Source organism: Melozone crissalis, unplaced genomic scaffold (assembly GCF_028551555.1).
Source record: "Melozone crissalis strain CALT ecotype California unplaced genomic scaffold, PUWL_Pcris_2 ptg000062l_1, whole genome shotgun sequence".
Taxonomy (NCBI): domain Eukaryota; kingdom Metazoa; phylum Chordata; class Aves; order Passeriformes; family Passerellidae; genus Melozone; species Melozone crissalis.
In genome coordinates this window covers 4,764,529-4,886,424 of record NW_026535840.1, presented here as the reverse complement: position 1 = coordinate 4,886,424, position 121,896 = coordinate 4,764,529, and the positions used below count along the sequence as shown (strand labels likewise).

Genomic DNA, 121,896 nt, shown 5'->3' with positions numbered 1-121,896 from the left:
CCAACACCCTGACCCACAGGGTGTCAGGTTGCGTTCTGACTCTGTCAGTGTTGTTCTAGTGTACTGCATTGTTTATTTTATCCTTTTATTTTTTCCCTATTAAAGAACTGTTATTTCCTGCTCCCATATTTTTGCCTGAGAGCCCCTTAATTTAAAATTTATAGCAGTTCAGAGGGGTGGGGAGGGTTTACATTCTCCATTTCAGGGGAGGCTCCTGCCTTCCCTAGCAGCCTCCTGTCTTTCCAAACCAATACATGGGGAAAACACAGAGGAAAATTTGGGATCCATCAGCACCATGCCCTGATCCCGAGGCACATCCCATCCCATCCCATCCCATCCCATCCCACCCAGCCAAGGCAGCACAGGCTCCACAGCCTGCAGTGAGCCAACGCCCAGCACCTGTGTCCCAAACCCAGCCCTGGTCCCTTCTCCAGAGGCAGCAGCTCCCATTGCCAGGCTCCCTGCCCTGCTGAGCACAGATGGGACCACGAGGAGCCAGAGCCATGCACAAAGTCACACACCACAAGGCAGGGTTGAGCAGATTCCATTTAATGTCATGTGCATATATATCCATACATTTATTTATGTCAATGGTTCGGGTGTGCGTGATGCCAGGTCTTGAAAAATCTACTCCTCGGGTTACGTCTGGGAGCACCAAATCTCTCAAAAATCACCTCAAAAATCAGCTGGGCTGTTGAAAAACCGACTTTTAGCCCCAAAAAGCAGAGAACTGAAGGCACAGCAGAGCCCTAAATTCCCACCCAGCTCTGCAAATGCTGTTGCAAAGGGCTTGGCCAAGGAACCCCTCCCTCCTTCCATCCCTCCATCCATCCTTCCCAGGGAGACAGAACTGATAAGGAACAGCAGCAGCACCAGCATCCCACCAGCTCTCCAGGGTTTTGGCCAAGGCTGAGGAACAGGGCAGAGAGGCAGAGATAAAATATCCCCGAAAAAAAAGAAAAGGGAAAGAGAAGGGAAGGGAAAGAGAAGGGAAGGGAAGGGAAGGGAAGGGAAGGGAAGAGAAGGGAAGGGAAGGGAAGGGAAGGGAAGGGAAGGAAAGGAAAGGAAAGGAAAGGAAAGGAAAGGAAAGGAAAGGAAAGGAAAGGAAAGGAAAGGAAAGGAAAGGAAAGGGGAAAAAGGAAAAAGGAAAAAGGAAAATAATTACAAAAAAAATGACACTTTCACTGCCACGGACGCACAGAAATTGGCTTCTCTTCTCTTTTTTTTTTTTTTGGTTTTTTTTTTTGGTTTTTTTTTTTTTTGTTGTTGTTGTTTCTGGCAGCTGCTGGGGGAAGGGATGCCCACCCTGCCCTGTGCTGCATCCCAGCAGTTGCAGGGTAGATTTTTCAAGGCCTGGAGATGGCTCCCAGGAAGGCTCCTCCCGATTGCATAGCATTTATTTCAGGTAATTAAGGCACTGTTTTGCCCAACAGCAATTCCACATCAATGCAGTTTCCATACAGTCCACATCGGATGGCCTACAGTGCAATAACATCAACTTAAAGGCAAGGTTTGGAAGAATAAACCCAGCTTTAAATTTCAACTGAATTATTAAGAAGATAAAAGGAAACTACATTTTTCAAAAGCCTTTTTTTATTTTCCTTCACCATTGTTGTTTTACAATACAAATATCACCTTGTGAATACACAAAAAACCTACAGAAGATAACTCTGCTTCACGTAAAATACAGAATGGATATATATATATATATATATTTATATATATATTTTTCTCTTCTTCATTCTTTTCTTTTTTTTGTTTTTTTTATAAAAACTATTTTTGTTCTGCACATTGGCAAGTTTTAGGATAGGAGACTTCCCCAAACATACAGTATGTATGGTAGGAGTGGAAACTTAAGAATTCCATGCAGTTTCTGCACAAATATTTTAAAGAAATAGATTATCTTTGTTGTTTTTCAACAACACTCCGATAAGGGGATGGAGAAACCATTCATAGTTCACTCAGTGATCATCTGTAAAATTCTTAAAAAACAGGAATTCATGGCTGTTTTGCTTTTTAAAACCCAGCTACCAAGTAGAACAATAAAGTGATTCTTTTTTAGCTTGACCTGCCCACAATGTGTGAGCAAGGTCGGACCCTTTTGTATTTGGTGGGGTGGGAGGCTTTTCCCTACACGTGGCAATTTCAATATTATAAGCAAATTTCCAGTTTAATTTAGCTATAAATGCAAAAATTAGTAATTATACAGTATATATAATTCTGCTTTCATGGAATACTTTATTTTAAATAAAAACATTTAAGACTGCCTACTGACCATACAATCAAGACAAGAAAGGCACTAGAAACATAGACAAATCTCTCTCTCTCCCAAGAAGCATTTTCTTTAAATTTTTTTTTAACTCTCTATTCTCTGACATGTAAAAATCTTTTTAAATTTAATTTTTTTTATTTTCATACACATTTTGAAAAATAAAGTTAGGAAATACTTAGAAAATCACTTTACATTTTTTCTCTCTTTTTTTTTTTGTTTTTTTTTCTTTTTTTTTTTTTTTGCACTTTTTTGACACAGTCAGTCACTGCAGAATCTACAAAATCAGGATTTACCAAACCTTTCTGTGTCTGTCATCTTATTCGTAGCGCAGGTGCAACAGGTAGAAAGATTTCTTGATTTCACCCAAGGCAGATATTTAGAAACCTTCATATAGTCATTTGCTAGAAAATGGCTTACAGCCCAATCTTTGGGGCAAGAGATATGAAAAGTATGTTTTCCCAAGAAAATAATATGCTTTGTTCCCAGACGTGACTGGAAAGACCAGAACTCATGATATAAAAGCTTTTTCATCTATGTTGTCGCATCATATACAAAGGAACAATGGTGATGGGCAAAATGCAAATCCCAACTCTACCAACAAGAAATGTATAACAGTGCATGATCAGTTAAATTCTCTTTTATTGTTGTCCAACGCAGATCCTTTGGAGAGAAAAAAAGATCACAGTGCTTACCAGGTAACTGAACAGGTCAGGTCCAGGGGGGAGCTGCTAAAGAAAGGGCTCGGGGAGCGGTGGGTGTTTGTTTATGGCATCTTCTCTGGGAGGTGTGAGCACTTGGGGCAGGTCCTGCGGGGTGACACTGCTGTTACCTGGTGTCACTCGCCAGGCGGCTGTACTTGACCTGCCGGCCCCGCGCCAGCGCCGGACACCGCAGGGGCCAGTGGTACGAGCGAGGTACAATGCCTTGCACATTCTTCTCAAAGTACTGGAAGGGCTTGTACCACCACACCCTTGCAAGGAGGTTCGTTTGGGAAGCTTCTTTTAGCACCTGCAGGGGGAGGAGGACAAAAAGAGGATTGCTGAAGGGCAGGTCCTTTATTCGCGCCACCGCTCGTCCGTGAGGAACTCAACCAATCTGTGGTTGTTGCTCGTCGGTGGTTGTTGTGCTGTGATTTCAGGGTTTACCCCAGAACCTCGGGTTGCTCCCCTGATAATTCCCTCCCAAATGTGTCAGCCACCTCTCCTTTCCCCTCCCAGCACTGTCAATCTTGGAATTCCAGAAGGGCACTGAGTGACTGCCAGATGTTGCAGACATTTTTCATGGAAAATCCTTTCCTTAGGATTTTTCCTCCTGAGAAGCTGAGAAGCCTCAGGAACAAAATGTAAACATTGATTATCTGCTGCTGTGGAATGCAACAGGTGGATCTGTGATTGGTCTCATGTGGTTGTTTCTAATTAATGGCCAATCACAGTCCAGCTGGCTGAGACTCTCTGTCCGAGACACAAGCCTTTGTTATCATTCCTTCCTTTCTATTCTTAGCCAGCCTTCTGATGAAATCCTTTCTTCTATTCTTTTAGTATAGTTATAATGTAATATATATCATAAAATAATAAATCAAGCCTTCTGAAACATGGAGTCAGATCCTCATCTCTTCCCTCATCCAAGAACCCCTGTGAACACTGTCACAGGCAGATTCAAAGGATGCCCTCCAAGTGTCCTTTGTCCCTTGAGACCTCCTCTCCTGGACCTGGTGGTGGCTCCCAACCCCTTCCCTGCTCCCTTGTAGGTCCTACTCATTATTCCACTGGTTTGGTGCTGCCTGAAGCAAAACACCACAGCCATGTTTGACTAATTGCCAATTAGGTGCCCTTTGATGTTCACTCAGCTTGGGAGGCACTGGGTTCTGTGCCCACACTCTGCAGCTCCTGTCTCGCAACAGCTGAGGGTTCCACACACAATCCAGAGCATTCCACACTTTCATCTGCTCCTGGGCTCTCAGAGCAGTGATGCTTCCAAGCTGGAAGTGCTGGAGTGCCCCCAGTCCTGCTGAGGAATTGCTTCAGCAGAGCTTTGGGGTGGAAATGTTCCTGTCCTGCTGCCTGAGGTGACTGAGGAGGTGGCTGGGGTAAAAGAACAGCAACCAAGTGGTTTGGAGAGTTCTGTTGGAGCTGTTGCTGGGTTCAGAGGCCTGTGGGCCAGGAATAAAGCTCTGGATTGAAACCCTCCATCAGAACTGACTCTTTAAAGCTTCTCCACAGAGGAAAACCTGAGGATTGGACCCTCTTAAGGGAGGAGGCTCCATCCCACCACCACCAGAGCTCCTGCACGCCTGGACTTGTCTCCACATGCCCAGCTGCATCATCCAGCTTAGCCAAAGGTGTCTCTGGGGTCAAACACCACAGTGTTGCTATTTGGTTCAGCACCAAGACCAGACAAGCTCAGGCACGTCCTGTCCATAATACTGGTAAATATTCCAATAGGTGCTGTCCTGCTTCCTGCTGCTCCCAAAATCTCACCTCCCAAACAGATCCCACACACCAAACCTGCTCACCCCTGCCTGCAGGACCTCAGTTGTTTGATGGGCCCACAGGAAAGAAGGAGTGGCCCAAAACAGGTGTCTGGCCTCCTTTGGGAATGAAAATGCCATCCCAAAGCAGGATGTTCTGTAAGTGCCTCTGAAATTCCATGGGGCTCAGGAATCTCTTTGGGGCTCGCTGTGTGCCTGTGCAGCTATGGGAATACATTACAAATTACTCCACTTTCTTCATGGAGGAAAAAGCCCCTTCTTTAGTCACATAACTCCTTTTTGTACAGTTTTACAGACCTCATGTGTGACTCCAATTGGTCAGGAGCTTTCTTGCCAATTATTTATTTGTTAGTAACAAGTTATATTCTGTATTGATTGGTCACTAAAACCCCCAGTGAATATGTGCAGGAAAAGTTGTTTGTGAGAGATAATTTTAATTTTTCTATCTAATGGTGTAAAAACAGTTTATACAGGTGCTGGTTGTTTTTTCACCCAGGAATAGATTGTTATGCTAACAAACTGCTCACACCAGGATTGCTTTCACATGGGAACTTGCACAGTGCTAGCTTCCCTTACAAGAAATGAGAGGCCAGCCAGAGCAGGCTTGATTTTATATGGCTTTTCTTTATCATTTTCCACCTTACTGCATCATGGAGCCATGAGCAGGGCACGTCCCAACCCACCTGGAGGAAGCCAGAACCCTGCCCTGCCCTCCACATGCTCCCAGACTGCTCCCACCTACCTTCTGCTTCTCTCAGCCATGAGCAAGCCCCAGCCCAACCACATCCAACCCTCTGCTGCCTATTATCCACACCAGAGCCAGGGGTCCCCGTATCCACCCCTCAAAGGGAACACATGAGCACACGTGTGCAAACGTGTGCACACAAGCACACACAGGGCTTGTATTCTCGAGTTTCATCTCCATGTCAAGCTCATGTGTCAAATAAATCCATTGTTGCTTTTAATTTTAAAGCCAGGCACAAGCCCCAGCAGGAGGAAGGAGAGAGCAGCAGGGAAGGAGCCAGGGACTGGCATTTCCCAACATGCTGGCAGCTCAGGCAGCAGGACAGGAACATTTCCACACCAAAGCTCTGCTGAAGCAATTCCTCAGCAGGACTGGGGGCACTCCAGCACTTCCAGCTTGGAAGCATCACTGCTCTGGGAGCTCAGGAGCAGAGTGAAAGTGTGGAAGGCTCCGGATTGTGCGTGGAACCCTCAGCTGTTGTGCGACAAGAGCTGCAGAGCATGGGCACAGTGCCTCCCAAGCTGAGTGAACATCAAAGGGCACCTAATTGGCAATTAGTCAAACATGGCTGTGGTGTTTTGCTTCAGGCAGCACCAAACCAGTGGAATAACAAGGTGGGACCTAGATGACCTTTAGGGCCCTTTCCAGCCCATGATGATTCTGTGATAGGATCTAAAATCTGCACTGTCATAATATAAATTCATCTTCTACCACTGTAGGATGTCTTTATTACACATAATTACCAGCATATGTCATAGATAAGCAAAAGATCTTTGACCATGAACACAAAGTATCTGGACACCAATGTGCTGCTAGGGAGCTAAAAATATCTGTTAACTCCCTTGTCTACCATCTGTGGCAAAGACTTGTGCATTTCCTCTCAGAGAACCATGGAACATGCACAGCTGGAAGGGACCCACAGAGATCATTGATCCAGCCTCTGTTCTTGCAAAGACACCCCAACAACCCCACCCTGGGCATCCCTGGAGCAGTGTCCAAGCTCTCCTGGAGCTCTGGCAGCCTCGGGGCTGTGCCCATTCCCTGGGGAGCCTGGGCAGTGCCAGCACCCTCTGGGGGAAGAACCTTGCCCTGATCTCCTGATCTCCTGACCCTGCCCTGCACAGCAGAGGAGGTCTCACCTTCCTCAGCACTGTCAGCTCCTCCCTGACTGTTCCAGTTCACCAGCCAGGAGAACTCTCCACCCCCTGGAAGCCCTTTCACAAACCAGTTCCCTTTTTAGTGAGGCCTCCTCCTGCACCTCAAGGGACCTGTGGCACAGAGCCACAGAGCACAGGAAAACCCCAGCTGGCCTCAACCACCAAACTAAACAAAACCAAGGCAAAAGAATCTAAGTGGTTTGTTGTTCTGTCACAAATGTGGCCACCTAGCCCAAATTCAGGAGAATTCAAAAAACTGAGGTTACCCAGGGGTGGGAGAGTCCTGCCTGCCTTTGGGAAGCCCTTTCCATATTTTTGTGGTCAAGAACCCAATGAATGATGCATGATGCCTCTTTCTCCCCTGCAAACCCAATAGCTGGGAGGAAGAGAGGGACTCTCCACAGGACATGGGTGAGCCTGGATATTCTCACCCCACCCCAGGCTACAAGCAGGAGCATCCAAGGAGTGGCAGGCACTCACTTGCTGGTTGGCCATTGTGTGGTACCACCAGAATAGCCTTGTAGTGATGTAGTAAGCCACCACCACGTCCACAGTGTAGTGGTCATGAGCAAGGAGGATGCAGAACATCCCCACCATGCTGAGAGCCCAGCAGAGCCAGTGGTACCACCAGAGTCGCCGTGGGGAATCTGCAAAGAAAGAAGCACAAGCAGGGGTTACTCATCAGTGGAAGCTTATCAGGACTGCTGCAGTGATTAGCTGAGGTCATGGACTGCAATCCTGCCTGCCACAGAGGTGCCTGGGCTCACATTGACAGCAGGAATGCTGAGATCACAAAATAAGGATCACTCTCTTAAAGGTGGAGCTTAAAATTGTACTCAGGGGTAATGACATCCTTGGAAATGAGAAAAGGTATGAAATCTTTTGAGAAAGATATAATATATCTTATATAAGATATAAAATAAGATATATATATATATATTAAGATATATAATACCCTGGCCAGTCAAATCAACCTGCTTGTGTTTAGATGGGATATTGGGAATTAGGAGTTGTTCCCTGGCAGAGTGGGGAGGTTCAGATTCCCAGAGCAGCTGGGGCTGCCCCTGGATCCCTGGAGGTGCTCCAGGCCAGGTTGGACAGGGCAAGGAGCAGCCTGGGACAGTGGAAAGTGTCCCTGCCATGACAGGGGGTGAGATGAGATGGCTTTTAGGTCCCTCCCAACCCAAACCCTTCCAATCCCCCTAGTGAAGAATTTTCCCCCAACACCCAGCGTGAGGCTGTTTCACCATGGAGCACGCAGATATTTTAACTGGAATTTGGCTCATGAACACAACAGGAACCCCTCAGAGAGGAAGGCAGCACAGCAGGGGAGGGCAGCAGGGCACTCACACTCTTTGATGAACAGGTAGGTGAGGGTGAGGATGACGGTGTGGCCGCTGTACAGGTAATCCCCACACATGTTGTGGGAGCCCGTGATGGACAAGCCTCCGCCAGCAATCAACTTCATTATCCTTCTCAGGTGAGATTCCCAGTCTCCAAAGAGCTGGTGGGACAGCAAAACACAAAAGCACAATAAAATATCACAGCTCAAAGCAATGGTTTTAAGCAGCAATTTGGCTTTTTAGTTCTTTATTGTATTTGCAGGGACCCCCGGGGCAGGAAGGAATGATGAATCTGACTCCATGTTCTCAGAAGGCTAATTTATTATTATATTATATTATATTATATTATATTATATTATATTATATTATATTATATTATATTATATTATATTATATTATACTATCTATACTAAAGAATACAAAAAGGATACCTACTAAATGCTCTAAAGCTAATAATGAAAACTTGTGACTCTCTCCAGAGTCCTGACACAGCCTGACTGTGATTGGCCAATGAGTGAAAACAACTCACAGCAGAATGCAACAAACAATCACCTGTGGCTGAACAATCTCCAAACACATTCCACATGTGAGCACAGCACAGGAGAAGCAAATGAGACAAGAATTGTTTTCCTTTTCTCTGAGGTTTCTCAGCTTCCCAGGAGAAAAATCCTGGGCAAAGGGATTTTATCAGAGAATGTGAGTGCCACAGTTCTCCTCCCCTTCTGCTTTGATCCACAAGATCAATCAGCGGATAAATAAATCCTCAGCCTTTCCTAAAAGCTGGCAGCACATTTCTAGCAGGAAAAAGACTGGCAATGAGACAGGAGTGTTTTGGTGCTTTGCACCTCTTGTAGCTGGTGCTCAGGTGAGATTTTCCTTCTGTTCAAGAGTCAGCACACTCTAAAATAAATGAGGTTTAATTTAGGTCATGTTGTTGGTAACAGCACAGGCCCTACTGGTGATCATCCAACAGAAACCAGGAGGAACTGCCCAGACTGAACAGCCAAAGCCAGGATCTGATGAACAGAGGAACATCTCACTCCAAACCCCAAAGCCTTGGAAAAACCTGCTACATTATTTCCTTCTGCTTCCCACTCCAACAGAAACATCTGTGCTGTCTGTCAGAGCACAGGGCCAGACTTGTGCTTTGAATCCACACAGGGATCTCCCTCCACACCCAGATTTGCTCTGACCCACCCCCAAATGCTCCTTTTCCAGGAGCATTCCTAGAAAAGCTTCAGTTTGCCCAAGGAAAGGCAAATCCAAGCAAACCAAGTCCTTCCCAGAGGACACTCTGCTCCCTCTCCTGAGTGTGACTGAGGGCAGCTGGCACTGCCCAACACTTTTGCTGCTCTTAACCAAGGCCAAATATTAAACAAATCCACAAAAAATGGGACAACCAGGATGTGTGGAGAAGCTCTGGGACCCATCAGGAAGCAGGGACTAATGGATCAATGCACACCTTGGTGCTGCATCCTCACCTCATTTTTTTTTTGGTGTTTGAAAATCCATTGACATCACTGAACTGTCAAAAGGAAACAGACTCCCCCCCACCCCAGACTGGCCATTATGTTTTTATTTTAAAGCTTGGCCTTGCTTTAAGAAGTGGAAATTAATAATTTCTGACAGACTGGAGCATGTTCTTTGCAGGAATTAAACATTTCCTGCTAACAGTTGCTCACAAACACCAAACTGCTCCCCAAAGCCCACTTTTCACAATCACACAGAACTCAATAAGGTGTTGAGAGGTTATTCTTTTCCCACCAGTACATTTAGTGCTTTCAAGAAAACTCCTTAATCTTATCAGGGCCCTCAGCTTGTCTCTACTTGAGTCATGAGAAGGATTTGCCAAGGCCATAAATTCCCCAAATTCCCCAAACAGGCAGATTTATTCACTCCAGCCCATAAATACCTGGTGTTCTCCCTTTTTTAATTTCCTAGCAGCAGGCTGTTCAAGCACAGTGCTGATCCTCTCCTACTCATTCCTCTTTCCAAAATCCTTCAAAAAGCCACAAAAGTTCTGGCTGGACTTCCCTGAGGAACCAAAGCTTTGTTTGGATGTGCCAATCATCACCAAAACAATTACAGCACATGGATCAAGTCCAATCAGGATTTTACAACTGTACCTCAGCACGTGGATCGAGTCCAATCAGGCTTTTATTACCTGTACCTCAGTGATTTTTACAGCTTCCAGCTGATTTATGGCTGTGCTTGTGCCCTTTCTCCTGCTTCAGCTCTGTCACAGCACAGCCAGCCCCAGGAATTGCAGCAAGGACCAGGATTCCAGCAATGCTGGATGACCAGGGGTGGATGCAACACCACCAGCTCTGTCCCATCTCCACCCTGAGCACTGAATTGCTCTCCCAGGCTGACCACAAGGCTCAGCACCTCTGTCCCAGTAGCCTTGTTTCAGCCATGGCTTTCACAATTTATCCCTGGGAGTCAGGGCTGGGCTGGGGAGGAGGTGAGAAGTCCTTGTGCTACCAGAATTGCAAAAATATGTGCAGGAGACAGGCTTAGGAAAGTCTCTCTGGGCCATTTTCAACCACAAATCCTATCTGGATTTGGCACACTGAGGTGTGTGTTCATTTAGAAATCAGTGACTCACACATGGCAAAGGTTGCACACCTTCAGCAGCTTCAGTGGGGACAGGAACATGCTGATCATGCAAATTAGCTGAAAATGCCACAAAATTTGGGTAGCTCAGTGCTTTGAGAAGGGTGGAAATCCCTGCACTGCACCTCCACTGAGAGGGCAGAAGGGTGTCCCTGTCACACCAAACCAGCACTCTCAAATTAAAATTATACAATGGTTTGGGCTGGTTTGGGCTTGAAGTTCACCCATCCCACCCCTGCCATGACAGGGACACCTTCCACTGTCCCAGGCTGCTCCAAGCCCCAAAGTCCAGCCAGGCCTTGGGCACTGCCAGGGATCCAGGGGCAGCCACAGCTGTGCCAGGGCCTGCCCACCCTGCCAGGGAACAATTCCTGATTCCCAATATCCCATCCAGCCCTGCCCTCTGTCAGTCTGAACCCATTCCCTGTGTCCTGTCCCTCCAGTTCCTGTTGCAGATTCCCTCTCCAGCTCCCCTGTGCCCCTTCAGGCTCTGGAAGGAGCTCTGAGGCCTCCACACACCCTTCCCTTCTCCAGGCTGAGCATTCCCAGCTCTCCCAGCCTGGCTCCAGACCCATCAGCAATTCCATAACCTCCTCTGGACCTGCTCCAACAATTCCATGCCCTCCTGATGCTGGAGACACCAGAACTGTGCACAGAATTCCAGGTGGGCTCTCGCCTGAGCAGGGCAGGGGGGCAGAATCCCCTCCCTTAGAAACACTTCTTGAGAAAGCAGCTTTGGGAAGAGCAGGGTGAGGGGGAAACAGGCAGATGAGGAATTTACCTTTGGAGAACACTTGAAATGCATTCCAGGTACTGGGAGTGTAGTCACATACATGGTAATGCACCGGTACAGGTATAGTGTGCCAACGATACAGAAAAACCTTCTGCTAATTATAGACCTGCCAGGGAGAAAAAACAGCCACAAATAAGGAGGGAAACAAAATCCACAAAGGTAAATAAAACAAAGCAGCAGCTGGTTTCTCCTGAGGCTTTGGAAACTCGTGACACTATCAGGGAATGCTGAACTACTCCACAAATATTCCAGGCCAGGAACACAGAGGCAACACGGCTCACACTGCCTTTGAAGATGAATACAGGCAATCTAAGGATTAGGATGCAGAACCCTGTGCAGATTGGGTGCTGAAGACATTAAAGGGGATTTCATGCCCCACACCCCTCTGTTAGCTGTGGCCAGTCACTGATTTCCTATCTGAGGCGGGGGATAAAGTTACAGGATTTTCATTGTGGGATGAAAAGAAGTAAGTTTATTCCAGCTGACACACAATTCAGTGATTACAAAGGATCTCCTGTGTAACCCAGAGGAGTGAGAGAACACATCTTTCCTGAGCAGCGTTATAAAGGAAGCAGTTCACATCAGCAAGGAAAGCCCCCAAATAAAAATGCAGAGCTGGGCTGGCTGCAGGACAGGGTGTTTGCAGGGAGCACAGCCACAGCCACATTTATTAGTGAGGGCTGATGCTCACAGAGAGGGCAGATGCACATCTGGGGTCCTGTGAGGTGCTTCTGCAAAACCAGCATGAGCACCTGGGGTAAAAGATGGGCTCAGGAGGGACAGCCAGCCCCATAACTGCCCCACTGGGGTAACACCTCCAAAAAAGACAATTAAACCTCTCCTGGCACATCCACCAGGACAGGAGCAGCCTCTGGAGAGATCCTAAGGAGAGATCACTGCCAGGGTTACAGAAATTGGGGTGAATCCAATTACAGCAATCACCCTTCGTGTGCCACTGGCTACAGACCCTGCGGGTTTGGTTCATTTTAAATCACTGCTCTTTGCACTCATGGCCATTTCAAGCTGCAGGTTCTGCCATTCACAGAATCCAAGAACAGTATGGAGTGGAAGAAACCTTCCAAGATCATCTCATTCCACCCCTGCTATGGCAGGGACACCTTTCACTATCCCAGGCTGCTCCAAACCTGGCCTTGGGCACTGCCAGGGATCCAGGGGCAGCTCTGGGCTGCTCTCTCCACCCTGCTAGGGAACAATTCCTTCCAATATCCCATCCATCCTTGCCCTCTGGCAGTCTGAAGCCATTCCCTGTGTCCTGTCCCTCTATCCCTTGTCCCCAGTCTCTCTCTTTCTTTCTTGGAGGCTCCCTTCAGGCACTGGAATTCAATTGTTGCTATTTTGCTCACTTTAAAAAATAAATATTCCTATCAAGCTGAGCTCTTTCAAAAGTCAAAATTGGCCACCTTTTAAATTTTTTAGTGCTTTTGGCATAGTTATTAAACTGGAGTGCTCCACTCTTGGAGGAGTATGAGTTTGCAGTGCCAAGGCAAACTTGCAAGGCACCTTCAGTGCCTTGATTTATCAGGAAAAATTCAACTCTTGCAGGCTAAACACATTTTGCACTGGAGCACTCCCTGCTGTAGCACACTATTCCAGGCTTTTTCTTCCCTCTCCTGGTGTAAACTTGGGCAAAGCTGTGAGTTAAGAATGATAATTATTCATCTTTTTCCACAAACTGAAATTTAAGTGTGGAGGGCACCACTCCAGTAGAGCAGGGGTTCTCCTCTGCACAAGTTTTCCTCTCATATCTCACCCTTGTGGCTTTTAGAACCAGAATTCCAGGAGTTCTCCTCTGCAGAATTTTTCCTCTCATATCTCACCCTTGTGGCTTTTAGAACCAGACATGAACCTGCCTTTTTCTTTTTAACATTAAGGCAAACAGGGGGTTGGGGATTAAAGGCTGAGCAACACCATATTCTGAGAGACCAAAGAAGCATTTCTCTGAGCACTGAATTTATTTTTTTAATTAAAACTACCACTTGACTTTGCTGGATTTGGCATATTTTAACTTGGGAAAATCTGAGAGAGCTCTTCACTTTAATATAAAGTAAAAATAAATGTTAAAAGCTTCATATTTCCCTTTCTCCCAGGAGGATTTGTGTGAGTGTGAGACTCAGAGCCAGCAAGTGCAACCTCCACACATGTTCCTGGCCCAGAGAGCTCCATCCCAGCTCTGCAGACCTCAGCAGGAGCAGGCTGCTCCTTCAGCCCCATGAGCCAAACACAATCCTGGCACTGTGCTTCTCCCACAGCATCTGGGAATGCTTCCCAGGGAAGTTCATCTGCCTCTGCAGCTTCCTTGAGCTCCAGAGTGCCCTGCCAGACCTGCTCCTGCCTTCTGGAGAGACACCAGCCCAACCCCGTGCCATGGACAGCATCAGAATCATTGAATCACAGAATATTTGCCTTGGAAAGGACCTTAAAGCCCATCCAGTGCCACTCCTGCCGCAGCAGGGACACCTTCCACTGTCCCAGGGTGCTCCAAGCCCCAAAGTCCAACCTGGCCCTGGGCACCTCCAGGGATGAGGAAGCAGAAGTGAGGAAGGCCCATCTGGCCCAATGCCCTCCCATTATTTCTGAATGAAGTTTCAAAGGGAGGGGATAACCCCAGCACAAAAGGGATTCAGCTTTTCTGCAGCACTGAGTCTGCACCCCTTTGGTGTGCCCCATCCAAAGCCACAAGAATCAGGTTCTCCAGATGAAGCCACCTCACTGGGCTCTTGTTCCTCTCCTGCTCTTCCCTTTCTCCTGCTCAGCCACAGCTTGGGCCTCTCAGACCTCTGCTCATGGATAGAAAAGAGGCATTTTGGTCCTTGAAACATTCCATGGTCAGTGCATAGACTGACCAAGCTCTGGCATCTTCCCCTAACACCAGAAGAGGCCCTTCCAAAGGGGACTTCCCATGGCAAGGGGTTGGAATGGGATGACTTTGAGGGTCCCTTCAGCCCCAAACATTCTGTGATTCTAGAACATAAATAAAAACAGACACCCCAAAGCAAATGGGGACATGGCAGGGGGGATCTTCACATCTGCCAGTGACACCAATATATGTATGCTACATCAACTCAACCCACATCTCACTGCTTCAAAACCTCCAAGGATTCTGCTGTTCCTCACCTACAGGCTCTGCTCAGCTCCACCACAGGGTGCTTGATCCCTGGGATGGCCATATGAACCCCACACCTCCTTTTTGAGAACAATCCCACACCACCCCCTCAAGCTGTTTCCCTTGGGTTTAAAATCATGGAATATCCTGAGCTGCAAGGGACCCACAAGGATCATTGGTCCAGATCCAGTCCCTGCACAGATACCCCAATAATCCCACTCCATACATCCTTGGGAGCATTGCACAAATCCTCCTGGAGCTCTGGCAGCTGTGCCCATTCCCTGGGGAGCCTGTTCAGTGCCCAGCACCCTCTGGGGAAAGAACCTTGCCCTGAAATCCAACCTAAATCTCCAGCCATTCCCTTGGATCCTGGTTCACAGCTGCCCTCACAAAAGCATGAGCTGTGTTCCCTCAGAACAAACAGTGAGTTCAGAACATCATTTCATCCAATCCAGGCTCTTCACCCATGGAGAAGGTTTGAGTTAAACACTCAGGGGTGTTGCTCAGCTTCTTAGGGAACATTTGGACCTCTGCCTTCTGCACAAGCACTTCACACTGCATGCTACCTCACCTTTGAAAACTGAGACAAGAAGATCACAAGAAGCTTCATTTTGTTTGGGTGCAAACCAGCATCTGCCCTCCAAAAGCTGCCAGAAGCACTCAAGTGTTGAAAAGGTTTTACTTACTTGTATTTTAAGAGCAGCCACTGAACAAACCACAGTCCTACAAGGATCATGCCGTTGATTTCACAAATAGAAAAAGCCCATTGCACCCGATCAAAGCGATCAAAAAATGCATCTGGGAGCGGAGGCTGCACCTCCTTGGGAGGCACTCGTTCATGAACCACCGAGATAGTCACCGTGGTGAAGACGAAACAAAAAAGTGCATAAATAAAAGCCAGGAAAGTCTTGCCCCACTCCATGGGATACTGCGAGCGCTCCGGCTCGGGCATGGGGATCTTGATCATCTCCTTCTTGAACCCGTTGGGGATGCCCCCATTGAGCTTGAGCGCGGCGCCGAAGCCGTTCTGGCGCGCGGCGTCGCCGGCGCGCACGTGCCCGTTGGCGTGGCCATTCTTGTGAGCCTCCATGTGGTGAGCCATCTTCAGCCCCTCGATCATGTTCAGCAGCCGCTGCCCGCTGTCGGAAGACACCCGGGACAGAGGGGATTTCTTGAAATCCTCCTCCGTCAGGTTGATGAGGTCCCGCCCGGTGAAGTTCTTCAGGGGCTCACAGTACTCCGGCACGGCATTGTCCGTCAGCCAGCCGGTCACCTCCTCGGGTGACCACAGCACCACTTCTTTCATCTCGCCGGGGACGGTGGCACATGGGCTTTTTAAAGTGGGCAGCACTCACTGCGGCTCCAGCGTGGTGGGAAGCTCCTCCTTGGCTTCATCTTGTTGTCCCTGCAATGGGTTTGGCCAGAGGCAGAGGCCGTCCCTACCCAGCCGACACCGGCGTGCGGCCAGCGTAGGAAACGCTCTACTTCATCTTCGTGTTGGCATTCTTCTTCCTGGGGAGGGAAACACAGAACCAGGCATTAGCATGGCATTCAGTGCCAAAATTCCTGCACAAAACCAGCTCTGCTTGGGTTGGGATGGACAACAGAATCTGGAGATTTGAGCTCCAGCTTGTACATGCAGCATCATCCTTCCTAAGCTCACCATTGATTTCCTAAAACAACATCACCTTGAACACCACTGTCCAGCTGTGGGAAGCTTCCCTCCTGCTCAGATTTTGTTACATTTTCCATTTCAATGCTCTAGTCCATGAGCAGCACCCAAACTCCTCTTACAATCATCATACTCATGGGTTTAAGGAGCTACAGAGCAAATGTTTGGTATTATTTGTGGTAGAAATCTCTTCTACCTCTTACAGACTGGTACCTTAATGGAATGTGTGGCACCAGTGACTGAATACAAAACCTGTTTTTCATTCTGCAAAGCAAAAATCATAAAATCACAGAATCCCAGACTGGTTTGGGTTGGAATGGACCTTAAAGCTCATCCCATTCCATGGGCAGGAACACCTTCCATTAGACCAGCTTGCTCCAAGCCCCATCCAACCTATCCCAGAACTCCACCAGGTGCTACATATAGTCATCAAAACTAAAAAATTTATGTAGATAAACAAGGGTCTGCTGTCTGGGCCAAAAGAGCAGCAGGAAAATCAATAATCAAGCAGATTAGCCTGAAAAGAAACTGAAGCATTTAGGTTTGCAAATATTTAGCAGCTCTGTGAGGTAAATTCAACTGTTACCAGGTTGTACTACTCCAATTCAAAGAAATGTTGACTACCAGATAAAAAAAAAAGGAACCAGGACAAATTTATTTTTTTTTAAAAAAAGAGGAACTAGGTAAGAAACTTCTATACTCAATGAATTGCAGAAATAGCTTAGAAAAGCTGATTGCTTCCAGTACAAAAGTTACAAGCACACACAAGTTACTTGCTTGGAATCTCCTCCTGAATTTTTGAGATACAAGCAGCAAACAAGTTAGTGATGGCAGGGCAGCAACCACCAGCAAATCCTCAGATCTGAGGTGTTTATTCAACCAAAAACCCAAACTGCTCCTCCCCAGAGCAAGGAGAGGAAAGCAGTGGAAGCCCCACCATCCCACAGACCACGTGCTCTGCTGCAGCTCATAAACATGAAGTGAGAAGGTAACAGCACAGGGAAAAAAACCACTTCATATTTTCAGAAGTCAAACCAAGCCTTTATCAGCTGAAAGAATATTTTTAGCCCTCTTACAGGCTCCCAAGTGTTTGTGTTTCATCAAAGGGAGCAAAGTTGTGACTGAGGAAAACCAAAATAATTTACCCTACTGGCATGATTTGAACTGAAGTGGCTCAGAACAGATACAGAGCTTTACTCCTATGCAAACATGACCACACTGCACACACAATTAATTTTCTGATCTGTTACCTCCAAGCTCAGCAAGAAACACAAGGCGCAGTTTTTAACTTGGTTTTCCATAGAAGGAACTGTGATGGTAGAGAAAAGAAAAAGCCTTGGATGGAAGGACTGGCAGTACTTTGGACAGGCCACCTCTCACTTCTGGACACCAGGAAAGTGCAGAGATTTAAATCCACAGAGCAAGGGATGAAGATGAATCTTCCACTTTGTGCAAATCTGTGTTGTTTTAGAGCAGAAGTGAGGACACAGCTCTGTTTGCTTCCTTTTCTCTCAATGCTGAGGAAGGCTTTCAAGCCACAGATTGCTTCATTATTCAAGTTGTGTTTAGCAAATCAGGATTTAGTTACAGAGCTCTGAACATGGCAAAAGGATGGCCTGAATTATGCATGGTAACCCACATTAGAAGCTCCTACAAGGCCAGGACTGAGCAGCAGCTCAGCTCCACCTGCCCATCTCCATGTGCTCATTTCAAATCCCAGCTCTGGCAGCACAAATTCCCAACAGACAATCCTAACAGACTTCTTGTTGCATCCCAGGATGGTGCCTCACAAGGATAAAGCCAAAGTTATTTATTTTTAATGCTGTTCCCCCACCCAAGCTCTGGGCCTGCAGCAGCCATTCAGCCCAGCTTTGGGGTTGTCTGAGCACTCTGTGGGCACACAAGTTAGGCCAGTATTAACTAAATCTTTTCAGTTTTCAACACTAGAGTGCCTAAATCCTCATTTCCCAAATCCCTGAACCTGACAGAGCAGATACCTGTCCACCCTGACAACATTTAAAGACACAGCTCAGGAGCCTGTAGCCAACCTCCAAACTACATCTCCACTGCCAGGGAAGGGCTGGATTGGGTAGTGGGAAAAGTTTCTCCATGGAAAAGGTTGTCTAGCTCTGAAATAGGTTGCCCAGGGCAGTGGCAGAGTCACCATTCCTGTCTGGAGGGATTTAAAACATTTGTAGATGTGGCACTTGGGGACAGGGGCTAGGCCTTGGGAGTGCTGGGGGAATGGTTGGACTTGATGAGCTTAGAGGGCTTTTCCAACCTAAACCATTCCATGAAAGCTTCCAGCAGGTGCTAAGATGAGTTCCAGATGGAAAAATCTGTTGCCAGCTACAAATAGCACTTGGATATTGGCAGGAGTGTCCCAAAATGCTGTGTGACCGCAGGACACCTGGCCTGGCAGCCTGACAAAAACCAACAAAAGTAAAACTGCAGGTTTGGGCAACATTGCTGGCATCTACCATCAGTTCCAAAATGTGCTCTTACACCACCAGTGGAAATCACTATCAAGCACCTTTTGTAAAAGCAGAGTAAAAGATACAGGAGGAAGGACAAGGACACAGGCCATGGAGATGAGTTGTTTTCACTGAGAGTTAAAATGAGGAAAACCAACTAAAATTTTTAACACCACTTCTTATTCAAGCCTGTTTTCACAGCCTGCCTAATGGGGGAGGGAAGGCAAAAAAGCTTCTTTACTCACACCTTCCAGCTTGCCACATTAAAAATTCCTCATTCCCTCTGGTGCATCCATGAAAGCTTGATGGGGTTTGGTGTGCAGAAACTGTGGGGGACTCACAGCTCTCCCTGAGCCCTTCCCTTCCACAAAAGGTCTTCTCCTCTCCTGAAGACAGAAGGTGGGGAGCAGTGTCAGCCCAGGATGAGGCACACACAAACCTCCCCAGCTCTGCCACAGGTTCTTTAGCCTGGCTGACTAAAAATTCCCTCCACCTGAAGCAGAGCTGCCTCATTAAGGAGCCTGAACCCGACAAGGAATTATAAATAACAATGTGATTACCATAACAATACCAACTGCACCGTGATAATGGTGCTGTGGAAAACCAGTACCTCAAAATGCCCACACAAGAGTGAGCAGGATGAAACAACCTCATCAAGGGCTCCAGGTGGCACCTCCTTGTGTTTACAGGACCTTTTTCCCCTGTTGCCAGTAAACACTGAAGTGCTAACTCAAAACGTGGGGTGTAATTCTCACCACCACTTCCACCTACACCTTGGCCAGAGGGTTAAACAAGGATTTGGGGTGCACTGCTACAACCCTGCCCATCAAGACCTGCTCTTCTCAGATCAGCTGGGCACAAGAGCAAAGGTGGGAGCATCAAACTTTTTGGTTGAAGAACAAGATAATCAGCCATGAATTCACCAGCTGATGAATTCTCTCCACATGAGAATCATGGAATGATCTGGCTTGGGAGGGACCTTAAAGCCCATCCAAGTGCCACCCCTGCCATGGCAGGGACACCTTCCACTGTCCCAGGCTGCTCCAGCCTGGCCTTGGGCACTGCCAGGGATCCAGGGGCAGCCACAGCTGCTCTGGGCACCCTGTGCCAGGGCCTGCCCACCCTGCCAGGGAACAATTCCTAATGCCCAATATCCCATCCAGCCCTGCCCTCTGGAACTGGAAGCCATTCCCTGTGTCCTGTCCCTCCATCCCTTGTCCCCAGTCCCTCTCCAGCTCTCCTGGAGCCCCTTTAGGCCCTGGAAGGGCTCTGAGCTCTCCCTGGAGCCTTCTCCTCTCCAGGTGAGCACCCTCAGCTCTCCCAGCCTGGCTCCAGCCCTGGAGCATCTCCAAGGCCTCCCCTGGACCAGCTCCACACTTTTCCCATGCTGAGGACAAGGCCCAGGTCTGGGGTCTCCTTGCAAGCAGAAATGGTTAATTCTCACAATTAACATTGATGAGACAAAACCACACCCACTCAAACCAGTAAAAAACCACCTCCCTTATCTGTTTGTTCATCTTGAAACTCCTCCTAAAGCACTTTGAAACCCAACCAAAGCAAAGAAAACCTAAGCCTACTAAAATCAAATTGTGCCCTGCTCGTGTTTGTGCTTCTACTCTCTAAGCTTTGCTGCCAGGGCAACAGTCACTATAGAAATCAGTCAAATAAAAAGCTATTTCAGCAACTCGTCACCAGGAGCCAGGAAATCCTTTCAGAGGTACTGCTGTGCTCCACTTGCAACCCTCAGCATCCTTCCCAGACAGCCCAGAGAAGTTGAGAGGATTCAACTCTTGGTGAAAAATGAGAGTCTAAATGAGAGAGGTTCATAAGCACAGCTGGAAGGGGCAATAGTGACATTTTGGCCCTTGGAAACCAAACTCTGAGGTTCACATTGATAATGTGTGCACACAAATAAGCAGAGAAAGCAGCTGCTGTACGGGCTGAAGATTTAATGCTTTATAACCCAGCCCAGCAGTGAATTCCCCATGAATGATGAGCAGGAGTCACCCAGAGACCGAGTGCCCCCCATAAAAGCTGGGAGCTCTTGTCCTGGGTTTTTTAGAGCACAAAACAAACTGGGAACTCTGGTCCTGTGTTTTTTAGAGCACAAAACAAACTGTTCACAGCAGCAGGGCCTGAGTCACTGCTATAGTCATCTCCTGTCCAGGCATTTCATCATGGCCACTGTGACACCTCAATAACTGGACATCCTGTGCTTGACAAGCACCTCTGCACAGCAATTTGCAAGGGAAGGGAGCTGCCTGCCACAAATTATGTGCTGGGTAGCCCTAACAAGCTCTCAAGCAGTGTTTCCCTCCCTCCAGGACATGCTTGTCTCCAAACCAGCATCACCCCTTCTGCACCACTAACAAGCAAGAAACTGCTGGCAGTGTGAAACAGGCCAGTAAAGCTGGGTTTGTGCTGGAAATACAAATATATGCAAATATAAAATAGCTGTAAGTATAGCACTGAGGCACAGGTGGGCTCACAAGTTGCACAGAGCTCTAAGGCAGGTTTCCAAGGTCACCATCAGATGGAAAACATTGGTCTGTGGACAGGAAGTCAGAGCAAGAGGAGCTACTACTATGAAAAGAGAGGCTGGGGTGAAAATGCAAAGCAACACCCACATCCCCTCAACACAGCTCCTTACACAAAGCCCAGCCTGAATACCACATCAATCCCTGAGCAGCCTGCTTTTTTCTAAATTACCTGATACCAAGAAGAAAAAGAAACCCTCACCATATATTTTCTATCCTAACTGAATTATTAAAAAAAACCACCCAGAAATGAAAATCCACTCCACAAGTCCAGAGTTGAGTATGGAGGATTTAAAACCCAAAGTACTTGCAGCACACTTGGAGAACCAAACAGGTCCCACCTCCAGATGGGAACACCAACAGGGAGTATTTCCCTCCATGAGTTTCCACCAGAGCTTGGAGCAGCCTGGTCTGAGTGGAAGGTGTCCCTGCCCATGGCAGAAACTGAAACTGAATGGTCTTCAAGGCCCTTCCAACCCAAACAATTCCCTAATTCTGTGATTTACAGCCCCACAGCTCAGCTTTCTTCCTCTCACATCCTCCTGGTGCTTGGCACTAGTTATGAAAACCAGCAAACACTCAGGAAGAGGACCTGACCAGCAGTCCCACCCCAGGAACAGCTGCCAAGCAGGGCTTTTATTTTCCCAGGACAGAAATCCTGCTTCCAATGATCCTGGAATGGAAAGGATGGAGCAGGGTAGGTTTAAGTTGCAATTATTTCAGGCTGGGAAGCTGCACCAAGTCAGGGAGGCAGAGCCTTTCTGCCTGCTCCAGGTGTAACCCAAGCACCCATCCCATTTTGTACTCCATTCCACAATCCTAATGTCCCAATCCTAAAATAATTCAACATCTGCAATGAAGTGGGACCAATATTGGCTTATTTTTGAACAGCTGCAATAGGAAATCCATGCTCCCCACCCCAAATGCAAAGGGAGAGGGACTGGGGGGTGGGGTGAAAATATTAACAGAACATCACAAATCTTTAAAAATTAGTTTAGACTGGATATTAGGACAAAATTTTCCCCTGTGAGGGTGGTGAGGGCACAGGGTGCCCAGAGAAGCTGTGGCTGCCCCTGGATCCCTGGAAGTGTCCAAGGCCAGGCTGGAATGGAGCACCTGCAGAAGGTGGAAGCCATGGCAGGAGGTGGAACAAGATGAGCTTTTAGATCCTTCCAACCCAAACTTTTCTGCCATTTTATGAATAACCTGCTCAGACACCAGGACCTTCAATGCTTCAGCAGCTTCCTACAGCAGAACCAACCCCACAAACCAACCCACACCCTTGGGCGCCACGCAACACTCAAACCTTGCCCAGGTGGGACATGGACAGAGCAGCCCTGAGTGCCGTGGGCTCTGTGCTCAGGCAGCAGCAGGCTCTGTCCCCAGCAGAGCAGAGCAGAGCAGAGCAGAGCTGAGCACACATCCCTGTGCTGCCTGAGGATCTGGGTCAGGGCTGGAAATGGAGCCCCACGTCCTCGTGCAACCCCGCAGACAATCGGGCACTGAGAGCGCACAGCGATGCTCCTGACACTGCCCAGCCTCCCCTCACTGATACACAACCACAAACAGCCTCAAAGGGAAACAGATGAAACACTAAAAAGGCAGAAAAAGTGGGGATTTTTTTCCTACAAGGATGGAAGCAAGAAAATAAGGAGAGGCTAAACGTTTGTGACATGCTCCATATTTTAATTCAATTAGTGCAGGTGTTTTGAGGTTTTTGTGAGGGTTTTTTTACCTCCAGTGAGTACCTAAAAAGCCATTTATTATTAGAAAGTCAGATCTGTTGGAAACCTCTGGGAATCTAAGTGGCAGCATGAATTTAAAAATTAAAAAATCATGGGAACAGAAAGGGAAGTTGTGCCCAAGGAAACTGAGAGCAGTCTTGTGACTGATGGTAACGTGGCTCTGAAATGCAGACTCCAGCATAATTTGCCAAACCAGCCATGCAGATTAGGAAAAGGAAACCTGGCAGAAATCACAGAGAAAACAGATCCTCACTGAAGGCTTAAATCAGTTACTTGACATATTCTTTTAATATTAGGGTTTGTTACTGGCCATGTATGAGACAGTAGCCAGACCACAAGAGTTGCTCCCTCCCCAGTGCCTTTGCCAGGGTTGTAACTAAAGCAAAAGAAAACTAAATTTACACGCTACGATTCCCAGCCTAGAATAATATTTCCATATTTCATTAGCAATATAAATATTTTATTTCAAACATCCTGCTTTTGAAGTCCCAACACATCAGACCCACATCAAAGACTCCAAGCCTCCAGAGCTGAAATGTGAATATCTTCATGCACAATGCTGTTCTCTGCACTTCAGCTGTTACTTTTCATAAACCCACCCAAAAAGACACACCATCAACATTACTCATTTTCAATGCCATTCCTCTTGGAAAACAAAAACAATCCCTGGGTTTGCCTTTATTAATTTAGTTTCATGTAACACTGAGTGTTCCTTGGTCTGAAAGACAAAACCACACATATTCAAGATTATTTCTTGTGTAAATAGTCTGAATTTCGGAACACAGAGTCCTCCTCTTTCCAGCAATACCTATTCAGAGTTGTATCAAAAATCAAATAAGTCTCTTCAAGACATGTATCTGCAGGAAGGAGAAAAAGGCTCCTATTGCATAGCTGGTCTAGAAAAATCATAAACACGGGAAAGGGAAGAAAAAGGAAAAAATCCCAAACCATCTTGACTGCCAACAAATTATGGGTGTACAGCCTGCATGGTGATGTGTCTTACATCTCCTGACATTGCAGATGAACTGTCCTGGCATCTTCCTTTTTGTGGTTATGCTACATGCTGGAAAAACCCTTGTGGTTTATTTGTCAAATCCCAGAACATTTCTTTACACTCCATCACAGGAAGCCAAATCCCTCTGTTTGCAGTGCAGATCTTCCACTTGGCCTTGCCAGCAAACCCAGTGGGGCTGGGGATACAAATCCTCCCCTTTCCAGCCCAGCCATCCACAAGGAGGGTGCCAAACAACTCAGAGCAGCTCTGGTTCCTGCTCCAGGGGGGCTTTTGCCTTTTACAGGCAATTTCATCATTGCTGCTCAGTGTTTTGGGCACTGAATGCCACACTTTGATGATTCAACAAGCTCCAAATTTCAGAATTTGGCCTCCAGAAACCCAAGCTATTCCTTGCCCAGTGCCTTGCCCACAGCTTTATCTGTGTGTCAGACTATTCCTACTCATTCCATCCACTGCTCCTACTCAGCTGCTCCCAATCCATGTCAGATGTGACACTGCTCCCATCAGTGATCTGTGACACCAGCAAATCCTGTGACACTGCTCCCATCAGTGATCTGTGACACCAGCAAATCCTGCTCAAATCTTGCTGCTGACACTGAACCCAAAGAACAGGAATACACAAATATCTTCCCTGAAACATGAAGCATTCCTTACAATTTTAACTGATAGATGATTCAAGATCACAAAATAATACTGAAAACACACTTCCTTCCACACTGACAGCAATGGTGACAGTACCACCAGGTACACATCAAACCAGTGCCCAAATCACAAGCAGAGTCACTCAAAGTCATTACAGTGTTCAAAGGCTGCAAAATATGTTTTACATATTCCCCTCAGCTCAAAAGTTATGATCAGTTAGGTTCACAAAGAAGAAGAAATAAAGGAAGATAAAAACCTCAGATCTCACCATCTAACTGTTCTGGAAATTATTAATATTTCAATAACTACCTGAAAGCCTCAGAAGTAAATTCCTCCTGCAGCCACATCCAATTGCTTCTAAATTCCTTTTCTAGTGGCACAGATGAGGCACAGGAATGTGCCTGTGATGAAATAACACCTTTATGGAGATGTCCATCAGCACCTGGCTATGGACAATCCCAGGCAACATCTCTGGAACTGTGGCTCTCAGCCATCCTTTCTTCTGCAAGTCCCTCCACTACCTGGCACACTGAACAGGAAAGTCTGGATGGCTGGGTAACAGATCCACAGGCTGAACTGGTAGGATTTGAGCACATCAATTAAATCAGTTCCAAAGGTAACCTGTAATTCCAGCCAAACAAGGGAATCTCAGCCGGAGGTACCGGGTAAGTGTGAGTAGCTTGTGATCCTGCCATGGAAATGAAGCTGTGTTTAAAAAGAGAATCCCAGAGTGGTTTGGGTTGAAAGGGAGCTTAAAGCCCTTCCAGTGCCACCCCTGCCATGGCAAGGACACCTTACACTGTCCCAGGCTGCTCCAGCCTGGCCTTGGGCACTGCCAGGGATCCAGGGGCAGCCACAGCTGCTCTGGGCACCCTGTGCCAGGGCCTCCCCAATCTCATGGGAACAATGTTTTCCTGATATCCAATCTAACCCTGCTCTCTGTCAGTTTGAAATTGAACAATATTTCACCTTCCAAAGTCCCCCACCTGGGGAATGCTGTCATCCAGCACTCACCCACAGCCCATAAAACACCAAAGCAACCCAAAACAGTTGCAAAGCTCAGCCAGCACTTTGTCCACCCTCCACAGCCAGAAATAACTAAAAACACTTCCATCAGATGCCTCCTGAATGGGTGGGCATGTCATCCCTCTCCTCCTGCCACAGAAAGAATTGAGGGGTGTCCAGCTGCTAGCACAGTCTCGAGCAAACTTTCCATACCAGTCTAAACATTTTAATTAAAAGAAGGCAAGCCAAAACTTATGGCACAGACTGGAAGATGCCCTCCTGCATGTGTTTCCTTTTGTTATAAATAACAAATAGTTATTGGCTTTCTCATTTCTGTATTAACTTTTGTTTTGCAAGTTATTATTGGTCACAAAAATCATGATATGGTACAATTTGTAATTACTGCTTTTGATATAGTATAATCTGTCAGTTTATGTATGCACTCTATAGCTTTTATAAGTAGCAGTGTCATATGTCCTATCTTAGACTGTAGCATAATGTTGAAATTATTTTTTCATGTAACTAACTCAGAAAATGGTGTAAAAGAATTAAAAGTGATTTCCCATATTCAGGGACTACCTTATCTGAAAGACAAGATAACAGAAATAGCAGCCAGAGCATCACAAAAAAAAGAGGAGAATTTATTGACCCTCGTTATCAGGGAGTGAAAATACAACAAAATGGAACCAGAAGAAAAAATAAAATATATTGGTTTCATCTACAAGATGGCATGAAGACAAGTCAAAAGTTAAAACTCAAATTTGAATATATATAAAAATCCTTATGAATATTGATGTACCCCCTATAATGTAACAGCATATAGAGAACATATGGTTTAAGAATGGTTTTATAGACAACATGGTTTAAGTTAACTGTGTGCAAATAGCCAAGCATCCCAGCACTTGGATTTATCTCTTTTATCCCTTAATAAACTTTTATAAAACTTTTCAATAGTGAGCTGTGTTTCTCACAATCTCACAAAGTATTAGTGCAGCCCTGCAGGGCACCCACCTCACACTGCTCCCAGCAAACACAGCAAACACAGCCAACACAGCCCACTGCTTAGATAATCTCAGTTGGTTCAGGCACTCAAAAGCCACATCCACCCTTGGAAAAACAATTAATAAAAGCCAGCATTCCACCCTGGGAAGTGGACATGGGAATTAACTATTTAATTAACAAAGGAATGCCTGCCTCTTTGAGAGGATCACTGCAGAACCAAGCCTGGCTTTCCCAGCTGCTGTTACACAAACAGTTAAATGCAACAAGGCCCAGCCCTGCATCTCACAGCAGCCACAACTGCAGGAACTCGGTGGCTCTGCTCTTCTTCCAGAAAGAGGAACCCAAACAAACCAACCTCCATCCCTTCTGAGGCAAAGTATTGCATGACCAAGCAGCTCCAGAGGCATCTGGTTTAAAGATCTTTAATTATTTGTTGTTGTTAAGTGTGAACAGATGAGAGGGAGGGGAGAGGAGGAAAGATTTCAATCTGTAGGTGGGTGAAGCTCAGATTAGCAAGGTATTAAGGACAGCAAGGCAGGGATGCCAATGAGGTGCTGCCTGAAAATAGCCCCACTCTGACCTGTCTGCTCTCCCAGCTGGATCAGGAGATCCGTGGCCATGGAGCCAGGGCTCTGTGACTGCTGGGGAAGGATGGGAGATTGCAGGAGTATTGGGAAAAGCTGCTGAGGCTGAGGATAAAAGGGTTATAGTGAAGCAGCAGTCTAAATTTTTGAACAGAGTCCACTTTTTCCAGCAATACCTGCTCAGAGTTGCACCAAAAATCAAAAAGTCTCTTCAACACATGCATGTGGAAGAAGGAGAGGAAGGCTCTTATTGCAGAGTTGGTCTGGAAAAATCAGGAGATGCAGGAGAGTTTGATGCTGCTTTCCATCTCCCTGCAGCACAGCCACACAAGAAATAACTAAATTTGGGAATTTACCTGAATAAACCCTTCCCAAAGGTAAATACTCAGGAGATACATCCCCGGGGATGTCCAGCAGGATCCACTATCCCAAAGCAAACAAAACCAGGGAAAGACAATTCTGCTGCTCTTTCTGATGTGCAGGGGCTCCTCTGAGCAGGACGGGTGAGGTAACATGTCCTGGTACTGCAGGAATTCATCTGGGGGTTTAGACTGGAGGCTGGGAGGGTGGGGAAGCCCAGAGGGCAGCAGGGTGTCCTTGCCCATGGCAGGGCTTGGGATGAGAGGATCTTTAAGGTTCCTTCCAAGCAGAACCATGCTGGGATCTGATAAGGAGCCCCTGGGAGCAGGAAAAGCCCATGGAGACACCTCATGCCAGGCTCTGTGACTCCCCAAAATTCCCTCCAAGCCTGGGAAATGCATATGAGCCTCCAGAATATCTCAGGAGTACAAAACAAATGAGGGGCACCCAGCCCACAACCAGACCTGCTCTACAGGAGCTGTGCTCTGACATGCAACTTTTAGATAAATCTCCCCCACCTTCTAAACCTGATAAAATACAACATTCCAGTTATTAAATTATTCCAGTTATTAAAAAGGAAACAAAAAAATCTTCCTGCAAGCCACACAAGAGCTGTTGAAATGACTGCAGGTGGGAAAAATACAGGTGGTGTTATGGAAACAAGATAAAGTACTAAAGTACACACCAAAAGATGTTAAACAGTCACAGAAGTTGGAGTTTGGGGGTTGTTCAGGTCTTTTTGTTTTGTTTGTGTGGTTTTTAGAGGTAAGGGTGGGGCTACCAGATATAGCACAGGATATAAATACAATAAAAATACACAGGAGATTCTCTTTTAAAAGTAAATATATTATTATCTGTCCTTGAGCATTGCAAAAGCTTTTCACTAAGTCTGAAAATAACTTAAATCCACAAATATTTCATGTGAGTAAGGGCATAAAAGTACAGTGGCAAAGATCCTGCTGAAATATGCAGCCACAACAGCACTGACAACAAGGGTCTAATTCTAGGTGTGATTTCACATCAGCAGTGAAACAATGAGGGGTCCGGAATTTATCTGATTCCAAGACAAACTTGGGCTGGTCTGGATCAGTCTGAAATGTAAGACATGCACCATGTAAATTCAGATTTAATGGGGACACAGTTGAACTCCTGGACAGCACAAGGAGACCACGTTCCTGGCTGGTTTTGGGATTTCTTGCCCTCCCCAAACACAATCTGCAGCAGACAGGCTGCCAGCAGCAAGGCTGCAGGCTCTCCTCCCTTTCTGGAGCAGCAAGGAGGAAGGATCAATATTCAGAAAGCTCTTGAGAAGCAGTGGAACAGCCCCTGGGGAGCAGAGCAGACACAGAGCCAGCCCAAAATTCAGGAAACCTGGAGCTCCTTAGCCCACTAAAAGCCACTTTTTGCCAAGTAACCAATTTCCTTACACTCTCCAGTAAATAAAACATGAAGGGCAGGCAGAGACATAAAATATGAATGCACCCACGTCCGAAAGCAACAGGCCCTGTTATTGTAGATGCTGCATAAATCATTGAGGACAAGGGGACTTGTGTCCCCTAAGGGAGGGCACAGAATTTGGGGTCAGTCAGCAGGCAGGGGAGCTTGATATGAAGAAATGTTGCATCTATGTTCTCCTTTGTGATCTGCACAGCCTAAAAATAGCAGAAACCACTTTAGTTCATGGATTATTTAGCCAGGCCAGATGGGTGAAAGGCAGAATGAAGCCTCAAGACAACCATCAGATGATTTTGGTGTGGGCCTCCACCAAACCCAGCACTTGGAATGGGATGGCACAGCACAGAATCCCAGAATGGCCTGGAATTGATAAAAATTGATAAAACCCATCCTGCCATGGGCAGGGACACCTTTCACTGTCCCAGGCTGCTCCAAATGTCCAGCCTTGGGCACTGCCAGGGATCCAGGGGCAGCCACAGCTGCTCTGGGCCTGCCCACCCACAGGAGTCTCACTGGGAATTCAGCCAGAATGACCAAAATGCTCCTTTCTGTCTGATTTCCCTGCCTGGGGCCACGACAGCAGTGATGAACTGCACTGTTAAAACTCACTGCTGTGTCTGTTTTCCAGAGCTTTGCCACACAAACACAACATCTTTACAATTTCAAGTGTTTGCAGTTACAAGTGTTGCTCTGTAATCTCTCTAGGGAGGAGTAATAGCTGCTTTATGGAAAACTTGCCCCCAATCACTGCCATCTCCTTTTTCTTGAGATTTTTTTTATTCCAGGCAGTTGACTGACAAATAACACAGCTGCTTCCAATGCACAACATCTTGCCTTTTTTGTGTTTGTAGAATTTGATTGAAAAGGCACAGCAGCTTTCAGACAGCTGGTGGCAGACAACAACCTCCAAGTTCAGTCATGACAACCCTGGAGGCAGCTGAAAACCACGTTCCACTGTGAAAATGTGACCTCAAGTATTTTTGGACTACCTTTTTACTACTCTGTAGACTTGAGGGGATCTTGCAGGCAGGTGGATGAGCTCAGACTGTGCTCAGCTGCATCAGTGAATTCTCTAGGACAGGACATGCAAAGCTCCAAGCCAGTGGTGCTCAGGTCTTTCAGGAACTGCACACTGCTCTTTCCTGCCTTACAAAGCTCAACAGGTCCCCACTGAAGATCCAGAAATTGCCAAGTCTGCCCTAACACTCAGCTTGTGGATGCCTCCTCCTCTGATTATTCAGAGGTTCAACAGAACTGAAAGTAATCTTCAGCCCAAAGTTATTTCTGAGAGTAAATTCACTTCTGAGAGTAGATTCACTTCACAGAATCCCAGAAGAGTTTGGGTTGGGAGGGACCTTAAATCTCATCTTATCCCACCCCCTGCCATGGGCAGGGACACCTCCCACTCTCCCAGGCTGCTCCAACCTGGCCTGGGACACTTCCAGGGATCCAGGGACAGCCCCAGCTGCTCTTTGCAGCTCTGCTCACCTCTTTTCCAAGGTACTTTTTAGGCAAGACTCCCTCTCTGCCTCAAAGCTCTGCATGGCAGAGCATGGAGGCAAACTGCATTATGCAGGAATCTCACAAAATCAGGGAAATCACTGAGAAAAATCAGGAGCATTCATCTCAAAATGAGACCTAGACAAGAGCCAGCAGGAATGTTTTTGCTCTTTGGTTTTTTTTCTTCCTCATTTTCCTTTACATCTCAGTAGAGTCTGTTCTTCAGTCTCTCCTTTCCTCCATCCTTTGAGGCTCCTCCCAACCCCAGGTCAGACCCTTTTCAGTCCAGTGGCACAATGCAGATTGTGCAGAAAATCCAGAAAAATCCACAATCCAGAAAAATCACCAGGATCAGGAGAAAGTGGAGAGGCTCCTAGAACCAGGGAAATGCCAAACCACCACCAGAAAGAGAGGGCAGAGTATTTCAGATGCCTTTGTGGTGTCTCCTCATCCTCCTCCATGCCCAAAAGAAGGAGAATCAGTGTGAAAGGATCCCAAGAACTGTAAATAAATGATGACCCTGCTCATCAATGAGCTCAGGCTGCAATGAAATGAAAGCCACAGCAGGCTCTGTAATCACTCACAATAAACCCCCCCCAACAGGATCACTCCTGCAGTGATGGCTCAATTATGCCCGGGCAGAACGTTACACAACATTAAACATTAACAAAAGTCTGAGCCTGGCTCACTTTTCTCCCAGATAAATCCAAATCAGTAACCCAGTGCTCTTAGCTTAAGTAACCCAGAATTACCAGATCAATTCTTTTCCTACCTTTCCTTTCACATTTGATAAAAGCCAGGCCACCAGACAAGAGAGAAAAATGTTTGCAAACAGTCCCCGTGCTAAACAGTTATACTGTTATCATTTAAAACACATTTATATTGTTATCATTTAAAACACATGTGGTTTGGGAGAGAGGTGCTGATGTAAATTTAGGAGCTCAGAAATTAAACCAGGGGCAAACTGGTTCTGGGCTATGAGGGTGCACTCTCAGCTCCCCAGAAGCATTTCTTCCCTCCTCTAAAATCCTGTTCCCAGCAAACAGTTGCACCACTTCTGTTCCCAGTAGCTGCTAGGAGATCTGTGAAGGCAAACACAGCAGAAAGCTGCTTTCATTTCTCATTTGGCTTTTGCAATATCACTTTTCATAACTCCACCAGAACCAGAGATCCCCTCACCACCTGCAACATCTGCCCACTCTCTCTGTGCAATTGTATTAAGAAAAAATAAAGTTTCTCAAGGTTTGCCTAACAGATCACAGGATGCCAGGGTGTGTGAGGCTGAAGGAGCTGAGTGGGCACCTGGTGTCCCCTCCCTGCCCCAGCAGGGCCATCCCAGAGCCCAGGGCACAGCACTGTGTGCAGCCAGCTGTGCCCCAGCCCCTGGCAGGAGAGCCCCCAGGCTGTGTGGGCAATGTGCTCAGGGCTGGGCACTGCCCAGGGCAGAAGTTGCGCCTCCTGTGCAGGGCAGTTGCTGGGCTCAGGCCCTGCCCGTGGCTCTGGTGCCATTGCTGGGCCCCGGAGCAGAGCCTGGGCCCTGCTCTGCCCCTCCCTGCAGCCAGGCCCAGCCAGGCCTGAGGGCCCCTCTCAGCTGGGGCTCCTCTCCAGGCTGAGCAGCCCCAGCTCCCTCAGCCTGGCCTGGAAGGGCACCCACATGCTCCAGGCCCTTGCTCAGCTCCAGCAGCTCCTGGCCCTGCTGTGCTCAGCACCCAGAGCTGGACACAGCACTGCAGAGGTGCCTCCAGGGCTGCCCCAGGGCCAGCATCCCTCCCTGCCCTGCTGCCAATGCTCTGCTGCTGCCCCAGGCTCCATTGGCCTCCTTGGGCTGGGACACTGCTGGGTCAGGGACAGCTCGGTGTCCCCAGGACACTTTGCTGGGTCAGGGACAGCTCGGTGTCCCCAGGACACTCTGCTGGGTCAGGGACAGCTCGGTGTCCCCAGGACACTCTGCTGCTTCAGGGACAGCTCGGTGTCCCCCAGGTCTGTCCCACAGAGCTGCTCCAGCATCCTGTGCTGTTGGTGAGGTTGTTCTTTGTTGTTTTAACCTCAGTGCAACATCCAAACACTCTGAGAGAGCTGAACAATGCCAGGATTTAGGTGGGGTGTGACTGGTTTAGAACAGACAAACCAATGTCCCCAGAGCAAAGCAGGTGGCTGAGATGAAAAGGGAAAAGTTCAAAACACCAAAGGAGTTTGAAATAATATGGAAAAAACCCAGAAAGCTGGGAAGATGAAACTGAAATCAAAGTTGCACCAAAACTCACTTGCTGGTGGTCTTCCAACTAAATCCTTCTCACCCATGATGCTTAATACCCAACAATCCCAAAGCATCAGCTTCTCCAATACAAATAAACTGGAGTCAAATGTCTTCAACTTCATTGTTTTAAAAAATAAATCAAGTATTACAGCATCCATATTCTTAGTGGTGAAAAACCTGCTTGACTGCTGAAGTGATCTCTTAAATTTACAAGAAAACAGTGTTACATCTATCACGGAGACCAATGAATTTTTACTCCTGGTTATGAAAAGCAGCCCAGTAATTTGTGAGAAATGCTGAAGAGTTGTGAAACTTAACTGAGTAAAAATACCTGCTTGTCTTCAAGATTCTCTTTCAGAGGTTGAAGTGTAACTCCAATTCTTAAATTCACTTTTACAAGACAGAACAATTCCAGGTAAATGGAAACTGATACTGAATTCCACCTTGTATTCACAGCTTCTCAAAAAGAATAAATGCTCTTTGTCTTCAAAGTATTTGCCCAGGAAATGTGACAGGTTTTCTGAACTAAGTATTAGATAAACATTCTTTAGCTATGAAAAATAACTGCTGCAGTCCCTTCACCACATCCTGTGCAGGGAATGCTTGGTACAGGGTGAATCCTGGGTTTTAGGATCTATCTAGGATATCTGAAATGACCCTGGATATTTCTTTCTAAACACTGCACAGGCTGGATCACTGCTACAACACATGCTACAACAGCAGCTGAACCAAGGAGAACTCAAACTGTTCTAAAGGCTGATAAAGAGTTTTAAAAAAAATTTAAAAAGCAAATAAAAGTAAATTCAAACTCCCAAAATCAAAGGGAAAAAAGCAGCAGGAAACAAACTTTTCCCAAAGAAAAAAAAATTGTTTTTCTAACTGGTTTTAGGAGTTCAGTTGTTTTAGGAAAGGCAACAGAAAATATATCAAAAGGACCAGTGATAACCACAAGGAACAGTGATAAGCACTGAAGGCTGGTGACAAAACACTGTACAGCAAACACTTCCTAAAAGCAACTTTAGAAGTCCATAGTTTCCAAAGCACAAGTTATTTCCCCTTGGCTTGTCTGTTGACACTTCACACACTTATTGCAAAATGAAGTCTCTTCTGAGTGTGTCATGTTACACATTCACATTCAGCGAAATCACGCCCTCACTATTTCTTGGTTTTGCTTTTTTTTCCCCCCTCCAAGTAGAACTCTCCTCATAAAACAGCAGAGTAAGAACAATTCAAAGAGCAGAGTAAATCTCCTAAAATCTTTGTCCTTAACTCGGGCAGACTAACCCAGACGAGCTTAAACCAAACCTTTCCAGTGGGAGCCTTCACTTGAATTCCAGTCCCTGCACACCTGGGCTGTGTCACCTGTGCCAGCAGAGCTCAACAAGATTTTCTCAGAGGCATCCCCCTCCTCCTCTCCTGTGCCTGGGTGATTCCACGGTGGAAAACCTGTTCTTTTGCTGGTTTTTTGCAGGAAAACCTGTTCTTTTCATGCTTTTCTGCAGACAAGGAGTATGAGCAAGTCCTTCCCCTTTCGGTGGCAGCAGCGAGTTGTGAGAGCAGCCCTGCTGGATGCTGAAACCCATGCTCACATTTCCTAATCCACCTTTCTATTTTTAACCAGAGTCATTTCCCCCCACCTCCTCTGCCATGCAGACAGCTGCAGAAAGCAGCTGGAGACAACAGAGTGCTCCATCAGGGCAATTTTCCTGGCCAAAAACCATCCTCAGGCCAGAGGAGAATGCACAAGGGACATTCCCAAGGTGTGCTCCTTCTGCTTGTCCCTTGTGGCCACAACAGCTCTGACTGCACACAGAGTGTGGTAACCTAGTTACCCCAAGGATCATGGCTCACCTGAACTGGCTGAGACCACAATCAGCACTTCTTGTCCCTAAAAACTCAAAGGAGAAAGGATCCAGAGCATGGATCTGCTCCTGCACTGGGCTCTCCCAGGACAGGGAGGAGGGATCACCCTGCCATCTGTAAGCAACATCACCACCTGACACAGCACTTGGGAACATTTCTGGGGTGTCCCCAGCACAGAGACCTCCTTCCACAAGCTCCCACCTCCTGGGGAAAGGTCTGGAGTCACCTTCTCCTCCAGGTTTGGATATCTCCTCCCCCAGGCACTTGGCGTTAGGTGTCAGACCCTGAGTTCTCTCCTCACATGGGAGAGCAGCTGTAAAAAGCTCAGCTTTAAAAAGCTAATGTGCAGCCAGGCTGTAAAGTTAACCAAGCAAAAAGGGCACTTTCCTGAGCAGCAGGAGCAAATTGGAGCTTTCCCAGGCAGCTGGAAAGCCGGGCAAGCAGAGCACAGGCTGTGCAGGGTGCTGAGCTGTGCCAAACTTGGGCACACAGCACTTGGGGCACGGACTAGCACTGAAAGTGAGGTCCAGCTTTCTGAGCTGTGCCCTCCAGTTGGATTAATCCTCTCCCTGGAGATGCCTGAAAATGCCCTGGTAGGAGCAGGCAGACCTTTGGCAGAAGACAACCAGGCTGAGAGTTTGTCACTTTAAACAGATCCAGCTTAGGGGGGGAAGGCACAACTCCAACACCGACTCAGGGAGCTTAGAGGAGTTTAGCTGGAAGTTTTGAGTCATGCTCTTGGACATGGGCAGCTAGAACAGCTTAAGCCCTTCTTGAACCCTTTTTCTTTGTTCAGGCAATGGCTGCAAACATCACAAATGGAACTACTTCTGCTGTTGTCCATGTGCTACAGATTTTCCATGCTTTAAGTCACTCACTGCCAACACGATCAATCAAAATGTAAAGCAACTGCAGACAGGACTGTGTACAGACTCTGAGTATTAAATGCTTCAGAGAAACCCATCACTTACATGCTTACAGAAACAAAAGTCAACCAAAACAGAAGCCTGGTGTGGAATTAAGCACAGCAAGACCCACAGCAAATCTTCCCAGCTCAAAGGGATTTGAATCACAGGATGCCAGGAAACGAAGCTGCTGAGCAAAAACACTCCATCAGCCATGAACCCACGTGAAATTACATTTCATTAATGAATGACAGTGTTTACAAGTAAGTAAATGCTGTGTTTCCCCTCTGCCTTAGCTGGAGCTGCTCTCTTAGGAAAAAGACCTCAGGGTGAGCAGGTCCTCTCCCATCATTAATCCACTGGACTGCAGCACTTTGTTAACAGGCACAGAAACCACGGCAGCAGCAAACACCCACGTGTGAAACCAAGATCTGCAACTAATTTCATTTCTTACCTTCTGGAAAAGGGGAATTTCAGGGAAACCTCTTTAGCATCTTTTACAGGCACCAGGCCTGTGGGTTAATGATTTACCTGACAGTGCTGTTAAGCAGATTAGATAAGAGTGGTTTTGTTATGGTCTGTTTTCCTGCCTTTGTCTGCATAACCAAATCAACTGGCAAATGAAGAAGGCAGGGTATTACTTGACAGAGCAGGAAGAAATTAAAATGCTCCTCTCAGCTTGCTCACACCATCCTGCTATAAAAACACATTTTTTATACAGATACACGTGCCCATCTGTACACACACAGCCTAAGAACCAACGCCTGGAGTAGCTCTTCTCTGTGTGTGCACTTGTGTGTCCATATACACAAATATATGTATCAAAAATACACACAGATCAGCCACTGCAGGCAGTTTGGTTCAGTTTCTTCCCCAGAAGTAAAAAAAAAAACACCTCCTTGACTCATAGCTCTAAATCTATTATAAAGCTTCCAGCTTAAAGCACTGAGTTCCAAAGAGGTTTAGGCTGAGCAGAAGAGGCGGCCGTGCCCAAAACGCACAAATAGGATCACAGCCCCTGGAAAGACTCCACAGCGGATCCAGGGATGAAGTTCTGTTCCCCTGTGCCCTCTGAGAGCGTTTCTGTGTTCTCCCAGTGACTCACGGGCTGCTCACACCCGGGGCCACCCTGCTGTACACTCACAGCTGTGTTCATGCTGCCGGGCAGCGGTGACACTGTGACACACACGGAGCAGGCACAGGCACTCTACAACACCACAGAAAGTCTAAAACACTCTCTTGCTCCTGCTCCTTCCTACAAACACAGCAAACAACCACCTTGAGGATATCTGGCAGCAGTCAATGGGGAGGTCAGGCATGGGGAGAGTTGCCCAAGGTGCCACCAAAGGGGACAGCAGATTGTCGCTGGCTTTTAGTTTGTGCCGTTGCCACGCTGTGTAACTCTGGTTGTCTGCCACAGGTGTGCTGCAAACAAACCTCCAAGCCCAGAAACCAGGGGGAGATTCCGTGTCCCGGCAGGAGGTGAAGCTGCCTGATGGAAACACAACCCTATCGCACGCAACCTGGGGGACAAGCCACGGGCAGGTCACTGCTGTCCCACATGCTGGCAGCCTGGCTGGTTTCTAGTAAAAAAGACCTCAAGCTAAACTGAAAACTAAGATTAAAACCAAGCAGCGAACAACAAAGTAACCACAAGTTTAAGCGCCACTTTCAAAAAAGTCACCCAAGCAAAAAGACAACCAGCTCCCCATAGCTGTACTGTAGACTGGGGTGTATCCAAGCCCCTCTATGCCTCCACAAACGCAGCAGAGCCAAACACCCCTTTACTCCAAACACTCCAAACACTCAAACGGGACCATCCGGAGGGGAAAGAGCTACTCACTGCTGGAAATGAGGCGGCAGAGAGCAGCAGCAAACGCGGCTTGTCCTCTGGCAGCCGCAGCCGCTCCCGGGAGCAGCAGGACGGGGACACGGCGGCGGCGCGGCCACTCCCGGAGCGCGGAGCCCCGACTTCCTTCGCCTTCAAAGTTCGCCTTTCAACTTCCCCCGGGCTGGGCTTCCTCAGAGCTCCTCTGCCGGCTGCTCGGCAGCCCCGCGGGAAGCTCCTGCGGAGGGAAAGGCGGAGAGGTGAGCGGAGATCCGAGATCCAGAGGGGATGGAGCGGCAGCGCTGCCACCGCTCCTCCCGCGGGCGCGCCAGTGCGTCAGCGCCGGGAGAGGAGGGGACGGAGCGCCCGCCACAGGAGCAGCAGCAGCAGCAGCAGCAGCAGCAGCAGCAGCAGCAGGAGGAGGAGGAGGAGGAGGAGGCCGGGAGTGCCAGCCCGGCCGCGGGTGGTGCAACAGATCCCGGCAGTGCTGCCCTGCCGGCAAACAGCGCCTGAAACACGGGGAAATGGGGACATCGCCCGTGTTCGGTCTGGTGATTCCTGCTGGACGCCCGGAACGCTTTCGTTAAGTGTCACTTAAAAGTCACTGCAGGGAGGAAGGATTCCTTTTTCCAGTATATATCAGTCCTACCCTAGAAATTTAAAAAACAATCCCTCCACCAAAAAGAAAAGTCGTGTTCCACCACACTAACACAAAGCAACAACCAATTCATTCCTCAAGCTTTCCATGAATTTTTGGCTCAGCAGCAGCAGAGTCCCTGGCCAGGCAGCATCACCACCCCCCCCCCGCCCCCCCGAGGGCTGGCATCCAGCCTCCATCCCAAAGGGCACAGCAAGGACTGGAAGCACACAGGATCTCCAGGATCCAGCGGGAAAGGCCGGGGAAAGCATCCCAGGTGAGAGGGAGCAGAGATGCCTGCTGGCTGCTAACTCGAGGCAGCGGGGAGCTGCTGTAATTCGGTACAAAACCACAACACAAAGCGGGCTGAGTCATGTTGGGAACACTGATGGGATGAGCAGCAGCGCTGGCAGTGTTTTCCAGCAGAGCACGGACTCTCCCCAGCCTGCTGGATCCAACAGAGACACTGGCCAGGAGTGAAGTCAGAGGCGTAGGAAGCAGCCTGCTTCCACTCCATGGATTAAATAATGTGGAAACTGAAAAATAGGCACTAGCAGGAACAAATAGCAGCATTTCTGAGCTCCATCCCGAGAGAGGCAGCCTGCTGCCAGGAATACCGAGGAATCTGCAGAGCTACAGGGTGGAAAAAGAATTTTCAGAAGCTGCACACAGAAATCGTTCCACACTCATCCTATCACACAGAAAACAAGTATTTTATAGGAGCAGCTGCTCTGGGGTTTTTTAGTAGATCCACGCCCCTGAGCATGGCCCAGCAGTGCTTTTTCCTAACACATGGAGACAGCCAAGTATCCAGTGGAACAATGTGCTCACCATCAGCTCCTCCACAAAGTTTAGACACCTAAAAATGCCCCATGATCAAGTCCAACTCCCATTTTATTTAAAATCTGAGGAGACATGGAATGAGGCACCAGTGAGTTCTGGAGTTTTTTTTCCAGCACTCTTTTAGTGACTGGGCTCTATAACACTCAACAGATGTCATCTGCCCAACCTGGGCCTCCTTTCCAGGAGGGATTCTGGAGTGAACACAGGAATTGCTCATCACCTAAAAATTCTTTAGTTAGTAACAATCCTATAAATCCCTCCCACTGAGAATATACATGAGGCATCTGCAGCCTAATTAGAAGATGCCACAGGCCAAGAAGGACTCCTTGTTATGCTGAGGACACTCACACACCTCTCAGGACAGCACAAGTCACCTGGTGAGGCCAGAGGCCAACTCAGGAACTCCCTCCAGACAATAAATGCGTTCATATTTGACAGAAATGCTCTTGTGCTCCTCCAGCAGATCTTATCTTGGTGATATTTTTTTCCCCCATGATCCAGGCCTGTGTGAGTTCAGTGACCTCAAGGCACATAACAAAGGCAGCCCTGTGTTCCCACGAGTCAGGTGGGGCCAGAAGGGAGAAGAGAAGACAGTTGGACGAGTATTACAGGTAATTAAAAGGGAGCTTTGAGAACACCTTTTCAACCGTGGTGAATTTAAATGCTGCATGTGTCCAGACAGATACAACATAACACCCTGCATAGCCTTAAACAAATAAAAAGAAACACAATGAACTCTTCCACTGGATGTGCAAAGGGGAGGGTGTTTTTCTCTCCTACACAGCGCAGCCAGGACATATTTAGCCTAAGGGCTGAAGGAGAGGACAGCCTGAGCTGATGACATAATTTTCTTTCTATAGGACTGGATATCTGGGACTACTGCCCTCAGTTCAGTGGCTGTTGCTGTTTCCCCTCTACCTTCCCCCATCCTGCTTCAACAGGAGAGTGACAATCACACAAAAAACATCTGAAGAATAAAGATGGCCACAGAGATGTTGTTTATTTCCCACCAGAACATGAGCAATGTGACAAAAACCAGATTTGAGGTTGACTGCTGGCACTGAGGAGAAAGGGAAGATACCCCAGAGCTCCACTGCTGCTGTGTCTTGATCATTCAAGAGCCATTTGGAATGTCCTTCCAAAGGCCTGGGGAAATGCCTTCCTTGCCTTGACAGCTTAAATCTGCCTAAACACCGAAAACAGTCAGGTTATGTTGAGCCCCCTTTTATCCTATCAATCAGAAAGGAATTCTGCATTAGCAGGTGAAATCCAGCACTGAGGGTGGCAATGAAAGTCTCAGGCAAGTGAGAAAAAACTGCTCAGAATCCTGGGATAACTGAGGCTGGAGAATCCCTGCCAGCCCATGGAGTCCCAGCTGTGCCCAGTGCCCACCTTGTGCCCAGCCCAGAGCACTGAGTGCCACCTCCAGCCCTTCCTGGGACACCTGCAGGGCTGGGCACTGCAAAGCTCCCTGGGCAGCCCCTGCCAAGGCCTGAGCACCCTTTCCATGCAGAAATTGCTGCTGCTGTCCCAGCTGAGCCTCCCCTGGCCCAGCCTGAGGCCCTTTCCCCTTGTCCTGTCCCTGTTCCCTGGCAGCACAGCCCGACCCCCCCTGGCTGTACCCTCCTGGCAGGGAGTTGTGCAGAGCCACAAGGGCCCCCTGAGCCTCCTTTGCTCCAGGCTGAGCCCCTTGCCAGCTCCCTCAGCCCCTCCTGGGGCTCCATTCCCTGCCCTGGACACGCTCCAGCCCCTCCATGTCCCTCCTGGATTGGGGACCAGAACTGGACACAGCCCTGGGGGTCCCTCAGCAGGGCCAGCCATCATTGTCACTCTGTGATGTGTTCACAGGGCTTCAAAGCAAGAATATAAATCTATACATCCACCTCATATATCCCAAAAAACCTTCAAAGCTATTTTTTTTTGGTCCATTCAACCCATTCAAGTAAGTTGTCCTGGTCACTGACACATCAGAAAAAATGTGCTACAGAGGAATTATAAAGCTACTCTGACCTTAAAAGTGTTTGCATTAAAACACTTAGAGAAGTAATGTGCAACTTCATTATTACACGTGTAATTAAATAATAATTATTATTTCATCTGTGTTACAGCATTAAAAGCCATTACAACTTCTTATATGGAAGGCTCTTAATGGACACTAAAAATATTGATGTTATGATGGGGTTCTGAGAGAAACTAAAAAACTCTGAATCAGCTGAGTTTAAAAATCTCTCAAGTACTATCAGAACAAGTTCCAGAAGCAGCAGGTGAAGTGCTTAGGTGTGTTTGCTAACACAAAGGGAGATTCCAGAGCGCTGATGTGCTCATCAGTTCCAGCAGTGAAGTTTCCTGGCAGGAATGCTGTGTCATGGAACTCGGTGTGACTCACAGAGCAACGTCCGCAGGAAACCACTCTGCTCCCTCTCTCCCTAAAAAAAGCTCAGCCTCGCCTGCGAGTTGAACTGAGTTCCCTGAGCAGAATTCCTCCCATTTCAGCATCATGTGCTCCAGCACGTATGCAAGAGGGAAGGTGTATTTTAAACCCTGGCAGCAAACCAGAATCGTCTGGAAAATCGGCTGGAAGCTCCTCCTGGTTCAGCAGGGAGTGAAGAAACACCTCGTGCTGCTGTGTTTGGACACGTGGGTGTCCTTTGCCCTCGCAGCAGCAGTTTTGCAACCCGGGATGCTCGGCCTGGCTGAGCTGATCCCGGGCACTCCCAGCCCACTCAAACCCTACAAACCCTCAGACACACTGGGACAGCTCTGAGGGATCACACACGTTCCTTGTGTCACTCTGAAAGGGATGGCAGGAGCTGCAGCGGGATCCCAAACCCCTGAGGTCCCCCAGGATACAGGACCTCACAATGAGGCGTCTTCACTCCGTGCCACCCATCACCCAAGCAGCTCCTGGAGCTCTCATCTAATCTAAATGGATAAAATCCTCACTCTGCTCATCATGTGTGTTGCCCAACCTTCTGTTCTTTTTGATTCAAGGCTGTGGTTGACCTTTAGATCCTTGGAGAAACACATGGACCATCCCAGGGGTGGCTGAACACCCAGCACCTCTCCAGGGAAAACACTCTGCAATGGCAATTCCATCCAGGGCATGTACAATCACAAACTCAGGTCAAAGCAAGAATTTAACACCACTGAGGTCCCTTTTGAGCCTGGAAGAGTGAAGCTTTCCATAAAAGAGGAAAAATAGAAATGAGACATCCTTTTCAAACCCCCCACTCAACGATAAGGATGTTTTTCAGAGGGCAGGGTATCATTCCCACGTGACTGCATCCCACATCCAGCACTTCCAGCTTGGGAAGTGCCAATTCTATTCCCTGATCCACTTATTCTACCCTCCCAGAAATCTCATCATCCAGGTGTGTTAAAAACCTCTGGCTAAAAGAATCACGGCCTCAAAATTCCAAATTGCTTTTGTCTCTTCCAAACCCAAATTCCAACCCAGAGGCCTCTGTTACAGAGAGTTTCCTCACCAAACAGAGTAATGGGACACAGATTGGTGTCCCACTGATTTTTCCATCTAGAGTTTGCTGTTTGCCCCACACCTTGGGACAAAGATGCTGCTGTCAGATCCTCTGGCTTCGTTAAGGCCTTAGACACCATCAAGCAAAATAAATATTTTAAAACAACAAACCCAAAGCAACCCAGCTGCAACTCCAAAAAACAAAGCAGGAGTTAATACAGGATGATGTTTGGTGCTAAAGTTCAACAGCAGGGCTTGTGGGTGTGGAGGGGGCTTTTTCCTGTTCAAGATAAATCAACCCTGTCTCCACATCCTGAGCGTTTGCTTGCACGCCAGAGCCGCACCAAGCAGCGAGAAATCCAATCTTTGGGGCTCTTCAGCAAGATGTTTGTTATCTCAAACACCTGATTACACCTGCTGCTCCTGCCAGGCAGCAGAACCAGCACTGGGACACTCCAATCCAAGAGTGTGAAGATAAAACACCAATCACCAATTCATCCCAGCCTCCAGTTCCCAATTCATCCCAGCCTCCAGCTCCCAATTCATCCAGGTCCCAATTCATCCCAGCCTCCAGCTCCCAATTCATCCCAGCCTCCAGCTCCCAATTCATCCAGTTCCCAATTCATCCCAGCCTCCAGCTTCCAATTCATCCAGTTCCAAATTCATCCCAGCCTCCAGCTCCCAATTCATCCAGGTCCCAATTCATCCCAGCCTCCAGCTCCCAATTCATCCCAGCCTCCAGCTCCCAATTCATCCAGTTCCCAATTCATCCCAGCCTCCAGCTTCCAATTCATCCAGTTCCCAATTCATCCCAGCCTCCAGTTCCCAATTCATCCAGTTCCCAATTCATCCCAGCTTCCAGCTCCCAATTCATCCAGTTCCCAATGCATCCCAGCCAGTTCCCAACTCATCTCAGCCTCCAGTTCCCTTCTCCCTGTGGAGCTGTCAGTCAATATCCAAAGGTTAAACGGGCCTGACATGTCCACCTATCCAATACCTGTGTCATTAATAAGCATGATGTGGATCAATACTCAAGCACACACTTCCTCTGCCCCAAGGGCAAAGGGAACAAGTCTATCAGGAGGGATAAGGAGCTGGTTGTGAGGGCTGCAGGGTGTTGTATTCCCAGTATCCTGTGTCAGGGCTGCAATTCCATCATTCCAGCTCTCATCCTCCGACTTCCCCAGCCACAAGTTCACCTGGGTTCTCAGGATGACCTTAATTAAGAGCTGGAGAGAACAGATTATGCTCAGGAAGCCAAAGCCATTAATCTCAAAGGCTTAAAAGGTTTTCAGGGGAAGTGTGTTTATGTGTCCCCTTATCTCATCCTACAAAAAAGGGAATAGGCAGCAATGCCACCACAAGCAAAGGCTGCTGTTGGTGTCATTCAGATAAAATCTAACTGTACTTTTATCTCCACCAATGATCAAAATGCAATAAAAATTTGGCCTGCTAGACCTTATTTTTATGACCTTGACCTTCAGTCCAATTTATTCTTAAAAAATGTTCAAGCTCCATGTAAGCATGAAAAATAACAGCCTGGTCTTTCTACTAGGACCATTAAAATTCTGCTTTCTGGGATATATATCCTAAAAAAATGAGCATTCAATGAAATCCCAACTCATATTTCTTACAGGGACACTTTTCTACAAGCACCTGAATTATGTGTCCCTCACTACAATTCCAAACAGGAACTTGAACAGAGAACTGAAGGAACTTCATCCTGCTCCCACCAAAGCCAAGTCTCAGCAGCTTTGAGCACAAAAAGCATAAAGTCATGGAGTGGTTTGGGTGGGAAGGGACCTTAAATCCCATCCAGTGCCATCCCTGCCATGGCAGGGACACCTTCCACTGTCCCAGGCTGCTCCAAGCCCCAAAGTCCAGCCTGGCCTTGGGCACTGCCAGGGATCCAGGGGCAGCCACAGCTGCTCTGGGCACCCTGCTCTTCACCATGTGTTGGAATTTGAAATGTAAGGAACTTTGAGAACTTTGGGTTTGTAAGTTAAAGAATTGTTTAGAATTAAATACAGGATTTGATTTGAGATCTTGGGAAAGGCTTTTGAAGTTAAGTATTATAAGTAAAAATGTAGATTTATAGTTTAAAGTACAAACACGTTAAATTAATTTTTAAAAATTTTGAGGTTTAGAATTTAAAATATAAAAAAATATAGTTACAAAAGTAAACACAGATTAAAATATAGTACTGCAAGTTTGTGTGTTATAACATAATTAACTAAAAAAACTTACACTATAACATAAACCCATAAGACAAAATATTTTAAAATTAAGTAAAAATATAAATATCCTTGTTAGCAGTGTTTTATTAGTAAATAACTCCTTAAAAAGTCTTGTAACTAAAAGTTTTGTGACCTTCTAAACCATACTATAACGATATGAACCAAACTCACCCTTCCTACCTATAAAAAAGATTAAAAAACAAACCCACATCATCAAAAACAACTCAAAAGTCCCATCTCTAACTCATTCAAAACTCCTTCAAAAATCCCCACAATCACACACTAATTAAACCAAACTTAAATAAACATATTACGCTGCAGCACACACAGAGCAGCTAAATCAAGCCATGGCCACATACCTTTGCCCTGGCATTCGTCATGCCTATTTTGGCTGGCATTTACTGTGCTGGCACTTGCATTTCTGCTCCTGACACCAGTCACAACACACAGATTATGTTCCTGTTTTCAAACTCCAGAACACCAAAAACCCCTCTCCAGGAGCACACACAAGGGGCTTCACTTTGCTGGATACCAACACCAAAAACCCCTCTCCAGGAGCACACAAGGGGGTTCATTCTGCTGGATACTGACAGGAGAAGGGTCTGGAGCTGCTGGAGTGAGTCCAGAGGAGGCCCTGGAGATGCTCCAAGGGCTGGAGCCCCTCTGGAGCCAGGGTGGGAGAGCTGGAGAGGAGAAGGCTCCAGGGAGAGCTCAGAGCCCCTTCCAGGGCCTAAAGGGGCTCCAGGAGAGCTGGAGAGGGACTGGGGACAAGGGATGGAGGGACAGGACACAGGGAATGGCTCCCAGTTCCAGAGGGCAGGGCTGGATGGGATACTGGGAATTAGGAATTGTTCCCTGGCAGGGTGGGCAGGCCCTGGCACAGGGTGCCCAGAGCAGCTGTGGCTGCCCCTGGATCCCTGGCAGTGCCCAAGGCCAGGCTGGAGCAGCCTGGGACAGTGGAAGGTGTCCCTGCCATGGCAGGGGTGGCACTGGATGAACTTTAAGGTCCCTTCCAAGCCAAACCATTCCATTATTCCATGATTCTGTGATTCCCTGCTGCCTCCTGGCTATTCCCTGTGGATTCCCAAGGTTATCACAGAGCTGATTCCACAGGAGTTACATGGGATAGGTGTGTATCTCAAACTGGGGACAGCACCATCCCTGCCATGCTCTCAGCCAAATAACCCCTGGTATTTTTAAGGACCTGTAGCTACTCCCAAGGGCTGACCTCACTTGGGTACTGTTGTGCTGCACCCACGATTTCCTAGAGCAAGAACAGCTCCATTTCTCCTCCATCCACACCAAAGAGCTCCAATCCTGAACATCTCCACAGAACTTCCACTGTCTGTTGTGTTTCCTAAAAATCACTGGCAGAGGTTTTACCCCTGCAATTACAGGTCACAAAAATGCAGTTTGGTTAGGAGTTAAAAATATCTAATAGGGAGTAAAACAGTGAAGGTAAATACTTCAACTTTCTAGAGAGGCAGACTCGCTTTCCTGGCTGTTTATTTATGCTGGACTGTTATATTTGCTGAGGGATTGGCACTTCTGCAAAAACCAGGGCTCAGCTTCAAAACCTTCGAGTGTTACTTTCTGTGTCTTCTACAGCTCACAAGCAGCAAAAAGTAGCAAATGCAGCTTCAGACGTCAGAAAACCAAAAGTAAATGCTCTAATTTTGCAAACTACTCTATAAACACAATACAGACAATTCAGTTTATACTTTTATAAAACTAGCACCTAAATTCCTTATTTTAGATTCAGACCGAGCACAATAATAATAGAAAGGCTTGGGAAGTTTCAGAGCCAGGGCTCTGAAGGAGTTAGAAAGGTACAGATGAAGCAAAATTCCGTTTTACTGTAAGGAAATCACTTCCACAGTGCACTCACAATATTTGGGGAGCAGACTCGCTCTCTTGGCTGTTTATTTATGCTGGACTGTTATATTTGCTGAGGGACTGGCACTTCTGCAAAAACCAGGGCTCAGCTTCATACTGAGCACTTCAAAACCTTCGAGTGTTACTTTCTGTGTATTCTACAGCTCACAAGCAGCAAAAAGTAGCAAATGCAGCTTCAGATGTCAGAAAACCAAAAGTAAATGCTCTGATTTTGCAAACTACTCTATAAACACAATACAGAAAATTCCATTTATAAAACTATCAAGCAAATTCCTTATTTCAGATTCAGACTGAGCACAATAATAATAGAAAGGCTTGGGAAGTTTCTGAAGGGCTTAGAAAGCTACAGATGAGGCAAAATTCAGTTTTACTGTAGGGGAATCACTTCCACAGTGCAATCACAATATTTGGGGAGCAGGGGGAGAAGGAAAAGCCCCTGTGCACCACCCGATGAGGGGGCACAGCAATCCCTGTGCATGCAAGCAGCTGATGAGACAAGTCTTGCTGGATTATTAAAGAGCCATTGTCCTGAGCCTGGAGGCTTTCAGCAACTCATTTCACAGCTCCTCTCTGAAAACCACCCCAGAGTTTCACGCCTCCGCCCCCCGGAATGAGAAGTTCACGGCTTTTGGGGGTGGATGGCAGTGCATTAGTCAAACAGAAAAAGGCGTTTACCTTGCCAGGCTTCCTGTCCTTGCCAGGTGATCATTTCCTGCGAGTCCCCAGGCCTCCCTTCTCCCCAGCAGGAGAAGAAAGGAATGCTTTGCTTTCTCCTGCAGCTCGGAATGCTTTCTCCTCCTGCGGGTTTGCTTTCAGTTTGGCTCAGCCAGACGGAGAAATAGATTTCTTCCAAAGCAAACACTCCCGCAACGTCACCGCGGATATAAATAGGCAGGGGAGAAGGAGGGAGAAGCACAGCCCTTCTGGAGAGACTGCACACACGCAAGTAGGGGAGAAAATCAGACAGAAATAAAGCTTTTCTTTTCCTAAAGCTACACACACAGCCTCGGCTCGGACACCAGAGCCAGGCTGAAGGAGCCAAGAGAAATATTGCATGCGTGCAGCCAGAGAGGGAGGATCTCACATATCCCGGGCTATGCCAGGAGCTGAGCTATTCCTGCTGCCACCCTGGAGCTCACACACACACACACACACAGGGCTGCACGTCCAAATAAACACCAGCACAGCCACCTGCACCCACCCACCCAGCTGGAGAGCCTGCAGGGCTCCAGAGAAGCTGGGGATGCCCCTGGAAGTGTCCATGGACAGGTTGGATGAGGCTTGGAACACCCTGGGATGGTGGATCCCCTCCATCTCATCCCATCTCTCTGCCCTGCCCCTGGATGAGTGCATCTCATCCTTACACAGAGACAGGAACTGGTCAGGGGTGTGAAGGTCTGGGCAGCTCTGGCTGCACTGATAATGGAGCTCAGAGCCCTCAAAGGAAGGAGCTGAGGGACAAAGCTGCACCACAGCCCTGGACTTGAGGAGAACGGGCATCATCTTCAGGGTGTGCCAGGAGAACCCCAGGGGCTTGGAGAGGAAAGGGACCCAAAAGAGCTGGCTGAGCACCTCCTCCAGGCTGAAGGACAGACCATCCCAACAAGAAGCTGATCCAGCTGAGTGTTCAGGAGGCCTCCATGGAGGAACACAGAGCTCCTGATCAAAGGAACTGACCAAGTGCAAAGAGCAGGGCAGGGGCAGGTGATCCAGGAGGAATCTGGGATCACTGATCCTGCAGGAGCAGCTGATCCACAAAAAAAAATCTCAGGAACATTGATCTTGCAGGTGATCCAGGAGGAATCTGGGAACACTGATCCTGCAGGGGATGCAGGAGAAATCCAAGGAACACTGATCCTGCAGGTGATGCAGGAGGAATCTCAGGAACACTGATGGGGCAGGGATGGGGCTAAGAGGGCCAAAACCCATCTGGAATTGAATCTGGCAAGGGATGTAAAGGGTGCCAGTGAGGCCAACCTGCAGGCCCCTGAGGCCAAAGGGGAAATCCAGACAAGGAAGGCTTATCCTTAGTAGAAGAGGATCAGGTTAGGGGACAGAAAGCTGCAAATATTCATCCCATGGGACCTGAGGGGATGGATCCACAAGTGCTGATGGCTGCTGTCACTGTGAGGCCACGCTTGATGGGCTTTGGAAACCATCTCCAGTCACCTGAAGGACAAGAGGGTGATCAGGAGCAGTCAGCATGGACATACAGAGGGAAAAAATCCTGTTTCACCAGCCTGGCCTCCTCCTAGGATGAAACAGTCCCAGTGGATGGAGGGAGTGCAGAGGATGCTGTCTGTCCTGGCTTTGGCAAGAATTTCAACACTGGCTCTTCTCACACCCTCAGATGAGCTGGCAAAGTGTGCAGCAGCCAGGAGGGCAGGGAGGTGGGTGGAAAAGGGGCCCAGCAGGGAGAGGTCAGTGCCACAAAGTCCAGTTGGAGGACAGACACTTCCCAAAATCATTTAACCTCTTCTACTGACCTGGAGGATGCACAGAGTGTGCCCTGAGCACTTTGCTGGTGACACAATAACTGGGGTGAGTGGCCAGTACACCAGAGGGTCACAGTGACACTTGGATCAACTCTAAAAGGCTGGAGCAAAGGGCAGGCAGCAGCCTCAAGGTGCTCAAACAAAGCAAAGTCCTTCCACCACCTATGGGGGAGAGTGACCCCAGGAGCCAGCACAGGCTGGGACAGCTCTGCCAAGCAGGACAGATGACAACAACTCCCAGGAGCCAGCAAAAAAAAGCCACCAGCTGCATGACAAGAGTGACCCTGCCCCTCCACTCAGCACAGGTGACAGCATTCCTGAAGTTCTGCACTCCTCAGTGGCAAAGAGACATGGACAGAGTGGCAAATGGCCCTGGACAAGCAGTTCTGGGTGACCCTGCTTGCCAAGGTGACATTCCAGAGGCCCATGCCCCCCTCAGGCAGGGTGGCATCCTGGGAGCCCTCAGCCAGTCCTTGTCCCAGCCTGGATATCACCTGTGACACCCCCAGGAATTGAGGAGCAGCACCTCAGCCTGTGTGAGGCACAGTGCCACAGTGTCACAGCGCTGACAGGGCACACCCCAGCCCTGCAGGAACCCCTGACATGAGTCCAGTCTCAGTTCCCAGCCCTTGCTCACTCACCTTGGCCATGGTTTGGCCCCATTCTGCTTTCTCAATGTGACACAGGGGTCAGAGACAAGTGAACAGACCAGGCAGGAGGTGTTGCATCACTCCCATTCCATAAAGGTCCCTTACAGTCTCCCATCTCATTCCACCCCATCTTCCTCAAGTTTTGCTTCCATTTTGCCTTTTTTTTTTCCTCAAACATCACCACTTTAAAAAAGCCCTCAGCCCCACAAATGCTCTGTTACACCTCTAAAACCCAGAGGATGATTATCCTCTATTAGAACAAAGCAAGAAGAGTGAGACATGGATATGATTTAGGTTTACAAGCCAAAATCTTCATTAACTTAGCAGGTAACTACTTCTCGCTGGTGTAAAACAACAGAAATACTGAAGTTTTTTATTTGAAGGCCAAGAGATAAATTAAAGTTGGAATTTCTTTAAATCTCCAACATTCCCTGTTCCCACAGGAACATGGAATGGCAAAGTGAATGCCATTCAAGGAATGGAAGTGGTATGGCAAAAAGAGGCCAAGTGAGAGCCACCAGCAATAGAGGAAAGTACAAAATTGATCTTAAAATTATCAATATTTCACCCTAAAGAGGAGGGACAAAGAAGACTCCATGCAATACCCATGTTTTTGTCCAAAAGCTCCCAATAAAACATGTTTCTCTCTATCTGTCAGTGCATTTGCCTTGCCTGCCTCTCAGTTTAGCACACCTCCTCCTCCTCCTTCTCCTCTCTCTGCAAATACACTGGGGGCACAGCAGGGACAGGGAGAGCCCAGCTGGGCTCTGCTGTGGTGGCAGCTGGCACAGCTGGGCACTCGAGATCTCTTCACACAGCAAAAAAAGGCCAAGAAAAGGCACCAGTGCCTTTAAAGTGGCTGCCTGCAAGCACTGGCTCACAGGGTTTAAGGTCATCCAGGTTCTGGCTTCTTGCCATGGGTACTGTCCCTGTGTTAGCCTGGTGTCACCAAACCAATGCCCCAAGTTGTAAGGGACTTTTGGGGTCAGCTGACCCAGTCCCTGCCCCAAGCTGGTGCATTTTCTAGCAGGGTCTATGGCCCTAAGCCATACCATGGCTCCATCCAGGAGCTTGGGATGGATTTCATGGATTGTTCCTCTTGTGGCTACCAGCTGGATTCTAGTGTAACACAAAAGGATGGGCTGGGAGTGTCTGAGAGCAGCCCTGGAGCAGCCCTGGGGGTGCTGGGGGTGAGAGCTGGGAGCCAGAACCCCCCCGTGCCCTGGGCTGAGCCCCAGCGTGGGCAGCAGGGCAGGGGGCGATTCTGCCCCTGTGCCCCTGGGCTCAGGTGAGACCCCACCTGCAGAGCTGCCCCAGCACAGGAGGGACCTGGAGCTGCTGCAGAGAGCCCGGGGGAGGCACCAGCATGGGCAGAGGGATGGAGCAGCTCTGCTGGGAGGAAAGGCTGGCACAGCTGGGGGTGCTCACCTGGACAGGAGAAGCTCTGGGGTCACCAAACTGTGGCCTTGGAGTGACTGAAGGAGCTACAGGAAAGAGAGGGAGAGGCTTGGGACAAATGATGGAGGGACAGGACACAGGGAATGGCTTCCCAGTGCCAGAGGGCAGGGCTGGATGGGATATTGGGCATTAGGAATTGTTCCCTGGCAGGGTGGGCAGGCCCTGGCACAGCTGTGGCTGCCCCTGGATCCCTGGCAGTGCCCAAGGCCAGGCTGGAGCAGCCTGGGACAGTGGAAGGTGTCCCTGCCATGGCAGAGGTGGAATGGGATGGGATTTAGGGTCTCTTTTAACTCTTCTGGGATCCCTTGAGTAGGTGCACCAAGAGGCAGCCCCAAAACAAGATCTGCACAGGGGCTCAGGTTCTCAGCTCACAGTTTCATCATTACAATTCCTGCACTGTGAACACAAAGACTAAACCAGCACCTCCAACCATCACAGCAGCTCCTCCTGGGGAGGCTGAGGAGTTCCCTTACACTTGTGGCACTCAGGGGACACAACAATTCCCATTTATACAGGACTTTTCTCTTGGGCAGCACAAGCAACTGTTCCCCACTGAATCAAACCCCATAAAGCAGAACCAGCTGAACACAGAAAGAACTCCTCTGGACTTGCAAGGGAAAGGAGAGGCTGCTAATTACAGCCCAGCTCAGCTCCTCACTGCCAGCAGAGCATCACCAGCCCTGGCTCTGTGTCACCCTGCTGGAGGAGAGTGGCTCCTTCCCCAGCTGGAAGGTACCAGGTGGCTGCAGCTGGCACTGAAACCCAGAACAAAGCAAACCAGTGGGGAATCAGGGATGCTGCATGTCCTGCACATTGCTGAGATCCACCCCAAGGATCCTGGGAGGCTGCTGGCTGAGAAAGGAACAATTGGCCAAAGTTTCAAGAAATAAAAACACAGGCACATGCACAAAGAGAAATAATAGTGTATGGAAATTGCACATCAACCCAGACACAGCCAGGCCTCCATCCTGCCCCAAAGCAGCAGATTTGGAGCCTGGGGATCACCTGAGGCAGCTACACACCCAAGAAGTATTTTTGGAGTGTTCCTGAATCCAAAAAGCAGGAACTGAAGCACAGGGAACATCCCTACACTGAGGGCATGGATGGGGACCTACCATAAAACCAACACAGCACAGCCAAGTTTCCATCACAGACTCACCCAAATAGAGTTTAGGATCGTTCATCTGGTGACAAATGAACAGTGTTCCTTCCCCAAATACACCATGTAACAGGGCAGTGTGACAGAGATGGACACAGCAGCTCTCCCTCCTGCCCAGGAAATGCTGCACGACTTTGTGTGGTCAACATGTTACAAATTCAGAAAGATTTTGGCACAAAAGACATCCATTATTCATTAAACACTTGCAATACCAAGATATTCCCCCTCTAAGTCACTGCCCTTGCTTAGCTGCTCTTGCTGTTATGAATATGACCCTTTGTTTATACAGCAAAAGGCTGGGTTTGGTACACTACTAAATAGAGGAAAATTCAAACTTCCACATCCATCATGCAGCTCTTAAATAAAACAGGAAAAAAATCACTTTGTCTTCAGCATCCCAAAATGGACCACGCTTTCCAGGGCTTTCAGTGCTAAATGAAAGCTGACCGTAGAAAATTCCCTTGTAAATGTTTATTATTCTAATTTTAACCTCTGGACATTTTTAGGGCCAATAAAAAAACAAGATCAAAACCCAAGAGAGCAAATAATCCACAGAGGGATTCTCTCCTGCCTGTGCTGGTTCAAAAGTCATTCTGAGATTTGGAGGATATTTTTATTTTTAAACCTGTGTTTAATTTTTTGTACTGGAAGCATTAAATCCCACCACAATGTCAGATCAAAACAAGTAGAAAGGAAGGGTGAAGGATTCCCATGGGAAAATACCCCACAGAGCCCACTGGGCAGCAGAAACTCCTTTTTAATTTGTCTTTTCAAGGTGAAAGGAACTCAAGGAACACAGGATACCTTGTGCCAATACACTCTGGGTAAGCACTCCCCAGGCTCTGCTGGATCCTGCAGAGCTCTTCCATCCATCCAAACTCTCCACAAGTGTTCAAAACATTTCTCTCAAGCCTTAATTACATCTTTATGCATCCAAACCAGATCCACTGTGATGGTACCACAATAATTTTCATGCTCAGATCCAGTCCTTTGGCTTCCACCAGGGGAACAGACCACAAAATCCTTTTGGATTTTGGACTAAGAGTGAGATTTTGGACAGAGTGAGAGCAGCCAGACACTGTGTCTCCTGTGCAGCTCATCCCAGTGGCACAGGGACCACAGGTAGCCCAAAATCCAGGCAGAAGCACAAATGCAGATCTCCAGGACAGCAGCTCTATTGTTCTTTATTCTCCTGCCCACAAAGGTAAATCCCTTAGGTGCAAGCAGACACCCTGCAGTGTGTTTTGGAGAGTTACTAAGAGGAGAAAAACCAAACAACCAAACAACAAAAGCCAAAACTGGGCTGCTGGGGTGAGCAGCTGCCTGCAGGGATAAACTTCACTTGCCAAAAGGCTTTCCCCAGTCATTGTGACCTCAGTTCCTTGGCCAGCCTTGTCCAAAAAAAGCAGTGAGCAGCACTATTCCTGTGTCTCACAATCCTGGCTGTATTATAGCCTTCAGTCTTCTCCCATTTGATCATCAATCCAAGTAACAAATCCATAATTTAGCTGTTTAGCTTCCCCGCCTACCCCACAAGCTCAGCACACATTGATGGGAGTCCCATAAGCTGAAAAATGTCCCTTCCTACAGCTTTGGGGGCCAGTGGCCCTCAGTTTGATCTGCTGCTTGTTTTGTTCCAACTGGCATTTCCTTGTCAAATACAAACTGAATTTTCCTATTCCAAGTCTATTCCAGTGTATACATGTTTGATCTGCTGCTTGTTTTCTTCCACCTGCTAGGGCACCTGCCATTTCCTTGTCAAACACAAGCTGAATTTTCCAAATTTATTCCATAGTGCACATGAAGGCAAAGTGGTGATGTCCCTTGACATACAGATGAGAAAAATCACTTCTCTCTGGTGGCATCATCCCTCCTGCTTGTCCAAAGATACCCCCTGGAGACCTCACTTTGCATTTTTGCTGCCCTAAACCCTTGTCCTCCCTCTGTGTCACAGTTTCAATTTGATTCCTGAGCTCCTTGCTGGGCTTTGTTTGGAGGGTTCTCCCCCTCCTTCTTTATTTTAATCCATAAACCTACACGCTCATAGCTCCAAAAATAAGAAGTCACAGCAGAAAAAGGCCTCCAACACAGCAAAAAAAAAAAAAAAAAAAAAGCACATTATCAATACAAAAGCACTTTCAAACATAGAAATTCAAAACCCCAACAGCACCAAGCAAGAGCAATAATGATTTTTTTTTTTAAAATGAGCCCTGGTGAATAGACAGGATGCCAGTGTCACCTGTGTGACAAGTCACAGCTGTTTGTTGGGGAAAAAGCGGCACAACTGCTCTCAACACTTCTGATTTAGTTGTGTTTTAGTTCCAGATCCCAGGATTAACTGAGCTGGCCACATATCACAGCTCTCTCCCATCTCCAGCTTTTCTGTCCCTGCAACCCCTGTCTCACACCACAGCTCTGAGACTTTTAGCAGTGTCACAGCAGTACTTTGCATGTGATAACACAGAGGAAACAGCTTCTTGTAGGCCATTCCAAGGGCAGGAATCAGCAGGAAAAGGCCATTGCAGGCAGCTTATGAAACACTGATACAAGAGGAGCAGGCAATCCTGGAGGTGAAAGGCACCCAGCCAGGTTTTCATTGGGGAAAAGAAACCTGACATCAGGACAGCTCAAAGTTTTTACATCTTACCTAGATGAAGGTGGACATCCAATTATCTCCTTATTAAATATTCCACATTTACTTACAATGGTTACAATGGCAAATCTCTGGATTCAGGATAACCATCCTCTGCCATGCACCCAAACTGCAGAATCATGGAGTGGTTTGGGTTGGAGGAGACCTTAACCTCCCAACCCCCTGCCACACAAGCAGTCAGTAATTAATAACAGGCCAAGGACTTTTCCTAAGCAATTTATGCTTAAATCATCACAGACTGTGCAGAAGACACAGGGAAAAAAATTAAAAGTATGAGTTAATATGAGTTAATGTAGTCATGCTGCTTCCTGCTGCACACAGGCTTGTTTTTTTTCTGCAATTACAGAGGAGGGATTTTTGTTCCAGCACCACTTTCAGCTGCCACAAGCAGGCCATTGTTTGGATTTAGCCAGGCAGCAGCAGTCCCCATGCAAAGCCAGGGCAGCAGGATGGACTGAAACACAAGACAAGGGAATTCAGTGCCATTGGGATGAGAAAAGAGATTTGTACTAAATACCTGCTTGGAGCAAAGCCAGAGGAAGCACATCAAAGGAATCCTGGGATACTTCCCAACATCCAGGTGCCCGCATCAGGGATGTTGTGCATCAGGTGACAGCTCAGCAGCCTCTTCCCAGCACACATCTCCCAGTTCATGCCCCAAACAAATCCAGGCAGCCCCAAACTGCTCAGACTACATCTCTGCCTCCTCCCCCGCATTCCAGGGCATCCTCTCCCATTGAAGAAGTGATTCCCCAGCCCTTGGACACACCAGAATGACTCATCTGGGTGCACTGGTGCCTTCACTCTGAAAACTCCTGCTCCTGAAATGCTGTGAGCTCACCGTAGCTGTGGCAACAGAAATGCAAATCCTGCCACGCTGAAAAACTTCACCACCGACTCCTCCACTACACAGGGACTGTGTGTGAGCAAAATCAGTTTTTTCTTCTTGCTCCCTGAGGATAAATTGGGTTTGTGAAAGCTGTGCCCTAAAGCAAAAATCCAATTGGCAGGGCAGAGTTAAACCAGACACACATTGCTTTAGCTGTGCTTCAGTGCACACAGAAAACAGGCACAGAAGAGTTTGGAAACAGGGTACAAAACCAGGTTTGAGGTTCCTCATTGCAAGGGCTCTACTCACTGTTTACACCTGGTGAGGAGCTACTCCATTTGCAGCCTCAGCAAATACCATGGCTGGTTTAATACAGTAAAGTTACAATGGATATAAGACAGAGAGGAAAAAATGGCTTTAAGTTAATTTTTCCTTGGAAGAGTGGGAAAGCCCTGGCACAGGGTGCCCAGAGCAGCTGTGGCTGCCCCTGGATCCCTGGCAGTGCCCAAGGCCAGGCTGGATGGGGCTTGGAACCACCTGGGACAGTGGAAGGTATCCCTACCATGGCAGGTGTTTAATAATAAGATGGGCCTTAATGTCCCTTCCAACCCAAACCATTTTATAATTCTATAATTAAATGATCCATTTTTCAAAAAAAAACCAAAAAAACCCAGAAGTCTAAAAAATATCAGCATATCTGGATGCAAACCCATGAGATTTTCTTGGGGGATAAGTAGGATATTTCTAACAAAAATCCAGGCAGTAACTGCATACAGCAACCAGAGGTTAAAAACAACTGATGGGGGTGGTGAAGAAAGAGGAGAAAAAAAAAAAAAACAAAGAGCAAGTCTCACCTAACAAGTTTCCAGCAGCAAAACCTGTGTGAACTGCAAGACCCAGACTGCAAATTTAGGTGACAACTGTGAATCTTTGGTGAGAATTGTACCTCACCGGCAGGGCATCTACCTGTGGTGTGCAGAAACTCCTCAGACAAGCTTCACTATCCTGAATGGCAAACAAAGAGCAAACTCCCACCGATGCTTCCTGCATGTTGAGAAGTTTGGGTGGGGAACTGGGAGATTTCTGGGCTTGGTGTTGGTTTGGAGCCTTGGTGCTCTTTGTTCCCCTTTCAGTTTGGGTTAGTGAGGGCAAAGCGTTTGCAGGGAGTGAAAACCCAGCAACCTCAGCTTCACCTGTGAGTGAGCAGAGGCAGTGCAATCCCACAGGCAGGTTATTCCATCTGGGAGCAAAGCACAGGAGCTAAAAGCAGAGGAAAAGCAGAGTTACCATGGGATACCAGGATGCGTCACTTCTCTTGGCTCTCCTGGCGCCACGTGACGCCTCAGCCACCAGCGAAGAACTCGGCAGATGGGATAGGGGAAAAAAATATTAAAAGGTCCCTAGATTAAAGCAAAGTTTAGGCTTTAAAATCTACTGCTTATGGCTACAGAAATAGAGGCAACAATATTTATCTATAAACCAAACTATCTGTCTATAAATCCATTGCCACGGAGCAGTAAATACACGCTTTCCCTTCCAGCAGTCGTCACCATTTACACTTTTCAGCTGCCTGCAGTAAATTTAGTCCAGGCACATGCAGAAATAGCACCCCTGCCATCTCAGAGAGAGCTATCACTTGCCTTTCAGAGGAGGCAAAGCAGGTCAGTAGTTTCCACCTCGCTCATAAATACAGAAGCAGCCACTTGACAGCAACAGACACGAGCAGTCAGAGTTCAAGAGGGATCAGAAAAGGGATGAATCACTTGGAATTTACTCTCCAAGTTATCACACAGGTCATCAGGCTCATGCCTTGGGCTGGAGCCCTCTGAACCAAGAGTTTCTTTCTATTTTCAAGGCATGGCTGTTGGGAATGTGTGTGCAGCATGTCAGTGACCCCACACATGCTCACCACACTTGGGTTTCTATCCCACCCAGACCAGGATCAATTCCCAAACAGCTCCTGCTCCAAGTCTTTCTTCTCTGCACAAAATCCTAGAGCAGCCCAGTGTTTGAGGATTTCTCCCCTCCTTTTACAGCAGCCAGTTTCTTTCTAAGCAGATCAAAACAGCTCTGATTCAAAGGACATTATTCCAACTCCATCCTCCTCCACCTCCCAAAGCCTCCTGACACCCACACGCTGCTGAACGTCAACATCTCCAGGGAAATTCAGCCCTTGCAGATGGCACCAAGCAGCCCCCTGGGTGTGGTAAAAAGCTCTGTGCAGCATCAGGAACCTTCACCCTGGCAATCCCAGCCTTCCAGCTGTACCCAAACACTGCAGCAGGCTGGGAATGGAGTGTGCAGGGAGTGCACCAGGGTAACCTGAGCATCACCCCAGCAGCAGCTGCCACCCCAACCCACCCACTCCCAGCACACTCCACACTGCAGGAATTTGGGAAAGAACACAGCCTAACCAGCCAAGACAGCTGCTGCCATCATCTGCTCCTGAGCACCAGCTTTCTGTCACCTGCATCACTTGCTATTCCTGCTTGTCTGTTTCCCATTATCCACCAAAAGTAGGAAATAGCCTGGAAGCCAAGAAATCCCACATTTCATCTGCTACTCCAGGTTGCAGCCCCTGTGTTACACAGCTACACAACAGCTGGGTGTTATTTCTGACCTGCTTACAAAAGGAAGCTTCAGGTTTCTGAAACAAAAAGTTGAACACAGACAGTGCTACCTTTTACAACAAGGGGCTGGGGCACAGCTGGGTGCACACAATGGGAGGGGACACCAGGTGCCCTCTGAGCTTCTGCAGCCTCACACACCCTGGGATTCCTCCCAACTCTGCTTTAATACCTGTTCCCTGAGCCAGGAGTCACTGTCCTCAATAGCTTTTAATAGGATGGGTTTTATCCAGCCTCCTTTGAACCTCTCGCCTTCCAGCAACATCCTGGCCACCAGGAATACCACAGCACCAAAAGAAAAGCTTTCCCTTTTCTAAGCTTGTTGCTTCCTTCCTTGTTGTTTTGGTTTTTTGGGATTTCTTTTGAGTGAGGAAGGCCTGGGTACAGTCATTTTCTTTGGAAGATGCAAAGCTCCCAATCTGCTTAACATTCCTCTCCTTGCTTCTTCCCCTCACCATCGTTTCTGCTCCATGCTAAAGAGACAAAGTTTATTCATCTCCTTTTCTACAACAGCTGTTCCATGCCTTTGATCACCTTCATCATCCTTTGCTGAACCTTTTTCTTTTTGGAGATGCATGGAGAATCATGGAGAAAAAGGTCATTTTTACAATTATTTTTTACAGTAGCTTGTTCTGTTATCTACTCCTTCCCTAATAATATTTATGCATTTACTACTTTGACTTTGAAGCTATTTGCAGTGAAAAAACGTCCCAATTCAGAAAAAAAAGCCTCCCAAGAGCAGAACAAAACCCAAAACTAATAATGCTTTTGCTTTCTGCCAGTGTTGCAGAAAACAAGCATTAGGCTTCAGAGACAGGAAAGAGCCTGCAAAATGCAGGAACCTCTCAATAGCTTGAAACAGAGGCTTCCAAAATTTTTCTTCAACCACAGCAGCAGAGCAAGGAATTAACCACATCCCTGGCTGTGCATGTGCCTTCCTCCCCTCGGCTGAAGAAGTTTTTTGGTAATAAAACATTAAATAAATACACATACACATACCTAGGTCACCTACATTTATTATTTCCTCATGCAGCACCAGCAAAGTGACCCCTAAGGAGGTGCACAGAAAATGTCCTGGATTTTTATTAGTAACCAATTGCTGCTCTCCAGCCTCACTGACCTTGCAGCACACACACCTGGGTTTCCTCTTTTCATGTGCACAGTGCCCACAGTTCTGTGTCATTAATATTCACAGTACACCCAGGGGAGAGCTGTAGCCTCAAACTCCTGCTGGGACACAGATCTTTACATTTTTTAATTTTTTTTCTCCCTGTTTTCAGCATCTCAAACTCACAGGATGACAACACAGGATTGCTTTGAAGTGTCCATTTTCACCCCACCTCAAATTACCACAGAGAAGCAGATCCTGGCTGAGTATCAGAATTCTCCAGATAAAACTTAACAACCAGTGCATCCACATGGAAACAATGGGTGGGTTTTTGTAAACAAACAGAGAAGAGCTTCAGATTTAGCAAGACTTTTACAAGGATGGTGCCTCTTGCACAAGCAAGAAGCAGAAGGACTCTAAACAAAAATTTGCTGTTTTTTTAAAGTAGATTTTAAATTAAGCTCACTTATCTAAGTTTTTAGAGTTGCTTTTTGCAAGGCTGTGAGGTAAAAATAAAGCTGCTCCTTGGGGCAATTTGTCAGGTACTCCTACTGAAGAGTTCTGTATGCTGGAACAGAAAGGAGGGATGAGAACAGGCATTTCACTGAAATGACCATCTAGAACCCATCCTTGAGAAGAAAGAGAATAAACAGGTCCACAAAAAATAGACTCTTAGATATTCTGATGCCTCAGGTTTTAGCTGTTGTATTTTTCAGATTCTGTGCTGCTTTAGTGTGTGAGTCTGAGCTTCACATTAGGGGATGGTGAGCTCTCTGCACAGAGCAGGGAGACAAAACAATTCCTGCTCTAGCTGGGGACCAAGGACAAATGATCCAAATCTCAGCCCAAGAGCACAAACAACATGGACTGGAGAGAGAAAAACAAGCAGGATGGGACTCCATAACCTAAAGCTGGAATTGGACAATTAACTCCAATATGCAAATGGAGCAGAACTTATTAAAGTGGGAGATTTTGTGACCACTCATCCATTTTGTGCCCATTTTGGTTCACCTTGGGTGCAGCCCTGGCTGGGCTCTTGTGCTGCCCAAGGTGCATCCATGGAGGAGATCTTGTTAATAAATCCCTGCTTTATTCTTTATTCTAGGTCAGCTTTCTCAAGGCATCAATTCCTTGGAATTTCAGGAGGAATTTCTGCATGGAAAGGGTGCTCAGGCCTTGGCAGGGGCTGCCCAGGGAGCTTTGCAGTGCCCAGCCCTGCAGGTGTCCCAGGAAGGGCTGGAGGTGGCACTCAGGGCTCTGGGCTGGGGACAAGGTGGGCACTGGGCACACAGGGGTCTTTCCAGCCCTAATGATTTTATGAGTCCATAAATTTCAGGTTTCAAAAGAGTTCTCCCTTGCAAAATTCAGACCACATATCTGTGAGCTGTGAAACAGCATTCCTCTGCTGGGGGCCACTCTTCAGGCAGTCAGGTTGTTGGGTGCTGTGTCCTCCTCTTTTTCCAGGATGTCACCTCTCTCCATCCCATTTTCCCTCTGTACAGGGACACCTTCCTGCCCTGCCCATGTCCTCAGGGGTTCTGAGCACAGAACTCATGTGCTGGCTTTGAGCAATCCTCACCAAGCACCAACACAACCTTGTGCTGAGTATAACTGGAGTGTAAGAAAAATCATTTAGAGAAACAGCAGCTCCAAGAGAGCTCCCTCCTTTATCTCCTCTGTAAACAGCTTTTAAACTGCCAGCTACAGCTAGGAGCTGGAGAGAGAGGAGACATCCCTGCAGCTGCTGACAGGTGAGTTTATTGGAGCTTCAGCACGAGCATTTCAAGATGAAAGAGCACAAGGAGGGTGCTGAAAGACAACTGACAGCTTGAGGAGTACGCACTGGTTTTCAAATTGTTTCTGTGATGTAGGGTAATGCTTGTGATCACAGCATTCACCGGGAATTAGATCATCCATTTAGCAGCAAGTTTGCCTGATCAACTGTCTGGGGACTTCAAACACATCAGCAAAACTGCAGAGCTGGAGACACTGCCTTGCTATTGAGCTGTCTTCCCTGAGAAGCTTCACAGAGACCAAAACACAGGTGAGGAAATTGTAACAAAACATCCAGAGCAAGCTGGGGGCTGCCCCTGAGTTTGGGAAGCAGCAGCTGGATTTTTATTAGTAAAAATTGCCCAGGCAGGGCATTCCTGCTGGCACAGAGCACCAGACACAAGGAGCTGCCTCAGCTCACCTCGATCAACACCAGCACCTAAAAAATACCTGGAGCCACCCCAGATGTTAACATATCCTAATAATGACACAGCCTGTGTGCAAAGCTTGTCCCTCACCCTTCTGCCTTTCTATATGTGCCACACACAGCTCAGGGAGCTCCCCAGCTTTCCAAGAAACGCCCAGCAAAGCTTGGGGAATTGAGTGATGTGTCAGTGAGGATGCTCCACAATGCAGGGAGCACGCTCTGGACAGGAGGATATTTAAACCTGCCTGGGTGTAGCAGGGATGCACACATGATTTGAACAGCTGGGACAGTCACACAGGACTCTGGTGACAGAGCAGACATCCTGTGCTGGCACTACAAAATCCCTCAGTATGTTCAGATCAAATATTTCACCCACCCTTTGCTGTGTATTTATCCCTGCACAGCAAAATATGTGAGATGTAACTTTTTGTACATGAAAATCTGTCAAACAGCTGCTGACAGCCTTGCACTGCTCCCTGGCAATGGGGACAGCACAGGCCAGGGAAAAACCCTTCCATTTCCATGCATCTTGCAAACACAGAGAGAAACATTTCGGGAGTGAACTGAAACAAAGCATCTTGTGCAAGAATCCCAGTAAGTGCATTATCTGCTGAACAATCAAACTGCAAAACCGTGGAGTCATTTTAAACAAGTGCATCTGTCATTAAGATAATGACCAAGTGAGTCAAGATAATGACCAAGTGAGTCAGTGCCTATCCAGTAAGAGATATTTAAAACAATCACAGAAAGGACCTTAAAGCTCATCCCATTCCCTGCCTGTCATGGGCAGGGACACCTTCCACTATGCTAGGATGCTCCAAATGTCCAGCCTGGCCTTGGGCACTGCCAGGGATCCAGGGGCAGCCACAGCTGTGCCAGGGCCTGCCCACCCTGCCAGGGAACAATTCCTAATGCCCAATATCCCATCCAGCCCTGCCCTCTGGCAGTTTGAAGTCATCCCCCCTGTCATTCCACCCCTTGTCCACAGTCTCTCTCCATCTCTCCTGTAGCTCCTTCAGGCACTGCAAGGTTCTCCTGTCCAGGTGAGCACCCCCAGCTGTGCCAGCCTTTCCTCCCAGCAGAGCTGCTCCATCCCTCTGCCCATGCTGGTGCCTCCCCTGGGCTCTCTGCAGCAGCTCCAGGTCCCTCCTGTGCTGGGGCAGCTCTGCAGGTGGGGTCTCACCTGAGCACAGGGCTTAAATCAACACAGGAGCAGAGCCTGTTCCACCCATCCAAGGAGTGAGGGAAAACACCTGATTAACACCCCAGCTGTCCCAAAAGACACAAACCCAGAGGTGCTGCCCTCAGAGCAAGAGGCACCTTCAATCCCTCAGCGTGGTTTGAAGCCAGCTCTGCTGATTGCAAAGCAAGCAGAGAGCAAAACAAGATTAGAGCTCAGCGAGACAGCGTGCCCCTCGTGAATCCAAATAAACAAGACATTTTGAACTATTTCCAGCATGACTTCAGCACAAAATAACATTTGCACATCAGTGTAATAGCTGATGTTTTAACTGCTTGCTGAGGGAGCAGTCACGCACTGCAGCCCCGAGTTCAGTGGTGCTGCTCAGCCTTCAAAGGAAGCAAAAAGAGCTGCAGAAAGAGCAGTGCTGCACTTGAAAGCCTTTCAGAAAGCACTAAATGTATTTGTGCTCACTCTTGAACCCAAGGAGAACACAGCCCTGTCCCCACAAGCCTTGGGTGGATGATGGGGCACTTGAAAGGAGCTGGGATGGCTTTGAAAGAAAGTCTGTGTTGCAGGCCATGGGTGGTTGGTTATTGAGTTAAAAGTAAAAATAATTTAGGTGTCATTTCTTAATTGAACAGTTTATCCCAGCTGAAACCTCCTGGGTTGCAGAGGCAGGGAGGAAAGGGAGCCAAAGGCAAGGGGCACAAGTCCAGAGGATGTAACACAGGAGGGAAAAGCCATTTTCCCTTTGAACCTGTGCAAGGACTGGGGACACACCCTCACAGGAAATCCCATTACTGAGGGCCCTAAGCCATGAATCAGTTCCAGAGACATTCAGAGGCAGCCCCAGGACAAAGGAACAGTCAGATGCTAATTCAGGCCACAAAGCTGGAGAGGGAACGTTCCCTCTTTGGATGAAGGATTCATCATCAGCAAGCACAGCCCATTTTCATTAACTGCAGCCATTTCCTGCTGGCACATCCTTGCTACTTTCCTGGAAACACACGGCAGCAGCTACATGTCTGAAGGCAAGTAAATTAGGAGACAAGAAGGAAATTATCTACAGCACCCAGAACAAGCCAAACCACTGAATAAAGCAGCTAAAAAATCTACAAAAACCTAACTTAATTGATCCAACAAATTGAACACAGGGTATGTAAAATCTCTGCTCCAAAATTCCATTAAACCTTTAGTTTTGCAAAGATGCAATTGCCTGGAGAGGCTGTGAATGCCCCATCCCTGGAAGCGTCCAAAGCCAGGCTGGATGGGGCCTGGAGCAACCTGTAAGGGTGGAATCTGTCCCTGTTTGTACCAAAACTACCCAGGCACATCCTGCAGCACCCTCTGAACATCCATCCCCACTTCTCTGGGATTGTTTTGATGAATTCATCTCAAGCTGTGTCAGGGAAAATACAGGCTGGATATTAGGAAGAAGTTTTTCACAGAAAGAGTGATAAAATATTGGAATGACCTGCCTGGGGAGGTGGTGTCACCATCCCTGGATGTGTTTAAAAACAGACTGGATGTGGCACCAGGGTTCAGTTGAGATGTTGGGGCTGGATTTGATATTCTTGAAGGTCTCTCCCAACCCAGTGATTCTGTGAAAAGCTGGGAGGAATCATCAAACATTTAGGTTGGAAAAGACCTTCAAGAACACTGAGTCCAATTTCCTCAGTCAGCAGCAGCTTCAAGCTCAGGTTTGCAGCAAAACAAACCAAAGGTGTCACTTAAAAAAAAACAATGTCACAATCAAAGTGTGACCTACAGAGGACACAGAAAACTCCACATGATTCATAAATTCCCCCCAAGGTGGTTTTACATGCTCAGGACAACACCCAGGAAACAGTCACCACTTCTGACAAAGATTATTTGAAATTCACAGGCTGGTGAGTTTTTGTGGTTGATGGATTTTTGAGTTTCTGGGAATTTTTTTGTCACCTGTTTCCCACTTAACTGGGAGATCTCACCACTGAGTGCTCTGCACTGGAATTTACTGTTAACCATTCCAACCCTTGCTGTATTCACACACAATTCTATTTCTCAGCAAACAACTTAAACAGGAATATTTTCAAAAGACTGCACATATGCTCCCTTCCCATGGAGCTAAATTTGATAGGTATGGACATACCTGGCTGTAACAAGCTGAAACAAAAATCTCTGAGACACAGAAACTGAGTTCCAGGCACAAAGCCCTGCTTTCCACTGCTCTAAATAGTCCCTGTTACACTGTGATTACACAGCAAGCTGTGTTTGCTTTGCTCTCTGAGCCCAGGGTTTCTCCTTCATAGCCACTGAAATTCAAGATTAAAACAGAATTCAGCAAGCAGCTCTGTCAAGCACATTCAGTGCCAAGCTGGAGGATGAGTATATTTATATAACAAAAGGCTTCCTGGATTATTTTAAGGCTCAACTTCTGCAAAGGGAACAATTGATGAAAGGGGATGTTTTTCCTTTGTTTAAAAAAATAATACTCGCACCAAGAAGAAAAAAAAAAAGCCATTGAAGAGACAGCAGTGCCTTAAAATGCCACTGTGAGATCCCTGGATCACAGCAGAGTCATCCATGTGCTCTCTGACCCCACAAATACAGAACCTGGGCTGTCACAGATTGAGATAAATACAGCAAAAAACAGAGGTCACAGACACCAAGGCAGCTGCAAGTGAGTATTTGCACATCAATGATGAGCTGTGCCACAGAATCCCAGAATTATTGAGGCTGGAGAATCCCTGCCAGCCCATGGAGTCCCAGCTGTGCCCAATGCCCACCTTGTCCCCAGCCCAGAGCACTGAGTGCCACCTCCAGCCCTGCCTGGGACACCTGCAGGGCTGGGCACTGCAAAGCTCCCTGGGCAGCCCCTGCCAAGGGCTGGAATGGAATTCCAAAATGGAATGACAGAACTGGGATAATGAGTGTGGAGTTTGAATAGAAGTGGAATACCAAATGGTGGGAAACTTAGAGTTTAAGGTTTTAGAATACAGTAATATACATAAACAAGATGGAGGTTTTAGGTCAGAGGCTGGTCCTTCTTCTTCACCATCTTCTCCATGGGTTTGGGTGGTTTTGTGTAATTGGATAAAAAAGTCCACATTGCAGGCCATGGATGGTTGGTTATTGGGTTAAAAGTAAAAATAATTCAGGTGTCATTTCTTAATTGGACGGTTTATCCTTAAAAGTTCTTGCAGAGAGAGAGATGGAGCTCCATTTTTAGTTTGTTAGAGGGAAGTGCTGTAGAACTCAGGTTTTGTGAGGCTGTAACATAGATAAGAACTAACTGACCCTTTCCATGCAGAAATTGCTGCTGCTGTCCCAGCTGAGCCTCCCCTGGCCCAGCCTGAGGCCCTTTCCCCTTGTCCTGTCCCTGTTCCCTGGCAGCACAGCCCGACCCCCCCTGGCTGTCCCCTCCTGGCAGGGAGTTGTGCAGAGCCACAAGGGCCCCCTGAGCCTCCTTTGCTCCAGGCTGAGCCCCTTGCCAGCTCCCTCAGCCCCTCCTGGGGCTCCAGCCCCTTCCCCAGCTCCAGCCCCTCCATGTCCTTCCTGCACTGGGGACCCAGAACTGGACACAGCCCTGGGGGTCCCTCAGCAGGGCCAGCCCAAGGGACAGTGACAGCCCTGGGCAAAGGAACAACCCAAGAACACAGACCCAGCCACACCTGGATTGAATCTTTTCCCTTCAGCACAGAGCAGAGCAGCCTCCTCTGCACCTCTTGATGTCCAAGCCTGATTAAAGCTGCATTAAACTTTAAGTAATAGATGCCTGCATTATTCATCACTGCTGTGTATTGGATGCAGAGCAAACAGGAGCTGAATCAATGCAGTGACAGGAGATTCAGGTGTCTGCTCAAAGTATCTCCTGCTCCCAGCACTGATGTACTTGAGGAAGGGTGGGCAAAGTAGGAATTTTTCACTACTGCTGTAAATAAGCCTTGGTATTATTACAGTTTGTCCAGAACAGTGACACAGAGGCAGCTTTCAGAGAGGAACAAGTGCAAAAAACCTGCTCATCATTCACCTGACCTGTGACACACAAAAATATCATTTCCCTCAATTTTAGCAGCCTTGGTGATTAGTCACAGCATTTTCCTCAGGATTTCTGGTGGTATTTCTTACAGATTCTATGGAAAAGGCACTGAACATCTAAATTATGCAGCCTTTGAGATCCAGAGAGATGCAGAATTGAGACAGCCACTGGAGAGTGGTTAAACCCAAATTTTCCAAAGACAAACATGCTCAGGGAGAATCCAGCTGGATTAGGAAGAATCACAACTGAAAGATGCTTTTCTGCTCTGTCTCCCACCACAGCCTCTCACAATCAGCCAGTTATGGCTCACTAATATTCCAGAACATTCTCAGGAAAAAGGCAAAAAGTTTCCCAACCAGGAACGGGAGGCATGAGAGACCTGGTTCACTCAAGGTGCTGGACACTGGGGCTGCACACAAACAAATATCAGCTTTTGGAACACTCTTCCTCAGAATCTTTACACCCAAAACTCCCCTTTTATTTTTCTGATTCTCTCTACACCTCCCCTCTACCTCTTCAATCAGTCATGGAGCTTTCCAGCACGGATCAAACCCAACAAAACCATGACAAATCTTATGAGATGCCTTTCAGCAAATCCTCACACAGCTTCAAAGCATTACTGAAAGACAAAAACACAACTACAAGCAGCAATAAAGGGCATCCACCCTGCTTATTCTCTCTTTTAGGGTCATTTATCCATGCCAAAGCCAAAGCAGGTTATTTATCCATGCCAAAGCCAGAGCTGGGAACAGAACACAGGTATTCCAGCCTTCATTCTGGCTCTCTACACAATATATCACTCCAGTTTCCACAGCCAGAAGGGCAAAAATTTCCTTACAAGCAGAATTTTGGGAGCATTTATCCACAATCTACACCTCCAAGTTCTGCTCTTAGTCATCCTTCCCTGGAAGCAGGCAGAAGGAATTGATCTAAGGGATCTTTCAGCTTCTTTCCCTAAGATTTTACAATTTAATACTGGAGTTAGACAGTTTGTCAAATATCCAAAATGTCCATAACAAGAACTTGCCCCAACTCAGGTCACAGTAAACAAGGTGAACACACTTGAAAATGCAAAATGCAAGATGCCCTGACTTACCTGAAACCTCTTTTCTAGCCAGAGCACTGGATGCATCAGCTCAGAAACTCATTTGGAACAGGAGAGTGGAAGCTCAGACCTGCTGCTGGTCATGAGAGTCACAGAATCATGAGAGTCACTGTGAACAAAACAGCAAACAAATAAAAATAAGGACATTGAAGAGGTGGAGCTAACAGTAATTCTTCATTAAAGCATCAGGAGGTGAGCTCAAGGTCTAAGAGTTTGGATATACAGGGAAGCCATGAATGGTTTGGGTTGGGAGGGACCTCAAAGCTGATCTCATTCCACCCCTGCCATGGCAGGGACACCTTCCTCTGTCCCAGGTGGCTCCAAACTCCATCCAGCCTGGCCTTGGACACCTCCAGGGATAGAGAAGCTGCATTTTAAAAATAGTATTTCCCACAGGACACAGAAAGAGAGAATATCCTTGTGTCCAAACAGGCCTAGATGAGGGCTGGAGAGTATCACCAAAGGGGTAGAGCCAAGAGTGATAAAGACTCTCCATCCTCAGAAGGCATGAAAAGCCACTTTATTATTAGAAATCCACAATTCTTATAGAAACAATGGTAGACCTAAGACCTGATTGACCTTAAGGAATCTTCTCTCACATTATTGGTGAACTATGAATAGCACACTCTGGAGAACCATATCTGTAAACAATGGTTATAGAAAGAGAGAGAAGAATTAAGTTTTCCACAGTTTCTACACAGCTTGCCAGGATTTTCCTGGGAGAACCATGTCTCCCTCTGTTCAGAGGATATGGAATCACTACAGGAGGAGACCACCACCCTCAGAACAACGTGGGTTTCCCACTGCTGACCACCTGCTACACCCAGAACACCTTTTCTTAACTACAAGAGCAATGCAGAGAACTCATGGGATACACACTGCCATGTGGAGCTCCAAGTAAAGAAATTAACCTCAGTGTTTGCTCTGAAGGGAGCTGCCCAAGTGACCCTGGAGCAAAGGAAGAAGGCTGGAAGCCTTTCCTGATAGTCTCCAAAATAACCAAGATCATTGAGGAGAAAGAGGAAGAAGCAAAGAGAAACAAACCCAAAATGCTCATGGCCAAAATCCTCAGGTGGCAGCACCAGGGACCAGGTTTGTCCCCATCCTTGTGCCCAGCAGCAGCACACAGACCACTCATCCTGCCCTGGGAAGCAAAGCCACTCTCCATCCCATCGCTCAGCCTCCAAGGGAGGCAAAACCAGGGTGGAGATTTGGAATAGAACCAGCCCTGTGCTGCAACAGGGCTCTTCCAACTCAGCTTTCACTCTTAGATAAAGCAAAAGCCGAAGTCTCCATGCTCCATTCACTTTACTTAGTGCAATTCATACATTTCCACTCAAACACAAGTTGGGGAGGAAGGGGGGCGGGGGGGGTAAACAAATCCAGTTCTGCTTAGGAAGCAGCACCAAACCCAAGGAGCTGTCTGCCAGGTGGAAGCCTGGTAATTCTAATCTCTTGAGACTCCTTTTTAGCTGCATTTAGGATTGCTTGGAAATTTGCTTTTCAGTTTTTACACTGCCTCACCTTCAGTGAGTGCTGCAAGGATGGGGACACCAGGCACACAAACAGAGCCATGGAAAAGCCTTGCCAGCCTCCTGCCCTGCCTGCTGTAGGACCATGAGAGGTGTCATCCATCCCAGAAGATTGTTCTGTGCCACAGGCTGGAAACCAAACAGCTTTTGTCCATCTGGACAGAGGCATGGAAAATTCAGCGACAGAACCACAGAAAAGCCAGAGACAGAGCCATGGAGAAGCCAGGGAAAGCCTTGCCAGCTTCTTGCCCTTGCCCTGCTTGCTGTAGGACCATGAGAGGCATCACCCATCCCAGAAGATTCTTCTGTGCCACAGGCTGGAAATCAAACACTTTTGTCCACCTGTACAGAGCCATGGAAAAGCCAGGGACAGAAGCATGGAAAAGCCAGGGACAGAGCCATGGAGAAGCCAGGGAAAGCCTTGCCAGCCCCTTGCCCTTGCCCTGCTTGCTGTAGGATCATGAGAGGTGTCACCATCCCAGAAGATTTTTCTGTGCAACAAGCTGGAAGTCAAATACATTTTGTCCATTTGGGGAGAGCCATGGAAAATCCAGAGAAAGCCTTTCCAGCCTCCTGCCCTGCCTGCTGTTGGACCATGAGAGGTGTTACCCATGCCAGGAATGTTTCCATGGGTAACTGGCCATTATCTCACCAGAGCAGCCCTCCCAGCCTTATCACACTCCCTTATCTGCAGAGTTGCTGAGCCCCCAAAGCCAGGCCAGGAGGAAGCTCCACACCCTGCCTGGCCCCTCTCCCAGCCGTGACAGCCCTCATGGATCCCAGAGCGGTGCTCAGACACAAACACATTTTTGATGAGCAAGCTGTGAATCAGCAGCATTTGCTGGGAGAACCCCGAGCTGCTCCCTCACAGCTGCAGCCTCTCCCTCTCCTCTCCCTGCAAGGACACGTCTCCTGCCACATCCACAACGATTTCTGGGCTGCTGAAAGGACAGGAGGAGAATTCACAGTGACAGTTTGGGTACTGGCAGCTATGCTGGCAGCAGGACTGCGCGGCAGGGTTTGATTAGAGCTCACACACAGCACTGCCCAACTCTACATTGCTGATACACTTTCCAGAAAACACAAGGGCTGTCCTCCCCAAATCAATGAGCCTGTGTGCCAAACTCCTCCCTCCCCTGAGGGACACCCTTCTGCCTGCCTTCTACCTGTTCAGCTGCTGGTTCAGGGCCCTGCTTCCCTAAACTCAGTATCCCTGTGGAAACAGCGCAGCTCCTGGAGTTGCTAAGTGATGCTGAGCTGGGGAATAGCTGCAAATAAATGACAATTCTGTGCCACAGAATCAGAATTATTTAGGCTGGAAAAGCATCCTGCCCATGCTATTTACAGAAAGGTGATAAAGTTCTGGAATGGCAGAACTTCATCCCTGGATGTGTTTAAAACCAGACTGGACGTGGCACTGGGTGCCAGGGTTTAGTTGAGGTGTTGGGGCTGGGTTGGACTTGATGATCTTGGAGGTCTCCTCCAACCCAGTGATTCTGTGAATTCTGTGAATTTCAGCACCTATCATGACCATGCTCAGCTCTGGCTGTGCCACCCCTTGCTCTGACAGCCACAACATTTCCTTCATGAAGGAGCAGCAGCTGAGAAGAAATCTGGGAGGTTTTGATGCTGTGAGGATTAATGAGTGAAATTAGCACCAGCCTCATTCTCTGTGTCACAGCACAGCTCAGAACCACCAGACAAGAGTACCCAGACACCTGCAGAGCTCTGCTGCTTATTCCCACAAGATTCCCCATTTTCCAGCACAGTGTCCCCAGCAGAGCCTGCAGCAGGCTCAGAGCGGGAGCTCCATCTCTGACTGATGCACCTGGAGATGTCACAACCAGTGGAGAGCTGCAGGATTCTCATTAATATTCCAATCTTCCCCAGGTGAACACCACCATCCTTATTATCCATGTGGAATTACAACCAAACCAGGATATAGGTGAGTTAAGTGGCCACATCTGAGTGCTGAGGGTCACTTTTGTAGACTTCACAGAACTCCTTGTGCTGCTCATCAGCAAAGTTTTGAAGTTGAGGATTCTCCTGTGTCTTTTCCTTCCTACTTCCCACATCCACACAAACAGCACCATGGCAAAAAGAGCAAGAGCAGGCTCTTGTTTTATGTTATTATTCCATTTAACCAGCAGGGACCAGGAATGTCTGTGAGGGCTGAAGAAAGCTGCTTGGAGAAGGAGCCCCCATGACTAGAGCAGCCTGGCACAGAGTATTTCCATATTTCACTGCTTTTTTTTTGCACCATTTCACTGAAGTGCTCTTTAAAATACTCTGGAGAAATTCAGCCTAAATAGATCACTCATATAAGCTCACAACCCAGTTTGCTTGTGGATTGAAGAAATCAAATTAATTGATTTAGAGACAACGTAAGGGATTTTGAGAGGACGTTTAGCTGATGTCTAAGATGTCATTTTAATCCTGCTCACAGTTAATTCTTTGAGTGTAGGGAGCCAGTAAAATTTGTGGTGCAGCCCTTAGACAGAAAAACATCTCCACAGGCGTGCTAATCAGGGAACTATTTTGCAAATTGTTCCTAATCTACAGTTGCTTGTCTGTGCTCTCTTCCTGCAGAGACAATAAAATCATCCAGCTAATAGCAATGTGAAAGGGAAGGAATGATCCTCATTTGGTTTAAGTAGACAGATCTGCACTAGGGAACCACTAAATAGTGCAGTGATGAACTCAGGGAGGCAGCCCAGAAACATCCCTTCCATCTTTTGGGCATGGAAAGCTGCTAGGAGACCTGCCAGCATGATGCAAACTCATTCCTAGTGTCCCAAAAAGTGAAACAAATTATTACTGCAATCAACAACAACATAATTATGTGAATTAGGAGGATTTGCTCATGGGATTATTTTTTTCTTAGTTCTTGCAGTATCATGGTGACCTGAGTACACCCGACCTCTGCAGCAGGAGACTCTTTCCCTGTTTCCAAAATAATAATTTCTGTCCCCAGACCTCCTCCCCCACCTTATTGTTGCTCATCCTTCCAAAAAACACTTTCCAGGGCACATTCCTCCCCACAAACCTGGCCCCAGTGTTGCTGTGACCCTTCTCACCCCTTAGGGAGCCAAGGAAATCTCAGCCCCACATGGATGCCTGGACACTGAGAAGTGACTTGGTACACACACTGACTGATATTTTCAACTGTCCCCAAAGGGTGAGATGCTCAGAATTCCCCAGATTCACCCAAAAATACTTTGAAGAGAAAAGGAAAGATTGGTTATGCTAAGAAAGCAAGTTATGGCTAGGTCAGAAAACATTAATAACATGAAACACAGTGCAAGTGCTCATTGTTGAGGCCTGGTCAGGGTGTGCACAGCCAGACCCAAGATAAAAAAAATCCAGAATCTGATCATTTAGACATGTTAGGGATCTGGAATTCAGGGAATGACCAGAGTTATGGACTGCAACGACATCAGAAAGTTTCCTGTTGTCCATCACCAACAGGAACCACTTCACATTGCTTATTATACAGCTTTATTTTACCAGTCAAACTGGTGTTTGGCATCTCATGAACCACTTTCCTGTGACTGTACCTATTCTGGTTTTGCAGGAGGATGGGATGAGAGCTGAGGACTCCATGACAAGCTTGGTCTAGACAAGCTCCTGCTAAAGAGATGGAGACAGGAATGGTTCACCTTGACCTGTAGATAAAGTCAGAACGCCCACTGTACTTAAAACCATCACTTCACAGCCAAAAGCCTGTCAAGCTATCCATTGATTCAGAAATGAGCTACAGCAGTTTGAATTAAGCTCTTCCCACTCTGCAAGTGCCTTGAAACATCAGCACCTCAGACATATCCCACCTTTTAACAGGTAAGAGCTGAGATTCAGCCGTTGCAAAGAGAGAAATCACAGTAATTCCTTCAGAAAAAGAGGTCCTCAAGGATCAGATTTCCAAGTTTTTAACACCAGAACAATCCCTAGGAGGATGAGACTTCCCTAAGTGGAACAGGAGTCCTGCAGAGCAGGGGTGTGATGGCCTGGGAAGGAGGAGAGAGGCCAGGGTGGCTCCTGGTGCTTCCCTGCAGATCCCAAAGGGAGGGTGGGCAGAGCAGAGAGACAGAGCCATTTACAGCCTGCAGAGACCACACCTCATTAGAGAATTTATGTTTTCCTCACACAACATAGTCCAACCTGTTCCTGCAATTCATATTGAAAAATCTGTTTATAGGAATTGTTCCCCAGCAAGGGTGAAAGGTCTGTGAAAGCCCCAGCTACAGGAAGTCCCTTAAAATTTAAATATTGCTACAAATAAAAAGTGTAAATACAAAGGTTTATAGCTGAATGTAGGAAATAGAATATTAATAACATCATAATAACAATATAATAATAACAACATAATAATAACAATAATAATAACATTAAAAAGGATATTATATTATTATATTTGTATAATATAATATATAAATAATATAAAGATAATATATATCATATTATATATTATATAATATGGTTTATATATTATATATAAATAATGTAAAAATAATATATAATTTTATTATATTTAATTATAGTTATTATTTTACTATATTAATTATATTTTCTATTTATTATATTTATTAAATTTATTAATTTATCTATATTTTATTGTATTTATTAATATATAAATATATAAACATATAATTATATTTATTAATATAATAATATCACTAGTATAATTATATTACATTACATTATATTATATTACTATATGGCATATACTATATAATATATACTATATAATATATAGGAAATAATAATAGTAATATAATAATAATAATAGTAATATAAAAATAAAAATAAAAATAATAATAATAATAAATAACAAAGACACATAAATGTAGTAACAGAGCAATATGAAAGGAGCAGGGCAGCAGCCCAGAGCTGCTGGCTGTTTCTCCAGCCCCAGCAGGGTTAAGAGCATTAGTGCAGACTCAGGGGGACAGGATCCTGAGCTGGTGACTGCCTGAATGTCCCCTTTGTGAGCCACCCCAGGCACAGAGCTCGCTCCAAGGACATGTGGAGCACAGCCAACTCCACAATTCCACAAGGATGCTGTGGCTCTCCTGGGCAGGGAGGCCAGGGGATACTTTCTGGACAGCTAAAAACAACCTGTGCCATGAAGAACCCTGAGAGCTCCACTGAAATGGGAAAAAACACACCTAAACACGATGTGGCAAATACCTCACAATGAGCCCAAGCAGCTTCCAGTAATTAAAAGATCTTCTGAGTATAAAAAATGTGCTGCTGGCACTTAAAATTTATAAAGGAGGCTTCTTTGGGCTCTTAAAATATAATTCCATATGTGGGTCTCATCTAAAGTGAGGATTTTATCAATAATTATATTGATATCAGCCCAGGCATGCAGCTATCCCTTGTTAACCTTTGTAATTCACCTTCCTGCCCAGGAAAACTCCATCAAAGAAAGGCTGAAAATGGGAAAAGGGAAATTATAGCCCCCATAGCACCTCTAGGAAGGAGTCAGCACAGCCAAGACCACGGATGAATTTTTTGCAGATTCCCCTTGGGGCTGCAAACACTCAATGCAAAGTCAGGGTTTTGCCTCCACTGTTACAAGCCTCAAAGTCAGTCACCCCAAGCTTTAGGGGTTTTTATTTCCTTTGTAGCCTCATAGTGCAACAGAAAACCACAAACAAGCAAAAGCACAGAGAAGAAGCAAAAATAAAACCATGACCCGAACCCAAAGCCTCAAAGCTGCTCAGCCTTAGCAGTTAAATCAACATTTCAGAGCAGCTAAACTGCCCCAACCAGACCAGGCTCTGCCCGAGGCCTTGGCTGCTTTCTGCTCCAGGAGCTTCCAGGATTTAGCAACTTTTTGGGAAATTTCTCATCCCAAGAGCTGCTCAGCTTCCCTCCACTCCCTGCAACTTGATCCCACTGAAACTCTGTATTCACAACGCTCTCTGGCAAGGAGTCTGACATGTCCCTAAGAGAGGAGTCTCAGTGCCACTGCCACTCCTCGGGATTCCTGTCCCTGCCTCATCCCACCTTTCCCAGTCACAACAATGCAAAAAAATCATTTTTTCTGGCCATGCAGCTATGTTTAATTGCTGCCTAACAAGCTGTGAGGGTTTGCTCTCTCACAGATAGCAGGTTGGGGAAAAACTCTTCCACTCTGCAAATAGGAGAGACTTTGGAAGTTCTTTACTGTAAATCAGCAAATACCAGAAATGTGCTTCTCCTCTGGAAGCAAAGCAGATTTTAGCTCACTAGGTTCCTCCATGATTCCTAAGATGCCACATTATGGTTTTCCAGCACATTTCTAGCTGCTCCTAATTACTTACCCAGCAATATCTAGTGGAAATTTGGGGGAGAAAAGCTGACTGCAGACTGTTCCATCAACAAAAAAATAATCTGGTTATGGACGCCAGTAATTTTTCATACAATAAATGGCTTGGAATGTGATATGCCAATCCAAATGAACATTTAAATATGACATGTTGCCCCACTCCGTCCCACTCCTGGCCATCAGCTCTGTTTGAGGTCCTTGTTCCCGCTGCACTTTTCCCCATGGCTGCATTCCACTCCAAGGGTAAAGGTTGCCTGTAAGCACTTTGAACAGTATATGAAAAGCTTTGTTTATCCAAAAATATTTTAGCTCTGAGAAACATTAAAGCAAGATGTAGATTTCAGCATTTGCACAGCAAAGAACTGCAACTCCTACAGATATTGCCAGAAACTTTTTTTTTTTCCTTAAGGCTTTCCAGCTATGAAGGATTATTTTGTTAAAGCAAAGCCACAAACAAAAAGTGTCATCTTTTAGTAATGGGCTGCAAAGGGTTGTCACAGCAAGGCTGTAATTTCTGTCTTGCTCACTTGTTCGGAGCAGATAATTGATCAAACAGCAGGAAAAACCTGAGGGTGCAGCAGGAAAACCCAAAACTTATGGGGTCTTCCCCAATAAGCAGCTTTAGAGAACCACTATCATAATAAAGGGAATTTCCCTGCAGCCTGGCCCACAATTTCCCTTACAGGAGTGAAATCCAGCCAGCCTGCAGATCACCTGCTGTTCTCTAACCCTAAAACCCACCTTAAAACACAGCTTTGCCCCAATCACTCAGCAAGGCTGCTGTTTAAAACAAGAGGAATCAAGCACAGTGGTCACCAGAGACATCAAACAACAATCACAATTCAGCTGATCCCAGTTATCCCAGGACTGCAGGATGGGAATATTTAGAATGTTATTGCTTAAAAGCAGCTCGTTTTCCATCTCAAATATCTTCTCATTTGCAGCAGACACAATTCCAGTTTCAGCAGAGGAAATAAAACGTGCTGGACCTTGTTGCTCACCCTACTGAGCCTGGGGAATTCTTTGGGAGAGGGAGGGGACATTTATCTCCCACCCCACTGGTTCTGGAGCAGTTATCAATTAGTGCATTTTCCTGGGCTGAATCCTTATCTATCTCTACAGGCTCACCATCCCTCAGCTCCAGATCCATGTTTTTCTTGGGATATGGTTTGGTTGTTTTCCTCCTGCCAGGGAATTCCCAACCAGCAGCTGGTTCTGCACCAGATCCTTACATCCATTAAATGCCTAATTAATTAATGGACTTACCTCCTTCTGCTGCAAAAGTAGAATTAACCAAGTATAAACAAAAAAAAAAAAAACAAAACAAAACAAAAAAAAAAAAAAACAAAAAAAAAAAAAAAACAAAAAAAAACCCACACAGACCTTCACTTACTCCTGCTGTCTTCCAAGCTGGAATTTGCCTGGTTTTTAAACCAGACTTTATTTCTTTTTTTTTTTCCTTACACCTGGGAGAAAATTAGTTACACCAGGCATAGCTGGTTTGCCTAAATGCAACACACCAACCCAGCTGCAGCACTTCCTGAGGTACAGACTACACAATCAGCAAGTCACACAAGATCCTCAGTGCTTAGTTCAAGAGAAAAAAGGAGGGGAAAGAACTGTTTTACACCTCTGAGAGCACTGGAGGGGCAGAAAGGCAGGCTTGCCATACACTAAGAGGCTCATTCAGCACCACCATCACCTTTATAAAGGAGATCTCCCTCTGTCTTTGTCCAAAGACACCTTCCAAAGCTGTGGAAATTAATTCTGAACCACACAGAAGTCATCATGCAAGAGGCACCATGTCGCAGACATCTTTTATGGAAAATCCTTTCCTTAGGATTTTTCCTCCTGAGAAGCCCAGAGGCCTCAGGGAGAAAATGTAAACATTGATTATCTGCTGCTGTGGAATGCAACAGGTGGATCTGTGATTGGTCTCATGTGGTTGTTTCTAATTCATGGCCAATCACAGTCAGCTGGCTCGGACTCTCTGTCCAAGCCACAAACCTTTGTTATCATTCCTTTCTGTTCTTAGCTTAGCCAGCCTTCTGATGAAACCTTTTCTTCTATTCTTTTAGTATAGTTTTAATACAATATATATAATAAAATAATAAATCAAGCCTCTGAAACATGGAGTCAGATCCTCATCTCTTCCCTGATCCAAGAACCCCTGTGAATACTGTCACAGCACCAGAGCTGGGGCCAGCTGCCAGCTCAAACAGAGATTTCTGTCCTTGCTGCCAAAGCACAAAGAGCAACAGGCAGAGCTGCCCTGGACCCAGAATTTAATGTCAACACTAAAGCAGACAAGTTGGAATACAGAAATGACCTTCAGGCCTCACTGTGCACTCCATTTCTTCTCCAAACAGCAGTGGAGTGACACAACTGTCCCAATGAAGCCATCAGTGTGGCACAGGCAGAGCAAACCCACCACAGTGCCCCTTCTGTGGTGACAGAGCAGCCCATGCTACCTCACCTGAGACCTCTCCAAACCACTGCACAGCAAATAAATCTGTCCCTTCCCTTTCAGAGATCTGCAAGGGTTATCCTCACCTCAGGGAAACTCTAACAACATTTCTGCCTTCTCCAAATCCTGTTTTTTTCAATTTGGGGTGTGGATTAAGAGCAGGCCAGAGAGCAGAGCTCGGTCCCAGCTGGGTGGTGACAGCCTGCACTGCTCAGCCCCAGCAGAAAATCCCTCAGCACAGAGAGTGTGTGTGTACACAGCAATGAATCCTGAAATCAGTGATGCTGTCTCATTTCCCACTCCTCTGCACAACACTATTTATATTTAGGTCATAACTCCTGATGCAGGATGGAAAGAAAGGCACAACAGCTGCAAGCAAACTTGGAAACACCAAAAATAAGCCATTTCCACTTGATGTTTTGTTAAAACAGCTACACTTTCACCTCACACTGAGTATTTCTGGAGCCAAGATTTGTCCTGGCACATGGGTGTCACCTTCTCATGTGGCTTCCCAGCAGGCACAGAGTCTGTCACCATCCCAACAGCTGGGCCAGGAGAGGGTCAGGTGGGACATCAGTGCAGGGGGATGCAGTATGGGTAAACGAAGGTGTTATAAAATGTAATCTTATCCCCTAAAGAGTTGCAGCTGAACCAATTAAATATTAGGAGCAGGCCTGATGTAACAAGCCACAGCTGTAGCCAATAAGAACAGTGATATAAAAGAGTGGATTGGTGGGAACTAGAGTTAGTGCTTATCAGAAATATCAAGGAGGTACAAAACTCCAGCAATATGGAATCCTTGCACTGCAATGATAATAGAACTGTTGATATATAAGACAACAAGTGGTGGCCCCGACATGATTCAGGTCTAAACTATATTGCCATGTGGATTCGGAGAAAACAGATTTGAATACTAAACTATTGGCAAAATATATCAATTACAGCTATTAGTGTTTGTTAAAGTACTTTGTAAACTGAGAAAAGCTATAAAACTGCACTAACATTTTAAATATATATGTATCTGTACAATAATATGTTGTTTGAACATTTGGGTAACTCTTAGTTCTAAATGAAATGCATAAATGTGTCATAATGTTAATTTATTTGAATGTGTCCTTCTAGAAATGCTGTAACTCTTTAATTAAAAGAAAAAGGGGGAATTGTAGGGGGATACAGTATGGGTAAATAAAGGTGGTATAGAATGTAATCTTATCCCCTAAAGAGTTGCAGCTGAACCAATTACTAAAGATTAGGAGCAAGGCTGATAACAGGCCACAGCTGTAGCCAATAAGAACAGAGTTATAAAAGAGTGGATTGGGGGAACTGGAGTCAGATGGTTACTGCAAGGACCAGGAAGAGTCAGTGCTTAGAGGAGCTGCCTATGAGAAACATGGAGGAGGTATGAAGCTCTGGTGATATGGAACTCTTGTACTATAATGATAACAGAACTCTTAATATAGAAGACAACACGCCAGGAGGAATTTCTTTCTGGAAAGGGTGGGCAGGGAGGTCACTCAGTGCTGGTGACAAGGTGGGGATAGGGCACCAAGCTTGGACTCCATGGTCTGAGAGGTGTTTTCCAACCTAAATGCATCTGGGAGTTTTGTGAACTACAGCAAATGTTTGTTTTTTTTTTTTTTGTCTCTTGCTTCACAGGGAAAGAACAGGATTGAACAAGCTGGGTCAGGTGTGGGGGAGGAATATTGAGCAGGGAAATGTCTGCTGTGAGGAGCCAGAAGTGAGTGAATCTCCTTTCCAAGCCACCAAACCCAACGCACCACATCAGAGCAAGAGCTCCACAGGGAGACCTGGGCAGCAAATCCTACACAAGGCAGGAAAGCTGAGGAAAAATCAGCAAACTGATTTTTGCCCTGCCCATCAGCAAGCACAGCTCCTCCTGGAGCATCTCTCCTGCTGGAGAGCCCATTGTCACCTCAGCCAGCCAGCAAGGAAGGGATGCACACCCAGAAATGCTTCAGCAGCCTGAAGCTCTGCTGCAGCTCCTTCCTCCCCTCTCTCACAGCTTTTTATTCCTTAAATGTATCAAGCATGTCTCACAAGCCTCTCACAGCCACTTAAAGCCAGGGGTTAAGTGCAGCTCAAGTGAGGCAGCATTTCTGCTCTTACACTCCAATTGTCTCACATGTTGCTTTTCCTGTTGGTGCCACAGGCATCAGAGGCAAGCAGGAGGAGCTGGAAGGCAGCAAGTGCAGGTAAAGGCACAGAAAACAATTCCAGAGTGGCTCTGCACAGGTTGGGAGAGCTTTATTCTCCCAAATCCTACAAACAGAGCCCGTTCCCTACAAACAGAGCCTGTTCCACGGGTGTCCAGAGGCAGGGGATGTGCACTCCAGGAGCTTGGAGTGGTTTATTCTCCTAAATCCCACAAACAGAGCCTGTTCCTGGAGTGTCCAGAAACAGGGGATGTGCTCTCCAGATGCTTGAAGGGCTTTATTCTCTCTAATCCCACAAACAGAGCCTCTTCCCTGAGTGTCCAGGAACAAGAGATGTGCTATCCTGGTACTAGGAGTGTTTTATTCTCCCAAATCCCACAAACTGAGCCTGTTCCCTGGCTGTCCAGAGGCAGGGGGTGTGCTCCCCATGTGCTGGGAGTTCTTTATTGTCCCAAATCCACAAACAGAGCCTGTTCCCTGCAAACAGACCCTGTTCCCTGAGCGTCCAGGGGCAGGGAATGTGCTCTCCAGGTGCTGGGATGGCTCTGTTCTCCCAAATCCCACAAACTGAGCCTGTTCCCTGGTTGTCCAGAGGCAGGGCGTGTGCTCTCCACATACTGGGAGTGCTTTATTCTCCCAAATCCCACAAACTGAGCCTGTTCCTTGAGTGTCCAGAAGCAGACAATGTGCTCTCCAGGTGCTTTATTCTCCCAAATCCCACAAACTGAGCCTGTTCCCTGAGTATCCAGAGGCAGGGGATGTGCTCTCCATGTACTAGGAGTGCTTTACTCTCCCAAATCCTACAAACTGAGCCTGTTCCCTGAGTGTCCAGAGGCATGGGATGTGTCTTCCTGTGCTAGGAGTGCTTTATTCTCCCAAATCCCATAAACAGAGCCTGTTCCCTGAGTGTCCAGAAGCAGGGGATGTGCTCTCCAGGTGCTTTATTCTCCCAAATCCCACAAACAGAGCCTGTTCCCTGAGTGTCCAGAGGCAGGGGATGTGCTCTCCAGGTGCTGGCAGTGCTTTATTCCCTCGTGGCAGGTGAGCAGCAAAGCTCCTACCAGGACATCACGCCCAGGGAGGGACCACAGACCTCAAACTCCCAGCAAGGCTTTGCCCCACACATCAAATTCAGCAGGAACATCTCTCTCCTGACACTGATTTGAATCTCCTGGGTAAAGAGATTCTTCTGGCCACTGTAAAACAAGAACAAATGAGCCACCTGCACACAAGGCATCCAAGCTGGGTTTGCACTTGATTCATTACAAGATGACACCTGTGCCAATCAGCTGTGTGTTTAATTAGTAAAAAGCAGCTCCAAGAGCAGCAATTGCTCTGTGCTAACCATCCACACCTCCCCAGACTGATGGAAAAAACCTCCAAACCTCAGGAAGAGATTTTAAACAGGCTTGACACCAACATTAACAAGTTGCTGGAGTTGAGAGGTCATTCCTGTGGAAGAACAGCACAATGTGTCCATAAATAAACTAACTCGACAAAACAAGTACAGCTGAGCCCTAAGGAAGCAAAATAAATTAAACAAATTGAAACTTCCAGCTACAGAAGTTATGTCAACTTTCAGAGCTTCCCATAGTTTGCAGCTGAAATTTGTTTCATGTGAAAAAATCTTTTCAGAGGTTTTTTACCCTCTGTCCTGGCCTCAAAGGCATCAACTTGGAGAAGGAATTTAACTTGGAAAAGGTATTTTCTGCACAACACACCCCTGCCAGGCTACAGTAATTGCTTTTTAATCTTGCTTCTTTCAGGCATTGCTGCAACAATCCTCATGTGCAGGTAAACAAATGGTAAGGGATGGAATTTCCCAGGATTTGATGGGTGTACAGATAGAAATTCCATATAAAAATATATATATCCTTTCAGAGTCAGCTTTGGAGAGCACTCTGTTAGCTAAGGCTCTGCCTTCCTCATGGAAAAATCCCTTTGGGACAGACAAACCTGGCCATGCACTCTCAGCAAGAGATCTGGCACCTGGCAAAGTGCTGCTGGCTGTTCTGCAGGGGCACTTGGCTGGAATTCCACAGCTTTCCTGAAATTCCACAGCTTTTCCTGGAATTCCCCATCCCCCAGCATCAACAGCTGCAATTAGTGAACACACACTTTCATTTTGAGCAAAATCAGATTGTGATTTAACTCTGACCCCTTCAGTCCCATCCATTCCCAGCATCTCACTCCAAAGTTTTCACACTTGGTTTTGGTATTTCAGCAGGAGTTGCCTTCCTCTTTTTTCTCCTGAAAGTTTCTGTGGTAAATTTTGACACCCAGTTACCAAACTGTGGCTTTTGAAAGATACACAAGTTCCCTAAAGAAACCAAAATACTGGATTGGAACAGAGGGGAGGGAATTCCCTGCTGTGGTTTGCTCCTGTTAAAACACCCAGCTGGGAGGCTGAAGGCTGCACCTGCACACATGTGAGGGATTAATTAATAATATCTTCCAAACAAGTTTGTGAACAAGGAAAATAGAACTGGTTTTTGCACTACTTCCCTTTTTGAGAGGCCATTTCCTGCAAAGCATCCTTTACTCAAGTTTTCCATCAGCTTTGTAAATGCCAAACAGCCTCTTCCAGCTTCAACATTCATCAGATGATTTATGAAAGGTGCAAAAGCAGGAGAGAGAAAAACTGAGCTCCACAAGTTTGCTAATTTGACCTGAACAAAGCAACAGATTTTTGCTAAAAATTAAGAGAAAATAAGGTGGAAAATTGAGCTAAATCTTCCATAAAATGGGAAAGTGCTGCTGGGGCTGCAGACAAACCCTGTGCTCAGGAGCAAGGAGTCACTATCAGCAGAAAAGAGCTTCCCTGGAATGCAGAGATGCCTTGTTTAAAAGGAATAACAGGAAAAGGGATAACAGCAAGAGGAGCACTGCATAAAACCACCAAAGTCATGAAAATAACCAAACTCATTTGAAAATGGTTGTTTGTCCCCATTTCTGTGGGGACTGATTGCTTTCAGTTCCCAACGTAAGCAAGAAATTTAAGCTCCCTCATCCTCAGAAATACCAGCAGAACAAGATATCCCATTTCTCAGCTAAAGAAACTTTTCTATTGCAGATGTGACGAGCCAGCTGGCCTCATATCTGGCAAAAATGCAGTTTCTGGATCCACCTCTGCAAAACTGGACACACCTCAGCATCAGGAATCTGTTCCATCCCTCTAAGAGCCATCTGCAATATCCTGGGGCTCTGGCCAAGCAATTAATTCCTCCTAATTGCTGGAATGGGACCACCCTTAACTGGAATTGCAGCCAGCTCTCCCTCCCTGCCCTGCCCTGCCCTTGGGGGGATGCTGAGCCCTGACTCCAGCTCCAGGCACTGTGCTGGGAAAAGCAGCTTGGAAATGGGATCCTGGAGGGAAACATGCAGGGGATGTCCTGCAGGACAAGCAGGACCTGGCACAGTGACACTGGGACCCCTTGGAAATGGGATCCTGGAGGGGAACATGCAGGGGGTGTCCTGCAGGACAAGCAGGACCTGGCACAGTGACACTGGGACCCCTTGGAAATGGGATCCTGGAGGGGAACATGCAGGGGGTGTCCTGCAGGACAAGCAGGGCCTGGCACAGTGACACTGGGACCCCTTGGAAATGGGATCCTGGAGGGGAACATGCAGGGGGTGTCCTGCAGGACAAGCAGGGCCTGGCACAGTGACACTGGGACCCCTTGGAAATGGGATCCTGGAGGGGAACATGCAGGGGGTGTCCTGCAGGACAAGCAGGGCCTGGCACAGTGACACTGGGACCTGGCAGCAGCAGCACTGGGATGCCTCCAGCTTCATCCTGGCTCACCACAGGAGCTTGGGGAGAGGGCAGACACATCCCCTGACAGGCTGCAGGGTGAGGATCCTCCCTCCTCTGCCCTGCAGCTCTGCTCGGTGCTTTGCTTCTTAAACTAAGGGAAGAAGTGTGGCAGAGCATCCTCCCTGCCCCCACAACCCACACTTGGAGGGGTCCAGTCCCCACAACCCACACCTGGAAGGGTGTCCCTGTCTCCCAGAATCCTAAACTTTGAGGGATGTCCCTGTCCCCACAACCCACACTTGGAGGGGTGTCCCAATCCCCTCAATCCTAAAGTTGGAGGGGTATCCCAATTCCCACAACCCACTTGGAGGGGTGTCCCAGCCCCCACAATCCTAAACTTTGAGAGGTGTCCCTGTCCCCCACAACCCACACTTGGAGAGGTGTCCTAATCCTCATAATCCCAAACTTGGAGGGGTGTCCCAATTCCCACAATCCTGAACTCTGAGGGGCGTCCCAATTCCCACAACCCACTTGGAAGGGGTGCCCCAGTCCCCACAATTCCACACTTGGAGGGGTGTCCCAGTCCTCACAATCCTAAACTTTGAGGGTGTCCCTGTCCCCCACAACCCACACTTTGAGAGGTGTCCTAATCCTCACAACCCTAAACTTGGAGGAGGGTTCCAATCCCCCCAACCCACACTTGGAGAGGTGTCCTAATCCTCATAATTCTAAACTTTGAGGGGTATCCCAATCCCCACAACCCACTTGGAAGGGGTGTCCCAGTCCCCACAATCCCACAACTGGAGGGGTGTACCAATCCCCACAATCCTGAACTTTAGGATTGTGAGGATTAGGACACCTCTCAAACTTGGAGGAGTGTTCCAATCCCCCCAACCCCACACCTGGAAGGGTGTCCCTGTCCCCACAATCCTAAACTTTGAGAGGTGTCCCTGTCCCCCACAAGCCACACTTGGAGAGGTGTCCTAATCCTCATAATCCCAAACTTGGAGGGGTGTCCCAATTCCCACAATCCTGAACTCTGAGGGGTGTCCCAATTCCCACAACCCACTTGGAAGGGGTGCCCCAGTCCCCACAATTCCACACTTGGAGAGGTGTCCCAGTCCTCACAATCCTAAACTTTGAGGGTGTCCCTGTCCCCCACAACCCACACTTGGAGAGGTGTCCTAATCCTCACAACCCTAAACTCTGAGGGGTATCCCAATCCCCACAACCCACTTGGAAGGGGTGTCCCAGTCCCCATAATCCTAAACTTGGAGGGGTGTCCCAATCCCCAAAATCCTAAACTTTGAGAGGTGTCCTAATCCTCACAACCCTAAACTTGGAGGAGGGTTCCAATCCCCACAACCCACACTTGGAGAGGTGTCCTAATCCTCATAATTCTAAATTTTGAGGGGTGTCCCTGTCCCCACAATCTCACACCTGGAAGGGTGTCTCAGTCCCTATAATCCTGCACTTTGAGGGGTGTCCCTGTCCCCACAATCTCACACCTGGAAGGGTGTCTCAGTCCCTATAATCCTGCACTTTGAGGGGTGTCCCTGTCCCCACAATCCCACACTTGGAGAGGTGTCCCAGTCCCCACAATCCTGCACTTTGAGAAGTGTCCCTGTCCCCCAGAACCCACACTTGAAGGGCTGTCCCAGCTTCCCTGGAAGAGTGTCCCAACCCCCACAATCCTGCACTTGGAAGGACGTCCCAGTCCTGCATTTTGAGGGGTGTCCCAATGCCCACAGTCCTGCACTTGGAAATTTGCTCAACAAACTGACAGGGGAAAGGATGAAAAACAACCTGGATGACACAAGCCAGCTGCAAAAAGGGGAGCTGAAGTCCCCAAAGCAGCAGAAGGTTCTGCCCTCATCAGATACAGCCACAGATCTTCCTACACAGGATTTAAGATGGACAGACACACCTTGCAAAAGCAGTTTAATTAAGGGAAAAATAAAATATCCTCCATAAGCTGTGATACAAAAGAAAAATCAACACAGCCCCTAAATTTCTGATGCTGACCTTACCAAACTAGGCTTTGTTTCCTTCTTCAGCACATTAAAAATCCATTTTATGCTCCAACAACTGAATCACCACTTGTTACAAACTATCTACATCACTTTCATCCCCTCCCTGAAGTTTCTAGGAAATTCACTGCATCTGCTCAGGACAGGAGAGTCCAAGTCTGACCAACATTCCTGCATGCTGAGCCCAGGGAACAGCACACACTGACAGGGGGCTGACCTGCCAAAGGCAGCTGCTGTGAAATGCCAAATTCCCCTGTCCCCAAAAACCCCAAATGCAGCGCAGGGGCCCCAAAGCAGGGCAGGACTTGGGGCTCACAGGACAGGACAGGGTCTGTGGAGATGACAATGGACATGAGGAGGTGGGGATGGACAGGGGGAGGTGGGGATGGACACCAGGACATGGGAATGGACAGGGGGAGGTGGCAGTAGACACCAGAAGGTGGGAATGGACAGGGGGACGTGGGAGTGGACACAAAGAGGTGACAGGGGGCACCAGGAGGTGGGAATGGACACGAGGAGGTGGCAGTGGATGCCAGGACATGGCAGTGGACAGGGGGAGGTGGGAAAGGACACAAGGAGGTAGCAATGGACACCAGGTTGTGGCAGTGGACATCAGGACATAAGAATGGACACCAGGACATGGCAGTGGACACCAGGACATGGGAGTGGGCACCAGGACATGGGAATGGACACCAGGAGGTTGGAATGGACAGGGGGAGGTGGGAATGGACACCAGGAAATGGCAGTGGGCACCAGGAGGTGGAAATGGACACGAGAAGGTGACAGTGGGCACCAGGAGGTGGGAATAGACACAAGGAGGTGGCAGTGGACACCAGGACATGGCAGTGGACACCAGAAGGTGGGAATGGATAGGGGGAGGTGGCAGTGGACACCAGGACATGGGAATGGACACAAGGAGGTGGCAGTGGACACCAGGACATGGGAATGGACACGAGGAGGTGGCAGTGGGCACCAGGACATGGCAGTGGACACCAGAAGGTGGGAATGGATAGGGGGAGGTGGCAGTGGACACCAGGACATGGGAATGGACACGAGGAGGTGGCAGTGGGCACCAGGACATGAGAATGGACAGCAGGAGGTGGCAGTGGGCACCAGGACATGGGAATGGACACCAGAAGGTGGCAGTGGACACAGAGGAACAGCAGGCAGACCAGTCCAGGAAAGCCACAAGGACTGCTCCCAGAGGTGATTTCCAAGTGTGTGATTTTCTCTGCATTTCTGAGCCTTGCACAAACCCCTCTCACTCCGATGCCAAGAGGCAGCACCAGAGGTGTTAAACCAAACCTGGGAATATTTGCAGAGTCATGCTGAGAATACTTGTATTAAAGGTTGTGCTGCACATCAACACTGCCATGGAGGAATTATTTAAGTCCACAGCTCTGGAAGCACCTAAGAAAGTGTCCAGATAAGGAATAGCTCTGCTCCTTCTCCTTCCCTTCCCACTTGTCTGAGGCACTGCAGGAACGGTGCTGCCCTCACCCTGCCACTGTAAATCATAGCAATAAAAACCCCAATTAAAGCCAAAAAGGGACTTTGCTCAAGACAATCAGGCAGGACAATCTGTCTTCTAAGGGCGTCACTTGAACACTTCATTTTTAAAAAGTCCAGCCCAAATAAAATAAGTAGGTTATTAAGCACTCAGCAGTTCCTTCACATAAATGTCCACGGAGTAATTCACTGCTTTTATGAAAAAGGAAATGTTTTTAAACCAGACCAGGAAAGGAAACAAATCCTCAGAACCAGAAGATAATATTGGATCCAGAGAAGCCACTACAGAAACCATTCCTCTTTTTTATTTATTTTAACTCTTCACCCACTTTTAAGGCTATAAAGACAGCAGCACCAGCATGTTCAGCTCTCCAAATCCTTCTCCTGTCACTCTGCAGTGTCTGTGGAAACAAATGGACTTTTCCTCCCTTCCAGCTGAAGTTTGTGGGGCCTCTTCCATGACCATCAACACCACAAAGACAAAAGGATGCAACAACCACAATTTCTCCCTCAAGCATTGCTCCAGCACCCCCAAACCCAACAATCCCAGGCAAAGAGACTCCACAACACCTGAGTATTTCTTCCCAACATTGAGTAGCACTAACTGAACAGGGAACAGCCTGGTGTGCAAATGTGACACTGGAACACACCCCACAAATTGGGCTCTATCCCAGCTATCCTAATTTGGGGCAGTACTGGAAGCAAGCAACTCTGAGCATTTCCATCCTGTCACTGCACTGGCTGCTCACCACCAGCAAGTGTCCTCCCAAAAGCAAGACCCACTTCAGCTCAGCCCACTGCAGACCCTCAGCTGCCTCTTGTTTTTAATAAAAATAAACCTGCCTTTTTTAGTTTTTAAATAAAAATAAAACTCAACAATACCTCAGTCCCAAGCACAAAGTTTGCTTACACAGCTGACAGAGTCACTGCAGAAGTTACTCCAGTTTAGGGGTGCAGAAAATGTCATTCAAGCTTTGCATGAGCCAGACCTAAAAGAAGATTGCTGATACATCTTGTGCTGCTCTTTCCCTCAGTGCTGTTATTTCCCTCTTGATAAGGCCCCACCTGACAGGCAAACCACAGAGCCTGTCTCCAAAACTCATGGAGCACCCTTTAAATGTGGAATATGATTAGAAGGTGAGGGAAGAAAAGACTGCTCTTTAACAGCCACGAATTAAACCAGCCCAGAAAGCTCCCTTGGAACAGGTGAACCCCAATCCTGGGTTTGAAAGCAGAGGTTGAGTGATAGGGATCAGAGGTTACAGTGCCAGGGCGGGAAGCTGTGCCTGCCACAAGCCACCCTGCCACCACAACCACTCCCTGACAGGGAACACAGCGGAGTTCCAGGCTGGGAAATTCAACAGTGAGCACAGAACCATCCCATCCTGCCCTGGAAGGGACCTTCAAGGTAATCTCTGATGAGTTCAGAACCCAGAGTTTGGAACCTGCACCTTGCACAGGCTGGGATCTCCGTGTCCCCACAGCTGCCTGTGTCAGAACACACATCCAAACCCCTTTTACAAGGTGTCTCTATGAATACAAGGCTCCCACCCCATAACACTCTTGGGGAAAAGTGCAACAAGACAAGCAGGCAAAGCTTGAGCCACGTCACAATTTCTGGGAAGCTCAGAGAAGAAGGGCCAAGCTCTCCCTGGGTTATTAGCCCATGCCTGGGTTATTATCCAATCTTCAAATAAACACCAGTCATTAATTTATTAGCATGACATCACATCCTGCAGGCTGGATTTCAACACACAGCCACGTGAAGAAATACAGCATTCTCCAGGAGTTCTGATCTGCTTTCCAACCTTTCACCTTGGAAAGACCTAAATGATGTCCTGAACATGGAAACAACATCCCCAGGGAGTTAATAAACAGAAATCAAAACAATCTATGAGATCAATCAACATTTTCTAGAGTGGACAATTATTTTAAATATTTGCTTATATCCAGCTACAAATGGGCAGCATTAAAGCACAATTACAGTGTGAGGGTGATCACAAAGTTATGAGGTTAAAGGAGATTGTTTGCATTAACAGGAAGAATCATAAAAGGATTTCAGACTGGCAGCCACTCAATAAAGTGGCCAAGGAAAGTTCCCTGCAGAAAGTTATGAATGATGCTGCTCAATTCCCTGCATGAGTTAGGAGCAGCAGTCAGAAATTAAGACAGCTAAGGAGTAGTTCATTGAGAACATCAGCTCAGCTGGCCAGGCTCAGAGGAGAAAACAGCAAATGGCCTTTAGTGCATCAATCTGGAGCACCTGGATCCAATATCAGCTGGGTCTCAGGTTCCCTCTGCTCCCCTGGCACTGAACCAAGCCTGCAGGGATCTCCCCGCACCAGCTGGGAATCTCTCTCCCCATCTCCTTCTCTGGGCATTCTCAGACCCCAGTGGGACCCTGAGAAACCTGACATTTCTTTGGGGTTAGGCCTGCTCAGAGGAGGAAGTCATATAGATTTGCCTGTGGTTTGTGATTGTCACCTCCACAAGTGTCCTCCCAGCCACTTGCACTTCCTCAACCCTGAACTCTGGCTTTCCCTCTCAAAAACATTTTAATCTTGGACACAAGACACGTGGCTGGATGGGTCTGGGTCTTCTCAGCACACACACTCTGAACAAACCATCAAAACTCAAAAAATCCCCTTCTGATAAATGTGCTGAGGGCTCTGGTTTTGTTTTTAAAATGGCTTTTGATAACCCTTCTATTTATGTTTTGAAAGGGAGAAAAAATGAATTAGGAAATTGCACAGGCACAAAAACAAAGGCAATATCTGACAAAGAGTTGTGTTAATTTGTGGGTAATTGCTCATTACTGCAAAATAAGGTTTTTGCAGTGTTTCATGGAGAGCAGATAAGAACCCCCAGCCCATTACTGAGTATTGCTTTTGGCAAAGGGTGGATTCCATTAAACAGGAATCCTGCCATCCCTAAAGCACCCAGGGAAAGGGAACAATGTGTTCTGTCGAGTCATTTAGCAGGGATCTTCACATGCTTGCACTCTCCCTTCTCTGTCCCCTCTTGCCTTGCTCACAGCTCTGCTTTGGGCATCACCTCCCCTCACTGCCTCTGCTGAGCACCCCAAAATTCAGCCCTTGGGAACATGGGTGTTCCTCTCCCTTCCTCTAGGTCTGGGTTACTTTCTTATTCCAGTAAAAATGGATTCAACACCCCTCAGGCCACTGGCACTCCCAGCTCACCCACAAGTGCTGGATTTTCCTTCCCAGTTAAAGCAAGTGGGTTTTGAGTTCTGGTGCAGCACAGAATCCCAGAATGGTTTGGGTTGAGAGGGACCTTAAAATCCAACCAGTGCCATGGCAGGGACACCTTCCATGGTCCCAGGCTGCTCCAAGCTCCATCCAGCCTGGCCTTGGACACCTTCAAACCCTGTCCAGCCTGGCCTTGGACACCTCCAATCCCTGTCCAGCCTGGCCTTGGACACCTCCAATCCCTGTCCAACCTGGCCTTGGACACCTCCAATCCCTGTCCAGTCTGGCCTTGGACACCTCCAAGCTCTGCCAACCTGGCCTTGGACATTTCCAAGCTCTGTCCAACCTGGCCTTGGACACTTCCAATCCCTGTCCAACCTGGCCTTGGACATCTCCAAGCCATGTTCAACCTGGCCTTGGACATCTCCAAGCTCTCTCCAACCTGGCCTTGGACACCTCCAAGCTCTGCCCAACCTGGCCTTGGACATTTCCAATCCCTGTCCAGCCAGGCCTTGGACATCTCCAAGCTCTGTCCAACCTGGCCTGGGACATTTCCAAGCTCTGCCCAACCTGGCCTTGGACACTTCACAATTTTTGTGGCTGCCAGCACTGAAGGAGGACACCCTGGAGTGCTCCCTCTGGGAACAGCTCGCCACTCACATGGCCAAGCAGGTATTCCAGCAGCAATCACCCTCAAGGCACTTTCAAGGTCTTTTTCATCATCCTAACAGCAGAGCCATTTTTAAGCCTTTCAAATAGCTTTAAATTAACTTTCCCTAAGAAATTTTGCCAGAGCAATATAAGCTGGCTGTGTAAAACTCCAGGCAGGGACACACAGAAGACAAAGAGCAGGGCTGAGAGAGGAGGAGGAGACACTGGATTTTGATGGAGCTGTTTCATTACTAAGTAGATTCAAAGCCATTCCTGCAGTTACTGAAGCACTACCCCAGCCCTCCTAGCAAGCAAAAATCCATTTTGTGTATACAAATAGGGCTTTTACAGCTTTGGCACAGTGCTCAACTGCAGAGTCAAACTTTTCAATGCCTGATAAGATTTTACTTGAAAGTGGCAGGAGGGCTCATGCCAGGAGCCCGTATGAAATGCCAGCTCAGTGGCACAAGGTCAAAGCCTGGTATCAGGAGATTTAATGCAAGTGTTTCCAGACAAACGTCTTAAAAACTCTGTGCTATCTAGGGAGGCACAGATTTACACACTTGGAAAGCCAAGGACCAAGCTTTATGACTCTTTTCCAAGCCAGGGTTATTTCTTTAACACTTTACCTCACAAAAAGCACAGCAGTAGAGTCTCCTTTTCTGTGCCTATTGGATCCTTGGGTATTTGGCTGAAGTTAAGAACAAAGAAGTGTTTAAGGCCACAGTTTCTGTTTAACAGAAAAAAAAATAATTTAAAAAAAACCCCACAGAAAACATCAATCAAACAAAAACCACCCCAGCCCCTCCCAGAACAACAAACTCTCAGGTGCAGAAGTTGCTAATATCCTGAATAAAAACCCCAGAAGACAGACACAGACAGCTGAGTTTAAAGACCAACAGCCCAAACAATTCACCTTTCTCCAGCAGTGCCCAAAACTATGGCTGGAGAAGCAGAAATTTAAATTGCACTGAAAGGCTCAATAATCTTTACCATTTTTAAGTATTTCAGGTTAAGATGTTGTCAACAATGACCCTGAGCAGACATCAAGCATTAAGACTTTCAACACAGTGGATTTTGCCAGCTGTCACCAATCTTCAAAGGGACACTAAAACCCCATCAAACCCTGATCTGTCTGCTCAGGGTCTCCCATCTACACAAATGTTGGATTCACTCTCTCTTAAGAGCAGATTTGCAAGTGCTCCTCCACTCTCCCATTAAAGCATTTCAATTGTCTGCCTCTGCCATTTTAACAAATTCAAGTATAAGACTTTAAATTCAATTAGCACAAATCTCAGTGCTCCCAACATTAAATTTGCAAGTGACATTTAGTGGCATTCAACACACACGGAGCTAAGCTAATACACTAATGGACCAGCAAGGGAAATTGTAAAACACTCCCAATTGCAATGCTCTTTTTTAGGAAAGGAAATTAAAGGACTAGGCTGCAATGGACAGGAGGAGATGGCAGCTATGAAAAATCCTCCTTAAGCCAAGGCTGCAAAAGCTCTCCAGATCCACCTGCTCAGAAAGGGGCATTTTTAAGGCTCTTTAGTCCTTCAGACAGGATTTACCTGGTTTTACTTCTGTTTTTTCCTACTTTTTTTGCTGAAGGCTTAGACAACACATCCCTACTGTGAGTTGTTCCCCAGACACAGAGAGCAGGGATAAACTTCCCAAGCCTTGTCCCACACAGCTGATAGGGATGTAACAGTGCCCTCAGCACCCCAAAGAGCCAGGCCAGCAAAGCCACCTGAGCAATTCTGCCACCACACCTGGGTAAGGAATTAATTAAATTAATTAATTCCTTACCCAGCTTGCTAAGGAAGCTGCCAGTTTTCCTGCACTAGAAAAACCCAAAACTACTGCACTTCAGAGATTCCTTTTTTTCCAACTAGCTTATGCTTTGCTTTAGTTCCATTTAAACAGAAAAAGCTACCTTCAAACAGTTTCAAAATCAGGGAGACACAAGGCTGGGAAGTCAGAGAGAAAACAAGTCTTAGAGTCATGGCTCTAAGAAGAGGGAGATTTATTTTGTTGTGCATTTAAATCCAAGCAAATCAGCATATCAGGCAAAAGCGAGGGAAGATGCTTTCCCAATAAGGATTTATTAGTGGTTTTCCTTGATTATGGATGTGTAACTGGGCAGCAGAGCAGGACTGCAGCAGCACAAAGGAAACTCCAACAGGACATCTGCCCCACTCGAGATTTGCTCCCTGATTTGGATGAGTCAACTGCAAAGCCCAGCAACAGCATAACTGCATTTCTTTAAGAAACATGTTACAGTCTCCAAAATTAAGTTTTTTCTTTCCAGCTCATGATCAAGGACTATCAGAACAAAGCTCATGGGTCACTTTCTAGGAATTGGGGTTTTTTTTTTTCCTCCCCTCAATTACAACACCACATTTGATAAGAGAAAAACAATACAGACAAATATTTTAGAGATGTTCAAAGCCCAGAATCCCAGAATTGTTTGGGCTGGAAAGCACCTCAAAGACCCTCTCTTTCCATCCCACTTGGACACCTTCCACCAAGCCCTACTACACAGTTACACCTGGCAGCTTATTAGGATGGATGTTGTTTCATGAAAAGGCAAAGTAACCTGCACCAGACACTGCCTCTACTAAGCAAATTTTTCAAAATAATAAAATATGATGATGATGAAATCATCATAATCATCAAATAATAAAATATGATGCTGAAATCATCCCAAAAAGCTGGTTTCACACATTCCTCACTCTTCTGCATTTCCCCCAGAATTCTGGAGAAGGAGGAGAACAGGATTTAATAATTAACTTAATGCTGTCACATCACACACTTTGGGAATTCAAGCTGTATTAAAAGCTGGAGATTCCATGCAGAACATGAACCCTTCCAGGGGGCTCCTACCCTGGGCCCAAAAAGCCTCCAATGGCACCAAAAATCCCTTGGAAAGCACTGCCAGTACCTGGGAGCTCAGTTTGTGACCACCAGATCCAAGAAACCTCTAACAAAATCGGGTTTTTGAGCTCCTTTTAAGCTCAGCTCCACTTCAGAGCCGCGCGGTTGGGTTTGATGTGCTGCACTTGAATCACGACTGAAATAGCATCAGGTGCTCTGCTCCACTTCAGCACAGAACAGCCTGGACCTACCTGGCTGGGCAGCCTCAGAAATCCCTCCTGCCCTCCAGCAGTGCCTGCAAACCTCCTCAGGGGACAGGGATCTTGTGCCATGGCCAAAAACAGCACCATTCAAGCATCTGTTCAGCACCCCTTCACTTTCTGGTGATGCTGCATGGATTTATTCTATCACTCAAGCGGGCCCTTTCCCCAACAAGGGTCTGGATTATTTCTGAGCAATTTATTTTTATTTTTTTTTCCCCTCACAGGATGTCCTGCTGCCCCAATTAAAAAGCCTTTAATTCCACAACCATTCCTTAAGGCCAGGCTGAAATTGCTTTTAAATCTGAGTAAGTCCCAGGCCACCCATATTTAGTGCACCAATTAACCAACGTTGAGTGATGCACAGAGGCAGCAGCCAGAAGAAGGAAGAACTTTTAAGTCACCATCACCCACAGTGCACGGGTCCAGTTCAAGGGAACTCAAGAATTATCTAATTAAAAGTAGCCCCTATTCAATGAGTGTTGACAGAAACAATGAGAACCATGGAAAACAACAAATCACTGCCTTTTAACCCTTAACTCTGAGCAGTCAAATACCATCCATAACACCTTCCAAGTCCAGAAAATCATCCACCTATTTGGATTTATTAAATTTCTGTCACATCAAAAGCTAATTAATATGAGAGATGCTGTTCCCAGGTTGATAATGTGGAAGGAGAAAGAAGTGTAATGATTTGGGAATCACCATTTGTTGCACAGATCACAAACACAGTCTAAAGGCATCTGAGCTGAATTTAGTTCTGCTCCACATGCCCAAAAACTCAGAAAAATCACAGCAAAAAATCTCTCTGGATTTAGAGGGGGTTTATTTCCCATATTTTAAAAGCAGCCTTTACCTTTTGTTTGCCACCACCCAGGGCGACTGCCCTCTCTTCCCAAACTCCACACAACTTCACAAAGCTGGAGCAATTTTAACACCCACAAAACACTACACAAAACAAACCAGAATGCAACCCCAGTACAGCATCCACTCCCCAAAAAAACAAAGCCAAGCCCAAACCCACCCAGATCCACAGCACCACCTCCACTGACTTCAGCCAGGTGGTTTGCACTGGTTCTGTGTTTTGCACTGCTTCACAGAAGCCAAAAAAAAAGCATTTTCAGCCATGTGGACCTGGGGAAGAAGGGAGTCTGAAGGCATGACTACAAATGCTGCTGTCACACCAGGCTGCACCATCAGCCAAAGTGACACGAGGACGTTCATCGACATCCCGGTGCTGCTCTGCTAGGAGAGCCTGCCTGCATCAGCAAGCTTCAGCAGCACCATGTCAATATGGCAGAGCTCCCGTTCTTTACAAATAATCATCTTTTTCTCTCTCTTCCCATCCTCTCTCCGTGTATTTACGGTGCCTTGAAGGCACCGAGGCACTCTTTAATGAGGTTTTCACACAAGACAGAATAAATTAGAAACCTTGATCAAAACAGGGCCTCCAGCAGGAACACAGTACAAAGACAGCCCCATGCCTTATACACCGTGAAAAATCCAAACACTGCAGCCAGGCAGTCAGCAAACCATTCCACGAGCAAACAGGGAGCACACCCTCCTGCCAGGGTGCCCGTGATGGGGAGATCTCTCCTTTTCACCCCCAGCCTATTCATCACCAAGACGGGGACAAAGCCATCATCCCATTGCCACGCCACAAACCTAGCGAGGCAGCACAGCCCCAATGGGGATGGGATGGATGGGATGGGATGGGATGGGATGGGATGGGATGGGATGGAGCTGCTCGCACTCACAGCAGGCACCTCCAGCTCCCTCTGGAGCAGGCAGCATCCTGCCTTTGCATCCCAGCAAGCAGAGGCACCGGAGCCCGAGGCTGAGGGGAGCGGGCTCACCCCCTCACTGTCACCGGAGCTAAGGGCACCAGATGTCCCACAGAGCCTCTGGGGCAGGGAGCACCAGACCCAACGGAGGAGGGACAGATCTGGCCGGGCTGAAGGGAACAGAGCCGGTTCCTGAGGCTGAAGGGGCTGCAGAGCTCCCCAGAACCACCTGCAACCGCCCGGGCTCGGGCTCCCGGAGCTCCCCCGGGACCCGCTGCGGCCCCACGAGCTCGGGGACCCGCAGCTTCCCCCGAAGGGCTGCGGCCCCCGAACCGCTGATGCGGAGCTCCGCCGGGCACAGCACCGAGCTGCCGGGGCCGCAGCCCGGACTGGGCTCCCGGAGCACCCGCGGCCGCAGCCCCGGGCTGCGCTCCCAGAGCTGCCGTGGGCTCCCATGGCCGCAGCCCCGGGCTGGGCTCCCGGAGCTGCCGTGGCCGCAGCCCCGAGCGGCGCGCCCAGCCCGGCCAGGGCTGAGCAGACCGCACCTTCGCGGTGCGCCCGGGGCCCAGGTCCGCCCGTGCTGCGGGGCCGGAGCCGTGTCACACCCCCGAGCCGAGCCACTCTAAGCCCCCCCGGAGCCTGCGGGGGCCGGAGCTCTGCTCGCACCCCGCGGGGCTGCGGGGGCCGCCACCGGGACGAGGAGCCGGAACCCGCCGCGGCACGTCCCTGCTGGGGCGGCGACGGCCGCGTCCCTGCTGTCACCGCCGGTGTCCCGTCCCGCCGCCAGCCGCGGGCCTGCGCCGAGCCGGAGGCCGCTGCTTGGCCGCTCACTCACCGTGCGGAGCCGCGGCTCGCTGCGGGCCGGGTGGGTGCGGCCGCCGGGCGGGTCCCCGAGCGGTGCGGCGGCTCCAGCCCGCTGCCCGTGTCCCGTTTCCAGTACCCCGTTGCCGTGCCCCGGGTCCCGTGCGGCGGCCGCGGGCGGGGCGGGAGCACCGCGCGCCACGTGACCGCCGTGTCATCCCGGCCGCCATCTTGTGCCCGTCCCTCCGTGCCGGGGAGCGCTGCGCCTCAACATCCCCATCCCCGTTCCCGTTCCCATCCCCGTTCCCAGAGGGATCCACAGCCTCCCCTGCCCAGCACAGCTAGGTATGCACAGGACCAGCCTCGGCTCGCTGTGTTTTACAGAATCCCAGGGTCACTGAGGCTGGAAAATCCCTGCCAGCCCCTGGAGTCCCAGCTGTGCCCCGTGCCCACCTTGTCCCCAGCCCAGAGCACTGAGTGCCACCTCCAGCCCTTCCTGGGACACCTGCAGGGCTGGGCACTGCAAAGCTCCCTGGGCAGCCCCTGCCAAGGCCTGAGCACCCTTTCCATGCAGAAATTGCTGCTGCTGTCCCAGCTGAGCCTCCCCTGGCCCAGCCTGAGGCCCTTTCCCCTTGTCCTGTCCCTGTTCCCTGGCAGCACAGCCCGGCCCCCCCTGGCTGTCCCCTCCTGGCAGGGAGTTGTGCAGAGCCACAAGGGCCCCCTGAGCCTCCTTTGCTCCAGGCTGAGCCCCTTGCCAGCTCCCTCAGCCCCTCCTGGGGCTCCAGACCCTTCCCCAGCTCCAGCCCCTCCATGTCCTTCCTGCATTGGGGACCCAGAACTGGACACAGCCCTCAAAGAAGTCACCCTGAACCCTTAGGAGGGTGCCCCCAAAATATGAAGTTCTGCCATCAGTGTAGCTTGCTCAGAGCACTTGAGGAGTAGCAGTGTGTGAGTTCTCCTCCTAGATCCCTCTGGCAGCTTTCCAGTACCTATAGAAAATCCACAACCAAAATCCCCAAAACCAGAGTGCAGGGTGTTGGAGCAAACTCTGCTACCTGCCTTTATTTCCCTCTGCAGGAGCTCTACTGGCCATTGGGCTTCAGTTCTCTGTCAGCTCTGGAGATGTGACAAGTCAGCTGTTATTAATAAAATCTCAGTTAAAACAAACTCATGGGACCATTTAGCTTAGGGACAACCCCTGAGTGTCACCATCTCCAGGTAGAAAGAGGCTCAGATTTTGTCCTGTGAGCACTGACACCCATTTCAAACCTTGTGCTTCATTAATTGTGACTTCTAACACAAAACTGGGGGTTTTTTCCATGCCAAAAGGTCAAAATCCTTTCCTGGTGCCCACAGAGGGGTCCCTGCATGTGCTGTGCCTGGCTCCCTGCAGGGCTGTTCCCCAGCCTGGGAAGATCTGCAAGGTCTGATTAAAACCTTTCCCGTATTTCAGGCATTTTTCCAGCCAGGAGATTGTGCAGATAGCACAGCCACACATCCAGCTCCCCCTGTCCCAGGCATGGGAGGATGACAACACACAAGGGAGGGACTGGATGTACCGGTGTGTTTCAGTAACACCGAGCAAGAGACATGTTTTGCTGATCTTGGCACGTAAACAAAACAAAATATTTTAAAAAACCCTCGTGACTTATCCCAGTCAACAAGTGATTGCAGACATTATCCAAGCAAAATTAAGTTTGAATAAATAGTAATTTATGCAGTGGGACAGGTGAAACACAATGGTGCCCTGGGCCTCTGTAAAGAACTGTCAGATCCTGCACTTTCCAAAAATGGAGTTGAGCCATTCTGAGAGAAAATTCTCTGTGTGATAAAATGCACATTTAGAGTCAGCTTGAAAGTTGTTTAAAGTCTGCTGTGACGTGTAGCTCCTCATAGATTTTCATCAGTGCCAGTGAAGAGTGGACAAGCTTTGTTTGACCTCAGGATCCAGGCAACAGCTTTCACCCTGTGCAAACTGGTAGTTAGGATGGGAAATGCAGATGGAAGAGAATGGCTTTGGAGAAGGGTTCTGGAGAAGTCCAGGAGAGTGCCAGCAGCTTTGATTCTCTCATCCCTGAGGAGGGATTTATTTGTGAGTAGATTTCATACTGGCAGCTCTGTTCTGGTTTTTCCCAGATTGATCAGGCTGGCTTGCATGGAGAAGAGGAAACCAGGAAGAGTTTAGGATTAGGGAAGGTTTTGGGGGTGCTGCTGCATCTCCCTTGGGGCAGTGGAGCCTTTGCAGGGCTTGGCAATCCCAATTCCAATTTATCCTTCAACTTGCTCCCCTTGTGCGATGCCATCAAGGCAGGGGGGGTTAAGGGGGTTCCTGCTTTTCAGCAGGCGCTGTTTCCTTCCTGACTATGCTTTCTTGCCATCCCATCTCACAATGCTCTAATAGGATTAATGTTGTTGACACTTCCCTGTACAATAAATCCCCCCTTGCCGGGGTTGTTCCCCCAGGATGGGCGTTTTCCTGCAGATAATAGGAACCTGAAGCCTGTGCAAATTGCTTCCCTGGGAGCCTGACCTCCCTGTTGGGAATGACAAAGGGCCATCCAAGAGGCTTAGGAATGGCTGTCCTGAGCTGGGCTTAATCCTGCTGAGCCACTGCAAACAGCATTTCCTGCCTGGCTACAGCCAGCCCCTAAATGTGGGGGACATTCCAGCAAGGCCAGGTTGGATGGGGCTTGGAGCCCTGGAAGGTTTCCCTGCCCATGGGGGGTTTCTTCTGCTGGAGCTTGGAATAAATTGATTAATGAGAATCAGTGGGAATGGATCAACAGTGAGATGCTAATAGGTCACAATCATAAGGCACAGATCAATAATCCATGAATCAATGATGTTCCAATGGAAGAGATATTTTTATTTAGAAAGGTATGTTGATTATTAGCATGCTGACACTTTATTAATGAAATAATATTAAACTAACTTAAGTAAAATTCCAATTACCTTCATCTTACCTCACTCACCATGGGTCCTTCTTTGAGGGCAGCAACGACCCCGTACCCATCATTAACGCCACCACTTGGTGACATCATTCCCCCATTGATGGTATTTATGACATCATTCCCACATTGATGGTATTTATGACATCGTTTCTGTGAGTTGCATCATTCATTTAGTGCCTTATCCATGATACCATTTACACCAAACAGCACCATCAGCTCAGTGTCTTTGAGATGTCATTTTGGGATCATTTTGACCCATTAATTCAGCATCTTCACACCAAACTCTGATGTTTGATGGGGTTGTACTGACTGTGATGGTTTTAAAAGCTTTAGAAATAGAAACAGACACAGAGGTCGTTGTTCCAAATGGGAAGAGTCCCACAGGGCTTTGTCCCTGTCCCCTGATGGTAGCAAGGGCTGTTCAGAAAAAGGCAGCAGAGCAAAAAAATCAGAATTAAATACATGGTGAATGGAGCTGAGCAAAGAGCACAGTGAATCCACATGCTGTGGCTTTAAGGAACTGCAGGGCAGGGCTGTTAGCTGCAGTGTAAATGGCAAAAGAGACCAAAATCCCCGTGTTCCAAAGGATGCAGGAGATCCCGATTCTGCTACTTTATTATTCAAGCAGTGATTAATGGTGAGGTGGCGTCATCCTCTCTGATCAGGGATATTAAACAGTGATGGGTTGCAGACAAACAGCATTAGAAATGCAAGATTGTTTCAGATCATTAGGAAAATACATAAACTCATTTCTTTAATTAATCTGGCTTTAATGGCTGATTGCTTCTGATTAAAATAGCACGTCTGGGGGAAATGCGTCAAAATTGGAAGTCAAAGGAGAAACTCTTAACGGAGGGAGGGCAAAAATATTTCCCCATTTAAACAGAAGAAAGAAAAATGAAGTGTGGAAGATGGTAAAAGAAGGAAGACAAGACAATTCCAAGGGGAAATCAAGCCAGCAGTTCTCCAGATGGGAGAACTTGGGGACATTTGGGATGGGCTCTGCTCTGCGGGGCACAGCTGCATCACAGGAAGCCCCAGCCAGTCCCAAGAAAACAATTCTTATTCTTACAAATTCACTGTCAGCCCCTTGCTTCAAGAAATCTGCCTCTTCCCAGCCTCTGCTGTGATGTAAGCTCAGCCCTGAGCACTGACAGAGCCTTTCCCTCCTGTTCTCCCAGGATTTCAGCACGGTGCTTGCAGAATGAACCTGCTGGCAAAGTGAATACAGGGAGCATCCACAAGGTAATCTCTCTTGGTGGGTTTTCCAGAGGCACAGGCTGTCATTACCTTGCCAGAAGATCCCTTGGAAGCAGAGTGTGCTGGCTGGGCTGGGCACTGCTGTCCCCAGTGTCCTGGATGTGTCCCTGGGCTTCAGGACAGGAGCACCATCCATGCCTTCAGTGGATCCATACAGCATTTCCTTTAGCCCCATGCCAGGCATTTCCCATGGGATGATGAGAGGCTGACAGAGGATCCCAGAAAACAGCTCTGGGAGAGTCCAGATCTCCTGGCTGGGCTGGGCACTGCTCTCCCCAGGGTCCTGGGGAACTGGATGTGTCCCTGGGCTTCAGGACAGGAGCACCATTCTGTGCTTTGGGTGGATCCATACAGCATTTCCTTCAGCGCCATGCCAGGCATTTCCCATGGGATAATGAAAGGGTGACAGAGGATCCCAAAAACAGCTCTGGGAGAGCCCAGATTTCCTGGCTGGGCTGGGCATTGCTCCCTCCCGGGTCCTGAGGACTGGATGTTTCCCTGGGCTTCAGGACTAGGAACAGGAGCACCATTCCATGCCTTTGGTGGATCCATACAGCATTCCTTTTAGTGCTATGCCAGGTATTTCCCATGGGATAATGAAAGGGTGACAGAGGATCCCAAAACCAGCTTTTATCTGGGATAAAAGCTGCAGCTCCCACTGTGCTGAGGATGATGAGTAGCCATGGAGCTGGGAGCAGGATGGAGCTGAGGATTCCAGGTGTCCCCCTGCAGATATCCCCACTCCCAGCCCCTTCAGCGAGCGAGCTTCTCCAGCATCCTGGGAAGAGATTCTGCTCCCTCTTTCCTTGCTGCTAACGGGGTTTGCTTCTCCTCTTAGGGGAAAAAGCAGTTTCCAGAAGGTGCTGTATTTCCTGAGAATGGTGGCTCCCAGGCTCATCAAATCCCTCACCCCTTTCCTGCCCCATCCCTGGCTCCGGCACTGCCTCCTCTCCCAAGGAGCGAGCGCTGCTCCCGACCAGGCTTGTCAAAACCCGCCAGGCGTTCCCGGGCTGGCAAAGCTCCTCAGCACCCGTTCCTGGAGCAGGGTGTTCCTAACAATCCCCTTGTACACCTGCATGTGCTTTGCAGCCCTTTGCTGAGTCAGCAAGGAGGGCACGGTGCCACCCTCTCTGTCACAGATGGTACGGGGTGACAGGGACAGCAGCAGCTCCACGGGGCCATTATCTCTGTGGAGTTTGGAGTTTGGATCTGATTTGCTGTGAAATTCCTACAGAAACAATGCCTCACGTGCTGCAGCCCTTTGGTTTTTCCCACGATGAAAAAGCTTTTTTTCCTTCCCCCTTTACAAGAACTGTGACTAAATAAACCTTGAAGTGGATGTGGATCGTTGCTGTGCTGCATGTCCCGGCGTGCCTGTTTCCTTGGAAAACCCGTGCTTGTCCCCAAAAGGGATTTCCAGACGCACCAGCAGGGCTGAGCTGAGCCTGGAGCGGAGCCCGCGCTGCTGCATCCTCCTCATCCTCCTCCCAGCAGACGGAACCTGCGTGCTCGGGCAGGTCCGGCCGCCCAAAGCCATTAATTAGGGAGTCATTAAAACTCAGTTAGCTCTCCAGGCAGGAGCTGGGAGAAGAAAGCCTTGCTCTGGGAAACCAGCAGCACCAAGGTGGGGTTTTAGCAGTGCTGTGGCTCTGCAGTGACTCAGGGAAGCCTGATTAGCTCCAGGCTTTCAGGAGAGATTACCTTGAGGATGCTCCCTGTATTCACTTTGCCAGCAAGTTCATTCTGCAAGCACCGTGCTGAAATCCTGGGAGAACAGGAGGGAAAGGCTCTGCCAGCACTCAGGGCTGAGCTTACATCACAGCAGAGGCTGGGAAGAGGCAGGTTTCTTGAGGCAAGGGGCTAAGAGTGAATTTGTAAGAATAAAAATTGTTTCTTGGGACTGGCTGGGGCTTCCTGTGATGCAGCTGTGCCCCGCAGAGCAGAGCCCATCCCAAATGTCTCCAAGATGTCTGTGAGCAGGAGGAGAGGTCACTGCATCCCCCTTTGCCTCCTCTCTGGCTCCCACAGCCTCTCCTTGCTTTCCCACCCCTGCCAGGGTGTCCCCAGGCTCACTCTGCTTTGGAGATGCCTTGGAGCCCCAAACTGTGCCCAGTGCCCAGCCATGGCCTCCCCAGTGCAGAATAGGAGGAAATGTCCCCCCTTAACCTGATATCAAGTTGACAAACAGGATGATGCCTCCAGATCATCTTGAAGTGACCTCTTTTGGAGACCCAGGAAAGCCTGGCTGTCCCCCTGTGCCTGGCCACTGAGCTCCAGACCGTGTCACCTCCATGGTGCTCAAGGGACAGGAGCAAAAGGACACCTGGAAGCTCCCACTGAAGCTCTGTGTGGTTTTCTGCTGAGCCCAGAGATGTTGCAGTCACCAGTGGCTCCAGGTCTCCTTCCTGCTCAATGCCAGGATCCCATCCTGGAGGCTGATTCCTATCATCCCCTCTATTTGTCCTTCACCTCATGTGATTTTGGGAGCTGCCATTGCCAAACAAAGGTTTGGGGATCTGTGCTCCTGTTGCGCTGGCACCCAGGGAGGGCACGAGTTTCATTGCCAAGCTGGATTTTCTCACTTTTCCCTGTAGGGGCAGCAGTTGCCTTTGAAGCCAGCCCAAAAGGAGAGAAAGATCTGTATTTAAAAACAAACTCCTGTTCCCAGTGACTGCAGCTCTGATAACAGCACTAAGGTCAGAATGAGCCTCTGCTAAGTGGGTTTAGCAGTTACCATGTTGAACTCAGTGCCTAAAGCTGAGTGATTTGTACCTTGTGTCCCCAAGCCAGCTCCATTCCTCAAATTAGCATAAGGTCTATAAATCAAGCTGTTTTTGATGATGATGATAACAACAACAACAACAATAATACTAATAATGAAATATCTCTTCACTGTCCTGATTGATTGCAAGCAATGTGTGGAGATCTCCAGAGCTCCTTTCCCAACACTGCTGTGGTCATGCCTCAGGTGAGGGAAATTCTGGATATGTTATTGGGGAAAGGTTCTTTACCCAGAGGGTGCTGGGCACTGACCAGGCTGCCCAGGGAATGGACACAGCCCCAAGGCTGCCCAAACTCCAGGAGTGTTTGGACAGCCCTCCCATGCAGCAGTGAGACTATTTTGGGATGTCTGTGCAAGGTCGGAAGCTGGGCTTGATGATTCCTGTGGTTCCCTTCCAACTCTGGGTGTTCTATGATTCTCTCCTTAAAACAGATGAAATCTCTGTCTGGATCCTCTCATCTTTTCAAGGAAACATCAGATAAAACACGTGGATATCCTCTTATGAGCTTGATAAATATATAGACTCAAATAAACCTTGAAGGGCATCAGGTTCTCCATGTGAGGAGGAGCAGCAAATGTTTTCCCACTTCTACAGGGGCTTCTACAGATTTCCCTGCAACAGCCTCTGGATTCAATAACCTGCTGCTGCTTGGGAAACAAAACTCACCAGCCCAGGTTCCTGGTGTCAGTTTGCAGGAGGTGCTTGGGACGCTCAAAGCAGCCCAAGTTGGCTGTGGTGCCAGCTTGGGTCTGAGAGGCATCCTTTTGTGTTCCCTTTGGGATGCCTTTTGCAGCTGCAGGGTGCCTGGAGCTCTGGGCTTTAGGTTAGATTTCAAAACCCTAACCTTAGCTGTAACTCTAACCCTAGGCAGAAATGGCAGGCTTAGGCTAAGGCTGACTCCAAGGAGAAAGCTCTGGTGGAAGCCATGTTGTGGCAGTTTTGTGTTCCCCTTGGGATGCCTTTTGTAGCCACAGTGTACCTGGAGCTCTGGGCTTTGTGGTTTCAAAACCCTAACCCTAGCTGGAGCCCTAACTCTAGGCAGTAAACACAGCCTAGGGCTAAGGCTGCTTCAAGGAGAAAGCTCTGGTGGAAGCCATGTTGTGGCAGTTTTGTGTTCTCCTTGGGATGCCTTTTGCAGCTGCAGCGTGCCTGGAGCTCTGGGCTTTGTGCATTTCAGAATCCTTGCAAGCAGTCACCCACACAGGGCCACAGGCCCCCAAACACCATGACCAGCCCTTTTCCGTGGGAAACAAAACTCACCATCCCAGGTTCCTGATGGCAGATTGCAGGAGGCACTTGGCACTGTCAAACCAGCTCAAATTGGCAGGGGGGGCAGCTTAAGTCTGGGAGGCATCCTGTGCAATGTGGAATTTCAGCAGGGGGCCAGCCACTCATGGAAGAAAGGAAACAAGAGGAGAAGCTGATGATAAGGTTCTCATTTTGATGGCAAATGTTGGTAAATTGAAGATTTAACACCCAAGTCCAAGTGGAGCTAGAGTACAGTACTTGGTGGGATTGCAAAGCAGTATAAGCCATAGAAAGCTCAGTGATACAACCTCCTCACTCCTGCTGAGCCTGGACCCCTTCAGCGTGGCCACACAATTTATAACTGTAAAAAAATGTCATTTCCACCTGTGCTAAAGAAAGAAAAGGCAGCTCAAAGCAACGTGGTGGCTGAGGCATTGCTGGGGCCCGGAGGAGAGGATGGCAGCGGGTGTGTGGGAAGCAGGCGGGAGGTGGAGCGGCTCCCACAAACCCAGCGGGAGTTTTGTGTGGAGCACAATCCCATTAGCGCTGTTACTCACGGGTCACGGCCCCAGGGCTCAGGGTTGAATGTGTTTGTTCTGCAAATGGGGCTAATATTGTGCGGAGCATAAAGGAGGATGTGTAACTGTGTTTGGAGATCACAGCAGAGAATGTTTCCTTGAAATTGTGTTAGCTCCGATCCAATCTTAGGGTAACTTACAGATAGGGAAGGCTTCCATGTCATTAATAACAACCACCATCTTTTTAGTGTTTAATACATCTGAAATCAGAGCAAACAAATTTTGCTGTGATTTCTGCTTTTCTCCTCAGTTCTCAATCTATATAATTGTTCAATAAATGAGAGTCATGCTGAACATTTAATTGCTTAGCAGTGGATATTGCAAATAGATTTTACCTTAACTTTAGCTTACCTGGGCTGAAAACTTCTGTTGTTCTGCTCTTTCCCTGGAACTCATCTCATACCTTTAAAGCAAGTTCAGGAGTTGTATTAAAAAGAAATTTTGATCTAAAAATAACTGCAAATATACTATGTTATGTGTTTATTGTGCCTTTAGTGCTTCCCCATGTTTGTGCTATTAATTTAATATTTTCTGCTTTGGAAACCATCAGTGGGAGCCCAGAAGGATCTAATGTGTTCTATTTGCAGGATCCACTTCTTTGGCTGTAAGCACTTCTAGATGGAAGAAAAGAATACTGATTTGTACTCAGCTGTTCCTGGAGTTTTGCTCTTGCATGAGAGTGGTAACCATTATTGTATTTATTCACTGAAATCCTATTTGCACTTTCTTCTTCTTCCAGATCATAATGTGATTTTGCTTTCATGCCAAGGAATGATTTTAACTAGTATTTTGCTGGGTTTTTTAGAGATTGGTTTAATCTTTTATGCTTTGTCTCCCCATATTCTAGTGAGAGAGCCATACAAATTCAAGTTGATTTCAATTGGGTACCTGAAGTTATACAAGAGGAACAGTGGAACAGGGACCTGAATAATGAAGCTCCAGAACAACCAACAGTGGAACAGGGGCATGAACAAGGTGTAAGATTTATGTCACCAAACCCTGTTGTTTGCACAAAGCAGATGTCAAAATGTTCACAACATAAATTTGTCAGTCTTTTGATTGATAATAATATAATTCTAAATATTTATTTTGCTCTTGGTTTGAAATTCCAGTTTTCATTCAGCTGGAATGAAATGAAGTCTGAAGCCCCTCGAGTCAGCCAAGGCTTGGGCTTTGTCCTGGAGGGTGCTGTGACACCCAGGTGACCTGGCAGCCAGCAAAGGGAGAGGCTGCCCTGAGTTTTTGGATAAAAATGCAGATTGTGGACATGGCATCATGAGAGGTCACCCAAAGCTCACGTTAACACAGCAGCCTTGTCACCATGATGTTTTCTGAAAAATCTCTTTGCCAGGATTTCTTCTCCTGGGAAGATGAGAAGCTTCAGCTTCTCCATGTTTTGCTCCTCTGGAATGTGGTCTGGAGATTGTTTGTCCAAACATGTGAACTGTTTTTAATTAATGACCAATCATCATCCGCTGTGTTGGACTCTGAGGAGTCAGTCAGTCAAGCTTTTATTATTCATTCCTTTCTAACCTTCTGATGTATGCTTTCTCTTTCTTTAGTACAGTTTCACTTTTTTTAATACAACATAATATCATAAAATAATAAATCAGCCTTCTGAGAACTTGGAGTCAAATTCTCCTCTCTCACCTCATCCTGGGGACCTCACAACACCACACAGCCTCACCCTAAAATAAGCTGTAGGTGGCTGAAACACCTCTTGTTAGATGGGCTGTGCTGGAGTCCAGATTTGGAGCTGGGGATTGTCACAGGACTGCAGCAAATGCCACTGCCAGTGTGGTGGCTTCACTGTCAGACCTCCTGGCCATCATTCCCTTTGTTGCTCTCTCTTTTCTGGTGGCACTGCCATTGTCTGTTGCCTCTGTCCTGGCTGGAAACAATTCTTTCTGCAGCAGCAATTTGATTTCCATGCCCAACCATCACTGGGTGTGCTTATCACCACTGCAGGAGCACCCTTGGTGCAAGGAGGATTTATGATTAATAAGCACAAATAATTTATCTGGCGTCACCCATTATCCCCTGTCCCTCAGAGCTCAGCCTTGTGCACCAATGTCCTTCAATGCCTGTTTAAATACACAGCAGAATAACCCAGGGCTGGTAATAATAATCCTGAACCAAGCACTAAACCAGGGAAAGCTGCTTCCAGCTGAGTGTGGTGTGGTATTTTTGATGCAGGAAGGGAGAATAATTCCTGTTGAATGCAGATGTGATTTGGATGGCACGAACAGGACATTTAGAAATGGAAAAAATGGAAATCTCATTATGCTGACAGTAATTCAGGACTATTACAGGGAAGCTCAGGAGCTTTAATCAGTAACACTGTATTAGCATGACAGAGTTAATGGTGATAAAGTAAAAGATACTGATTAAAGAACATTTTTCTCCACCTAAGATCTGCCACTTACTGTATCCAAACACATCAGTGGGCAAATCCTGCCTGTGATTTGCTGAACCCTTCTTCCCAAGGGGGGCATAGGTGGGTTTGCCTCCTGCCCTGATCTGCTTGGCAGCAGCAAAGAAAATCACGTATATATATATATATATATATATATATATATATAAAAAATATATATATATATAAATATTATGATATATATATATATATAAATATTATGTCAGTTACCTTAGAAAGGTTATTTTTTCAAACCCCACTTTATTATCTCCATGCCATAGGGGCTGTTGTGCAGGTGTAGTCAGCAGGGCTCTCCTGGTGCCACAGGGCTTCTAGCAGCTTCTCTGAGTGTTTAACAGCCCATGGTTATCTCCAGCTAAAAATAAGGCCTGGGAAGAATGAGCTGGCTTCCCTGAGCAGGGAGAAGTGCTGACTTTCTGTGTCAGTTCAAAGTTATTCCTGGGGATGAATTAGCCCTTGTTCTGAGCACATGTGCTGGGATGGGTTCCCTGACTCTGCTGCTGCCTCAGCAGCCAAATGCCAATGAGCATCAGGAGTCAGAGCCTCCAGGAGGAGATCTCTGACCCAAGCTTTGCAAAGTGTCTTTTCCTTGTGCAAAACACCTGGGGGCTTAAAATCATAATGGTGAGATGGTTTCAAATGCAGCCAGCATTTCTCCTGCTTAAATAAACTCTGAGGAACAGCCTTGTTCATTAGCAGGAAGATTTGTAATGACAAAAGGATATTCAGGCTGCCATCAGCAGCTTTGGTAGGACCAGAAAAGGCAGGGCAGGATCTTTAAACACACAGCCCATTAAACACACAGACCACAAGTGTTTTGTTCTGTGTCTATTTAAATCAGAGTAAAAATACACCAACAGAGGGAACAGATTGGCTTTTAAAATATTCCATGGGATAAACAACAGCTTTGGCTATGTCCAACCAAATGAATTTTACTTTATGAGAAGTTTAAGTAGTCTCAGAGGTCAGGAGAAATATTATGGGTGGCACAAGTTGAGCTGCTTTGTAAACTTGTTCTGCAAAAATAACCAACAGTGATTACATAGAATCACAGAAGGTTTTGGGTTGGAAGGGAGCATAAAGCTCATCTCATCCCACCCCTGTCATGGCAGGGACACGTTCCACTGTCCCAGGCTGCTCCAGCCTGGTCTTGGGCACTGCCAGGGATCCAGGGGCAGCCACAGCTGCTCTGGGCACCCTGTGCCAGGGCCTGCCCACCCTCCCAGGGAAGGATTTGTTCCTAAAAGCTGATCTACTCCTACTCCCCCTTGTCCTGTCACTCCATGGTTTGGAGGGTCTGCTTCAACCCTAAAGTTTTTCTCAGGCTGAAATTATAGAGAGGCTAAACCAGAGGCTTTATGAAAGGAACAAGCTGTAACCTTAGTGGAAAAGGGAGTATTTTACAGTTAGTTAGAAGAGCCAAGTGTCACCTTTTTTTATTTTAATCTTATTCCAACCCCGTGATTTCCCAAAAATAGACTCACTCACCAAGAACGTCACATTCATCTTGGTTCAGCTAATGATATTTATACTTTTATATTGGATGGGATTAATTTTCCCATCCTGTTAATGCAGCATGTGATCATTAACTACCTTTACTGCATGCATAGACATATATTTTCTGTGTCAGAAAGGAAAGCAACTGGCATTTTAAATTACTGAGTGATAATTGTAGGTGGCTGTTTTCCATAGTGCTTAAGGAATTCCTTTCATTGTGATAAATGAGTATAAGACTCCCTTTTTACACAGAATCAGTTCACAAGTGAATTTATTTAACAGTCATACATTGTGACTCTGCTGAAGAACATTTTCCACAAAGGTGCCTGTGTTCATGTAGTGAACATGTGTAACAGCACCTTATGGAGGAGAGGCACTGAAACTTCCCAAATGATGGGTTTGGGTACTAACACCTCATACAACTAATGCTGCAGCTCCCATCCTGCCAGATTTCACTGAGCCTTATTTCACATCCACAGCTCAAGAAGTGCAGGGAGTGCCTGAGCAAAAAGAGATCTAATGACAAGCAGGGTAAATGATTATCCTGGCATTTTAAGTAAAATGTTTTACAGAATCGATTTGCCGCCGTGCGCCATGAACGTATCAGCTGCAAAAGTGAATTCCAGCACGGGGGATCTGCCAAAACCAAGAGATGTTATCCTGACAGGAGTAAAACAAAAACAGACATTCAATCAGGGTAGGTGTCAGGAAAGCCAAGAGTAATAAGAATTCCATTCTACACAGCACCAAGACATAAAAGTAGTGATTAAAAAAGAGAGTTTCACACTCTGCCGCTTGTGAAACTCTAAAGCTTGGGTTCATGGCTCCTGAATGGAGCAGTGCCTTCCACAAAACCTCCACAGCCCCTGCAACCTCCCACAGAAAGCAAGAGGAAAACTGCTGGGGTTTGACCATGTTATCAGGCAGCACCTCCCACATGGAGCTTGTTTGTGTGCACAGGGGTTTGTTTCCTCAGCCACAACAACACAGAAAACTTGAAAACAGAAAAACACTGTTTCTGCTGTCAAACATGAATTTGAGTTACCTTCAAAGGAAGGTATTGGAGTTTTGCTTCACAGGAGCTTTCCCATCTCTTCCATTCAGTCTTGCACTGGTCCCTCACCCATGGGCTGTTTCAGGGAGGTTCCTAAACCCTCCTGGTGTCTCTCCTGGGGCTGCTGGCTTAGTGCGCATGGTGGTGTTCCATCAGAGGTTGGAGACTTTGGAGGCTTTTTCCAACCATACTGATTGTGTGATTCCATGGAAGGAGTGCCAGCCCACACTCACCCTGAACCCCCCAGCTGCAGTCTGGAGTCAGGAGCCATTGGTCCCTCCCTGTCCCTACCAGGAAAGGTTTGGCTTTGACCACTCTGTAACCAAAGACCTGCAAACACCAAGGATCCTGAAGAGGGGTAAAACATCCCACTCATTGTTTCATTTGAGTGGATTCTCCATGCACACCTAAAGAAAATAAGATGTTTTTCATAGCTTTCTGCTTTCAGCACAGGACTCAAAGCCATTCCCAAAGCAGGACATGGCAGCACCATTGCTCCACCCCTGCTGTGCCCAGATCCATGCCCCAAGCACTGTTGCACTGGGCAGCCCTTTCAAGCCTGTGTAAAGAAGAGTAAATGACTTTACCTTAATGAATGGTGAAGCCAGCCCACAACTCCCTTGTCCTTTATCCACGCTCCCAGTGTTACTCACACGCGCTGATTGCGAGGGGCAAGCACACAAAAGTTTTTAATTTGTTACTCCAGCCCTCAATGGGGATGTTAAGGATTTTCCAGACAAAAGACCAAGACTCAGCTAGCCCCAGCTGAATGGCTCTTTCTGTTCATTTGCCTTTTGTGGTGTAACTGCTAACAGTGCTAAAAGAAAGGGCCTGGTGACTGATGTGCTGCTTCATTCCTGTTATTGGAATGTGTGCTCTGAACACAGCATCAGCTGAGCCCTGGGCAGAGCTGGGAGCACACAACACATTTCCTCTGCAAAGCTCTGTTTGCCACCAGCCTCAGCCTGGCTTGGGGTGGGGCAAAACCTTGCCAAAAGTATAAATGGATGGATGATATGTTTTGTTTGCAAGCCACACTGCCTGGGGAGCATAAAAACTGCACAATATGTAAGAGCCAAAACCAGAGGGTGAGTGCAGGGAGCAGATCTGAGTGTGAGAGTTCCCAAGGGTGCCCTCAGTAACTTCACAGACAGCACCAGGCTGGCTGCAGTGTGGCTGTGCTGAGGGCAGGGAGCTCTGCAGAGCTGGATCCATGGGCTGAGGCTCAGCAAGGCCAAGTGCTGGGTCCTGCCCTGGCTCAGCCCAGGCCCTGCAGCTCCAGGCTGGGCACAGGGGCTGGAAAGGCCCCTGGGAAAAGGCCCTGGGGCTGTGCCAGGGCCGGGCAGGAGCCCAGGGGTGCCCAGGGGGCACGAGGCCAATGGGCCCTGGCTGTGCCAGCCCACGGCAGGGCCTGTCCCCTGTGCTGGCCCTGCTGAGGGACCCCAGGGCTGTGTCCAGTTCTGGGCCCTCCTGGCCAGAGAGCCCTGGAGGGGCTGGAGCGTGTCCAGGGCAGGGAATGGAGCCCCAGGAGGGGCTGAGGGAGCTGGCAAGGGGCTCAGCCTGGAGCAAAGGAGGCTCAGGGGGCCCTTGTGGCTCTGCACAACTCCCTGCCAGGAGGGGACAGCCGGGGGGGAGTCGGGCTGTGCTGGCAGGGAACAGGGACAGGATAAGGGGAAAGGGCCTCAGGCTGGGCCAGGGGAGGCTCAGCTGGGACAGCAGCAGCAATTTCTGCATGGAAAGGGTGCTCAGGCCTTGGCAGGGGCTGCCCAGGGAGCTTTGCAGTGTCCAGCCCTGCAGGTGTCCCAGGAAGGGCTGGAGGTGGCACTCAGTGCTCCGGGCTGGGGACAAGGTGGGCACTGGGCACAGCTGGGACTCCATGGCCTGGCAGGGATTCTCCAGCCTCAGGGATCCTGGGATTCTGTGATTCTATGATTGTATGACAGCTGGTATGGACTGCCCTTGCTTCCATAACCATGAGGTACCTTGGGCATGGCTGCAGCCAACAACAAGCACCTGTCTTCATTCTAATGGTGAAGGTTCTGGGAGTTCACTCTCAATATTTGCCTCTCTTCTTGTAAGAGTGTATTAGCAAGTACAGTAATTTCCTTGGCTTTCTAATGCCTCACCTTCTCTTAAGTCCAGAGGAAATGAAAGCTAAACTTCATAAAACAGGGCACTGAAGAGCAGGCAGAGAAGCAAAGTGAGCAGCAGTGAGTTGTCACATCCTGCATAAAAAATAAAGTGACAAAAGTTAACTCGTCCAGATCAGAAAAAAAATTTGAACTGTACTTAAATTGCCTCCAAATTTCTTGAAATAATTCCCTAGAAACCAGCCTTTTACAACTAGACAGAAGTCAGCATGGCCTTCACTCTTCTAAGGGTAAATGGAAGTGATCAGCATTTTTTACAAGAAAATAAAAATTCTGAACTGCAATAGAAAAGGCAGAAGGAACTGAAAAGCAGTATCACAAAGATAATTTACTGCCTCAGAATTAGGAGAAATGTTACCAGACAACATTTTGTTTCCTGAATCTATTAAAAACCTGCCTTGGTCATGAAGAAAATCTGTCTTAGATGACTGTGGTAATTTTAGAAAGCTGCTGACCAGCTGTGAGTGTACATCTGCTGAATAAGTTGGCAAGCTGCCCCTGTTTCCAGTCCTTGGTCCTGAATGATTTAATAAGATGTGGCTTTGAATGCAGCGTGATACAGTTGGACTCGTCTCATGCCAACTCCTGACACTGATTTTTTCTGAAGCTCTTTCAGAGCTTTTCCACCCCTGTTTTCCTGCAGGGATGGATGGCACTGGTCAGGGGAAATGACACTATTGTTGTTGCTATAACACCCCTTTTGTCTTTGGTAAGAGCTGGCTTGTAAAAGAGCTCTGCAGGCTGGAACCTCTGGCTGGAAGCAGAGGAGAAGAACAGGGAACAGGATGGAAACATCCCATGTCACCAAGCAGCTCCTTGATTGAGATCCTCAATAATCAAACACCTCACTGAGATTGCTGAATTCACCTGAGGTCAGCTGGGTCATTCACTCTGGCAATGCTGGGAGGGTCCTGACGAAGGAGGAATGATGAGGAGGACTCCACTGATATCAGAAAGCTAATTAATTACTTTATTATACTATATTATTCTGTACATCTAAAATTGAATCTGCCAAGCACTCCACCCTGCCCACCCTGCACTGAATCTCATGACTGTCAGCTGACAATCCCAACACACACACACACACACCTGGCCCTGATAAGCCAAGGAAACAAAACCCCATCACTTTGGGTAAACAATCTCCATGTTGCATTTTACTTCTGCACAACACAGGCACAGCAAATGATGAGAATTGTGTTTTCTTTCTCTGAGGTTCAAAGAATGTGAATCCCAGAAATGTTCTTGGGAAGAATTGTGCCTTGCTTTTCTCTGTGAAGACAAACATGGTACTACAATTTACTGCTGGAAGGCTGCTCCCAAAGTGTCCCTTTCCAGCTGAGAGTCCTCCTGATGTCCCATCCATGATCCCTGCTCACTCATGTTGGTTTGCAGCCACCTGAGTGCCCTCTCAGAAGCTGTGCACCATCACAGTGCTTCCCTGCAGCCCTGCCCACGGCTGGCTGTGGCCACCCACAGTGGGGAGTGACAATCTCTCCCTGTGTGCTGATAATGTCACTTCTGACCTGCCCAAAATCCTGTTTGCCGTTAGGTGGCCGTGCCACACCCAGGGCTCCCAGCCACCTGGAGATCTGCTGGTCTGCTCAAACCTTTCTATTCCTTTGTCCTTTTGAGTTTGAAGTTTGCAGCAGAAATCCTGCTTGCTGCAAGAATTTCTCTCTGTTAAAATTATCTGCTGGTCTGCTCAAACCTTTCTATTCCTTTGTCCTTCTGAGTTTGGAGTTTGCAGCAGAAATCCCTGCTTGCTGCAAGAATTTCTCTCTGTTAAACTCCATCCTGTCTCTGACTTGTTCTCTGTACTGGGGCACTGTCAAGCTTTGTGCTGTCAGCAAACTTCCTCACCATGGTCTTCTCTGGGCCATCCAAACCCAAACTCTGTCTGACAGAACCACACTAAAAAGAACGGCATTAATGAATTAATTAATTAATTGCTCTTGCTGGTTCATAGAATTCCAGAATCATTGAGGCTGGAAAGTCCCTGCCAGCCCATGGAGTCCCAGCTGTGCCCAGTGCCCACCTTGTCCCCAGCCCAGAGCACTGAGTGCCACCTCCAGCCCTTCTGTCACCAACATCTTTTATGAAAAATCCTTTCCTTAGGATTTTTCCTCCTGAGAAGCTGAGAAGCCTCAGGAACAAAATGCAAACATTGATTATCTGCTGCTGTGGAATGCAGCAGGTGCATCTGTGATTGGTCTCATGTGGTTGTTTCTAATTAATGGCCAATCACAGTCAGCTGGCTGAGACTCTGTCTGAGCCACAAACCTTTGTTATCATTCTTTCTTATTCTATTCTTAGCCAGCCTTCTGATGAAATCCTTTCTTCTATTCTTTTAGTATAGTTTTAATATAATATATACAATAAAATAATAAATCAAGCCTTCTGAAACATAGAGTCAGATCTACGTTTCTTCCCTCATCCTAAGACCCCTATAAACACTGTCACACCTTTCCTGGGACACCTGCAGGGCTGGGCACTGCAAAGCTCCCTGGGCAGCCCCTGCCAAGGCCTGAGCACCCTTTCCATGCAGGAATTGCTGCTGCTGTCCCAGCTGAGCCTCTCCTGGCCCAGCCTGAGGCCCTTTCCCCTTGTCCTGTCCCAGTCCTGACTATCCTGAATAGTCCCCTGCCTTTAGCATGCCTGAATCTTTGAGCTTTCTTTGTGCCTGTATTTTGGTGAAAATACAACCAAGAAATTTACCTTTCCATATACAGAGCACAGATCCACACAGTTTCTGTACTTTCTGTCTTCTTCTTACTTATGTGGAAAAGGAAACCCTTATTTAAATTTACTTTTACCCTTGGAAAACCCAGTTTGGCTGGGGTTTGAGGCTTTCTGAATTTATCTCTGGGTTTTTGAATCTCCAAGCCGTTCCACAGCCTGACATGGGGTCATGCTGCTCCAGAACTGGAAGGGCCTGCCCTGTTCCAGAAAGGCAACCACATAATTATGGGGTGGCCAGGCTGCCAATGTTGCCCACACAGGTGAAGCCCCACTGCAAGACCAGAAACTCTGCTTGCAAAGAGGTCAAACCACTCAGGATCCCCAGAGGTTTCTGTGTTTTCTGGGAGAACAGGCTGTGTCACACACATTTAAATGGGGTTGTGCCTGAGGGGAGAGCATGTGGAGCACTCATGGATGAGATCTGAATTCAGCCCCTTCTGCAGAAAGCAGTAATTATTTGTTTCATTCCTTTCCCAGTTCTCTCACTGCTAACCAAAATGTGGCCTCAGCTATGGAAAATCCCATTGTTTTAATTGTGAGAATAAACTGTCCCTACTCACACACACACAGGGCAAAGGACTGCCCAGAAGAGCAGAAAGTGTTTGTGGAGAGCCCACACCCCAAAAGGAGCAGCAGGGACCTGGCACACACTGCTGGGGACACAGGAAAATTTGGGTTCTCTCTCCTTTCACTACTAAAAAAATACACTTCCATTAATGGCAATTACAGGCCAGCAAAGCAGTGAGGAGCACAAAGGTTTATAAGAAAAAAAAGGTGTTTTCAGAAGAGTTTGGTACATTACCTTTCTCAGTTGCATTTTGAATAAAGCTGGTTTGGAAATTGATGCACCTCTACAGAAAACCCATAGATGGAGCAGAAACAAGGAAATTATTCAGGACAGGGCTATGTGATTGCACTGCAAGAGAACAACAAAAAAATGCTGCTGTGGAAATGTGAGTCAGGAACTCAGCACCCTCAGTAGCACCAGAACTGAAGATGGAAAGAAAAAAAAAACCAATAAAGGAAAACAGAAAACAATTTGATAATGTTGCATTTGGAACAGGCACATTTATAAATGGTTTTGGAGAACCCACACCCCAAAAGGAGCAGCAGGAACCTGCCATACACTGCTGGGGACACAGGAAAATTTGGGTTTTCTCTCCTTTCACTGCTAAAAAAATTAATGGCAATTACAGACCAGCAAAGCAGTGAGGAGCAGAAGGATTTATAAGAAAAAAAAGATGTTTTCAGAAGAGTTTGGTACACTACCTATCTCAGTTGCATTTTGAATAGAGCCTGGTTTGGAAATAGATGCACCTCTACAGAAAATCCATAGATGGAGCAGAAACAAGGAAATTATTCAGGACAGGGCTATGTGATTGCACTGCAAGAGAACAACAAAAAAAGCTGCTGAGGAAATGTGAGTCAGGAACTCAGCACCCTCAGTAGCACCAGAACTGAAGATGGAAAGAAAAAAAAAAATAAAGGAAAACAATCTGATAATGTTGCATTTGGAACATTTGAAAATGGTTTTGGCCTCCAACTTAGATGTAAAGAAGACACAAAAACCAGAAAAAGAACATCACAACACTTGTGGAGGGTGAAAATGGCAATGTGGCTGCTGTGTAAATGCTTTGTCCAGAGTTTTGGGATATGAGCTACACGTGCTGTGACTCCTCATGGAATGAAATCTTCTTGATGAGATTTTCCCTGTCCTAATAGAAAATATCCTGTGAAACCATTCAAAATACATTCATGGGATACAATAGGCTGTGATGATTTAATGGGATGTGAGAGGAGCAAGGAAGGGATCCCATGTGGGGTAACTGTCTACCTTTGACAACTCAGAACACAGAAATCCCTTTGTGGAATGGAAATTGGGATCACAAGCCAGTTTTTATTTCATTACCTTTTAACTTCACATTTACAGTGAAGTTTATAAACATTACAGTTTCTGTCTCTGACAGAAAACTCCTTGAGTTCTCTTCTTCTCCTTCACAGCAGCTCACAGGCACACTATAAAATGAAAAAATATTATATGTAATATGCAAAATCCTTTTCCTACTAAAACCAACTACAGATTCCTTGCAATGAATAATTATGCAGAAAATGGAATGGGTATTTTTCTCAGTATTTATGAAATACCCTCAATAGGTTTCAAAGCAACACTGCCTGTAGTCTTATGCTGGTTTTGTTATAAAAGATGATGTGCTAGAAGTGATTTGTGGGAGAAATGTCTAATATAAACTGAATGAGCCACAGGAAAGGGGCCAAATAGCCCTGCACAGAGTCACAGGGAGACAGCTGAGTCACACTGCCCTGCTCTAACAGAGAGCCCATGACTTTGCCCACAAGCTTTAAACCACTTATTTATTCCCATATTTTCTTTTCTCTTTCACCATTACAGGCTTTCCCTACCCTGTTTGAGCCTTAGCACACTCTTGCATTAACACTTTATTTGGATGTTGAGGAGGTGGGAGACAGGTGAGGTACACACTTTCCAACAGAATTTGGAAAGAAAAATCATAAAAAATGTATTTGTTCACTGAAAAGTCTCAGCTGCACAATAGCCTGAATATGCAGGCAGGGAGTGAAGTCTGACTCTGAATAAAACCCAGGTTTGCCCAGGATGTGCTGTGGGCCAAAAGCTCAGATGACTCTGTTTCCTTAGCTACAAGCTGGTATCTATTCAGCAGTGAGGCTTTAGCTGAAAATGGCTATAATCAGCATGGGGATGTTTTGCTTATGCTTTTGCCCAAACTGTTTTATAACCTGATGTGTCACCACTGTGCTGCTCAGGCTTTTCCACAGGATGCCTCTTTTTATTCTTTGCTTTTCTAAGCCTCTCTAAGCTTTTCTGGATGGGTCATTACAATGCCATCATTCCGTGCTGCCAGCAGTGCCAGGGGGCTGTGAGTGAGTGGCTGCAGGGAGGGGCAGAGCAGGGCCCAGGCTCTGCTCCGGGGCCCAGCAATGGCACCAGAGCCACGGGCAGGGCCTGAGCCCAGCAACTGCCCTGCACAGGAGGCACAACTTCTGCCCTGGGCAGTGCCCAGCCCTGAGCACATTGCCCACACGGCCTGGGGGCTCTCCTCCCTGGGGCTGGGGCACAGCTGGCTGCACACAGTGCTGTGCCCTGGGCTCTGGGATGGCCCTGCTGGGGCAGGGATGGGGACACCAGGTGCCCACTGAGCTCCTGCAGCCTCACACACCCTGGGGTCCTATGTTTATAATCAATACTGGTGGCCCTCTGGAGACAGCTCTTGAAGCATCCCTGGCTGCAGACTTTGTGTTCCCACTTGTTTTTACACAGCTGCTTATTCCTACTTGCTCTTGCTGGGAACTAAAAGAGTTAAAAGAAGTAGGACTCCTCTGAAGGTGTCTTTATCATGCCATAATTCCCTGACAGGATGGTGCAGCCTGGGGGCATCAGGGTCTGGTGCCAGGACAAGGGGAAAGGGCCTCAGGCTGGGCCAGGGGAGGCTCAGCTGGGACAGCAGCAGCAATTTCTGCATGGAAAGGGTGCTCAGGCCTTGGCAGGGGCTGCCCAGGGAGCTTTGCAGTGCCCAGCCCTGCAGGTGTCCCAGGAAGGGCTGGAGGTGGCACTCAGTGCTCTGGGCTGGGGACAAGGTGGGCACAGGGCACAGCTGGGACTCCACTTTTCTCACCTCAATGACCCTGGAATTCTGTGATTCTGTGATCTATGTGTGTCCCTTCCAACTCCAGAGATTCTATGATTCTTTAGAAATTCCACATGCCCCACGCTGCCAACCCCTGCAGCAGCCACCTCCAATCCCCTCACAGCATCACTACCTTACCTTGAGTGCCATCCAGCTGGTTTTTAGCAAAAAAAGAGGCAAAACCACCTGTGAAAGATCCTTCTTGGCTTTGGTCACTCATGTTGGAGGATAAAGTGAATTCTGAGGGGAGCTGCAGTCCCTGGCAGTGTTCCTGGTTTGGGATGAATTTCTCCCATGAAGAAGCAATAAAGAGAAGATTGTACTAACTTTTTAAAAATCTATCTATGCCACAGCTTCTCTAATGATAGAGATATTGACATCATAGCTGAAGTTTTCACAGAGCTCTGAGAAACAGAGATATCTTTAAAATTTACTTCCACATTCTTACTTGCCCCATTCCCAGCATGGCCTAGGCTCAGGGTTTTGACTGAAGTGGCCTTAATATTTCGCTAATTTAAATGCTAATTAGACTAATTTTATGAATACAACATGGTGGGCATTTGTTAGCAAGTTTCTGCTGTTGCCTTATGTCAGCAGATAGATTCTCTAAAACAGGACTCCGAGGGACAGCAGCACATTTTGTTACTAGTTAAACAAAGTGCATTTTTGGTAATAATAAACCTTAGAGTTGGTAATACATTGCAAAACTGTAGAGAAGAAAGAGGAGCAATTTTAAATTTTTAAGAACTAGCACATCTTGGACACTGACCACCAAGAAGAAGGTTGGGTTGTCCTGAGCCCATCTGCTCCACGGAGTTTGCTCTGATTTTTACATACAGAGAAAGACAACATACCTTGTCCCTGTTTCCTTACTGCAGCCCATCCAGTTGTTCTACCTGTACAGAGGAATTAAACCATTCCCCTCGTGTCTGACTGCGTATCGACTTTTTTTGTTTTTACTGAGCTCCATGAAGCCAGCGAGGCTCCACAGAGGCAGAGCAGATACCAAAGTAGGTCGGACGGCTCATGGCTCCCCTCAGGGTTCCGGGCTGGGGCGGGCGAAGCCGTGAGGGGACACGTAAAGCCGAGAGGGGTCGGCTAAAGCTGGGATGGAGCGAGTGATGCTGTCAGGAGCCATGAGGAGCTGGGGTGAGGCGAGTGATGCCGTGAAGGGGCGGGAGGGGCTGGGGCTGGGGCTGGGGCTGGGGCGGGCCCTGGGGCCGCTGAAGCCGTGAAGAGTCGGCCCCGCTCCGCCTCTTCCTGCGGCAGCCGCGCACTTGCAGCCATGGCGCCTCGCCGGGAAGCCGCTCTGATGCTGCTGCTCCTCGTCCTGCCGCTGGCGAGCGCGGGGCTGAGCGGCTACTTCGGCACCAAGTCCCGCTACGAGGAGGTGAACCCGCACCTGGTGAGCGACCCGCTGTCGCTGGGTCCCGGGGCGGGCGGGTCGCTGCCCGCCTCCTGCACTCCGCTGCAGCTCCGCGCCGTGCTCCGCCACGGCACCCGCTACCCCACGGCCGGGCAGATCCGCCGGCTGGGCGAGCTGCACGGCCGGCTGCTCCGCCGGGCCGCGGGAGCCGCCGCCTGCCCCGCCGCCGCCGCCCTGGCCGAGTGGCCCATGTGGTACGAGGAGAGCCTGGACGGGCGGCTGGCGCCGCAGGGCCGGCGCGACATGGAGCAGCTGGCGCGGCGCATGGCCGCCCGCTTCCCCGCGCTCTTCGCCGCCCGCCGCCGCCTGGCGCTGGCCAGCAGCTCCAAGCACCGCTGCCTGCAGAGCGGGGCCGCCTTCCGCCGCGGGCTCGGGCCCACCCTCGACTTCGGCGGCGACGGTGAGTGAGCGACACCGCCCCCTTCCCTGAGGTTTTTCCTGAAGGGCTGAGGGGGTCCCAGCTGTTCCAAGGGGATGGGGGAATTCTCGTGCTTTCTTTAGGTGTTCTCTGGGGACCTGCTCCCTGAGGGGTGAGGGAGACCCGTGCTCTGAGGGAATGGCTCCCGTGTCTCCCTGAGGGACTGGGGCAGTCCCTGGGACTCCCAGCTCCACCACAGGAGATGGAGGTGCCTCACAGCCTCTTTGCGGGATCTCCATCCCTTTCCTGAGGGAGCCCTGTGCTTTCATGGCTGGAGCCATGATCCATCCCTGAGGGTCTGCGGGACTCCTGATGGGTGGCTGGGAGAATCCCTCCCTGAAGGAGCTCTCAGA

The 121,896-nt window shown here is 47.8% G+C and overlaps 2 protein-coding genes across 5 annotated transcripts in view; one reads left to right on the top strand and one right to left on the bottom strand.

Moving 5' to 3' along the window:
• Nucleotides 1-1,726: 1,726 nt before the first annotated feature.
• SGMS1 (sphingomyelin synthase 1) lies at nucleotides 1,727-68,038 on the bottom strand. 4 transcript variants are annotated; one of them, XM_054288390.1, is made up of 7 exons: nucleotides 67,950-68,038; nucleotides 37,398-37,620; nucleotides 15,225-16,050; nucleotides 11,403-11,520; nucleotides 8,013-8,166; nucleotides 7,143-7,309; nucleotides 1,727-3,280 (listed from the first exon to the last, which is right to left on the bottom strand). In XM_054288390.1, exons 3-7 carry the CDS (start codon nucleotides 15,842-15,844, stop codon nucleotides 3,098-3,100), a joined length of 1,242 nt encoding a protein of 413 aa, XP_054144365.1. In that variant the 5' UTR covers nucleotides 15,845-16,050; nucleotides 37,398-37,620; nucleotides 67,950-68,038; the 3' UTR covers nucleotides 1,727-3,097. The 4 variants fall into 4 exon arrangements, with proteins under 4 accessions (XP_054144365.1, XP_054144367.1, XP_054144366.1 ...); XM_054288392.1 differs by lacking the exon at nucleotides 67,950-68,038 and adding an exon at nucleotides 55,403-55,610; XM_054288391.1 differs by lacking the exon at nucleotides 67,950-68,038 and adding an exon at nucleotides 47,146-47,266.
• A 52,915-nt stretch (nucleotides 68,039-120,953) lies between these two features.
• Nucleotides 120,954-121,896, top strand: part of MINPP1 (multiple inositol-polyphosphate phosphatase 1) — a 13,666-nt gene continuing 12,723 nt past the window's right edge. Inside the window, exon 1 of the mRNA XM_054288389.1 lies at nucleotides 120,954-121,525. Coding sequence (XP_054144364.1) covers nucleotides 120,985-121,525 — 541 coding nt within the window. The 5' untranslated portion in view covers nucleotides 120,954-120,984. The remainder of the gene's footprint in view (nucleotides 121,526-121,896) is intronic.

Excerpts from the sequence above, each read along its gene's own strand:
- SGMS1 (XM_054288390.1), bottom strand. The coding sequence starts at position 15,844 with ATGAAAGAAGTGGTGCTGTGGTCACCCGAGGAGGTGACCGGCTGGCTG. Across the intron at positions 11,521-15,224 it reads TGGCTGCTCTTAAAATACAA|GTCTATAATTAGCAGAAGGT; the intron begins GTAAGTAAAACC and ends TCTCCCTGGCAG. Across the intron at positions 7,310-8,012 it reads CTACCTGTTCATCAAAGAGT|ATTCCCCACGGCGACTCTGG; the intron begins GTGAGTGCCCTG and ends CTTTCTTTGCAG.